The sequence below is a fragment of the Cryptomeria japonica genome, chromosome 10, assembly GCF_030272615.1.
Source record: "Cryptomeria japonica chromosome 10, Sugi_1.0, whole genome shotgun sequence".
Classification (NCBI taxonomy): domain Eukaryota; kingdom Viridiplantae; phylum Streptophyta; class Pinopsida; order Cupressales; family Cupressaceae; genus Cryptomeria; species Cryptomeria japonica.
The window spans coordinates 111,221,174-111,365,352 of record NC_081414.1 but is presented as its reverse complement, the minus strand read 5'-3'; positions in this window follow the sequence as shown (position 1 = coordinate 111,365,352).

Below are 144,179 nucleotides of genomic sequence, written 5' to 3'. Positions count from 1 at the left end.
CCTATGAGTGACATTTCAAACTCTTTCTTCATCTCATCTACAAACTCATGACTCATCTTGTCATCTCCACCAAAGATAATGTCATCAACAAACACCTCATAGATCAAGATCTGATCTCCTTCAGAATTCAAGTAGATATTGCTATCTTCACTTGTTCTCTCAAATCCAATCTTCACAAGATGGGAATGTAGACATTCATACCATGCCCTAGGTGCCTGCTTTAGTCCATATAAGGCTTTATGTAGCCTACATACCATGTCACTATCTTCAGATAGGGAAAACCCATCTGGTTGCTCAATATACACCTCCTCTTCAAGTACACCATTTAGGAATGTAGATTTTACATCCATTTGATATGCTTTGAAACTTTTAAAGGCTACATATGCAAGAAGCATACAAACCCCTTCCAATCTGGCTACAGGAGTAAAGGTTTCTCCATAGTCTTCTCCTTCTTCTTGAGCATATCCTTTGCATACCAATCTAGCTTTGTTTCTAATCATTGTGCCATCTTCATTTAGCTTATTTCTGAAGACCCATTTGGTACCAATGACATTTTTATGCTCCGGTCTAGGTACCAAAGATCATGTACCATTTTCTCTATCTGGTCAAGTTCCTCTTCCATTGCCTTGATCTAGTCTTCATCTTTATGTGCCTCTTTGAATATTTTAGGCTCAAATTCAGAGATCATACATGAGTTTTCTCTGACCTTTCTTCTTGTAAGGATTCCTGCATCCTTATCTCCTATGATCTACTTAGGATCATGATTCAACTTGACATACCAAGGAATGGTCTTGCTAGATTCCTCTTGCTTTTCTTGTTCATCCTCATCTCCATCAGTATCGACATCTACATTTGTTAGTGTAGGAACATTGTTACTGGTACTCGGTTGACTGTCAACTGGTTCCTAGAAGGTTGCAACCGGTTCATCTACCGCTTGCTCACTGCCGATTTCCTCATTTTTATCAGATGTTTCATCAACTCTTACATTGATGCTTTCCATAATTCTCCAAGTCCTATTGTTGAAAAACTTGATAGCTTTGCTCTTGGTGGAATATCCTAGGAATATTCCCTCATAACATTTCACATCAAATTTGCTCTGGTGTTCACTCCTCTTGATGTAACATTTACTACCAAACACTCTATAGTAGCTGACCACAGGTGTCTTACCAGTCCAATATTCATAAGGAGTTTTATCCTTACCTTTCTTGATGAGTACCCGGTTCATTGTGTAGACTGCAGTGCTCATCGCTTCTCTCCAAAAGGTGTGAGCTACCTTTCCTTGAATCAACATGGTTCTAGCTGCTTCAACCATAGTCCGGTTATTCCTCTCTACTAGGCCATTCTGCTGTGGAGTCCGGGGGGTGGACAATTGCCTCTTGATGCCATGTTCTTCATAATACTTGTTGAATTCACTGGAAATGAATTCCCCTCCTTGATCACTTCTCAGGTACTTGATCTTTTTACCACTTTCCTTCTCCACTAATGCTCTGAAAGCTTTGAACTTTACAAAGGCTTCAGACTTGTCTTTCAAGAATGTGACCCACATCATTCTTGAGCAGTCATTAGTGAGAATCATGAAGTACCTATCACCCTGCACACTTCTAGTTTTCATAGAACCACACAAATCAGTATGCACAAGGTCAAGCAAGTTGTCAGCAGTGAAAGATTTACCTTTAAAGGTTGAGGAAGACATTTTCCCCAATTGATAATCTCTGCACAAGGTATTATCCGGTTCGCTTAGCATTGGCAACCCTCTAACTGCCTTGATCTTACTAGCTTTCACAATGTTATAAAATTTTACATGGTAGAGTCTCCTATGCCACATCCATCTATCATCAAATTTAGCCATAAGACATGTACTTATATTTGCATTCATATGAAATAGGTTACCTTTGGTCTACATGTCGGTGGCCACCAATTCACCATTCTTTCCTTTGATTATGCAAACTCCATTCTTGAATTCCAAAGTGAGGCCATTGTCATTCAGCTGGGCAACACTCAGAAGGTTGTGTCTAAGACCATCAACCCAATACACATTGTCAGTACTACCCTTTCCATTCAGAGAGATGGACCCTATGCCTTTGACCATGCATGGTGCATCATTGCCAAAGTGAACCACACCACCATCATACTCCTCCAATGATAGAAACTTGCTCTGGTCACCAATAATATGGTGAGAACAGCCACTGTCAATGATCCACTCATTGGAATTATCAAACCAGGAGACAAGAGCCTTCTTGTCTGACACATCTTCCTTGATAGCAACAAACACAATATCTTCATTTTCTTCATCCTCTGATTCTTCATCTGTGACACCTTCATCAACTGCCACAAAATAATTTCTTCGGTTTCCTCCTTTGAATTTCTTGAACCTTTCTAGTTTGTCCTTGTTGTTGCCATTAGGATAGTTTACAACAATATGTCCCATCCAATTACAAGAGAATCTTTTCAAGAAAAGCTTACCTCTGTATTTGCTAGGTCCTTTTGGAATTTTCCTAGAAAGGAGAGCTTCAAATGCCATCAAAATCTCCTCATCATCCATTTCTCTGGCCTGTCTTGGTTCACCAATAGTGCTAGCTTCTCTTCCTTTTCTGGATGGTACTACAAAATCTTTAAAAGTTGATTCAGTCTTTTGAACACTGCCATTGAAACTATTGAGCTCATAGGCTATCAACTTTTCTATGATGGAGTCTAGGGATACCTTAGTCTTGTCTATTGATCTCAGCTCTTGAATAGCAGCAACCCTTATTGCATAGACCGGCAATAGGGATCTCAGGACTTTCCTTACCATAGTGGCATCTTTTATTTTACCACCTGCACTCTTGATATCTCCAACAATGATTTTGATTCTTATTCCATACTGTTGAATAGTATCACCTTCAACCATCCGCATATCTTAAAACTTCCCTCTAAGGCTTTCTTCCTTAGCTTGTTTTACATGCTCATCACTGCCATAGATATTTTCAAGAGTATCCCATACCTCTTTTGGATTTACCTTATCCTGAACATCAATAAACTCAATGCCAGATAAACTACTAATTAGGGCTTCCATGACTTGCCCATTCTCCTGCATTTCTCTCTTTTGGTCATCGGTAAGGGTATTGGTAGGAGCAACATAGGTAGTTTCAACATAGCTCCAATGTTGTGCACCCATGCTTCTGATGAATATCTTCATTCTGTCTTTCCATATACTAAAATTTTCTCTATTAAACTTTGGACCTTCCCTCTTCATCATTAGACTGGGATCTTTACTTCAAGCGGTTAAGCTTATAGCACAAAGGACCTGGAAGATGCTCTGATACCAATTGATAACTCAATGATGAACAAATAGTACTAACCCAATACTAAGAGGGGGGGGTGAATTAGTACAGACAAAAATATAGTCCTAAACTGGTTTGACAATAGACACTTCAAATGAATGGCAAACAGTGACATTGGTTTGAAATAGAGTGCAACCGGTAAAGCAAAGAATGACTGAGACAAGCATTAACCGGTTACTCACTTAGCTTTTCACTCAACTCAAGACTACACTACCATTTCACCCTTATGCATAAATAGGTAATCTATCATTAGATTATAATAACAACTAGTTCAACATGTTTTATTGACAGGCATAAAACACAGAACCATCATATGCTTGATAGACAATAAGAAAGCATCACAAGATAAAAGCATCACACATGACACACATATTTTTCACATGGAAACCCAATTGGGAAAAACCACAATGGGGATGAATACACACAAGCTATTTTTGAACTCTTTAGAAGTCTGCTCTGTTAGGAGCCTTGTCAGGTTAGAGACATTACAATAGGTTCTGCTAGGAACCGATCCTGGTAAAGATCACTAGGTTAAGGGGTGGCTACAATACTTAGTTAAGGGTTAAACCCTATTAAAGGTTACCTTGTTAGAGGATTTCAAGAACTCAATAGCTAAAGGATTTCGAACTCAATAGCTTTGAATTACCCTGTTAAAGGATTTATTGCAAGTCGGTTAAGGCTACCCTGTTAAGGGATTTTCCAACTGTTGAGGTGGTTGGAGATCAATAGGTATTACAATGATCTGGTAACAACACTCAATGCCAATGCAAATCCACTTAAGCTCCTCTTCACCTTCTGCACTTACACTCTATAGGTATCACTTCTCTTCTTTTGGTCTAGCAAGAATCATGTATCCCTTCTCTTGGATACACACACACAACTTTTGCCAACAACCTCAGAAAGAGACACAACATCGACCTTATAGGAAAACAGATAGGTCAGTAGCATAAACCCTAAACCCTAAACCTGTTAGGTTAAGGAATTCAAATGGTTCAATCCTGACCATTGAGAACACTCCATTAATTGCAATAGTCTCGATCCAATCTCAAGACATTCTCCATCATCCATTTTCACTGATTTCATAGCGGCTGATAACCCATCACATGTTATCACCATTTTATAGACTTTGCACATTCCCGAGGTAGATAAGAATAATCTCCTTCATGCAAGATCCTTCATGTGCACAAGGCTGACATGGCAACATGATCTGTTCTTCATTACAATGCTAACTCATCACACAATGTCACCGGTTGAGCCACATAGGCTTGAAGCACTTAAACTGGAAACCCTAAAGTTGATACTACCAATCCGTAGTCATACAATGCTTCCATGTGCTGGTTCCCATAACCATATGCTGGTTCACCTTGAACAAGCACACCGCTTCACTTTGGCACTAATGTCGGTTCATAGTGTTCTACCGGTTCTCTCATATGTTGGTTCTCACTTCTTTAGCATATTGACATCAATGACAACATACAATATCATTATGTCCACATACCGGTTCACATAATGCCAATAGAAAGATCATCAACATGATTAGAAGAAGTGAAATCTGAAAATACTTTTACTTCATCCTCAACACAAGTGACATTATTAATATCTAAGTGAGGATCAACCATTGTTTGCACCAAACAACTCTTATTTTCAAAGGGAATTAAATTATCATGGTTGCCAACATGTATGAACACCAAAACTCAAAACATTATTCCTCACTTCACACTTAGTTGCAGCATTACAAACACTATGACAACAAACACTGGTGGATACAAGTCTTTTAGGAATACCATGTCTTAAGTTTTTCTCTATGTCCATGGCTATCTCAAATGTCTGATGCAATGTCTTTGGCTCTTTATCCCTCAGCCTGTAACTCATCTTACTTCCAAAGGCATCCAACTAAATCACTAAAGACACTTCGTCATTTAGTTTATACCCTTGTGGGATCTCAGCCAATGCTTTGAAGAATCTGACATTGAAGGCCGACACTAACTCACCTTCCTCAATTCTGATCTCCATCAATTTCCTCAGTGCATCATTAATGTTTATTCTCTTAGCAAAGTCCTCAAGAAAAGATGCAACTATTTCTTCCCATGAGGTGGTATAAGCTTCCTGCAAAAATCAGAACCAAATCCTGGCATCCCCTTTCAAGCTCTCCACAAACAACTTCATGCAAACATCCTCATGACAGATCTCATAATCATTCATTAAATAAACAAAGGTTTGCACATGCACTCTTGTTGATTGTAACTAGTCCCCATTAAACAATGGTAAATGATTCCTAATGTCACTTGGAATCTGATTCGGGTAACCAGGTGTGCCATCAAAACAAAATGGCACATAACCTTTAATAGAGAAATTTCTATAGCAATCCATTACTAGTCGCAATCTCTATTACTCAAAATACTTCACCCATGCTTTAATTGAATTTTTTTTACAATAGGAAACATGTGAAGTATGAATTTCTTTTCCTTTTTATGGTGACTTTTTCACCTAATAAAGAACAAATAACTACCTCAACAATGAGGAATACCTAGAGTCAATTTGCTGCTTCTATTCACTTCACTTCTGACTGGAAATTTGAAGAGCTCCTCCAAATCTCAGGTTCATTCTTACAGAGTCGCCACCTCCCTGAAGAGGAAAAAATCTAACCACTGATCTACACTCTGAAACACTTTCAGATTTCTAGGTCTCACAACACACAACAGAGTCACATAATAATTTTCTTATTTTCAAAGAAACAAAATATCCAGGACACACTTTCAAATCTGAAAATGACTTTCAGATTTGTACACTTCTAAGACTCTTCCCCAAATGAATTTTGGCCAGACTCATGGGTTTCACTTAACAAATTTTTTACATCATTCTCCCTAGTAGAGTCACGACTTTTGTTAGTCTCAAATTCTGATTTCCCTCTTATCCCCTGTAAGAAAATGAATAACTTTGTCTGCATATGAAGAGATCAAGGAAAAAAGAACCTTAGAGTAACATATAACAAGGTTTTGAGAACCTTCTACACTTTAAACTTATACAAAGTTCAGGTGGGTATACCTTTTGTGAATACTTTCACACTTTTAAATGAGATCCACAGTAAACCAATGTCAAAAACCAGTGGATTTCATCACCTCAACATAAACTAAAATATTTGAAATAAAACTTATATACTTCTTTAGTATTGATCTTCAAGAAAATTAAAAAGAATCCCACAACAAGTACCGGTGCCTTATCCAAGCCATAGAGTCACCTAAACCAAGCAATAATTTTCAACAACTGAACATTATGATACACCTCATCATCTCAACTTTCATGAACCTCATACAAGCCTAACATATACATAGATTCTTTCCCATTTAACTAAAATAATTCATTAGATTCATGGCAACAGACAATAGATATGCTGATAGAAATATTCCTTGCACATTTAATCCCTCTCCTAAAGAGGAAAGCTAGAAATAGTGTCTATAAGATCACCTTACAATCCATGCTCATTCAAACAATCCTAGATTATCCAAATGAAACTAGCAAACTACAGAATGCACACTAGAAGACAAAGAAATTTTAGGCCTAAAACTTTCATTATATATTTATATTCATTCTTGAAAATATTACATCATCTAGAGTCATCTCCATGAAACCAAAAAAAGAAACCTAAATATATTTTGCCAGAGTTTCTTTACAAAATTCTTGTGATCCCCCTCAAATGAGAAGAATAGAGACTAAGAAGAAGAGGGAAAAGATTAGGTCTACAACTGTAATTTCCAGATGCCTTCTTCCCTAATTGAAAATATTCCATTCTCCTTTCCATGGAAACTACTCTCATAATGTAAGAGATTTGTTGAAACAAACTTCATGATTGGATTCCTTGTCTCAAGGGCTTTCTAACGATATACAATATTTCTCATTTCAAGCTAAAATTAGCCTCTAAACGATTTTATCACTCATGTGCCTCTGTCATCTAAATTTTTTGAGTTTTCTATATAGTTTGCTCTATACAATTTCACTTTGATTTTTCCCTCTTTTTTGGCCTGATTTTTCATCTGACGCCTTGCCACATGGTAGCCTGTGATTCACTCGCAGGGTCTACTAGTCGCCACCTATCTGTCGGGTCTACCACATGTCTACCACCTCAGCAATCTAGTCTCAATCTTTTGAAATTTCTTCTTATGTGAGCGGTCTATAGGTCTCATTGAACAGGCACTTTCATCGAAACCTTCGAGCCCATCGTGGACTACCACCTGAGCGCCATGTCACTACTCCATCATCACCACCCAAACCTACCACTAGACTACTGCCTAATGGGGACCCACCTACTAGACCACCATCGGACCCACCACTCATCTTTAACCATTTCATGATGGCTAATGAGCTTGCATCTTCGGGTCACGAAGTCACACTGGCCGTTGGATTTCTTGAACCTGCTCACTCGTTAACTCTTCATGATCTACCTGAGTTTTTTGCCATTTCACAGAGCTTAACGTGTGAGCATCTCCCCTTCGCGAAGTCACGACAACCATTGGATCTCCTGCAACTTGCTCGCTGGTTAATTTTCTCCTTCTCTGCAAAATTCTCTTGCCTCGGGATCCTTACCTACATGGGGTCCGCTTGTCGCCACTTGTTGGCCTCCTTGGTCACCTCAGGAAGCACGCCCACATGGATGGGGTCCACTTGAGCACCCATCCGACACCATCCGTCAAAAACCTTTTGAGGCTTTGACATATTACTTGGGTAATGCCTTGCTTATAAACATAAAAAATTTCACTCCCACCACCAATGTGGGATATATGCATTTTCCTGAGAATGCATTTCTGAGCTTAACCCTTGAGTTTTATTGGCGACCTTTCTATCATTTGCATTGCCTGGAAGTTTCTACATTTTACATGCCACATTTTCACTTGGAGTCACCACAGTGAAGGAGGGGGATTACTTTAAAACCTACAAATTGCATCAAGAATTTCATGTGCTTTCCTTATCCATACCACGCAGCACTTGCATACACCCACCATTTGCATTTGATGCATGTCACGCAAAGGAAAGGAGGAGAGGACTCTATGAACTACAATTGATTTGATTTCCTGAAAGCTCCTACCACGTGGGAGGAGGATTTTCTATGTTTTGAAGATTTTCTGCAACCTTTTCAATGTGACTTCCACTTTATCAATATCCACGGCTTCTCCATTTTCAGATTTTTATTTCCAGCCTCATCTACTGCAACATCGTCATTTTTAAATATGGAACTATTTGTTCTAAACTTGTCCCTTCATCCACGCAGGGAGGAGGGAGCACTGTTGTTTGCATTTTTCCTGGAGGTTGTTGCTATACACCTACAAATCGCATTAGCTGGAGTTTACAACATCATTTGCCATGACATGGGAGGGTTGGGCTTTAAGCCTATTGCTTGCATTAGCTAAAAGTTTCTTTCATCTGCCCAAATACCACGTCTACAACCACACCACACATTTGTAGGGAATTCTATGGATTTAATCTTTGTATAATTTGGTATGCAAATATCAAGAGATTGTAATGAAAGGTTGAAATGCCAACCAAGGCAACATTATATTGCATTGATCATAGAATACATGGAATTGGTGTAAAAGTTGTTCCAACAGATAGATGCTTGGAACCATATTTGATGCCCATAGTGCCATTATCTTCCAAATTAATCCTTTTCTTAATTAGTAAAGGCAGAATAGCAAACACTTCCATTCCATAATCTCGAAAGAAGGCACATGATCGTAACTGCAATGTATTATTCAAGTTTGAAACTTCAATATCCATAAAAATTATGTGGATCTTGTGGATGCTTCTGCCATCAGAATATAGCATCTGCCTTGGCATCTGTATTGCTTCCAATTAGACGTCACAATGTAGTAGTGAAATCCACATTTAAATATTCTGAAATTATTTTGTTAAACAAAGTCGCCAATAAAATCAATGCATGAGCATGAGCCAGGTTGGGCCCCAAAGTGGGTCCGGCTAAAAAAAAAATCATTTTCATGAAAATGACCTCTGAAAAACCTCAAGAACCTTAAACTTACCTCTGGAATCGATTGACACCATTTTCGGATCTTAAAACTGAGTTTTACAACTTTCAGGCACTTATGCCACATTTTCGCATTTAATCGCAAAGACGTAATTTTCAAACCAGTCAAAACATCTTTCTGGACCTCACCATTTGACAGGCATGTACTCTGATATACAAGCATGAACTCTACCAAATGGTTTTTCTAGACAAGTCCCAAGCGAAGAGATATTAATTTTAAAAAATGACCAACTGGCTTTGTCGACAATGCGGACTTGATGAAGTCAATGTTCAAGCAACTCATGATGCCATTCTTAAAAATATCAAACAATCTTTGGTAAGTCTCAAATCTGAGACAAAGTTACCTTGAAGTATATATCAAACCTTAGAACACTCACGTCAACCAAAAGACCGACTGGATGCGAATGGCACATTCATGAAAATAGCAACTTTAACTGATACAACAATGAAAGTACAAATCCCTGAAATAGATGGCTCAAGAAACCCTCTTAAAAACCAATCAAACAGATTGGCAGGAGCTTGAAACTGGAAAATTAGCTTGTTATTTATACCAACAATATCCCAGGACAAACATTCTAACATGACACTCATTGAGGCAACTTTTACATTTATGCAAAACAGGGCTCCGACTAGGAGCTGAAATAGGGACTTGTCAAACCACACCAACCGCAAACGGATTTGGCTTTGAAAATTGAGCAAATGGATTCATGAGGACTTGAAATTTTGCAACCTAACTCACATTTATGCCTAGAATCCAATCCATTTTTAATTTAATCATGAAAATCAACAGGGAAAAAGATATAAGCACTAAAATTAGGCTACTCAATAAAATCTACATTTGTGCCTAAAATGCACTTTCAGCTCACCCCTCGAAATGAGTACCTGGTAAACTTATCCAAACTAAATTCTAAAAGTTTCACATCACTCCATGGGCCAAATGAAAGGTGTAAGACATAATTCCCAAGGCTTACCCTTTGAAAATCAACTGGCTCCATTTTACCCTCTCTCTGACTAGACCATTCAAACTGACTCATTTGGAAAAGCAGAGCAAAATATTGAAATGGGCCTCTAAACTTGACTCAATTTTAATGAGTCCCAATAAGTTGCACGAAAACGATTTTTTTTTTTAGTCAGACCCACTTTGGGGCCCGACCTGACTTGTTGCTTCATGCATCTTTTCAGGCAAAGTTTTGATTGTTATTTTAAATCATGTGTTTTATGATTTAAGAGATATAGAAGAAGCTAGAGAATGTTATAAGACAAATATGGACATTAATGGTACATTGAAGCAAATGCCTAGCTATTTGATAGTTGAAAGGGCATAAAACCAAAGTTTTTGAATTTTGGTAGCATTCTCCCAGGCAAATGGTTGGAAAATGTTAAAATGGCTCAAACCTTCAAAGTAAATGAATTGGCAGGTGTAAAGCTTGATTCCACAACCTTTGCTAAGTCCTCCCTTGCCAACCATCAAAAAAAATGAAAAGAGACATGGAAACTTCAGCAGAATGCATGTTTGCCAGGCTTGAATCCAATTCCATGACTTTTGTCAGCATCTCCTGCCATGAGTTAGAATTGGCTATTGAAAAGGTAGAGAAAGTCTAGCAAATGCAATAGGCATGTTAAGATGCCAAGACCTCTCTACTGCATGAATGAATGTCCTCCTGCAGGCAGCAATGGGAGAAGGCATTAGAAATTACTCAGGAAAAGGAAAATTGGAAGGTACAGACACATGGTGGTTAAAGGGGGCATTTAAAAGTCAAATCAAATACAATAGTAGGTGGAAAGTTGAAATTCCATTAAAATTCCAAACAAATGTATATTTGTAGACTAAGACTCAGAAACTTCCAGGCAAATGCAAATCCAAAATTGGCAGAGGAAAGTGGAAGTTATAAAATCATAAACTCCAGCAAATGAAATTGCAAGGTGTAAACTAGTTAGATCCTCTCCCTCCTGTGGCGTGCCATGAAGAAGAAAGACAAAGAAAACTATTACACCAAATTTCATTGGCAGCCATTAAAACTCTCAAGAAAACTCTCAGAAAATGTCCTAGACATAAGGCATTATCCCACATTGGTTGGGCAAGAGAAAATTTTTGTATTTAAAACTAAAGCTCCACCATAACATAGTGTCAAAGCTTTGAAGGCTTTTGACGTAAGGTGTCAGTTGGGTGCCTAGTGGACCCCAGATGCACGTGTGCAAATCCTGAGGCGAGGAGGCTAGCTGGTGACCAGATGGACCTTGAGGCGCACAGATTTTGCAGAGAATGGATGAGTTAACTAGTGAGTAGGTTAGAGGTGATCGGATGGTGGTCACCATTCTGCAAGGCAAAGGTGCTCATCAGTTAAGCATCCTGACCCAGCGACCGATGACGTGGCTGGTCCAAGTGGTGCTCCAGGTGGCAGGTCCCGGTGAGATGGCGGTGACCTAGCTGACAAGTGGCAGACAGGTGGTGAATAGTGGTGTCATGAGCAAATCACAAGCTACCATGTGGCAAGATGCAGGGCCAAAATTGATGAAAAATCAAAATTAATTGATATAGTTTCAACTATTATAAAAATTGGAAAATTTAAATGATGGCTTGCATTAAGAGATTATTTCGCCTAAGGGTTATTTTTTTCCCAAACATAAACATATTATATATCATCGGAAAGCTCTCAAGATGATAAATCTATTCATGCAATTTGTTTCAATAGATCTCGGATATTTTGAGAGAAATTTCCATGGGAAGAAAATGAAATATTTTTCAATTAGGGAAGAAGGGACACATGGCAATTTCTAATGCAATCTGGGCTATTTTCTGCCTCCTTCATATTCCCATTTCATCTCATTTGTAAGGGTTCTAGTTTTTTAGAGATTTTCTCCAAGGGAGAAATCTGAAATTGTAGGTTCCAGTGATGGCATATTTTTTTATTTTTGTAAATGATAATGTGTTCTTTTGGGTTTCTTGTTTTGTCTTTGCTGTAGGATTTGTTTCAGTTTGCAGGTTTACACATATGCAAGGTATGTGCGATTTTCCATGAAATTGTCTCCAGAAATGTATTCAGATTCATACAATTTCATATTGTTAAGGATAATTTGGATTTGTCTCTTTTAGCCTTCTCTAAGAGTGTAATGTTTGTCTTTTGGGTATTCTTCAAGGAAGAATTTAAATCTTGAAACCAAACATTAATGATGTTGAATGTGTATATTGGATATGTAAGCATGATTTTATGATATAGTAGAAAATTTTATTAATGTAAGGCATTGATACATGGATATTTAATGTTGAAAGAAACTTGCATCTGAGATTTATCTTCCAGCTTTATGCATGTCTTTGTGGCTTGGATAAGGCACTAGTCTTTTGTAACATTGAAGGATTGTCAGAACACCATTTTAAAATCAAATCAGAATATCTTTATTTTCTATTCTATGGTTTTGTTCCACCCATCTCATGATTCAAAACATTGTTGAGTTGTAAGTGTAGATATAGCCCATCTACAATACCCTCCTTGTTTTTTAACCTTTTGAGATCCATCTACTTTTGTTGATGTTGTTTTGTGTGTAATGGGTTTGAGTAAATGCATCAAAGGTATACCCACCTAGGTTTTGTAGAGCTTGAAGAGTAGAAAGATTCATATCCTTGTTATGTTAACCAAGCCCTCAAGTTTTCATAGATTGAAATTGGCTATTTCATAGATCAATTGTAGGTGTATTTGGGTTAACTAGTTTTGGTGAACAACACTAGGTGTAGGCCAAGACAATATGCCACTCACCTTTTCTTGATCCATTTTCAATTCACCATATGAGATTACAAACCCCAAGTAAATGATCTCTTCCTGTATAAAGAAACACTTGTCCAAGTTGATCATTAATTGTTCTTCATACAATCTTCTTAGGACTAGGTCTACATGTTTTAGATGCTCTCCCTTGGTTTGATTGAAAACTAGAATGTCATCTAGGTAGACTATAACAAATTTCCCTATGAAATCCCTCAAGACTTCATTCATTAACCTCATAAAGGTACTAGGTGCATTGGATAATCCAAAGGGCATGAACTTCCACTCATACAACACCTCATTTGTTTTAAATGCAGTCTTCCACTCATCTCCCAACTTAATCCTAATTTGATGACAACCACTCTTTAAGTCAACCTTTGTAAAATATCTAACACCCCCCAAACAATCTAATAAATCTTCAATCCTAGGCATTGGAAACCTATACCTAATAGTAATCTTTTTGATAGCTCTTGAGTTGGTGCAAAGCCTCCAAGTGCCTTCCTTTTTGAGTGCTAAGACTGTAGGGATTGCACATGGGCTCAAACTTTTGCCAATCAATCCGGATTCCAACAATTCTTCAACCTATTTTGCCATCTCAACATTTTGATCTGGTGTGAGCTGTTAGGAATCCCACAGATACTGAGAGGGGGCATGAATCAGTATCTGACCAATATATAGAATTTCTTAACTTAAAACATGTAGAACATAATATAATAGTGTACTAGTATGCAAGAAATAATGTAATAAACAAAATCAAGAACATCCACATGAAAAGCACACCATAACACAAGATTTTAACGAGGAAACCCGGTGTGGGAAAAACCTCGGTGGGATTTGTGACCCACAATATTCACTCACTGGCCAATACGAGAATATTACTTACAATAGGGGCCTAGACATGCAGGAAGGCCAACTGCCTAGAGTTCACTGCTCAATGGGAAGTCTCACTAACTTACAATGAAGATTATACAAATCCAATATCTTGTACTGCTTTACAATAGCATCTTCAATGCCAGATTCAGTACCGGTTCCTACTCTGTTCTTTACATATACCCCTTAACCTATATTTCGTATAATAGGTCTGCCTAATATTTTTCCTTCTTACATCTCCTATTTCAAATGTCTACAATGATCTCTTTTATATATAAGAGTCATTTTACAATTTGCCAAGTTAGCTTACAAAGTTTTTACAATAATATAACAAAAATCTTGTCGGCCTCTGTGCCGGTATACTTCCTTTCTTTCGTGCCGGTGCCGGTGTTGGTGTCCTGAGTGTCGGTGTAGAGTATGACCCGCTGATGCCGATATAATGCCTTTATCGATGCCATAGGATTGCAAGGTTGCCATCAATGACAAAACCTTCAATCACATACAATGTCTCATTGGAGTGTACATAAGCCAACAATGTCCCCCTTTCGCATTGATGGCAACACTCATGAGAAATTTCAAAAATAATCCAAAAAAAAATGTGAAGTCCAAAAAATGTTACCAAAAATGTGTGAGCTCCCCCTGAGCATATGATTCCTGTGATTTAAATTTTCTCATCCTACTACTCCCCCTTTGGCATCAATGACAAAGGTTGTCAAGATGCCAGTAGATTTTGTAGTTTCAACCTTGTAACTGGGTGATTACAATTTGAAAAAGATCTCCCAAAATCAAGTTTATACTATCCATAAACTTCTTGCTATCCTTTATTGTTGTCTCTATTCTCTTCACTGTACCGATGAGATGCTGCAAATGCTCTATCGATGTTTTCTTTCCCTATATTAGTGCCTCAGATATTTCCTTCTGTAGAGATGCTAGATGGTCCAATCTTGGACTTAGTTTTGATCTCAAATGTTTTGCCTTATTTATTATTCTTTCTTTCTCTCTTTCCAATTTAAGTAGTTCTTCCTCAAAATTTGTTATCTTCTCCTCAAAAGTTGATAGTGTATCAGGTGAGTTAACAAAATTATCTGCAAGTTTATTCATCTCATCATATACCTTGCTCATCTTCTTGTCTATATATACAGTCAAAAAGTTTGTTTTGCAGGTATCTTTGTACAGATTTTTGCACTCTTTCAATAAATTACATAGTTCCGGTAGAAGTGTGTCAAAATCTCTATTACACTTCTTTATTTGCTCATCAAATAATTTTTGTTTTTCAACTTCTACTTTATCCTTCAATGACTCTTCTTTTATTTTCTCAATGTTTTCTGAGATATATTTACATAGTGTATCAAGTTGTCCTAAAGAATCTTTATTGTCTATATTACAGTTGGGATCAATTACCTTCAAAATTGGTATGGTATCATCAATTGCCTTGTAAGCTTGTGAGCTGCAGTCAGTTATTTTCTTGATAGAATCTAATAGTACTTTAGTCACATTAGTTGATTTGTATCCTAATGATGAGCCAACAATCTGAGTACTGGTGGAAGTAACGAAGCTTGTATTGACCTCTGGTAGGTCTGTTTGTGTCTGCATTTCTTTAAGCAATGGTTTTTCTACTTCACTAGTTGCCGGTGGTACTGTTTCCTTATGTACCTATCCCTGTTATTGTTGTTCCTGTTCCAGAGCCTTTTGCTCTATTTGTTCCTTTGTTTGTTGCATTGCCTCAATCTGAGTCTAAGTCTCTACCTTTTCCTCTTTGTCTTCTGCTGGTTTCTCCTGTGTGTTATCAGTTTCCTCAGCTACCGGAGGCTCACTAGCCATTTCAGTCTTATCTATTATATCTTTGTCTACCACTATGTTGATCTTTTGAGTATCAACATCCATAGTATATAAAACTTCAGGATTAAGATTATCATCCTCTGCATCCATACTCTCAGCTACTAGTTGATCTTCTGTAGTTGTTATTTTTACTGGTGGAGTAATTAAAGGAGGTGGGGGTAAGTTGTCTCTAACCTTGATACTAGGTGGTCCACCAAATTTACCTTTACCCTTGTCTCTATCTTTCTGATAAAATTTTATGGGTTTGGGGTTTCTGTACTCTTCTTGTTTTTCTTTCTCAACTAGGAATATGTCCCATCCATTTTTTGTCTCCTCAGTCACCTCATTAATTCTTCCAACCATTAAAGCAATGTGTCGGTGTGCAGTAGAAAATAATGTTCAGTTGGCTTGAGCAATTAGTTCATCAATTTCTTTGGGTGAGTCTACCGGATAAATAGGAAGTAGCTTTTCAATCTTTATTTTCTTATCTAGTTCTATTACTGCTTGTCTTCTTGCTTCTAGTCTTTTAAATAGCTCATCTAGAATTTCATTGACTACTTCCATCAAGAATTTCTTATACATATCCATATGTAATATAACACTATTTTCAACTTTCTCTTTTTCATCAGTTGTTAGAGTGTCATATATTTTCTCTATATTTTTCAATTTACCTTCCTCTATGATTTCATTCAGCAGTATATCAAGAGGGGCCAAGTCTTTGTTTGTCCTCTTCTTCTTCTTGGGTGTCAGTTTCTTCTTTGGTGTCGCCTTTCTTACTAGAGATCTCATTGCTTCTTGCTTTTGTCTTGTCCTCTTGGGTGAGGGTGTGGTTGGTGGTGAGGGATCTCTTTTCCTTACAACTCTTTTGAAAGTTGTAGGCATGTCACTCCCTGAAGAAGTACCTACTGGTGATAGGCGAGTTTCAGGTTGTGGAGCTGCTAACTCATCCTCTGTTATATAGGTTTTCTTCAATACATCTTCTTTGATGGCTTTTGGTTGTCTGGAACCTTTCCTTACAACTGCCTCAACCTTTTTCACTCTTTTCTTTGATTGTATTTGGCTTTCAATGGTTTTTGCACTACCAAATACTTCTTCCTTAGGTTCTCTGGGGGCTTCCAGAAGTGCTTTAGCATATGTTTCAACTATGTGATCATCTATTTCATAGCCCATCTCAGTTACCCAAACTGTCCTAGTGATGACTACTTCCATCTAGATTTCATCTTTCTTGATTACATAGCATATTTCATCTTTGTATTTGTCAACAATCTTTTGTGATAACCTTATTCTTTTCTTCATTTTGGCTTTTAATTCTTGAAAGAAGTCATGAATATTGTTTTCCTTGTCTTCTCCCATGTTATTGAATAGTTCTGTTAATTGTTTGCCTACCAGTATATCATATCCAAGTTCTTTGTAACCTATATCGGAAACCTATTTTGTTATATGTAGCATCAGACATACTAATAGATTTCCAAACCTGAAAGTTCCTTTCTTGTCCTTCTTGATCTTTCCAAGGTTGTCAATTAATTCATCTTTTAACCACTCACATACATCAATTTTTGTATTATCTGTGACCCTATCATAAGCACTCTTAATGCATAAACTTGAAATTGAATTGAGTCTATTTGCATGAGTAGCTTTATACCCTAATATCATGCTGATAAATCTCACATTAATGTCTGTTACATCATTAACTCTTAGGGACCTCTTGTAGAATGTTGCAGCAGTTAGGTTTGTAACTAGGTCATTGGATACCTTCTTGGTTTTATCTGGTCTTTTTATCACTTCAACAATAGTAGGGTTTGCTACATATTCAATTGCAGAGATGGATGCCATGATTAAATACCTCTTACTGCCTTTAGGATGGATGATTGCTTGGAGTATTCTTGCTTCTTGCTTGAAATGCCTTAGCTTGGAATCTTCACGCTCTTTGTAAGTGTGAAATCTTGGTGAAATGAAATGGAGCCAAAACCTTGAATTTATAGTGTCTTTTCACCATCTACCACATTAATTGCATGCCAGTTAAGTTTTCACCTAACATTATTTGTCGGCAATAAGTAATTTTCAACTTCTTATCTCTAACCGAGGGAATAATAGCACGTGTCAATAGATTGCCAAACCCTCAAGGAAATTTTCTTCAATTAGATGAAGAACTTCTTGTCAGTGGAGCACTGCTCTATCCTTCCAGTGAAGCATCACTCTATTGTACCGATGAAGCATTGGTTTGTTCTACTGGTGGAGGAGTATTCCCAATATTTAGATCAGCTTTTCTAATCCATTGTTTAGAGAATTCTTGCTTAACCTCTTCAACTTTTTCTTTACCTTTCAAGCTAGAACTTTTGTTGTCTACCGATGTTCCTTTACTTCTACAGAATTTAGCAATATGCCCAATCTTGTTACATGCATAACAAGTTACATTATTTTTCTGAATAGCTTTTCCATAACCTATGTCAGTTTGTGTTCTACATTGATTAGATAAATGTCCAAATCTTCCACAAACATAACATCTCACATTCATTCTGCAATTTTTAGAATTGTGGCCTACTTTGTTGCATTTAGAAAATTGACCAGTGGGTGTGTTGATATTCTAATAATTTCTAGATCTACTTTCATTTGCTCTATGACCATACTTATTATAGTTAAAGTATTTTCCATTGAATTTATAAGCATTAGGTTGTCTTATCAGTTTGCTGTGATCCTCAGTATTTGCAGTACTAGAGCTTTCACCAACTTCAAAGCCAATTCCAAAAGTGTCACCTTTAGGTTTTTGATTCTTCAGCAAGATGCCAAGTTCCTTTGAGCTTTTCTTGAATTTTTCTTTATGTTGATTTGCAGTTTCTAGTTCTCTTTCTAAGACTTATTTTTGTCTCATCAGTTCATTTGAGTCATTCTGAGTATGCATCAGATCTATCTTCAACATGTCATTTTCATAGCTAAGTCTTGTGTTCTCATTTGTTGCATTACTTAGTCTTCTGGTCAATTCTTCTTCATTATTCTTCCTATCCTCAATCTCTTTACGAAATCTCATAGTCATATCCTGCATCTCATTCTTTGTTGTCATGATCTCTTGTTTCAACTCGCTTATCATATCATTAAGTGATTCCTTTTCATCATTCTCATTTTACAATTTTTCACAAAGTTCTCTTCTCTTATTTCTTGCAAGAGTAAAATTTTCTTGAAGTGCCTGAATGATATCCTGAGTTGCCCTTAAATAATCTTCTAGTTTGATATTTTTCAATTTTTTTGCATCATAGTTTGTAAGAGCTCCTTCCAATTGCTTCATCAGATTTTCCATCTTTAGCGGTGTCAAGATCTTCCTTAAGCTGTTAGGCTTCTAAAAATAGAGGACAAGGCTCTGATACCAATTGTTAGGAATCCCATAGATACTGAGAGGGGGGGCTGAATCAGTATCTCACCGGTATATAGAATTTCTTAACTTGAAACATGTAGAACATAATATAACAGTGTACCGGTATGCAAGAAATAATGTAATAAACAAAATCAAGAACATCCACATGAAAAGAACACCATAACACAAGATTTTAATGAGGAAACCCGGTGTGGGAAAAACCTTGGTGGGATTTGTGACCCACAATATTCACTCACTAGCCAATAAGAGAATATTACTTACAATAGGGGCCTGCACATGCAAGAAGGCCAACTGCCTAGAGCTCACTGCTCAATGGGAAGTCTCACTGACTTACAATGAGAATTATACAAATCTAATATCTTGTACTGCTTTACAATAGCATCTTCAATGCCAGATTTAGTACTGGTTCCTTCTCTATTCTTTACACATACCCTTTAACCTATATTTCGCATAATAGGCTTGCCTAATATTTTTCCTTACTTCTTACATCTCCTATTTCAAATGTCTACAATGATCTCTTTTATATATAAGAGTCATTTTACAATTTGCCAAGTCGGATTACAAAGTTTTTACCATAATAAACAAAATATAATATAACAAAAATCATGTCAGCCTCTGTGCTGGTATACTTCCTTTCTTTTGTGCCGGTGCCGGTGTTGGTGTCCTGAGTGTCGTTGTAGAGTGTAATCTGCTGATGCTGGTATAATGCCTTTGCCGGTGCCATAGGATTTCAAGGTTGCCATTAATGACAAAACCTTCAATCACATACAATGTCTCATTGGAGTGTGCATATGCCAACATGAGCTTGTATGTTGCTTTATTAGGGAAGGTAGATCCAGGTATAAGGTCTATACAATGGTTTATGTCCCTCATGGGAGGTAGTGACCTTGGCACGCCATCAGAGATGACACCCTTGTATTTGTTTAGTAGCTGTTGCACTGTAGGGTCAATCAACCTCAATCTGTCCTCTTTCTTGTCTTTAGAACTCTTCACCTTTATTATTGTTGGACTAGGGATAAGGGCATAATAGACCATGCCTTCATCTACCATTTTCTTCATGAACTGCTTCCCTCCTAACACCAACACCTTGGCCTCCTTTTGTTTGGTTTCCTCCTTATTCTCCATCAAAGGTAACAACTCAATCACCTCACCATATTTGGTGATGGAATATGTGTTCCTAGCACCATCATGTTGTGCCTTCAAATCAAACTGTCATGATCTCCCAAATAGGAGATGGCAAGCATCCATCTTTGCAATGTCAAACATAAACCTATTTCTATAGGTTCCAATCTAGAATTCTACCCAAGCCTGCTCTTCCACAATAGCTTTTTGTCCTTGTGTGAGCCATGAGACCTTGTAGGGGCAAGGGTGAGGCATTCTCATCAACTTTAGTTTCTCCACCATCTCTAGAGACACAAAGCTCTCAGTTGAACCAAAATCTATTAGGACCTTGCATACTTTTCCACCCGCTTTGCAAGTGGTCTTGAATAGAGACTTCCTCTGTGGGGATTTTTTACCAGACATCTTCATAGTAGTTACTGTTCTTCTAATCATCAAAGCTTCACCTCTTTCAGGGTAGCCATAGCTATCCAGGCTATTGACTCTTTGGTATGTATTTTCACTTGCCACACTTTGTTAGTCATCCTCTAAAACCAAGTTACTCCTCCTTTCTCCCATGGAACTAGTAGGTTTATCAGGGCATCCATTGGCCATGTGTCCTTCTTGATTGCAGTTATAACATCTGATTGGACCTCTACCTTGAGATATCCCTCTAAATGGTCATCTTCTTCCTCTGAAGTTACCTCTCTAATTGTATCCTCTATTGTTATTGCAATTACTCTCTCCTTTACTGCCTTGTTGACTGGTTTCACCTTGGTTTCCAAAACCATTTCCGTTAACTCTAAAAACATTTCTTCCACCCCTTTGTTGTCTTCCTCTTCCTTTATTATTCTGCTCTTATCTCCTTTTGATCTTCTCTTCCACCTTGATAGCAAGTTGTTGGCACCTACCAATGGTATCTGGGGTAAGAAGGTTTACTTCTTCTTGAATTTTGTACCTTTATCCATTTAGGTACCGGAAAAATTTCTCACTTTCTTCCTCTTTTGTTTTAGACTTCATACATAGCCTTTGGAACTCGTCAGTGTAAGAGTTCACATCCATCTCCTTCTACTTGAGATTTTGTCTCCTTTTATGGAGTTGAATTTCATAGTCTTTGGGTACATAGGCCTCTTTTATTAAGGAAACCACCCTCTTCCAAGAAACAACCTTGGGCTTCTTGTCCTTCTCTCTTTCCTCTTGGAAAAAGTTCCACCAAGTTAGGGTTTCTCCCATCAACTTGGACTTAGCAATCTTGACCTTCTGGTGTCCTGGAATGTCTTCACATTCAAAGAAACTAGATAGGAAGTCTATCCAATCTACCACAACATCTGGTTCCATCTTCTCAGTGAAAGTTGGCAAATCAATCTTCTCTCCATGGTTCTCCTCTCCATGGATTTGAGGGCATTAAGGAAGTGCCTTTGGTCAAGAGGAATCGCCTCTTCCTCTAGCATAGGGATCTTATCCTCTTCCACTTCTTCACCACTACCAATGCCTCCATCTTCCTTCCCATCTACTCTGCCTCTCAACCTCTCTAGCTCCCTCTGCATTGCCTTGAAAGTAGTGGCCTTCTCTCTCACAATCTTTGCCAATTCCATGTTGGTGATTGGTCCTCTAGGGACTTCTTCTTCATGTCCCTCTAACATCTCTCAATTCTCTATCTCCTTACCAAAGTCATTACTAGCTCTGATACCACTTGATGCATATCCCTCCTTGTAACCTACCAAATGCCTCAAAATGTATGACACTGACCCCTCAAGACAACAATGGGATCCTATCAAGACAGGGTTCTACAACATTAGTTCAATCTTCTCACCATATTTACAACTCATACCTACTCAACTTGGTTAAATGGCTCCAACATACACTTTGAGACCTGCAAGGGTTATGGACCCTTAGTACACTTGTTTTGGGTCAAACATGACTCACCTGGACCAGATCCAACACTAGTTTTGAGGATTCAACCCTATTCCCCATAGAACCTTCACAATTAGGCATATTTGCTTGTAGCCCTTTTTAATGGGTAAAGGGACCTTATTTTCAAATTTTCCCAAATAGTCTGGGTAAAAAATTATGTATTCAAAGTACCCTTTTGGAGGTTTCACAATTCCTGAAAAGGAAGGGTCGGGGTCTAACAAACAAAGGTTTGAACTAGTAGGATGTTGACTATCCTAAAGGGCTAATTAGGCCTCCATTTGTGAAGCACCTATATCTAGATGAATAAACCATACAATCAAAACCCCCTCAAAATATGGGGAACCATAAACCATAATGGATTCTAGGGTTACATGCCTAGAATCATCACCATTTGCATACAAGGGTAACTTTGTTGTTCAAGGTCTAGGTAGCTGCATAGAGATGTCTACCTAGGGTCGATTCAAACACAGCTCTTCCTTGCTGCTCCTACAAAACACTTTTGGAATCCTAGAATAAAATGAACATACTTGCCTTTCACCAAATCCCATGGCTCTCTGACTGATAAATTGCAAGTTATGGCTAGGAAGGACGAGAAACCCAAGGTAAACCCTAGTTTTCCAGGCACCTACAGTAAAATTTGAATATCAAGAGAAAATCGCACAACTATAACTTCAAACCAAATCCAAAAAAAAGATAACCCTCCCCTCCAACCAATTCACATCATTGGGTATTGATCCCAATCCGTACAATACCATACCTCATACCAAAACTACAAAATGGCAGGAAAAACTCAAAATTTTATTAGTTTGTTGTCACCAAAACTTTCCTTCGTATAGTCTCCCCTTGGGGAATTGGATCCACATGGTGTATAAAACCAGTCCACAACTTCTCTCAACCAAAAACAAGAGATTAGAGCTATTGGAGGAGCTCAAACATACAAAAATGCAAAAAGTGCATAAAAGTTGTTCATGACAATTTTTGACAACTTTTGTAAAAGTTGTCAAAATGTCATCTTTCACCCCCTAATGCGTTGGGTCAAGTCTAACCCCTCCTAAAACATCCTCGAAGCACTAAAACTACTAGGATAACTATTTCCTACACAAATTTGATCCCCTATTGTCCAAAAGTCCTAATTGGCTTATAGAATGCCAAAATAGGAGTTTGGCTCACAAGATTGGGTTATTTATCACAAACACGCAATGCATGATTGAAACTCATACAAAACATTCTAAAGACATGTTTGATCCCTTATCCTCCCTCCTCTAAGTCTGACTTATCATCTTGAAGGGGTGCTCCTACACAAGGATCTCAAGTGCATTGACATCCAGCTCATGAAAGAGGATGCAAAAATGATTGAAGTTTGTAGAGATATGACAAATATCTTGCAAGAAAGGATAAAATTCATTCAGAAGACAAAGTCCTTGACTATGGATGATTTCTTAAAACTAGCTAGGATCGAGTCAATGCTTGTGGTTTGTTCTGATCATCTAGAAGCACACAAGACAAGGGTGGCACAAGTAAATATGGACAAGGAAGTGTGGAAGCAACAAATCTAGCACATTGGACTCCCTTATTTTTAGGTCATCCTAAAATTCTCGATGACACATTTAGAATGGCGTGGTGTGCATAGGTTGGCGATAAAGTAGGACAAACCAGTAACTTCCTCTACCATGGTGGAGTCATGATTGATTAAGGAATGAGCTGTTAGCCTCTTTGTGGCTGTTATTTTAGTTTTTTCTATTTTAGAAAATGATTTCTTTAACCTATGGTTAAAGTAAATTTTTTAATTGTTATGCAAAAACTATGAGCCTAGAGGCTATTTAAGCTAGAAAGTTTGTTTTCACTGGGGCTAGAAAAACTGTGATTTTTCGGGTAGCAAACAATATCTATTATTCTATGAATTTCTTTAAACTGGAATGACTAATTTATCAATTAAAATGATTATGGTGCACAGTCTTTGAATCTATGTGTTTAATGATTAGTGATCTTCTCTTGGGAAATATGCTATGTGCATGATAGCATTTTTTTTATTAGTTAATTCTATGTTTTGCAAAATTCATTATTATTATTAATTGTTAGCAGATTCATTTTGGATTGAGTTGTGTTGATTCCCCCTTGTCCTTTGAGGCATGAGAGAGTATTGATCAGAATCAATACTACTTTGCATGTTGCTATGCTCTTAATTTATGAAATGAGCATGTGTGAGAAACAGAGTTTGTGAGCTCTTATTTAATCTTCAGAATAGTCTCTATGCTTAATGTTGAAGGCATTCCTTTGTGTTGATGGATGAATGCTAAATCCTTTCTATGGTTTCTGGTTAAAAGCATCTTCATTTCAAAGGCTTTTTGTATAAAATTCATTGTAAATCATATGAGAAGCTACCCTCTAATGCAGAGGATGGATTTTGATTAGTTCATCCAACTGTTGGTTTATTTGTGTCCTTTCATTAAGTGGTGTACAAGAGTCATATTACTATTCAGAGAAAACAAATATTACAATTTCAAGAAAGTGACATATCTATTAACCAACAGGTTTTAGTAGAATTTAAGACCGATGAAGAAATCATCAAACCAATAATGATTTCTATTGTGACGGTGAGGGATGAAGAGTCTACATGAAGTTGGTAACATGACACAACCCATGTGGAATATTTAATTGTTGTTTCGGCGTGATTTAAGGAAAATTTTCTTGGGAATCAGCAAAATTCTTAGTAGAGTGTTTTGAGGGTTCGACTTTGGTATAGATCAGATTTTTGTAATGAGTTATGATCAATGACCGGTTGATATTGCATTGTGATATTTTGTAATGATCTGTATAACAATTTGTTATGATCTCTTATGATTTTAATTGTAAATTCAAGATGTAATTAGGGTTTTGTGGTTGGCCTAGTTGAGATGGATATTTAAGATGACACAGTTGATCTTTATTGTGTCGGTGGTCTTAGAGAATGTGTAAAGTCGTCCAAGTGAAGTGTGAGATCTGCCTAAGAGTTGTAGAGTGTTGTGTATAACTAGATCTAATCAAGCAAGCAAAGAAGTGCAAGTATCAAATCACTTTCTTGCTGTTGTTCCGTAACATTTGCTATAGGTTAAATCCCTTAACTGGGTAGGTCCTAACATGCCTTAAACATTTAAGTCCCCTAATAGGGTAGCTCTCAAAAGAGTGTTAAATCCTCTCATGCAGTTGATCCTAATAGATCATCAAGCTCCTAACTGGGATGCTAGGAAAATCCCCTAACCGAGTGACTCCTAACGGGGTCTTCTCCTAACTGGGTGTATTGTAAGTTCCTAATAGGGCTAAGCTCCTAATAAGGCATACTTCAAAAGAGTAAAAATATTTGTGGGTGCCAACTCCCATAGTGTTTTTTCCCTATTTGGGTTTCCACATCAAAAACCTATGGTATTCATGTGATGTTGTTGTTTTTGTTTCATTTCATGCATTATTTCCGTTGGCATTATGGATGAATTGATTATGTGTTGCATTGATATTTTGTCATTGATGTCAACACTAGATGTTATGGTTGGTTACCAAAAGACAAGTTTTGGTTACCGGTAGAAGATCTAGTGTTATCGGTAGAAGAGACTAGCTATTGGACACTTCCGGCATGTTTGGATCAGTGAAGTATATTTGATTTCATGTGTTATATGCTTCATGAGCATGTTTTGGTTAGTCAGTATTGGGTTGGTAATTGGATGCTATCATACACTCTAGTAAACCCTTATCAACACTGGTTTAAGGCTCTACTGGTAGAGATTTCATTGTGGATTCATGACAAGATGCATAGTTGGTATTGGTACAACTTCTTCATGGAATTCAGGATACTTAAGATGTTCTTTGATCATGCTTCAACTATTTGAAGACATTGCTTTGGCATGGTGGACCCAGAATAGGTCTAGTACCTATCTAGGTTATAGACCGATATCATGCTAATGTGTACTCTACACGTTACCAGGATATTTCAAGAGGATTTATGGATTTATTATTATTGTTTTGGTCTTAATCCGACATGGCATATCATTATAATATAAAATTATATAATGATCTTATTGTAATATCTTTTAGGTGGCCGACCTAATTGGTTTAGGCCTTAGGGTTTGTATAAATAACAGGTAGAAACTCTTTGTAAAGTATCATGGTTATCGGAAAGGTCATAGTCAAGGAATGTAATGTGTGAATATTGTAATATCATTTAGGAAGAGGAGATGGTCGATCATTGGTGATCGAAGTGGATTAAGAAGAGGATTTAGTCCTCTGACACTGAGCTTAATCGAGACTGTATTCAAGCATGGTAGATGCTATTTCTAGCAATTCACTCTATTAGATTGTTGTCCATTTATCTTGAGATGGTTGTAGCCTCTCTATAGTCAATGAGACCCTTTTGCAATGAGCAATACGCTCTAGGTAGTGTGCCTTCTTGCAAGTGCAGGTCCCTCATTGTAACACATACTTTCTGTAGAAGTATCATCTGACTATGGGTAGGCTTCTCACCATGGTTTTTCCCTTTCCAGGTTTTCCACGTACAAATCATGGTGCTATGTGGTTTGGTTGCTTTGCATTGATTATCTGGTTAATTGTTAAGTTATCTTATTTACTGACATCGATATATGCTTTACCGGTACTTGATTTTCTTAAGGTTGTATTATGGATTAAAAGTTATAATCTGTTCAAAAATTATTCACCCCCCTCTCAGTTGTTGACCAGTTATCCTAACAATTTGTATCAAAGCTTTGGTCCTCTTTTACAGAAGCTTAACTGCTTGAGGTAGATCCTATGGTAACTAACACTTCTAATCAACTGACAACTATTTTCATAAGAGAAATCCCTAAGCTTGATGGAACAAATTATAGGATATGGAGAATTCGAATGGAGACTCATCTTAGATGTCTTGGCAAGGATATTTGGGAGATCACTGAGAAAGGTTACACACCTTATGATCCGGCATCTAGAAATCCTGCTCCTACAAACCTAGATAAGAATATTGAAAATGATTACAAAGCTAGAGAAGTCGTCTTCTGTGCACTTACTGATCAACAAATTATGGGATTGATTGACAAATAATTAGCTAAGGTTTTGTGGGACAAATTGCAAACTCTAAATGAAGGTGACCCTACTGTCAAAATTGCTAAACTTGATGGTTACCGGGTAAGATTTGAAAACTTGAAAATGGAAGATAATGAAAGAATTGTTGTGTTTATGGAAAGAGTAAATGAGATTGTTATGGGAATTCAATGTTGTGGTGAATTTCTAAGTGAAGATGAAATAGTTTCTAAAGTCTTGAGAGCCCTTCCACCAGCTTACAAGATGAAGGCAATTGCAATTAACGAGTTAAGAACAATGGCAAACACTTTAGTTAATAGAGACATTTTGATTGGAAAATTATCTACTTTTGAGCTTGAAGAATTTGGATCTTCTGGAGCTGTAAAGTTTGAACCTTCTTTCCATGCATCATCATCAACATTTACCGACAAAAGTGACTAGAAAACCCTATATGCAAAATAATTGGAAGACATGAGGAAAGAAGATGAAGAACTTGAGCAACTTGAAGCCTTATTTGTTAGAAGAGTACCTAAAGGACCAATCGAAAGTAAGTATAAAGGAAAAGAACCTTTTAAATGTTTTTCATGTAATAAGATTGGTCATTTTGCATCCACATGTCCTAAAAGGAATGCAAGGTTTGAAGAAAGAGTTAAGAAAACTTTTAAGCATAATTCGAATAGGTATAGACTCAAGAAGAGTAAACAATGCTACATAGCAGATGAGGAAGGAGTAACTGATGACTTTGGAGATGAACCAATAGAAGACTGCTAGTGGATTTGGAAATGGAAAGGAATGCGTGTTCTATGATTTCAAGGAAGATGAACTAGAACCGGCTATCAAGAATGAAGAAAAAGCCCTGGCAGCAAAAGTTGAAGATAAGGATGAATGGGTAATTGATAGTGGATGCTCCCATCATATGATTGGAGATAAAAAGAAATTTTTGTCCCTGCAAGAATATAATGGAGGTCAAGTCACATTTGGAGATGACAAGGCATGTATGATCAAAGGTAGAGGTATTATTTCTTTGGATGGCAAGCATAACACTAAAAATGTCTATTATGTAGAAGGTTTGAAGCATAATCTTTTGAGTGTTGGTCAATTGGTTGATAAGGATTTTCAACTAGTTGAGTTTAAAGATAGAAAATACAAAATCATCAACAAGACTAGTTTGGAGATTGCAACTAGTATTCAGACAGGAAGTAATATCTTTCACCTGAATACTGGTAATAAGATATGCTTGATTTCTCATATTGATGAGAGTTGGCTATGGCATAGGAGGTTGTGTCATGTTAATATTGATTATGTTGTTAAGATCAGTTCAACTAAGGCAGTTAGAGATATACCTAAGATTATGAAGCCTCATAATCTGGTATGTAGGGAATGTCAATTGGGTAAGCAAGTTAGAGTTATTTTAAGAGCATACATGATAAATCTAATGATATACTTGATTTGATTCACACTGACTTATGTGGTCCAACAAGGACTAGAAGCTTTCAAGGTGATAGGTATTTTATGTTGATTATTGATGACTATTCTAGAATGATGTGAGTGACTTTTCTAAGGGAGAAGTTTGAAGCTTTTGAGAAATTCAAATTCTTTAAAGTGAAGGTTGAAACAAAAATTGGATTGAAAATCAAATGTCTAAGATCAGATCATGGAGGTGAGTTCACTTCTAATGAATTTAATAGTTATTGTGAGACAAATGGAATCAGGAGACAACTATTTGCACCTAGGACTCCTCAGTAGAATGGAGTAGTTGAAAGAAAGAACAAAACCATTTTGGATGCAGATAGATCTATGATGATGGAAGCCAAATTGCCTCATATCTACTAGAGAGAAACAGTAAGTACAACAATCTATACATTCAACAGAGTTCATATCAAAGGTGAAACCAATAAGACCCATTATGAACTATGGTTTGGACATACACCTACTATTAAGTATTTCAGAATATTTGGAAGTAAATGCTATATCAAAAGAGATGATACAATAGGAAATTTTGATCCAAGATGTGATGAAGGGATATTTCTTGGTTATTCAATTTAGAGAAAAGCATATAGATGTTATTGTAGACACCCAAAAATGGTCAACGCTTGCAAGGTCATACTTTAACATTTGCGCATTGCCTCATTTTAGGTTTTTGCATCGCATTAACATTTCTCCTATGTCACGCACTTGGTCTTTATCATTTGCGAACATCGAGTCATTCTTCTATATTCTTCAATCATCTCATCCTTGAATTTGGTCTTGTCGACAACAATATTCAGTCATGATTTTGATCGATTTTACCCTGTCGCATCAATGTGCGTATTCATTTGTCATCATTTTGGACATCGTCAATCCTAATTAGGGTTTTGTCCTCCTATCAATCTTATCATTTTGGACATCGTCAATCCTAATTAGGGTTTTGTCCTGTTTTCAATCTTATCATTTGGCGATCGGTTTATCAATCTTGTCGATTTATCATCAATCCTTCAATCTTGTCATTTTGCGATCGATTTGTCATCGGTCGTGGTCATTTTCAATCTTGTCATCTTGCAATCTATTTTGTCAATTTTGTCATTTTTCAACCGATTTGTCATCGATCGTTAGTTATTTGTCTCAATTGGCGCATCTATCAATCAAATCATTTTGTCGCATTGGTCATTTATCAAATCAAAACATGATCAAGTCAATTATAGACCTAATTATCATCCTCACATTTCTAATTCGTCTTCTAGGGTTTCATGATTCAATCATTTAACCTAATTTGTCGTTTCTTCCTTTAGGATTAAATAAATTACTTATTTATCCTAAGTTTCCTTATTACAATTAAATCTTCATTTAATTGTCTAATTATTCCTCTTTGTGAATTGATTAATAAATGAAAAATTATTAATTAATTCACTAAATCCTAATTTCTAATTTCTTTCAATTTCTAATTTCCTATTTTCATTATTTTCTAATTTCCTAATTTCTTAATTCTTAAATTCAATTTTCTCCTATTTCTTTCCTAAATTTATGGCAATGACATAGAAATTTGTCATAAAATGTCATAAATTGTCATAAAATTCTTGACATAGAAATGTGTCATAGAATTTGTCATGAAAATGTCATAAAATGTCATAAATTCTTGACATAGAAATTTGTCATGAATTGTCATAAGCCTTGCATAGCAATTTGTCATGGATATGTCATAATTTTGCTATTATTGATTTGAATTTCTATTCAAATCTCTTTCATACTAATTTGCTCATTTATCCAATTCTTCTATAAATTGGATGTTTTCTTCAATCAAATCCTTCATGAATCTCGAATTTTTACCGAACCTTCGTTTCTAGTACTCTTGAGCCTTTTTGCTTTCAATTGTGTGGGCACTTGTAGGTGATATCCACAAAACTATTGAAGAGGAAAGAACAACAATGGAGCCGCATGGAAGGAGTATTCAATCTTGAATCTGGTTTGCATAATGTTTTCTTTTGAATGCTTCATTTTCATACCTCTATTGAATGTGCATTGTAATTAGGTTCATTTCAATGAGTATTCTCATGATATTGCTTTGATTGTCTTGTGTTTTGATTGATATACTTGTCTTGTGATGATTCCTAATTTCTATGCTACATTAAATGGTGAACCCGATGTGAAATACTAACCTTCTAACCATCTTACTGTGTTTTGAAGTGCTTCTAAGCTGATTTGCAGGTCAAAAACTCAAAAACAGGGCCGTGCAGTGCATTCTGGACACTTCTGCGCTTGTGTGAAGCATCTTGTGCCTGTGTTGAAGAGTCTTGCGCCTGTGTCAAGACATTCTACGCTTGTGTCATACATCTTGCGCCTGTGTCCTAACTTCTGCGCTTGTGTAAAGTCCATAACAGAGGTAAAAAATGCAGTTTTTACTTGAAAAATTTTCTATGTTTTAGTAAATTGCAATTTTGAGGGTCTTTAGTGCATTTTTGGACAAATGTTGTGCTCGGAAACACGAAGAGATATCTTCGATGTTTCCAAAATTTGGTTCTAGATTATTTGAATACCTTTCTAACGCATTAAACGGTTTGTAATTTGGAGCTAGGATGAGAAAGTTATGCCTTCTCAAAGTGGACTGAAATTTTGATAGTTTTTATAAATCAGATCATTTGTGTTTTGGATTTTGGTACTAATTGTTGGTGCAGGATCTTGGCTTACGCATGACAAAGACTAAAAATCAAATTACTAACGTGTGTTATGCAGATTCGATGGTCAAAGACTACAAATCAAACTTCTGACATGTGTTTTGCAGGTTGCCTTGGAGAACCAACCAAATTGTGTGTTTGAGTTTTTTAATTAGGCACTTAGTGATTTTTTTAAATAGGTTGGAAATGAACCCTTGTTTGCTTTGATTGTTAAGTATGACATTGGAGTAGGAGAGTATGCTCTCATCCTTCATAGGGTGATCAGAAATCCAGATCTTTGATACCATGCTTGTCTTGTGGATTGTTTGTCTCCATTAGAGGGCCTGCCTTCCCGACCACTTTGCTTTAGCAAGCGAGTGATAATCGTGAGAAGGGAACGACCCAAAGTGAGTACGGCTAGAATTCCTTGGCATTCTAACTCACTATAAACAAATACCTGATGAGCGAAAGCTTTGAAGGAAGTGTTACGTGGGAATTGTAGTTACTTGGGAAGTGATGCCCCTTGAAACTCTTTCTCATATCAACATCTAAGTAGGGCCTCTTGGTCTAAATCGCGCTTGCGTGACTACATTTGTTGGTATCTTGATGGGCTTAATGTCTCAATCATGCTTGCATGACATCAAGGAGTAATGCTTAACAGAAATCCTTACTACATACCTTGTTTTTAGAGGCCAAAAACCCTTCTAGTTGCTTGAGAAGGACAAATTCGGATACTTGGAAGAGATACTAAGTTCGCCATGGGGAGATTCCATGGGGACTGATGCTTGGCTGCCCTGAGAAGTGAGTGCCGTGGAGGGGAGCCCATGGGGTCAAGCATCTATGTATTCTCCTTGAATCCCATAATGAGTCTACCTCTCAAGTACCTAATGTCTTTGCCTACCCTAGGGAATGTGGAAATGAGCATGATTGTCTTGAGTCTAAGTTATAACATCTTGTATTCTTTGATTGTCAAAAGTTGAATACCATTTCAAGAACAAACACATTGATATAACATAAAGATTAAGCACAAGAGACATTCATCCAACAAACATTCAACAAGATTCAAAGATCATACTTCAAGCATGGTTGTCCAACATTGGTCAAAAAAAAACTTGCCTCAACTCTTATGTCACTTACGTTTAGGTTCATCCTAGGTTTGCATTTTGTAAGATCATTGCCAAGGTTAGGTTTCACCTAAGTCATACTCCTTTGCATATCAATAAGGGTCATCCATTTGCATGTGTCCTCTTACATTAAAGTCATACCATTGTTATACATTTGCATTTGCATATCCCAAGTCTCTTCATTAAGCCTAAGTCATTGTCATATCATATTAAGATCACTTGCATATTAATTGTCCCTTTGCATATAGTCTCAAAAACTAGGCTTTGTCATCCTTGAGTGATCCAAATCTTTGATAAACCCTAAGTCATTGTTAGGAGGTCTAGACCTTATCAAACCTTTTGTCCTTTTATCATCAAACATCATTTTGTCAAACCTAGCTTAGTATCCAAGCATATAGGGGAGACATTGTCATTTTGTCCTTTGTCAATTAAGTCCTTTTGTCCTTTGAGGTCTAGACATCATTTCAATTTCCTAAGGGTCTCTCTTAGATTTGCATTCCAAAAGTTTGTCAAAATCTCCAAAAACAACCAAAAATATAGATTGCATTTTCATCTATCTAGTTTGCATTTAGTTGCATATCATATATTATCCTTGAAAAATTCCAAAAATATTGCATTTGCATAGTGACATGTCTATTGAAACAAGGTTCCAAGCACCAATGATGCAACAAAGTTTGACATATCAACCGACAATGCAATCACAATTCTATTCAACCCAACAACAAAGCAACATTGGTCAAACTTATCATGATGATTTAAATGTCCAAATACAAAAACTAGAGGAGAAACTAGCTCAAGAAAAGGAGATATTGGAGCAAAAAGTGATAAACAGTGAGAAGATAAGATCTCAAATGTCCAAAATGTTTCGAAAATTTCCAGGTCAAAATTTTGAGCCAATTGATGTAAGATCTCTTCTTGAACGATCAGACATACCAGCTCTCCTCTCCCAAATAGAGATGATGAAACAATTACAAGAAAGGAGACAACATCAATTTCAACATTATGTGCCTCCACAACAAGAACAAGAAGGTGTTTACTATCAATCATATTTTCAACCATCACAACCAATGACACAACCAATTGTTCAACATATGCAACGAACACCACCAATGGTTCAATTTCAACAATATGTCCAACCAACTATACAATGTCAACAAATGGTTCAACCAATGGTGGAATATCAATGTCAACAACCACAATCACCAATTCAAAAACAAAACTTGCAACATGCACCAAGCCGAATTTTGAACATGTCAAACCAAAATGATCAACATCTAGTTCAATATCAGAAAATGACATCAAATCAAAAACAAGTTCAAATTCAATCAACATATCAATGTCAACAACTGCCACAAAACATTCAAAAACAAAGGTTGCAACACACACCAACCCAAGTTTCAAACATGTCAAACCAATCTGATCAACATCAAGTCCAATATCAAAACATGACATCAAATCAAAAACAAGTTCAAATTCCAAGTCCAATCATGTCAAAACCTAAAAAGAAGGGTGGCCTTATTGCAATGCTCTTAAGGAAACGACTAAGTGAGTCTTTTGAGGAAGATAAAGATAATACACTTATGTCTAGCAATGCCTCATCCCCTCACAAACAAATTGATTCTCTAGTGGCATCTATCCCTACACCTTTAGAAGTTTCACAAGAACCTTCCATATTGTCCTCATCAAACAATACACCCAAGGATGCAATTATCCAAGAGCTATCCATAATTGATTGCCAAGATAATCCAACTCGTGACGTATATCCTTGTCATGTTTCAGAAATACAAGACCCAATGCCACCATGCACTTTATTGCCATTACTTGTTTTAGAGGACCCCCTTCAAAGTCCCTCTTCCTCATGTTCAAGCATTGATTCCTTGCCAGAATCCTTCACGAATGTTCAAAGTGCATTTCCTTCATGCCAAAACATTGATCCCTTGTCAGAATCTTCCATGCATATCCAAAGTCCAACCTCATGTCAAGAGGATAGTTTAGAGCATGAAGAAACGTGTCCTAAGGAAAATCAAGATCAAGATCCTGAAACCTTATCATCCCATCCAATTGTTGACCAGGATCCCATTTCCCCAAACACTCACAATGATTCCCCTATTCTTGTCCATCCTATCCAAAGTCCTATTGACATTCCATTTCCTGAGCAAGATCAAGATATCCTAGTCCATCCAATCCCAAATGATCCCCTTCCATTTCATGAACACAATGTCCTTTCAAATCCCATTGACATTCTAGATATCCCTTCCATCCTTTATGATGATCCCATTAAAAGTCAAGAGCAAAGCACCTTTAAAGAGGAATCCAATGATCTTCCTCCTTGTCAAGATCAAAGTATCCTTCCAAATTCATTTCCAACACAAGACCCTATCATTCCTTCAGATCCTCCACAAGATCCTTTTGTTCTTCCATCTCCTTGTCCTAATGCTCCATATACACTCCAAGATCGCATTTCTTTTGACGATCCCATTATGTCTCCCATTCCATCTCTTGAAGAGCCTATCATTGAACCTAGTCCCCCTCATGATCCTGATACCCCTCATGATTCTAATGTGTCAGTGCAAGATGTTCATGAACCCTTGACATGCATAATGGGTTCTTCCACTTTGGTGCAATCTGATCCACTTCATGATCTCATCGTTTCCATCATATCACCTCCACCTCATAATGGACTAGCATCTTCTTCCCAAAGAAAAGAGTATCCTATTAGTCAAAATATTGATAAAGGCAAAGGAGTAGATCTCCATAAGAAAGCATCCCTTCACGTGAAAGAATACACTAATGGTCATGTCTACACAACTCACACTCAAGGCGTTGGTATCCCTTCAAAGTCAAACTCCAAATGTCCACCTTCCCCATCATCGCTTCCATCCATTCTAGGTCCCTATATCCCTCCATCTCCTATGCAACATCAGCAAAGGCACACATCTTGGAGAACCTTCCATCCATCCCACATGTCTCCATATCATTCCCATCCACACCAACATTCATTCCCCCCTCCAAGCAATTTGGATGCCAAGTATAAAAGTCATAAGTCTAAAAATCCACATGTATTCAAGGATCAACATGTCCAATATAATCGACATGTCAAAACAAAGAGCAATATGATCTATAAAGAAAAAGAAATATCCAAAAGGCCGCAAAGGTCCACTGAGCAAAATAAAGCAAAGTCAAAATATATATGGGTTCCTAAATCCCTTGTGCAAGCAATGCACTCCAAGGAACGACAAAAGCATGAAAAGTCAAAAACCATGTGGATCCCCAAGAAGCTCCTTGAAGCACAAAAGCCTAAAGAAACATCCAACTTGGCATCCAAAATTGCTATTCCTCCATCCAAACCTCTCAAATCTATTCCTCCATCACCTTCTTCATCCGTTTTGGGCCCTTATGTCCCAAAATCTATAGCCTTTCCTCCATCCAAATCTCAATATCCAAAATACATTTTTCCTCCATCAGTCCATCACCCCTCAAGGTGTGTGCCAATGTCGATCTTGCCAACATTTCTATCCACTCAAGCCAAATTCTTCCAATACCCTATCCATTATCCAATGCATATTTTCCATCCTTCCATCCCTTTGGTCCCATCCTTTGCATAAATCCTAGCCTTAGTTTCATCTCTTTTTCCATGTCCTTATCCTACCAACGTCTTTGAGCATACTTTTAAAGGTCATGGTCCATTTTTTTCAAGGCTACTATCCAGACAAAAAGACGCTTGAGTCCTTCTTCCATCCCCTATCATGTGTCCATCTTCTTCTGAAAAAGTCAAAAAAAAAAAAAATCAAAAAATTGAAAAAAAAAAGTCAAAAGAAGAAAAAAAAGTAAAGAAAAATAATTCGTCCACTGGTGAAAACCTGGCAAATAGGCGCCTTGGGAAAGTACCATGATGAAAACCTGGCAAACAGGCGTCATGCGTAATTTATGAACTTCTTGCACACCACACTTGGGGGCAGGTTTCCTCCTTCATATCCTATTGCCCTTCATTATCCTATCATACCCTGTCATTACCCTTCATATCCTATTGTCCTTCATGTCCAATTTCCCTTTCCACCTTTGATCTTGACAAGGCTGACGATCTTCATGAGCATCATGCATCTTGTTTGCAGCTTTTAGTCTATCATAGCTTTTGGTTTTATCCATTTGCTTATTACAACCTTTCATCCATATTCCCTAGCTTATTGCAACTTTCTGCCACTATCCCTTATCCTATCCCAACCTTCAGTCCATGTCCTTTATCCATTCTTGGTCTTGTTTATCCTATCCATATCTTATCACTATCCATACACTCTTTCTGTCCCTTGATCTTGATCTGACATAAGGACGCAAAATTTAAACATATTTTTCAAAAAACCTCTTGACATGTCCCTCATGCCATGTCACTGCTTTACATATCCAGTCTCTTGTCCCATCACGTCATAGCTCTTGGAAATTGCATTTGTATTGTCTCCATAATAAAAGGCCTTTGTCTTCTCTCTATCCACCATCATTGCAGCAAACCTATTTATTCACCTGTCATATTCCCTGCCTTGCTAGACACTGGGGGCAAAAATCTAAAAAGATCATAAAAAATCTTAACAAGTCCTGAAAAAATTCCAAAAAAAATCTTAACAAGTCCTGAAAAAATTCCAAAAAAAATCTTAACAAGTCCTGAAAAAATTCCAAAAAAAATCTTAAAAAGTCCTGAAAAAATTCCAAAAAAAATCTTAAAAAGTCCTGAAAAAATTCCAAAAAAATCTTAAAATGTCCTGAAAAAAATCCATAAAAATCATATAAAGTCCTGAAAAAATTGAAAACACAAAAAAATTGTAAAACTTCAAAAACAAAACAAACCTTCTGCAATAAATTATTCCCTTTGTGCATCGACAGATCACTGAGCATTCCTCCAACGACTCGCAATCAAACATCGTGCTTTAATGAAATCATGCTTTAACCAGATGAACTTTTTCAACTCAAACCAAACATTCAAATTGATCAAAATTGTCTTATCAATTGAATATCAGCATCAAAAAAAAATCATTTGTCCTTGTCACATTATCATGGGTCTTACAGGGTGTGGTATACTCGAAACCAGACTGTGTCCTGTCTTAGACGAGGTATCACATTTCCTAAAACCAGACAGCATGATCGTCCTATCAGCACGTTCAACTTTTGACAATGAAGATCAAGATGTTTGTTTGATTGGCTTGAATTTGTGAGTCTTCTCTTTTTATTGATTTATCTTTGGCTTCGATCATGTCCCTATGTTGCTCGATGATGTCACTGAGTGATTTAGAGTAACCGGGATGGCTCATGATCCTTTTCTTTTTTGATTATGATTGTCGTTTGTCTGTGATGTGTCTGTCTTTTGCAAATCGGGTTGCATTTCAGCTCTGGCCTTCAATGCCATGATGCTACGCATCCATTTTGCTAAATAAAAATAACGGTTCTCACCTACAAAGTGCATTACTGAAAGCAAATTTTCATCATCTCTAATTGTCCTCTATCTTATTTCTTCTTACTAACACTTCTTCTGTCCGGTCGGATAGTCAGTTCGGTCTAGTGCTCCGATATCCAAAATCATATTGCATCCTACATCCATCTGGTTAGTACATTTGCATTCCATCACATATTACATTAAGCATTTTATCCATTTCATTTCATAAATGCATCAAAAAATACATAAAAATGCATCCATACATGTTCATAAACCAGTACATAAGTCATCCATACATAGCAAAATCACTACATCAGTCATAACATATTGCATCCATCATATCGATGCATATCATATCACATATCATAATAATATCGGAGTACAAAATCGGACTGTCTGTCCTAAGTATGACCCGCAGGCTGACTACATAATGGCAAACTACATGATGTCCACTGTCTGTCATATGGAGCACGTGCCTCTGTCACTGGGTGCTCCCTCTGTCCTCCTCATCCCTGCCATGTCTCGCAGATGATGTACCTGGTCCTGGTCCTGGCTGCGGTGGTCTCATCGGTCCACTCACTCCTATGCTGCTCAATGTCCTCCGAGAGCGTGACCTGCTCTCTGTCCTCGATCGTGCCCGATATGAAGGTGCTCTCCGCTCCGGTGGAACTGCACCCTCATATAGTGTCCTCCAGTACAGTCTCTCCTCGCCAATCCCAGTCCAGCTAATGTGTCTCTCTCTGTGCTCCTGAGTCTATGTCGAAGCATGAAACAGTCTGGTCGATTCTCCCGTGCGATCAATGGATATTGTCGACTCTGTATCACAATCAGGGCATCATTTTGTCAGTTTTAGGGTTTGCTCTTACGGGTTGCATTTCCTCATTTTCATGTCCAAATCGGGGTGTTTTTCATCTACATTGGCCTATCCTACCCTTCCCCCCCCTGTCAGGTCATTTGCATGCCATTTCCAATCAAAAGTGAGTCATTTTTCAACTCTTGCGCTTGTGTAAGCTAAATTGCGCTTGTGTCAGGTGAATTGCGCTTGTGTATTCCTACACAAGCGCAGAACTTCTTACACAAGCGCAGGTTTAGATGACACAAGCGCAGATGTCCATTTTGGTGTCCTCTGTGGGTCCCGCAATGTCCCGTAAGCCATCAAAATTCATGAAATCAAACACATGGGTTTTCGCGATCCATACCGCTGCTCTTGCGTCCTCCAATCGTCTGAATGTGCGTACACGTTCTCCAAGGTGACCCGCCATTGGAATGTTCGCCATCTATCTGCAAGTGTTCTTGTCCAGAGCAACAAATCCTCCTCTTTAGCTAGTGCAAATGAGTCATTTTCACCCTCTTGGTCCCATTTATAGCTCTTTGTCATTGCATAGATGGACGTGCGTCCTCTCCATCTTATGTTGGTCGCGGTCTTGTGCACCTTACATTGCTTGTCTGTCATGCATCCGATCTCCGATTGTCAGTCCGTTCGATCCTGTCATTTTTATCGATCAATTGGCCTCTTTTCCGCATGTTTCCGGCCAATTCCTCGAGGGGGCATGCATATGTCATTATTATTGTCTAGGGCATTTTTATTATTGTTCTTTGAAACAACGCTCAGAATCGCATTGTCTCAAAGAGGGGCAAAATGTAGACACCCAAAAATGGTCAACGCTTGCAAGGTCATACTTTAACATTTGCGCATTGCCTCATTTTAGGTTTTTGCATCGCATTAACATTTCTCCTATGTCACGCACTTGGTCTTTATCATTTGCGAACATCGAGTCATTCTTCTATATTCTTCAATCATCTCATCCTTGAATTTGGTCTTGTCGACAACAATATTCAGTCATGATTTTGATCGATTTTACCCTGTCGCATCAATGTGCGTATTCATTTGTCATCATTTTGGACATCGTCAATCCTAATTAGGGTTTTGTCCTCCTATCAATCTTATCATTTTGGACATCGTCAATCCTAATTAGGGTTTTGTCCTGTTTTCAATCTTATCATTTGGCGATCGGTTTATCAATCTTGTCGATTTATCATCAATCCTTCAATCTTGTCATTTTGCGATCGATTTGTCATCGATAGTGGTCATTTTCAATCTTGTCATCTTGCAATCTATTTTGTCAATTTTGTCATTTTTCAACCGATTTGTCATCGATCGTTATTTGTCTCAATTGGCGCATCTATCAATCAAATCATTTTGTCGCATTGGTCATTTATCAAATCAAAACATGATCAAGTCAATTATAGACCTAATTATCATCCTCGCATTTCTAATTCGTCTTCTAGGGTTTCATGATTCAATCATTTAACCTAATTTGTCGTTTCTTCCTTTAGGATTAAATAAATTACTTATTTATCCTAAGTTTCCTTATTACAATTAAATCTTCATTTAATTGTCTAATTATTTCTCTTTGTGAATTGATTAATAAATGAAAAATTATTAATTAATTCACTAAATCCTAATTTCTAATTTCTTTCAATTTCTAATTTCCTATTTTCATTATTTTCTAATTTCCTAATTTCTTAATTCTTAAATTCAATTTTCTCCTATTTCTTTCCTAAATTTATGGCAATGACATAGAAATTTGTCATAAAATGTCATAAATTGTCATAAAATTCTTGACATAGAAATGTGTCATAGAATTTGTCATGAAAATGTCATAAAATGTCATAAATTCTTGACATAGAAATTTGTCATGAATTGTCATAAGCCTTGCATAGCAATTTGTCATGGATATGTCATAATTTTGCTATTATTGATTTGAATTTCTATTCAAATCTCTTTCATACTAATTTGCTCATTTATCCAATTCTTCTATAAATTGGATGTTTTCTTCAATCAAATCCTTCATGAATCTCGAATTTTTACCGAACCTTCGTTTCTAGTACTCTTGAGCCTTTTTGCTTTCAATTGTGTGGGCACTTGTAGGTGATATCCACAAAACTATTGAAGAGGAAAGAACAACAATGGAGCTGCATGGAAGGAGTATTCAATCTTGAATCTGGTTTGCATAATGTTTTCTTTTGAATGCTTCATTTTCATACCTCTATTGAATGTGCATTGTAATTAGGTTCATTTCAATGAGTATTCTCATGATATTGCTTTGATTGTCTTGTGTTTTGATTGATATACTTGTCTTGTGATGATTCCTAATTTCTATGCTACAGTTATAACAAAAAAATGTAGAAAATTGTGGAGAGTGCTAATGTGAAAGTGGATAAACAGTACATAAATCATTCTATATCATATGAAAAGGGAACCGATAGTGGAAATAATCATAACTAAACTGGTAATGCCTCAACTGGTACACGAAGATGAGACAGTTACACTAACACAATCAAAAAATTCAACTGTGACTGATGATCAGAGGAATGAACATGAAGTTCAAAAGACACCAAGGTGTGTAAGATTAAATCATTCTAAAGATCAAATTATTGGAGATAGAAACAAGGGAGTTATGACAAGAAGAAAACTGGTAAATGAAGAGGTATGTCTTATTTCCCAAGTTCAATCGACAACTATTATTGAAGCTTGTAAGGATAAACATTGGTTAAAGGCTATGGAAGATGAATTAGATCAAATAGAGAAGAATGAAAATTGGTCTTTAGTTCCCTGGCCTAAAAATAAGAATGTTATTGGAACTAAATGGGTTTTAAGAAATAAACTAAATGAGGATGGTCAAGTTATAAGGAACAAGGCTAGATTGGTTTGTAAAGGATATTCTCAAATGCAAGGAATTGATTATGGTGATAAATTTACAGTTGTAGCTAGAATTGAAGTTGTTAGACTATTTCTTGCCTATGTAGCTTATAAGAAAAATAAGGTTTATCAAATGGATGTTAAATGTGCATTTTTGAATGGTGAGCTTGAGGAAGAAGTTTACATTGAGAAGCCTGATGGATTTTCACTGACAAATGATAAAGATACTATTTGCAGATTGAAGAAAGCTTTATATGGTTTGAAACAGGCTCCTAGAGCTTGGTATGCAAGGTTGGATAAATATCTTTTGAAGCTTGGTTTTACTAAAGGCAGTGTTGATAGTAATATATATTATAAGATCACTGATAATGATATTTTTATTATTCAATTTTTTGTTGATGATATCATTTTTGGAGGAGAAGATAAACTGTGCATGGAATTTGCTAACAACATGAAGAATGAATTTGAAATGTTCATGATTGGTGAGATGAACTTTTTCTTAGGTTTGCAGATTACTCAAACTGACAAAGGAATTTTTATCTGTCAAACTACGTATCTGAGGGAATTGTTGAATAAGTTTGGTATGGAAAATTCCAAATTGACAAGTACTCTTATGGCTACAAGTGAGAAATTATCTATCAAGGATACTTTTACACCGTTAAATCCGACAAGGTATAAGTCTATGATTGGTGGTTTGTTATATCTAACTTAGACTAGACCTGATATTATGAATGCAATAAGTATTGTTTCAAGATATCAAAGTAATCCCAAAGAAAATCATGAATGTGTAGTAAAGAGGATATTCCATTATTTGCAAGGAACAATAGCATATGGTTTATGGTATTCCAGAAATGATGATTTCACTTTATGTGCATATACTGACTTAGATTGGGCAAGAGATACTGATGATAGGAAGACCACTTCTGGTGGAGCTTTCTTTCTTAGAAAGAAACTGGTTTCATGGATCAGCAAAAAATAGTCATGTATTTCTTTATCTACTACAGAAGCTAAGTGTGTTGAAGCAGCAACTAATTGCACTCAAATCTTGTGGATGAAACAAAAGTTGAAGGATATCAGGGTAAATTATAGTGAACTGGTAGTTATCTACTATGATAACTCTGTAGCTATTGACATGTCTAAGAATCCAGTATTTCACTCTAAGACTAAGCATATTTAAATAAAGTATAACTTTTTGAAGGACAAGGTTGAAGCAAAGGAAGTCAAATTGGTTTATGTGAACACTAAAGATCAGATTGCAGACATATTCACTAAACTGCCATCTAAAGAATCATTTGAGTATTTGAGAGATAGGTTAGGGGTTTCTGCCCCTCTGGTGGAGACTTGATTGATGAAGTTTTTCATCAGTCTAACATGAATTACCAGAGACATTATTCATTCTAGCACTGATGAGTGGTGCTACTACTCAGGGGGAGTAGTCAACTTTGAGATTCAAAGGTTTATATCATTGCTTTGATATTGTTGTCAGATTTTTGGCATTGATGTCAAAGGGGGAGTGATAGTAATTTGAAAAATCATTCAGAACCTTACAAAGATATCATTCATAGGGGAGAGCTATTGATTGTTGGTTGTCTTCCATAGGGGGAGACTTGTTTGGCATTTCTTCGTACTTAGATGTTTTTCACATCTAGTGTTGACATCAATGCCAAAGGGGGAGATTGTTAGCATTATAGATGAATTAATTAAGTGTTGCATTAATGTTTTGACATTAATGTCAACACTAGTTGTTATTGTTGGTTACCGACAGACAATTTTTGGTTACCAGTAGAAAATCTAGTGTTACCAGTAGAAGAGACTATCTACTGGACACTTTCGACATGTTTAGATCATTGAAGTATATTTGATTTCATGTGTTATATACCTTATGAGAATGTTTTGGTTAGTTGGTATTGGATTGGTAATCAGATTCTATCATACACTCTGGTAAACCATTACCAACACTGATTTAAGGCTTTACCGGTAGAGCTTTCATTGAGGAATCATGATAGGATGCATAGTTGGTGTTGGTACAACTTCTTCATGGATTTCAGGATGTTGAAGCTGTTCTTTGATCATGCTTCAACTATTTGAAGATATTTCTTTGCCGTGGTGGACCCAGAATAGGCCTGGTACTTATCGAGGTTATGGACGGTATCATGCTAACATGTACTCTACACATTACCAGGATGTTTCGAGATGATTTATGGATTTTTTATTATTGTTTTGGTCTTAAGATGAAAAGTTATATCATTGTAATATGGAATTATGTAATGATCTTATTGTAATATCTTTTAGGTGGCCAACCTAATTGGTTTAGGCCTTAGGGTTTGTATAAATAAGAGGTAGAAACTCTTTGTAAAGTATCATGGTTATCAGAAAGGTCATTGTCAAGGAATGTAATGTATGAATATTTTAATATCATTCAGGTAGAGGAGATGGTCAATCATTGGTGATCAAATTGGATTTATTTCTCCTGCATTGAGCTTAACCAAGATTGTAATTAGGCATGGTAGATGTTATTTCTAGCAGTTCACTGTATTGGATTGTTGTCCATTTATCTTGAGATGGTTGTAGCCTCTCTGTAGTCAATGAGACTCTTTTGTAATGAGCAGTATGCTCTAGGCAATGCACCTTCCTCCAATTGCAGGATCCTCATTGTAACACATACTTTCTACAAAAGTATCATCTGACTGTGGGTAGGCTTTCCACCGTGGTTTTTCTCTTTTTGGGTTTTCCACGTACAAATTATGGTGTTATGTGGTATGGTTTCTTTGCATTGATTATCTGGTTAATTGTTAAGTTGTATTATTTACCAGCATCTATATGTGCTTTACCGATACTTGATTTGTTTAAGATTGTATTGTGGATTAAAAGTTATAATCTACTAACAACTGATTCACCCCCCTCTCAGTTGTTCACCAGTTATACTAACAATTTTTGAGACACTGGTTATAATGTTTTATCAGAGGTTACAAGTACTAATAAGAAGTTGTTTGAGAGTGTTTTTTATCTGATTGATAAGGTTAATGAGTTGGTAAATGATCAAGTTTATATGATTGCTTTGGTGGTGAAAGTATTGATTTTTTTTTAAATGATTTGATTAATGTGTTAAGCAAATATGATAAAGAGGTTGTTAGTGTTAGAATAAATGACATTCCCAAAGACACTAAGAGGGGGGGTAAATCAGTGTCTAACCGGTTTACAAAATATTTAAACTTATTTAAAACTTTGCATTCCAAAACAGTGTACCAATAAATAAGAATTAATGCAGCAAATAAGAATAACAGAGACAACATAAAGAACACACCATAACACAAGATATTTAACAAAGAAACCTAGTGTGGGAAAAATATCGATGGGATTTGTGACCCACAATATTTACTCACTGGCCAATGAGTAAATACTAGTTACAATGAGGGGCCTGCACATGTAGGGAGGCCAACAACCTAGAGCACACTGCTCAATAAAGAGTCACAATGACTACAAAATGGATTATCAAAATCCAATACAATGTACTGCTCAAAACATCTCATATACCAGGTTCACTAATAGTTTAAGCTCAGATTATAACCAAAAACCTTCACTATCAACTATATCACCTTATACAAAGATGCCTTATACTTCTGATCTGTCTCCACAAAAATGACCTAAAAGATCTTATACATATATGAGTCTATTACAATGTATCATTTCGACCTTTACAAAATATAATTACATTACAAAACAATAAATAAAAGTTTATTCCATGTCGTCCTGAGTGTCGGTATGCATTATTGCCAATGTCGGTTAAGTGCATGTCGATGTATGTAGAAGTCTATTGCTGGTGCAGGTATCTGTCAGTGGCTTGCCAGATGATTCCTAGTTGGTTGCCATCAATGAAAACATCAACTATTCTCATACGAATGTAGGATGCCAACAATCTCCCCCTTTGGCATTGATGGTAACACTCATGAGAAAAATCCAAAAATTGAAGTCCAAAAAGATTCCAAAAAGACATGTTCCCCCTGAGCAAGTGATCTCCTCTATAAGCATTTTTCTCTCCACTACTCCCCCTTTGACATCAATGACAAAGGTTTCTCAAAAATAATCAAACAAGTGCAAAACTTTCACCTCAAAGTCTGTTACCAGTTGGTTACAATTTGAAAAATATCTGCCAAAACTAAATTCAGACTCCGCATAAACCTTCTACTATCATTCAAAGTTGCCTCAGTCTGTTGGATCGTACCCATGAGATAATGCATGTGTTCTTTCGGTCATTGCTCTCCTTGAACTAATGCCTTAGAGATTTAAGGTCTCTAAGAGATAAGATTGTCCAACTTAAGACAAAGTTTATTTTTAAGTTCCTGGGCATTTGACCTTATCCTTTCCTTCTCTTTCTCAAGTTTCTCTAATTTCTCCTCAAAACCTACCATTTCTTGCTCAAAAACTGATATATGTCTGGATGAACCAATTATATTATCAGCTATGTCATCAATTTCTTTTAGTGTTTTATTGATCTCCTTATCTATGTCCTCTATCAAAATGCGAGGTTTGCATGTTTCCATATATTGCTCCTTGTATTCCAAAATTGTAGAGTTAAGTACCAGTAATAATGTATTCAAGTGTTTTGTACACTTCTTTATAGTGTCTTCAAAGAATTTGTTTTTCTCTTTTTCAACTCTTTCCTTAATTGTGTCATCATTCACCTTGTCAATAGTTATTACATTATCAATAATAAATTTGGAAAATGTGTCCAATTTACCTAAAGAATCCTTAATATGATCTAAGTTACAATTTGGTGCAATCAACTTTAGAATAGGTAAAGTGTTGTCAATTGCCTTGTAGGCCAATGCATTGCAATCCATTATCTTTTTGATGTTGGCATATGTGCAGAGTTTGATGACATGATATGATTGTATGTTGTCATTGATGTCAATATGTTGAAGTATGAACCAGTATATTGAAGTAAGCAAACTAGCAAGAGATCCAGTATGATGGTATGAAGTGAACCGATATGATGATGTGAACTAGTATATGTGAAAAGGTGAATCGATATGTTGGAATGTGAATAGGTATATGCAAAGTTTGTATCGGGGTTTTATTTGATATGACTACCAGTTGGTAGTCTCAGCTTCAGGGTTTCTATTGATGCATTCCAAGTCTGTGTGATTCAACCGACGATATCCTATGATGAGTTAGCATTGAAATGAAGATTAGATCATGTTGCCACACCAGCCTTGTGCGCATGAAGGATTTCCTTGAGGATCTTGCATGAAGAAGATTGATTCTATCTACCTCAGGAATGTGCGAACTCTCGATAAATGATGGAGAGCACGTGATGGGTTATTAGCTTCTAGAAGCGGCAAAGAATGAACAATGCAGAATGTCTTGAGATTTGTTCAAGATTGTTTTACCTTATGTAATGTGTTTAAATGGTGAGGATTGGACCGATTGTATTGTTAACCTAGATGCTTAGGGTTTTAGGTTTTTGCCACCAACCTAATCATTGTTTATAAGGTCGATGATGATTCTCATTTGAAGTTGTTGGCAAATGAATGTGTGTGAAGTGATTCTTGCCAGACCATTGTAGTGAGTAGAGATTTGTAGAGTGTGATTGTAGATGTAAAGGAATTAAAGTGGATCTGCCTTGGCATTGGGTATTGTTATCAGATCAGTATATTACTTGTTGACTTCTAACCATTTCAGCAGTTGAAAAATCCCTTTACTGGGTAGCTTTAACAGGATTTTTGTAAATCCTTTAACAGGGTGACTCAAAATCATTGAGTTCTTTAAATCCTCTAAAAAGGTAACCTTTAACAGGGTTTTAACCTCAAACCAGGTATTTAGCCATCCCTTAACTAGGTGATCCCTAGCAGGATCGGTTCCTAGCAGAACCTGTTGTAAAGTTCTTAACTGAACTATGCTCCTAATAGAGCAGACTTCAGAAGAGTTCAAGAACAACTTGTGGGTATTCATCCCCATTGTTGTTTTTTTGAGTTGGGTTTCCACATGAAAAATTAGTGTCTTATGTGTGATGCTTTTTCATGTGATGTCTTAGTGTTTTCTATTAAGCGGTAAAGCATGCTGATCCAGTGGTCATTATATTTCTGATGTATTACTTGTTTATTCATATGGGTGAAGTGGAAATGAGATATTAGGTTTTGTGAAGATCTAAGTGTTACCAGTTTATGTCTTTCATAGTTATACTATGTTTTACCGATATTGCCCTGATTTAGATCAATGATGTTGTTTACCAGATAGTGCAGTCTTTGCGGTTTAAGTTGTTAAAGAAGCTTTTGTCTATACTGATTCACCCCCCCCTCTTAGTATCTATTGAGTATTTATTGTTCATTATTATTCATCAATTGGTATCAGAGCACCCTCCAGGTCCTATGTATTATAAGATTAACCGCTTGAGGAAAAGATCCTATTCTAATGATGAAGAGGGAAGGTCCTAAGTTCAACAGAGATAACTTTAAGATATGGAAGGATAGAATGAAGATATACATTAAAAGCATGGGTGCTCAACACTGGAACTATGCTGAGAATACTTATGTTGTCCCTACTGGTGCTCTCATCGATGGTCAAAGAAGAGAAATTTAGGAGAATAGGCAAGTTATGTAAGCTCTTATCAGCAATCTATCTGATGTTGAGTTTATAGATGTTCAGGATAAAGAAAATCCTAAAGATGTATGGGATGCTCTGGAGTCTATCTATGGTGGTGATGAGCATGTGAAGAAAGCTAAGGAAGAAATCCTTAAAGGAAAGTTTCAAGATGTGGATGGTTGAAGGAGAGACCATTCAACAATATGGGATAAGGATTAAAACTATTGTTGGAGACATCAAGAGTGCAGGAGGTACAATGGATGATTCCACCATTGTTAGCAAAGTTTTGAGATCCTTATTACTAGTCTATGCAATAAGGGTTGCTGCTATTCAGGAGTTGAGATCTATTGACAAGACAAAGGTATCCCTAGATTCCATCATTGCTAAGTTGACCGCATATAAGCTAAATAGTTATGATGGCAGTGTTCAAAAGACTGATTCATCCTTTAAAGCATTTGTTGCACTATCTAGAAAGGGTAAAGAAACTAGTACCAGTTGTGAACCTAGACAAAGTAGAGATATGGATGATGAGGAGATCCTAATGGAATTTGAAGCTCTTCTGGCCAAGAGAATTCCTAAGGGAACTAGAAAATATAGAGTTAAGCTCCCTTTGAAATGATTTTCTTGCAATAGGATAGGACACATTATTGTCAATTGTCCTAATAGTGATAATAAGGACAAATGAGAGAAGTTTAAAAAGTTCAAAGGAGGAAATAGGAGAAATTGTTTTGTTGTAGTTGATGAAGGTGTCACTAATGATGAATCAGAAGATGAAGAAAGCAAAGACATAGTGTTTGTAGCCATTAAAGAAGATGTGTCAGATAAGAAGGCTCTTGTCTCCTGCTTTGATAATTCTAATGAGTGGATTATTGATAGTGGTTGTTCTTACCACATAATGGTGACTGGAGAAAGTTTCTATATCTAGAAGAGTATGATGGAGGTGTAGTCTGATTTGGTAATGATGCACCATGTATGGTAAAAGTTAAAGGGTCCATCTCTCTAAATGGAAAAAGTAGTGCTGATAATGTGTATTGGGTAGAAGGTCTCAGGCATAACCTTTTGAGTGTTGCTCAGCTAAATGATAAAGGACTCACTCTAGAATTCAAAGATGGACTGTGAAAAATAAAAGGAAAGAGTGGTGAAGTGATGGCCACTGGTATGTAGACCAAAGGTAACTTATTTTAGTTAAATACAAATATCAGTCAATGTCTAATGGCTAAGTTTGATGATAGTTGGATATGGCATAGGAGACTCTGCCATGTAAATTTTGATAATATTGTGAAGGCTAGTAAGATCAAGGCAGTTAGAGGATTGCCTGTGCTGAACAAACCAGAGAATCCTTTGTGCAAAGAATGTCAACTAGAGAAAATGTCTTCCTCAACCTTCAAAGGTAAATCTTTCATAGTAGATAATTTAATTAATCTTGTACATACTAATTTGTGTGGTGCTATGAAAACTAGGAGTGTTCAAGGAGATAGGTACTTTATGATTCTTACTGATGATTGCTCAAGAATTATGTGGGTCACATTCTTGAAAGACAAGCTTGAAGATTTTGGAAAGTTCAAAGCCTTCAGAGCACTAGTTGAAAAGGAAAGTGGTAAGAGGATCAAATGCCTTAGAACCGAGCAAGGAGGTGGGTTCACCTCTAGAGAATTCAATAAGTACTATGAAGAGAATGGCATCAAGAGGCAACTGTCTAGCCCCCAGAATCCACAATAGAATGGCCTAGCAGAAAGGAACAACCAGACTATAGTTGAAGCAGCCAGAATGATGCTGATTCAAGGGAAGGTTTCTCAAACTTTTTGGAGAGAAGCGGTGAGCATTGCAGTCTACACTATGAACTAGGTACTCATCAAGAAAGGTAAGGATAAAACCCCTTAAGAGTATTGGACCAGTAAGACTCCTATAGTAAGCTACTTTAGAGTGTTTGGTAGAAAATGTTATATCAAGAGGAGTGAACACCAGAGCAAGTTTGATGCAAAATGTGATGAGGGAATATTCCTAGGGTATTCCACCAAGAGCAAAGCTCTCAAGTGTTTTAATAATAGGACTCAGAGAATTTTTGAAAGTATCAATGTTAGAGTTGATGGAACCTTTGAGAAACCTGAAGAAACTAGTAGTGAGCAAGCGGTTGATGAACCAGATGTAACATTCTGGGAACTGGTTGCAAAACAACCAAGTACCAGTAACAGTTCTCCTACACCAGTAGATACTGATGAAGATGAGGATGAAGAAGAAAAGCAAGAGGAATCAATTAAGATCATTCCTAGGTATGTAAAGCTACATCATGATCCAAAGCAGATCATAGGAGATAAGGATGCAACAATTCTTACAAGAAAAAAGGTCAGAGAAAATTCTTGCATGATTTCTGAATTTGAGCCCAAAACATTTAAAGAGGCACATAAAGATGAAGACTGGATTAAGGTTATGGAAGAGGAACTTGACCAAATAGAAAAGAATGGTACATGGTCTTTGGTACCTAGACTTGAGCACAAAAATGTTATTGGCACCAAATGGGTTTTTAGAAACAAGCTGAATGAAGATGGCATAGTGGTAAGAAACAAAGCAAGATTGGTATGTAAGGGATATGCTCAAGAAGAAGGAGAAGACTATGGAGAAACCTGTTCTCTAGTAGCTAGATTGGAAGGAGTTTGAATGCTTCTTGCATATGCAGCCTTCAAGGGATTCAAAGTGTATTAGATGGATGTGAAATCTGCATTCCTGAATGGAATACTTGAAGAGGAAGTGTTTATAGAGCAACCAGATGGGTTTGCCCTATCAGAAGACAGTGATATGGTATGTAGGCTACATAAAGCCTTGTATGGATTGAAGCAAGAACCTAGAGCATGGTATGAACATTTACACTCCCATCATGTGAAGATTGGATTTGAAAGAACAAGTGAAGATAGCAATATCTATCTAAAGTTGGAAGGAGATCAGATTCTAATTTGTGAAGTGTTTGTTGCTAACATAATTTTTGGTGGAGATGACAAGATGAGCCATGCATTTGTAGATGAGATGAAGAAGGAATTTGAGATGTCACTAATCAGAGAGATTAATTTCTTCATTGGATTACAAATTCAACAAATGAAAGATGGTATCTTTATCACTCAGTCCAAGTATGTCAAAGAGGTGTTGAAGACCTTTGGCATGGAAGACAGCAAACCAATTGGTACATTGATGATGACCAATTGTAAATTGTCAAAAGAAGATGACTCAGCATTGTTGAATGAGAAAGAATACTGATCAATGATTGGTAAATTACACTATGTAGTACATAGTAGACCAGACATTGCACATGCAGTGGGCATTGCTGCACATTTCTAGAAAAGTCCATGAGAATCGCACTTGGTTGAAGTCAAACGGATTCTTAGATATCTGAAGGGAACTATAGATTATGGATTGTGGTATCTATACAATAATGATTTCAATCTCAAAGTGTTTACAGATGCCAATTGGGCTGGTAATGTGGATGACCAGAAGAGCACAACTGGTGGTGCATTCTTTCTCGATGGTAGACTAGTCTCATGGATGAGTAAGAAGCAGAGTTGTATCTCTCAATCTACAATAGAAGCAGGATATGTAGTAGCATTTATAAACTATACTTAGACAATTTGGATGAAGCATGTATTAAGTGGTTTCAAAGTCCCTGTATCTGAACCAGTGAGTATATTTTGTGACAACACAAGTGCAATTAATATTTCCAAGAATCCGGTATTACATGCTAGAACCAAGCACTTCGAGCTCAAGTATCATTTCTTGAGGGAGAAAGTTCAGAACAAAGAGGTTGTATTGGAACATGTTTCCAGCAAGGAGCAGTTAGCAGATATATTCACCAAGCCTCTACCGAAGGCTACATTTACCTATTTAAGAGGTGAATTAGGGGTGTTGCCCCTTCAAGAGGTGAACTAAAGGTATGTGCTCCACATCAGTCAAGTATTGCATTATCAAATCTTTTCAAGATTGATGTGTTGAAGGATGCTACTCCTCAGGAGGAGCAACACAATGGAACATGGATTTTTGTGCCTCCACTTTGGCATTGTTGTCAAAGGGGGAGAATATGTGAAGCAGAGTAGATATCTATAGTATTGAAGACATATTATATGGAAGAAGATGTAGAGATATCTTTGTGTATTTCCATCAATGTTAATGGGGGAGATTGTTGGCATATGTGTAGAGTTTGATGACATGATATGATTGTATGTTGTCATTGATGTCAATATGCTGAAGTATGAACCGGTATATTGAAGTAAGCAAATTGGCAAGAGAACCGGTATGATGATGTGAATCGGTATATGTGAAAAGGTGAACCGGTATGTTGGAATGTGAACCAGTATATGAAAAGTTTGTACCGAGCTTTCATTTGATATGACTACTAGTTGGTAGTCTTAGCTTTAGGGTTTCCAGTTGATGCATTCGAAGTCTGTGTGATTCAACTGATGATATCCTATGATGAGTTAGCATTAAATTGAAGATCAGATCATGTTGCCACGTCAACCTTGTGCACATAAAGGATTTCCTTAACGATATTGCATGAAGAAGATTGATTCTATCTACCTCAGGAATGTGCAAAGTCTCAGTAAATGGTGGAGAGCATGTGATGGGTTATTAGCTTCCAAAAGCAGCAAAGAACGAACTATGCAGAATGTCTTGAGATTTGTTCAAGATTGTTTTACCCTATGTAATGTGTTTAAATGGTCAGGATTGGACCTACTATATTGTTAACCTAGATGCTTAGGATTTTAGGTTTTTGCCACTAACCTAATCATTATCTCTAAGGTTGATGATGATTCTCATTTGAAGTTGTTGGCAAATGAATGTGTGTGAAGTGATTCTTGCTAGACCGATGTAGTGAGTAGAGATCTGTAGAGTGTGATTGCAGATGTAAAGGAATTGAAGTGGATCTACCTTGGCATTGAGTGTTGTTATCAGATTAGTGTATTACCTATTGACTTCTAACCATTTTAGTAGTTGGAAAATCCCTTTACTGGGTAGCTTTAACAGGCTTTTTATAAATCCTTTAACAGGGTGACTCAAAATCATTGAGTTCTTAAATCTTCTGACAAGGTAACCTTTATTAGGGTTTTAACCTCTAACTGGGTATTTAGCCATCCCTTAACCGGGTGATCCCTAGCAGGGTTGGTTCCTAGCAGAACCTATTGTAAAGTCCTTAACCAGACTAGGCTCCTAATAGAGTGGACTTCAAAAGAGTTCAAGAACAACTTGTGGGTATTCATGCCCACCGTGGTTTTTCCCAATTGGATTTCCATGTGAAAAATTAGTGTGTTATGTGTGATGCTTTTTCATGTGATGTCTTAGTGTTTTCTATTAAGCGGTAAAGCATGCTGATCCAATGGTCATTATATTTCTGATGTATTACTTGTTTACGCATATGGGTGAAGTGGAAATGAGATATTAGGTTTTGTGAAGATCTAAGAGTTACCGGTTTATGTCTTTCACAGTTATACTGTGTTTTACTGATATTACCCTGATTTAGATCGGTGATGTTGTTTACAGGTTAGTGCAATCTTTGCAATTTAAGTTGTTAAAGAAGTTTTTGTCTATACTGATTCACTCCCTCCCTTTGAGTATCTGTTGAGTATTTACTATTCATCATTATTCATCACTTGATTGAAACCAAAAGTACCTCTGTAACATTTGTAGGTCTAAATTCACTTGTAGATGTGCCGGATGGCTAACCAATCATCTTTATTACCTTTTTGCTTCCATCAGACGTATCCATTTTGCTTGCATTTTCCTATGGTGGATCAGTCTGGGTTTGCATCTCAGCTTTTAAATATTTCTCAGACTATTTCAATGTCTTTGTGATTGCTAATTTCTCTATTTTTGTGTGTACATCTACCTCAGTTTGTTTCTTTGAAGGTTCAACAGTCAGTATCTCTATCTCCGGCGGCCTTGTGCAAGTACCTTTATCTTCAATAGGTTTTTCAGTCTTTGTCATTTTCTCTATTTGGGTTGGGATCTTAGCTTCCTGAAAGTCAACTGTTTCTATCGGTTCCTCTAAAATATTTTCATTATCAACAATGTCTGCTTTAACCTTTGAATTATCTTTATCCACAACAAATTTTACCTCTCAAGTATCCACATTTATTGTAAAAAGTATCTCTGATTTAGGATTATTATCATCATGTGTAATAACTTCAGTGTCAATAACTGATGGATCTTCTGAGTGTACCAGTGCAATATCCAAAGGTGATGGTGGAAGATTGTCAGTAATCTTAATGTTTGGAACTCCACCAATTTTTGCTTTACCTTTGTCCTTGTCTTTCTAATACACTTTGAATGTCTTTTTAGGTTTGTTCATTTCCTCTTGTTTTTCTTTCTCCATAAAGAATATGTCTAATTTATATGCACTCTCATCTACAATTTCCTTCACTCTTCCAACCATCAAGCTTAACCGTCGGTGTTCACTAGCAAATATTGATTGGTTAGCCTCAGAAATAAGTTCATCAATTTCTTCTTTGGATTTAACTGAGTGAACTACCAAGATTGCTTCAACCTTTAATTTCTTGTCTAATTCCATCATTGATAACCTTTTAGCTTCTAATCTCATGTAGAGATTGTTTGGTAGCTCCTCAACAACTTCAATCAAAACTTTCTTATAAATGTCTAAATGAAGAATAATGCTTTCTTCAATAGTGTTTTTGTCAGTATCATTTGAAGAAGTATACCATTTGTTAACATTAGAGAAATTACATTCCTCTATTATTTCATTTAGGAAATCATTTAATGAAGGGGTAACCGATGTCTATTTTCTCTTTGGAGTAAGTTTCTTCTTGGGTTCCCTAACCTCCTAGTGTATCTTCCTTAATGTCATTTACTCTAAGTGATCTATTGTCAGATGTTGCTCTGGTTAAGCTTGTCACCATTTTGTTGGGAATCTTCTTTGTCTTATCAAGTCTACTACCAGTTGAGGGTAAACCAGTAACTACCCTAATTGCTTGTTGGGTTATCTTACAAACATAATCCAACCATAAGAATTCTCCATGTGCTATGCTCAATACAATCCATACCACTTCCTCTGGAAATTGAGGGATATTCAGTATCTCCACAAAACCTAAAGTTTCCATAATCTTGTGTTTGGGTTTAACAATTCCATGTTCATCACAATTGACCTTATTAAACATTTTCATTAACTCCTCATATCCTAGATCTTCTATATTGCAATATATATAAATCCTAGGGTCTTTGCAAATGCTACTCCCTTAGGTATTTTTGAAAAAGATCCTACAGAGTTATCTTGCTTCGCAATCTCAAGAATTATCTTGAAAATGGGCCTAGGGTGTTTCACATTGTCCACAATGGTAGGGTTCAGAATAAATTCAGGAACAGAAGATGAAGCACCCATTATGAAAAATACCTCTTATCTAGATGCTTGTTGAATGCTTGAAAAACACTTCTTAGATTCACCTAGAATGCCTTTTCTTGATTCCACGCTCACGAAAAGTTTGAATTCTCAGTGAGTTTGAAATGAGGGTTTTCCCAGTGCTTTATAGCCAAAATGTTCTTCAAAACATCATTAAATGCTTGTCGGTTAAGTAAAAACTTAACACACCTATTGGTAAAGAAGAAATGTATCTTCTCACCATTAACCGAGGGTAGAATGCATATTTTTCAGTTCACTGCCATACCCCCAAGGGATTATTCCTCAGATAGATGAAGAATCTCCTGTTAGTGGAGGATTACTCTATTCTACTAGTGAAGATATAGTTTCATTAGTTCTCTGATTCTTTTCTTAATCCATTGTTTAGAAAATTCTTGCTTTACTTCTTCTACCTTCTCTTTTCCCTTCAAGCTAGATCTCATATTGTTTGCTGGTGCATTCTTGCTTCTACAGAATTTAGCAATATGTCCAATCTTGTTACAATCATAACAAGTTACATTATTCCTCTGAATAGCCTTTCCATATCCTTGACCGTTTTGTGATCTACATTGATTAGATATCCAAATCTTCCACAAACATAATATTTCACATTCATTCTGCAATTTTTTGAATTATGATCAACTTTGTTGCATTTAGAACATTGACCGGTGGGTGAGTTTGTGTTCTGATCATTTCTAAATCTACACTGATTTTCTCTATGACCATATTTGTTGCAATTGAAACCTTTTCCATTAAATTTATAAGCATTAGGTTGTCTTACCCTTTTGTTCTGATCTAGATTGTTTGTAGTATCGAAACTTTCTCCAACTTCAAATCCAAGTCCATTAGTATCTCCATTAGGATTTTGACTTTTCAGCATGTCATCAAGCTCCTTTGAAATTTTCTTGAATTTTTCTTTGTGTTTATTTGTAGTAGCCAACTCATTTTCTAGAATTCCAACTTGTCTCATAATCTTAGTTTTATCATGTTGCATGTGAATCAAATCTGTCTTCAGCATATCATTTTAATGACTAAGTCTCAGATTTTCATTTCTAGCATCATTAAGTCTCCTAGTCAAGTCTTCTTCATTCTTCTTCCTATCTTCAATATCTTTACATAACCTCATAGTCATATCTTGCATTTCATTCTTCATATTATTGTTTTCTTGTCTCAATTTGTTTGCACTATCTCTAAGAGTTTCTTTTTCATCATCATCTTTCTGCATCTTCTCATGAAGTTATTTTCTTTTATTTTGTGCTATAGAAAAGTTCTCCTAAAGTCAGTTAATGAATTCTTGTGCAATCCTTAGATCATCTTCAATTTTGATATTCTTCAATTTCTCTACATCAAAATTTTCAAGAGCTCCTTCCAACTATTTTCTTAAGTTCTCCATTAGTACCGGTGTCAGAATCTTCCTCAAGCTGTTAGGATTTTGAAAATAGAGGACCAGTCTATGATACCAATTATTAGAATCAATGATAATCCCAAATACATTAAGAGGGAGGGTAAATTAGTGTCTAACCGGTTTACAAAATATTTAAACATATTTAAAAACTTTGCATCCCAAAACAGTGTACTAGTAAATAAGAATTAATCCAACAAATAAGAATAACAGAGACAACATAGAGAACACACCATCACACAAGATATTTAATGAGGAAAATCGGTGTGGAAAAAAACTCGGTGGGATTTGTGACCCATAATATTTACTCACTGGCCAATAAATAAATACTACTTACAATGAGGGGCCTGCACATGTATGGAGGACAATAGCCTAGAGCACACTGCTCAATAAAGAGTCACGCTGACTACAAAATGGATTATCAAAATCCAATACAATGTACTACTCAAAACAACATCTCATATGCCAAGTTCAATACCGGTTTAAGCTCATATTATTACCAAAAACCTTTGTTGTCAACTATATCACGTTATACAAAATTTCCTTATATTTCTTATCTATCTCCACAAAAATGACCTAAAAGATCTCATACATATATGAGTCTATTACAATGTATCCTGACAACTTTTACAAAAGATAATTACATTACAAAACAATAAATAAAAGTTTATTCCATGTCAGCCTGAGTGCTGGTATGCATTATTGTCGATGTCAGTGAAGTACATGTTGGTGTATGTAGAAGTCTATTGTCGATGCAAGTATCTACCAGTGGGTTGCCAGATGATTGCTAGTTGGTTGCCATCAATGACAACATCAACTATTCTCATAAGAGTGTAGAATGCTAGCAGTTAGATCCGATTAAATAAGTTGATATATTTGTTAAAAGGTTTCAGATCTGATATAAGTTTGATTTTGGGTTTTAAGTTTCAATTGGTCTTAATACTTATTCACCCCCCCTCTCAGTGTTATCCTGATCTTCATAGGATTAACAATTGGTATCAGAGCTTTGGTCCTCTATGTGCAGAAAGCTTAACTGCTCGAGGAAAATATTCTGAGGAAGACAAGATGATGAAGAAAGAGAGTCCCAAGTTCAACAAGAATAACTACAAGATCTGGAAAGAGAGAATGAAGATCTACATGGAAGGTCTTGGTGCACAATATTGGAAGCAAGTTGAAACAACATATGTTGCCCCTACTACTACTCCCTTGACACCGAATGAACTCAAAGAGAAGCAAGATAACATGCAAGCACTAGAAGCTATTGTAAATACTTTATCTGATTCAAAATATATTGATGTTCAAGGATTGGAAACTGTAGGTGAGGTTTGGGAAAAGTTAGAGACAATCTATGGAGGAGATGAGCATGTTCAAAGATCCAAAGAGGAAAACTTGAGAGTAAAGTTCAATGACTTGAGAATGCTTGAAGGAGAGAATATTGCATCGTATGGTCAGATAATCATAGAAGTTATTGGTAGCATAAAGAGTGCAGGAGGTAAAATAGAAGATGATGCAATAGTAAGTAAAATTATTAGAACTCTTCAACCTTAGTATGCTATAAGAGTATTGGCATTCCAAGAACTTAGATCTATTTCAAATGATAAGGTAATTGTTGATTCATAGATTGGTAAGCTTACAACTTTTGAGTTAAATAGTTTTGACAATAGTGTGACAAAATCAATTGAATATGTCTTTAAAGCTTTTGTTACCAGTTCATTTGCTAGAAAAGGAAAGATATATGTCAAAATCATGAGTGCAGGACAAGTCATGGAAGTAACTGGGGAAATGAAGACAATGAAGATCAATTAATGGAACTTGAGGCACTATTAGCACAGAGATTTCCAAGAGGAACTTGTAAGTATAAAGGAAATCTAACTTTGAAGTGTTTCTCTTGTAGTAAAATTGGTCATATTCTTGCTAACTACCCTAACACCAATAAGAAAGAAAGTTTTAGAAGATTCAAAGGAAAGGGCAGGAAACATTGTTATGCTGTAGTCGATGAAGGTGTGACCGATGAGGAGTTAGAAGAAGAAGATGACAATGAAGAAATTGTGTTTGTAGCTATGAAGGAGGAACTGTCAGAAGAAAAGGCACTAGTATCTCATATGGAGAATAGTGTTGAATGGATTATAGACATTGGCTGCTCACACCACATGACTGAGGATAAAAGTAAGTTCATAACCCTAAATGAATTTGATGGACGTGTTCTTAGAATTGGAAATAACTCTCCTTGCATGCTGAAAGGTAAAGGTTCAATCTCTCTAAATGGGAAGAGTAATGTTGATGATGTATTTTGGGTCGATGGTCTTAAGCATAATCTTTTAAGTGTTGGTCAGCTCAATGATAAAGGTTATTTGCTTGAGTTTAAAAGTGGAGTCTGCAAAATTCTTGGAGGTAATGGTGAACTGATTGCTATAGAGAAGAAAACTATAGGTAGCTTATTCCATTTGAATAGTAATATTAATAATTTTCTGGTTGCAAGAATGGAAGACATTTAGTTGTGGCATAAAAGATGTTGTCATGTTAATTTTGATAATTTGGTTAAGATAAGAAAGTCAAGTATTGTAAGAGGATTACCCCAACTTGTCAAAATGGATAAAATGATATGCAAATATTGTCAAATCGGTAAGATGACCTCTATTTCTTTCAAGAGAAAGAATTGTATTTCTAAGAGTGTTTTAGATTTGGTACATATTGATCGCTATGGACCTATGAGAACAAAGAGTTATTATGGTGATAGGTATTTCATGATTTTCATCGATGACTATTCTAAAATGATGTGGGTGACATTTTTAAGAGAGAAATCAAAAGCATTTAATAAATTTAAATCATTCAAATCTCTGGTTGAGAAGGAAACCGATAAGAATTTGAAGTGTTTAAGATCATACCGGGGAGGTGAATTCACATCTAATGAATTTTTTAAGTATTGTGATGAATAGGGTATAAAGAGACAGATGTCTGCTCTAAGGAAACCACAATAGAAAGGCATAGCAGAAAGGATGAACATAACAATAGTTGAAGCTACAAGAACCATGTTATTGTAGGGTACTGTATCCAAAATGTTTTGGACATAAGAATTCAGTATTGTTGTATACACTCTAAACCGAGTATTGTTAAATAAAGGTAACAATAAGACACCCTATGAGTTATGGTATGGAAAAACCCTTTGTGTAAGTTATTTCAAAAATTTTGGGAGTCAAATTTTTATTAAGAGAGATAACTACACTGAGAAATTTGATGCAAAATCTGATGAGGGAATTTTTCTTGGTTACCATTCTAAGAGTAAAGAATATAAATGTTACAATAAGAGAACTAAGAAAATTATTGAAAGTGCTAATGTAAAAGTTGATGATCTATCTGATAAGTTTGAAGGTACAAGCAGCTCAGAACCTGAAAAGGATGATAATGAGGAAAGTTTATGATCATTGAACTAGAGAAAAATAATAATGAAGAACCAGCAAATGCAAAATTGGATGCTCAACCATAAGCAATGACAGTGAGGAAGAAGATGAAGAAGATGCAGAATCATCACAGGGAATACCTAGATATGTCAGCTTGAATCATTCACAAGAGCATATAATTAGTGATAAGAATGTAGGTGTGCAAACTAGGAGAAAGATTCGAGAGAACTCATGTTTGATATCTACAATTGAACCCAAGATATTTAAGGAAGCACTAAAGGATGATGATTGGGTGAATGCAATGAATGAAGAATTAGATCAAATTGAGAAGAATTAGACATGGTCACTTGTTTCTAGACCGAAGGTTAAGAATGAAATTGGAACAAAATTGGTGCAGGGGCACAAGCCTCAATTTCATAATTTATTGATTCAAAATTTCATTTTTTTGATAGCAAGGTGTTGGGAAGAATCAAACAATCCTTTGTTTATGTTTTATTTTATAATAAGGTCCTAATTGTCCATTTTATAAGGCCTAGTGGCCTAGGGTGCATTATAAACCCTATGGTCAACTATGGTCAAAGGGACTTAGGATGAGTAGAATTAGGGATTCAAGGTTTTTTTGGTCTATTTAGATCCATTTCAATGTGTTTAGGTCCCTAGGTTGATGATAAAATTAGTTTGAATGGCAAAATACAAAAATTGTCAAAAATTGACAAAAGTTGTCAATTTGTAAAGAAAAATTTCAAAAAGTTGTTGTAATTGGTTGCCCAACATTCATAACCATCTCCAATAGGTTTTAAAATTTTGGGAAAACTATAAAATGCTTCAACAAACTTGTGTCGGGGTTGTTGTGGGTGAAAATTGTAAAAATTGCTATTTGAAATTAATAAAATCTGCATGCTTGCTTGGTGTGGATCTATACGGCCTCCAATGTGAAAAATATTTTCTTGGATAGATAGGTGGTTGAGTTAACTTTCATTTGAGCCAAGGGGGAGGTTTTGAAGAGGAGTATTGAGGGAGAAAAGGCATTGCAAACCTTTGCAACCCGTGAAAGTGCCCTAGGCTAGCGTTTTTACTTCCTTTCCTCATTCCTACCATTTTGACCATGGGAAAAATCTGATTCTTGGTTATATGGAGGATTGGGGAGTGTATTTTAATATAAAAAAGTTTTCAGACTGAAAGGATGTAGTTTGGGGTGAGATTTTGTTAAATTTGGCCAAGCATCTCTATGTGACTAGTTTTGGGAATTGAATAAAGTTCATGAATAGTCCCCATAACTTTAGTTTTAATACAAACCAGAAGCTATAACTTGGTATTTGGAGATTATTTGGATACCCCAAGGTTCTCCAATAGTTTCTTTGGTGGATTTGTAGGTTTGGGGGGTAGTTCCTTTGTTAACTGCTTAGATTAGCCCTTTTAGCCATAGTTGAGGGTTCATTAGTAATGGTACTTGTAGGAGGTTCCATAACCTTTCCTTTGGTAGAAAGTGCTGTCCTAGGTTGGTGATAAAAAAAATCAAATAATATTATCCCATCCTTTGGATTTTTGGGTGGGAAGCCAAAACATGAGTTTTGAGGGCTATTAGGTCAAAAGAGCCAAATTGCACTTTACAACTTTTGAGACTTGAACAACCAAATAAAAGGGTTGTTTGGAATCATTTGAGTTTTTATGAACCTATTGAACCTATCTTGAGTCTTTGTAGGCCTCTCAAACCATTTGGAGGGGTTGTGAGCAATTTGAGTCATTTTGAGCACTTTTGCCTTTGGGGTTTGAAACCAAAATTTGATAACCTTTGCATATTTTCCCTTTGTGGGGTTATGGGGATGAAAATAGGTGATATGTGATGTTGAATTGATACTCTTAAAGGTGTAAGGCTTGGTTGGAGTGAATATTTAAAAGGAGGGTTTGTTGTTTGGTTGAGCAAGTGAGTAACTTGGAGCATTTTCAAGTTGTTTGAACCATACCTATACATCAATTGGTACTAGAGAAAATGTGATCCTTATTAGAAGGATTGTTTCAGTTTAGCCATGTCAGGGGAAGAAGATGAGTGTGAGTTGTCTTCAAAGATGACCAATGCACAAATAGTGATGTTTTTGAAGGATAAAAACTTGGTTCACAAGACTGATTCCTTGCAGAAGGGGGTTGATAGATTTAATGGGGAAATTCATAAGAAAAGTGGTGGAAAATATAATGTTTTTGAAGAGGGGAGTGATGAGGAACCCCTTGAGTAGGGTGATGAAGAAGAAGTTCTCGTTGATCAGAGGCTACTTGTGAAGACCCTGAAGGCCATGGAGAGAAGGACCATCGATGTTAAGTTGGACCTACCTTCCTATGATAGAAACTTGAATCTAGATGTTGTTGTGGATTGGATTGATGCCCTTACAAGCTTCTTTGAATGTGAAGACATACCTGAAAGTCAGAGAGTTAAGATTGCTAAGTCCAAGTTGAAGGGACCAACCCTTACGTGGTGGAATTTCACTCAAGATGATAGGGTGAAGGAGAAGAAGAATCCAGTGACCACTTGGAATAATATGGTTGCATTTATTAGGGATAAATATGTTCCTAATTATTATGAAGTCCAACTTCATAAGAGGAGAATTATTTTGAGACAAAAGGAGATGAGTGTCTCAAATTATACTCAAGAGTTCCATAAATTGGTGATTAAGTCCAATGTGGTGGAGCCTGAATGTGTGAAGCTTGCAAGATATTTGCAAGGGTTGAGGGTTACCATACAAGATGAAATTAGTCTAAGAAACCCACCCAGAGTCCAAAAATGCTTTCAACTTTCCTTGAAGGTTGAAAAGAAACTCAAGAGTAAGAGTGATCAAAGTGGAAGAGGGAGGGGACAAAAAGACTTTGAAAATAGGGGCAGAAGTATGCCTCAAGGAAGAGGACAAGATTCCAAAGACCTTGGTGAATCAGGTCAAGGAAGTAAATAAGGAGAAGGAAGTTCTAGAGGATCTTTCAGAGGAAAGAGAGGAAACTTTAGAGGAAGAGGTGGAGGAAGAGGCCTAGAAGGCATAAAGTGCTATAGATGCCATCAAATGGGACATGTTGCATCCAAATGTCTAGAGAAGGCAAACAAAGAAGGTGAAAGGAGAGAAAACTTGGTGAGAGATGAGGAAACATATAGTGTTCACTCTTATGGATCCTTTTTGCAGCCTGAACAAGGAGAGATCATGATGATGAGAAGGACATTGATCAAAGCATCTAGTCCACTAGAGCCACCCCAAAGGAAGGCACTTTTCAGAACTACTTGTAGAAGTGGTGACAAAGTATGTAGTGTGGTGATTGATTCAAGTTCTATTGATAATTTGATGTCCATTGAGGTAGTAGAGAAACTAAAATTGAAGAGGATTAAGCATCCAAGACCCTACAAGGTATCATGGCTTACAAAGGGGCAACAAATAGTCCTTGAAGAGCAAGAATGGGTGGAGTTTTCTATTGGCAAGTATAAGGATAGGGTACTTTGTGACATTGTACCCATGGATGCATGCCATTTTCTACTTGGAAGGCTATGGCAATATGACATGAAGTCAAAACATGATGGTGAGAAGAACACATACACCATCTGGTACAAAGGTGAGAAGGTAAAACTACTACCCCTACCTGATAATAGTGAAGAAGCAAAAGACTAAGTTTTTATTTGTAGGAGAGAAAGAGTTTTTAGAATTTTTGAAGAAGGAGGATACTCCTTGTTATGCCTTGGTGGTATTGCCAAAATAGGAAGAGAGAAAGGTGCACAAGAAAAAGGAAGAACCTAGGAGGGTAGGACCAAAAGAGGTGGCTGATTTGCTTGAGACCTATAAGGACATTGTAACCAAAGAATTTCCTAATACCCTACTCCCAATCAGAGACATTAGCTATAATATTGATCTAATCCCATTGGATACACTCCCAAATAAGGCTTCCTATAGGTTAACACCCCAAAAGAATGAAGAGATGGCTAGACAAATCCAAGAACTCTTAGATAAGGGTTTGATTTCCAAAAGTTTGAGTTCATGTGTTGTTCCAGCCCTATTAGCACCTAAGAAGGAGGGTACTTGGACATTATGTATGGACTCAAGGGCCATAAACATGATTACTATCAGGTATAGGTTCCCTATGCCTAGGATTGAAGACTTGTTGGATCATCTAGGGGGTGCAAGGTGGTATTCAAAGGTGGATTTGAAGAGTGGGTACCATCAGATAAGGATAAGGGTTGGAGATGAATTGAAGACAACCTTTAATACTAATGAAGGCCTTTATGAGTGGAGAGTGATGCCATTTGGCTTCTCCAATGCACCTAGTACACTCATGAGACTCATGAATGAAGTTCTAAAACCTTTCCTTGGTAAATTTGTTATTGTCTACTTGGATGATATTCTTATTTTCAGTAAGAATAGAGATGAACATATGAAGAATTTGAATTTGGTCCTTTAGAGATTGTAGGAAGAAAATCTCCTAATCAATGTGGATAAGTGTCTTTTTATGCAGGAAGAATTGGTGTATCTTGGTTTCATAGTTTCAGGTGGAAGCATCAAGATGGATCCTGAGAAGGTGGAGAGCATCTTGAATTAGCCTTCTCCAAGGTCAATGACTAAAGTTAGAAGCTTTTATGGCTTGGATTCCTTTTGTAGGAAGTTTATAAGAGGTTTTTATCCAAGTTTGTGCACCTATCCTAGAAACAATCAAAGGGGGGAAGAAGTGCAAGTTTGTATGGACCAAGGAGGCTGAGGAGGCTTTTCAAAGTCTCAAACAAAAGGTAGAAAAGCAACCTATACTTTCTTTTCCATATTTCCAAAAGGTTTTTACAATTGAGTGTGATGCATCTAATGTTGCAATAGGGGTTATTTTGAGCCAAGAGCGTAGGCCCTGTTGGTGCCCAAAACCACAGATTGGAAAACCTAAAGATTTGCCAAATCCTCAAGAAGTCCAATCAGCCTTGGCCAATGAATAGGGATAGTCAAATACTAAATCCCTCTGCAATTTACGCTCCACTAAACCTAGGTGGGTATACCTCCCCCTCTCAAGCACAACAAGCGTTATTTAAAGTGGACTTAAAATTTGCTAAGACAACTCTTTGCAAGAATGGCAATAGATTCTGCTACTGTTGAGTGCTTTTATTTGAATGCTTTTGAAATTGAAAATTTAATATAAAGATAATTGTGTATAAAGATTGTTGTATTTTGGAAATTAAATGCTTCTAGGACATACAAGAAATATGCAATAGATTAGTTCAAAAGGATTTAGAAGAATGTTTTTCTCTCAAGGACCTTATGCATATCAAATCAAAATCTCAGAGAATGGATAATAGACTAGTGCTTCTATCCAAGAATATATATGATACTTTGTGGAAAAATAACTTTATCAACTCAGGAGACAATGTTAATCATCAGTATAAAGGTTCAGTATGTGTCAAGTAAACAATAAGAACGCAATCTCACATTTAATGTAACAGCATGTGATTCACATTATAGAAAATCCTTAAATAGGTTTATCAAGAGGACAAAGAATATTTCATACACACAAAAGTATACACTATATTTGAAGTAGAAACAATGAACCTTGTATATTAATCTCCGAGAAATGACAACACACATAAGCTACACTTGGAGATACTTCATTACAATTTGCTTGCACAAAATGATACTTCTTATTCCTATAGACTTCTCTAATACATATAGCCTATAGCCCTTACAAGAAGTGATAGATTGTACCCTCTCATACAAAAAATGACTCCATATAAATATGTCAGCCAATAGACATAAATGAAAGGACACACCCTTTCATTTATAGAAGGAAGCTACATATAGTTGTTTTCCAAAGGACACACCCTTTGGTTTACATATATAATTTAAAAGGAAAACCCTAAAACACCATACTAAATAATTCTTTAATAATATATCCTTTATCCTCCACTTTGATAATATTTCTTGTCAAATATTCATCATCTCCTCAATATCTCCTACACAATAAGGTGAACCAATCAAATCCCTTTGATTTGACCATTAACTATATCTTACCTTTGATTAGGTAATAATCCTTTATGTAAAATACTTGTTTTAGGATAATTCACTTAAATCAAAATATTTTACACTTGTAAATATTAAAATAATTTTCCCTAATAATAGTTCTCATTAAATAACGTAAGCTAAAAGATTTTATATAGCAAATAAAAGAATATACTTCCCTGTGTAAAAATGATATTTGTGGAAAAACATCTATACCTTCTCACCTTTTAGGGCAATCTAAAATAGGTTGGAAATATTTTATCACATGGACATACCCTTGCAAAAATATGCATATGAAAGAATTTCATTATAACATTAGTCTTCATCTTTGATAAATGCAATTTCATCACTTTGTTTGTGGTAAAAGTACATTTTCCCAAAATAATAATAATTACACTTTGATGCTTAAAAGCATTATAATTATTTACCCTAATGGATCATTCTATTCATTGATCTATGGCAAGTATATTTATAAGAGAAAAGAAAATATCATTCATCAAATGTAATTCATTATTTTCACTATGTGTCAAAAGCATTTGTAAATAGAATATTCTCCTTTCAAAATAATTCAATATGGAAAATACATAATCTTTAAAATAATAATTTTCCCTTTTCAATAGTATTTACAATAAGGATATACTTCCTGTGCATGCAAACATATGAAATATTATTTGTTGTTACACTATCCTGCACAGAAATGATAAAATTAGTTTCACTAAAACATTAAGGCAAAACTCTTTCAATAATTTTTAAAAGAAGAAATCTAAAAAAATAGAATCATTATGATAAAAAAATTCAAAATAAGAATGTCGCTTTAATAACATTTTGAAAATATTTCATCCTTATTTTTAAACGCATAATGATTTACCATTGGCTAAAAATCAGAATGCAAAATATTAAATTGAAATACTTACAAATGGTGAAATAAAACAATATTACCTTATTGATCTCCATCGACGTAGTTTTATGTCGATCCCGATGACTTACTTATTTTTCTAGAATCATAAAACCATTAATAAAAATAATTTACCCTAAGAAATGTATTTTATCAAAACTCAACCTTTAGGGCAAATCTATTTTTATTGCAATAAAACCCTCACAAAATTCTCCTAATATTTAGGAGATTTTCAAGAATGTTCTATAAAATGGAAATCATCTAAAATAAATAAAGTTTCAAGATCAAGAAGTCCCTATAATAATGCCTTTGGAGAAAAAATTCATAATTACTATACCTTATGAGATGAAAAAACTTTTTACCTCCCTTAAAATACTTTAAATCTTTTATTTAAAAGATTCAAAGTATGATCTTCATAATGTGCCCTTAAATCATTTATTTAAATGATCTAAATATATATGGAAATTAGAGTATTTATATATTGCTTTTGATAATAAACTTTTTATTTCCTTCAACTGACTACATAGTGTTTGATCATTTTATTTGATCAAACACAAAATCTTTTATTTCCTACACATTACACGAGCTCAAAGTTTGTGTTAGTTTTTAAAACATCATATAGTTTCATAACACAAATAATTTAAATGTGATAATATTAATTGGAGGATAAAAGTTAATATTTTTAAACTTAAATACTCTCCAATTAATATAATTAAGGCTGATTGTAAAAAAAATAAAAAATTACTGTGATGGAATTTAATCAGTGTAATGTCTTGTAGGAGAAAACTGCTCAATGTCTAGATAACATGATTTTGAGAAAAATTTAACATTGCACATAGTAAATTGCATTTGGATTTATTTTACAAGATATATAAAATAATAATATAATACTAAAATTTGACATAATAATACTTGCATGTAAACAGAAATGCAAAGGCATCATACTTTCGAATGAAAGAATTAGGGTTTGAGAGGGCACACCTGGAGAGATCCGAATTTATGAAGCACATACATACCTCACATCATAGGTTCCCCAAAGAACTCCTAGCAACTCACCATCCACCTTAATAGTCTTATCGGGACTTGGCATAGCATAAAATTTCTTCTTCCGATGTCCCAATGAGTCCTCACTTAATGCTTACTTTATCAGTATAGTCTACATTGATATCTCCGTAGGCACTTCTATCTTCATTGGGAGTCGGAATAGCCCTTTTCTATTCCTCCCTAAGTCCCAATAAGTCTCTCGTGAACCTTTATTCTTTATACCTCCGAGTCTATTTTATTGGTATAGGTAATACTGATAGTTCCACCCTCCGATTCTTCAAGTCATCAGGGATCGGCCTAACCATTTTTGCCTTACTCTGATATGGTCTTTTTTTTCTGATGGGACCACCTTTAGTTCCCTTCAGTCATCGGGTATTGGGATAGACTTTTCTCATTACTTCCGATCTCCCGATACTATAAGTCCATGACCTGCTTTGCCTTATCATCACAAGTGACATCAATGGCTTCATAGGTTATTGGTATAACAATTTCTATGTTTTGCCGATAAGCCGATGTATGCCGATAGGAAAACAACTATCTTCTATTTCATTGGAACAAGCTATCCCGATGACATCACTTTCTCAAGAGCACACACCATGCTAAGTATTTTTTAAACACTCCAAAGCATCTGCATGCTATTTCATCGGTATAAGTTATGTCAATACTCCTTCTCTTGCTCACCAATGTTATTTCATCGGGACTACTTATGCCGATGATTGAAATTTTGTAATTTAGCATAGATGGACCATCACTGTTGAATATTAGTGATCCCTACTTTTCTCATAGGGTCTAATACATATTAGAGGACAATCTTGGATCATACCATAATGACTTCTCTGCTAACAAAATGCCTCCATAATGGATTCTTTGTGTAGTCAATACTTAGTGCATGCCCTTAGTGTACCCAAGTAATACCTTGATACTCCTAAAACAACTGATCTTTTTAGAGGACTTTACCCATGCTAAATAAAAATTTTGCACATGCAAACCAACAATAAATGCTCATATGATAAAAATGAAAAAAGAAAAAGGCCTCTATATAGCATAAAATATTTTGTAAAAATATGTGCTAACAAGCCCATTGCATTTTTTAGTGAGAAACTCAATGAGGCAAAGAGGAAGTATTCCTCATATGATTTGGAAATGTATGCCTTAGTTCAAGCCTTGAAAAAGTGGAGGCATTATCTCCTTCCAAAAGAATTTGTTGTTTTTACTGACAATCATGCACTTAGCTTCTTGAATACCCAGGAGAAGTTGAGTCACAAGCTTATGAAATGGGTAGAATCTATCCAAGCATATACCTTTACAATCAAGCACAAAAAGGGAGTTGCAAACAAGGTGGTAGATGCCTTGAGTAGAAGATCCTTGACAGTGCAAGAGGTGAAGTTGCAAAGTGTGGGGATTGACTCCTTGAAAGGTATGTATGAAGGTAATGAAGACTTTCATAAAATTTATAAAGTTTGTTCTAATTTTTCTGAAGCATACCATGTTGAATATGTTGATTACATTATCCAAGATGGTTTATTGTTCAAAGGAAATCAACTATGAAATCCTAGGTGTTCAATGAGGGAGGATATTGTGAAAGAAAAGCATTATGGAAGCATGAGTGGACATTTTGGGTTGGATAAAACCCTTGAGCAGGTAAGAAGACACTACTATTGGCCTAAAATGCAAAGTGATATGGGAATATTTGTTGAAACATGCACTATTTGTCAAAAGGCCAAAGGTACTTCCACCAATGCAGGTTTGTATCAACCATTACCCATACCTCCAAGGCCTTGGGAAAGTTGTAGTATGGATTTTGTAATGGGGCTGCCTAGGACTCAAAAAGGCTTTGATAGCATCTTTGTTGTTGTAGATAGGTTCAGTAAGATGGCACATTTCTTGCCATGTAAGAGTACTAGTGATGCAACCTATGTAGCAAATTTGTTTTTCAAAGAGATTGTGAGGATTCATGGACGTCCTCTAACAATTGTGTCTGACAGAGATGTGAAATTCATTGGCCACTTTTGGAGATCCTTATGGAAGAGGTTGGGAACAAACTTGAACTTTAGTTCAGCCTACCATGAACAAACAGATGGGCAAACTAAATTTGTGAATAGGTCCTTGGGAAACCTATTGAGATGCTTGACAAAATAATATGGAGAGAAGGGGAATGTTGTACTTCCACGAGTTGAATTTGCATTCAATGACTCTATGAATAGGAGTATAGGAAGGAGTCCATTTCAGATTGTGTATGGGTATAATCCAAGAGGCATCTTGGAGTTGAGAGACCTCCCACATGATGGGAAAACAAGTGCTCATGGAGAACAATTTGCTGATAGCATGAAAGAAGTGCATGATAAAGTAAGGATAGCCCTCCAAAGGAGTTCAGAAAAGTACATAGAACTTGCTGATAAGAAGAGGAGGGATGTACAATTTTAGATTGGTGATATGGTGTGGGTGTACCTAAGAAAAGAAAGATTGCCAAAGGGGAAGCATACAAAGTTACTCATGAAGAAAGTGGGTCCTTGCAAGGTTTTGAAGAAACATGGGTTGAATGCCTATGAGATATCCCTTCCCTCTAACCTTGGTATTTCTCCTATCTTTAATGTTTGTGATCTAACACCCTATAAAAGGCATGTCGCTATAGGTACAAACTTTCATGTTGAGGAGATTCAAGAGGATATTGCTGATATACCTCCTCATGCACTAAAGAGACCTGAAAAGGTCATTGATGAAAGGGTCATTAACAAGACCAGAAATAAAGAATATGAATAATACCTTGTGAAATGGTTAGGAAAACTTTTTGAAGAGGCAGTATGGATGGATGAGGCAGAAATTCTGAAGCATGCCACTTCATTGGACAACCTTATCTCATATGGAAATGAGATCAACCCACCCCGGGAGTATGGTCCAGGGGCACAAGCCTCAATTTCATAATTTATTGTTTGAAAAATTTATGTTTTTGATATCAAGGTGTTGGGAAGGATCAAATAATCCTTTGTTTATGTTTTGTTTTGTAATAAGGTCCTAATTGTCCATTTTGCAAGGCATAATGGCCTAGGGTGCATTATAAACCCTATGGTCAACTATGGTGAAAGGGACTTAGGATGAGTAGAATTAGGGATTCTAGGTTTTTTTGGTCTATTTATATCCATTTCAATGTGTTTAGGTCCCTAGGTTGATGATAAAATTAGTTTGAATGGTAAAATGCAAAAATTGTCAAAAATTGACAAAAGTTGTCAATTTGTAAAGCAACTTTTCAAAAAGTTGTTGTAATTGGTTGCCCAATGTTCATAACAATCTCCAATCAGTTTGAAAATATTGGGAAAACTATAAAATTCCTAAACAAATTCATGTGGGGGTTGTTGTGGTTGAAAATTATAAAAATTGCTATTTGAAATCAATAAAATCTGCATTTTTGCTGTAATTTTTCTACAAACTCACTTGGTGCAGATCTATATGGCCTCCAATGTGAAAAATATTTTCATGGAGAGATAGATGGTTGGGTTACCTTTCATTTTAGCCAAGTGGGAGGTTTTGAAGTGGAGTATTGAGGGAGAAAAGGTGCTACAAACCTCTACAACCAGTGAAAGTACCTGAGGCTAGGGTTTTTACTTCCTTTTCTCATTCCTACAATTTTACCCATGGGAAAAATATGATTCTTGGTTAGATGGAGGAATGGGGAGTTTATTTTAAGATTCAAAAGGTTTCAAACCAAAAGTATGCAGTTTGGGTGAGATTTTTTTAAATTTGGCCAGGCATCTCTATGTGATTGGTTGTGGGAATTGAATAAAATTCATGAACAATCCCCATAACTTTAGTTTTAATGCAAACCGGGAGCTATAACTTGGTATTTGGTGATTATTTGGATACCCAAATCTTATCCAATATTTGGTTTGGTGTATTTACAAGTTTAGGGGGTAGTTCCTTTGTTAAGTGCTTAAATTAGCTCTTCTAGCCATAGTTGAGGGTTCATTAGTAATGGTACTTGGAGGAGGTTCCAGAACCTGCCCTTTGGTAGAAAGTGTTCTCCTAGGCTAGTGATCAATAAAATCAAATAATATTGTCCTATCCTTTGGATTTTTGGGTGGGAAGCCAAAAAGTGAGTTTTGAGGGCTACTAGGTCTAAAGAGCCAAATTGCACTTTGTGACTTTTGGGACTTGAACAACCAAATCAGAGGGTTGTTTTTCATCATTTGAGTTTCTAGGAACCTATTGAACCTATCTTGAGCCTTTGTAGGCCTATCAAACCATTTGGAGGGGTTGTGAGCAATTTGAGTCATTTTGAGCACTTTTGGCTGTGGGATTTGAAACCAAACTTTGATAACCTTTGCATATTTTCCCTTTGTGAGGTTATGGGGATGAAAATAGGTGATATGGGATGTTGAATTGATACTCTTAAAGGTGTGAATCTTGGTTGGAGTGAATCCTTAAAAGGAGGGTTTGTTGTTTGGTTGAGCAAGTGAGTAACTTGGAGCATTTTCAAGTTGTTTGAACCATACCTCTACATCAAAATGGGTCGCTAGAAATAAATTGGATGAAGAAGGAAGAATTTTAAGAAATAAGATAGGGTTAGTCTCCAAAGGGTATTCTCATGAGGAAGGTGAGGATTGTGGTAAAATATTTGCACCTGTTGCTAGATTAGAAGTAAGGATATTGTTAGAATTTGTTGTATACAAGGGATTCAAAATTTACCAAATGGATGTCAAGTCAGCCTTTATAAATGGGATTCTAGAAGAAGTATACATTAAACAACCAAATGGATTTTCCTTCACTGATGATAAAGGCATGGTGTGTATGCACAAATCAATATAAGGTATAAAGTAGGCACCGAGGGCATGGTATGAGAGATTACATGCACATTTAATCAAAATTGGATTCCACCATACTAGTGAGGGCTTCAATATTTATTTGAAGGCTGATGGAGACAAGATGTTGATAGAAAAAGTGTTTGCCAATGAGATAGTTTCTGGTGGAAATGATGATATGTGTATGGACTTTGCTGATATAATGAAAAAGGAATTTGAAATGTCTCTAATCAGTGAAATTAAGTTCTTTATTGGCTTACAGGTCTAGCAACTGGATGGTGGTATCTTTATTTGTCAAACCAAGTATATCAAAGAGGTGTTGAATACTTTTGACATAGAAGACTATAAACTGGTAGGAACGTCAATGGTGATAGGCTGCAAGTTGTCAAAGGAAGATGATTCCTGTGTTGTTAGTGAAAAATAGTACAAACCTATGATTGGCAAGCTACACTATGTTGTCCATAGTAGATCAGACATTGCTCATCTTGTTTGATTAGTGGCTAGATTTCAAAAAGAGTTTAAAGAGAGTCACATGGTGGCTGTGAAGAGAATTTTTTGGTATCTCAAAGGAATAGTAGACTATGGTTTATGGTATCCCTATAAAGGAGATTTTACTTTGGATGTCTTTATTGATTCTAATTGGGCAAGTAATGTGGATGATCAGAAAAACATAATTGGTGGAGCTTTTCTACTTGGAGCAAGATTAGTGGCATGGATGAGTACGAAAAAAACTTGTGTTTCTCAATCTACAATTGAAAAAGATTATGTAGTTGCATCCATGAATTGCACACAGGACACATGGATGAGACATGCTAGAAGGATTCAAGATAGATATGTCAAAACTGGTGACTATCTATTGTGATAATACAAGTGTAATAAAAATTTCTAAGAATCCTATACTTCATTCTAGAACAAAGCACATTGAATTGGAGTATCACTTCCTAAGGGAAAGAGTTCAAGAAAAAGGGGTGAAGATGGAATATGTGAAGAGTAAAGATCAGTTCATTGATATCTTTACTAAGCCATTACTAGAGGCTACCTTTGAGTTTCTCTGAGGTAAACTAGGGGTTAGACCCCTACATCGGAAGAACAAGAATGTTGGAGATCCATCAATCCTATTGATTTCATGTTTATTTTTCACTAAGGATGGGTGATGATGCAAGCTACTCCTTTTGGAGAACAAGTCTGATGTAAAGTTCTGATTTAATGCTCTGTTATAATTTTTCTTATTTGATTAGTGAAGATGTTGGAAGAGGTAGCAACAAAATTGAGCATGAGTGATTCATTTATACCTTTTGGTATTGTTGTCAAAGTGGGAGAAGAATAGAACTCAGATATGGCAGAGATGGGATAAGTTTAAGATCAAAAGATCAGATTGAGAGAAGCATTGGTTAAGGGGGAGATGACAAAAGGAGGAGAACTAGCAGATGATGTGATATCAGTGAGCAAGATGTAGATGATATTGTATATCTTATTAGTGTTGCCATCAATTCCAAAGGGGGAGATTGTTGGAATTTGGCATATATGATATAGATACAGGTGATGCAGTTGAAGATGGATGACTACATCGGTAAAGGATAGAAGTCTATTTGTGATGAAGAGATTGAGCTTCCATGAGTAGGTGACATGATTAGTTATTTGTTTTGTCATTGATGTCAACTGATGTTCCTAATGTTGTGTTTTTTCATCTTAGTGATTTGGTTTACCAGAAGATAGGGTTTACCATCAGAGAACTAAAGTCTGTGACATAGGACATTAACTAGTAAAGAAGAGATGTTTGATTGGATCCGACGATCAAAAATGATTGGTGATTTGTGGTTTGGATTGAGAAATTGTATCATGGAAAGTTGTATATTACTGGAACCGGAACTTGTGAAGATTACCAAAAGGTGTGTTTCAAATTTCTAATGAAGTTTTGCTAAGGTTTTAGTAGGGTTTAAGACTGATGAAGAAATCATCAAACTGGTAATAATTTTTGTTATGACGGTGATTGACAGTGAGTCTACATGAAGTTGGTAACATGGCACAACCCACTTGAAAGATTTAATTATTATTTTGGCATGATTCAAGGAAACATTTCTTGGAAATCAACAAAATACTTAGTAGAGTGTTTTGAGGGTTTGACTTTGGTACAAATCATATTTTTGTGATGAGTTATGATCAACCAATGGTTGATATTGCATTGTGATTTGTTCTAATGATTTGTATAATGATCTGTGATGATCTCTTATGATTTGAATAGTAAATTCAAGAATTAATTAGGATTTTGTGACCAACCTAGTTGAGATGGCTATTTAGGATGACATAGTTGATGTTTATTGTGTCAGTGGTCTTAGAGAATGTGTAAATATGTCCAAGTGAAGTGTGAGATCTGTCTGAGAGTTTCAAAGTGTTGTGTATAACTAGATTTGATCAAGCAATCAGAGAAGTGCAAGTAACCGATCATTTTCTTAATGTTGTTTCCAAACAGTTGCAACAGGTTAAATCCCTTAACCGGGTAGGTCCTAACATGCCTTAAACATTTAATTCCCTTAACAAGGAAGCTCTCAAAAGAGTGTTAAATCCTCTCACAAGATTGATCCTAACAAATCATCAAGCTCCTAATCAAGTTGCTAGGAAAATCCCCTAACTGGGTGACTCATAATAGGGTTTTCTCCTAACTGGGCATATTGTAAGCTCCTAACAAGGTGTACTTGAAAAAAGAACAAATATTTATGGGTGCTAAAGTTCCCACCATGGTTTTTCCCTATTTGGGTTTCCATGTCAAAAACTTATGGTGTTCATGTGTGAAATGTTTTTCATTTGATGTTCTTGTTTATGTTTCATTTCATGCATTATTTTTGAGACATCAGTTATGATGTTTTATTAGAATTTTATCAGAGGTTACTAGTACTAATAAGAAGTTGTTTGAGAAAGATTTTGATCTGATTAATAAGGTTAATGAGTTGGTAAATGATCAATTTTATATGATTGCTTTGGTGGTGAAAGTATTGATAGTTGTGGTAAATGATTTGATTACTGTGTTAAGCAATTTTGATAAAGAGGTTGTTAGATTTGATTAAAGAAGTTGAGATATTTGTTAAAAGGTTTCTGATCAGATATAAGTTTGATTTTGTGTTTAAAGTTTTAATTGGTCGTAATACTGATTCATCCCCCCTCTCAGTATTAACTGGATCCTCATAGGATTAACAAGTTCTGGTGCCCACTCTTCTACACACCATCCATCCTATTACAAATAAAAAATTAATCGTAGGATAGAATATATGGCTGACGACACCAATTCTTGGTGATTCCCATGTAACGATGCTCATACTCCAAAAAACTATCCAAAGGGTAATTTGCAACAAAAGATTTCAGATCAATGGATTTAAGGTACTATCTCAGATGCAGTGGTTTATATTTCTCTTGACTATTAGGATTCCCAAAGATACTGAGAGGGGGGGGGGGGGGGGTGAATCAGTATCTAACCAGTTTATGAATTTACTTGTATTAAATCATGTAAAGCATATCAATACAGTGTACTAGAAATCAAAAGTAATGCAATAAACAAGAAAAACAATAACTACATGAAGAGCACACCATAACACAATAGTTTAATGAGGAAACCTGGTGTGGGAAAAACCTCGATGGGATTTGTGACCCACAATATTCACTTATTGGCCAATAAGAGAATATTACTACTACAAAAGGGGCCTGCACATGTAGGAAGGCCAAGTGCCTAGAGCTCACTACTCAATTACAAAAGGAAGTCACACTGACTTACAAAATTGGATTATAATAATCCAATGTCTTGTACTGCTTCAAAATAGCATCTGTTATGCCAGATCCAGTACCAGTTTTAGCTCTACTACATACATAAACCCTTAACCTAAAATTTGCATAGTAGGTCTGCATTATTTCGTCTATTCTTCATTACCAAATGTTCTATAATGATCTCATACATATATGAGTCATCTTACAACTCGCCATGTCGGCTTACCATGATTTTACAATTAATTACAAAATATATTACAAATAAAATTCTTGTCGGCCTGGGTGTCGGTATCCTTTCTTTCACTACCGGTGTTTTGTGTGCCGGTGTAGAGTTTATCATTGCCGGTGCCAGTATATTACCTTGCCAGTATCATATGATTGCAGGGTTGCCATCAATGACAAAACCTTCAATCACCTACAATTTCTCATTGGAGTGTGCATTTTCCAACAATCTCCCCCTTTGGCATTGATGGCAACACTCATGAGAAAAATCCAAAAAGTGTCATCCAAAAAGAATCTGCCAAAATTGTCTTACCAAAAACTATGTGCCAAATCATATGTGCTCCCCCCAAGCTGATGGTGTCTTCTGCTAATCATTTTTCTTTGCTAATCATTTTTCTCATTACCACTACTCCCCCTTTGGCATCAATGACAAAGGTTGTCAAAGTGTCAATTGAGTGTGGTTTCCAACTTCATCCCTATAACTAGTTTGTTACAATCTGAAAAAAGGTCTGCCAATACTAGATTCAGGCTCTTAGTGAACCATTCACTATCCTTTAATGTGGCCTCTATCCTCTGAATTGTACTGGTGAGGTGTTGCATTTGTTGTTCTGGTGTCTTTTGTCCTTGAACTAATGCCTCAGATATCTCTTTTCTCAAGGAGGTGAGGTAGTCCAATTTTGGACTAAGTCTCCATTTGAGATCTTTTGTCTTTCCTTTTATTCTTTCCTTCTCTCTTTCAAATTTCTAAAGTTCCTCCTCAAAATCTGTTATTTTTTGCTCAAAAACTGATAATGGTTCAGATGAATTAATGAAATTGTCAGCTAATTTATTTATTTCTTCCTATACCATACCAATCTAGTGTCAAAAAGTTTGTTTTACATGTATCTCTATACAACTTTTTAAATTCTTTTAGTGTTTTACATAGTGCTAATAAAAGAGTGTCAAATTGTCTCATGCACTTCTTTATTTCCTCTTCAAAGAATTTATGTTTCTCTTTCTCAATTTTCTCTTTGAATGCTTCCTCATTTATTTGTTCAACTTTCACATTGTTGTCAGTAATATACTTAGACAATGTGTCAAATTGATTTAAAGAATCTTTATTATCCACATTACACTTGTGTGCTATCATTTTCAAAATTGAGATTGTATCATCAATAGCTTTGTATGGTTGTGCACTGCACTTTGTTATTTTCTTGATTGAATCCAATAGAGCTTCTATCACATTTGTTGGTTTGAATTCTACCATAGAAGAACCTATTGGCATTATAACAAACAAGGAGAGATTGTTGGCATTTCAATAAGGATATTGAGAAGGTTGTTGATGATTATGGATATAATTGATTAAGGATGTTTACTATCTTAATATTATTATTTTGTCATTGATGTCAAGAAATTGATTTTCTAATTCAGTATGATGTTGCCATATCTTGAGAAGTATGATTTGATGACTAAAAAGATGTCAGTAAAAGACATAGAAAGAATATGATAAATAAGGGGAGAAATAAGTTATTCAATGGGCAACTATTACTGAGCTAGACAATGATGAGATCATGATGTTTAGATTGTTTTGGCATCATACATATGTTATTGATTGTAAGGTTAATACTATACTATGTTACCGAGCAAAGAACCTAGTCGGTAAAACCCTAAGGAACCTAGTTGGTAAACCCTAAGGTTATCGCTATCGGTTAATGAAGGCAGAATGTCTACCGAGTGAAGTTTAGTATTTATCAAGTTGCAACCAAGTAATAACAGAATGCATTGAATGAATAAAAGCATTATTTAATGAAGGAAGCTGATGAGCTGGCTATGATTAAATGATTGGTATGTCATGAATGAAGTTTGTTAAAGAATATATGGCAAAGGAAAATCGGCAGGAAGATCTACAGCTCAAATTGAACCGCAATACCCTAGCACAAGTTCCAAGAAATGTATGCAAGTTCCAAGGAAGGGTAAAACATTTTCAGTTCGAAGGATACATTGAACCTAGTCAAAGTTTGAAGATCTAATGGCTATGATTGGTCATGGGAAATGTGATCAAGGAGATTAAGCGGTTAGCGAATTGTTTATAAATAAGGAACTATTGATAAACAATGCATGCGAGCAAGTGTATGCATAGGGATGCTACATAGTGATTACTGAGCACAGAAGCTTGAAGACCTGTTTGAATAATAGAGTATAGAGCCTAGCAGATGGACAAGATAAGTCCTATATTGTATTGAGCAAATAAGAATCTTCTTTAGCATTTTAGATGTGAAGTTGCAGATAGATTTTTATTATTGTTATTTTGAAAAGTGACAAAAAATCTCTTAATTGAGTGGACTTAACAGTCTTATTTGTAAAACCCTCTAGCAAGGTGACATTCTAATTGAGTGTTTGAAATCCTTTAACAAGGTCACTTCTAACAAGGTGAAGATCCTAATAGATTTGGGGGAAATCCCTTAATCGGGTCACATCTAGCAATGTGTTTGTAAACTTTAATAGGATTTGCTTTTAACCAAGCATACTCTAGAAGAGTATATTTCTTAGTGGGTCCAAAATCCCATAGTGGTTTTTCCCTATTTGGGTTTCCATGTTAAATCTGGTGTTATGAGTGTTATGATGTTTATATGCTTTTGAGTTTGCATGTTTAGCAGTTTTGGTTATATTACTGAAGTATAGGTTACCAAGGTTGAATCTGTTGTTTTTATGGAAGATTAAGTTTGTATGATTCACCCCCCCCTCTCATCTTATTAGTTTGGCATCTGTACTTAACATTAAGTATCAGAACTATCAATTGGTATCAAAACTTTGGACTTCAGAAGAAAAAGTTTAAAGGTACTTGAGGCAAAGATCCAAATATGTATAAGAGGGATGCACCGAAGCTGAACAAGTCAAGTTTCTCTACATGGCAGAAAAGGATGAAGCTACACCTATCAGGAGTTGGAGAATATACTATATATTATCTAAAGAATGATTTCATCACACTGAGCACCTATCCATTGACAATGGAAAAAATAAAGGCAAAGCAAGAACATATTCAAGCAATGATTGAAATAACATCTGCATTGACCAATTCAGAGTTTAATGATCTAGAAGGCTGCAATGATGCAAAGGCAATGTGGGACAAGCTCATATCTGTGTATGGTGGAGATGAACATATTCAAAGAGCAAAAGTGCATAGTCTAAGAGGACAACTTGAATCTATGAGGATGAATGAAGGTGAGAACATAACCCAGTACAGTACAAGACTAATAGAGATTGTCAATCAAATCAAAGGAGCAGGTGGAACTATTGAAGAAAAGAATATAAAAAGTAAGTTGTTAAGAACCCTTCTACCAACTTATGCAATCCAAGTCCCTGCAATCAATGAATTGAGGTCTGTACCCAATATGCCAGTTTCTTTAGATGCTACTATTGGTAATCTACATGCATTTGAGTTAAGTAACTTTGATAACAGTGGGTCATTAGTAAATAAAGTTGAATCTGCATTTAGTTCTTTTCATATTGGTGAATCTGATGATTACAATGGTAAAGTGAGTAAGTACACTAAAGGGGATCATAGTGGAGCAAGTGAAAGATTTTGCAAGAACATGGAGGAAGTACACAAACTGTATGAGGAAATCAGAGAGCAAGAAGAGTTTGAAGCACTTTTAGCCAGAAGGTTATCGAGAGGCAAAGGTAAGTATAAAGGAAAACTACCTTTGAAATGTCTCAATTTTGATAAGATAGGACATATGGCTTCTAACTATCCTGACAAAGATTGTACTAAGAAGAGAGATTACTAAGATGATAGATAGAAAGATAATCATTATAGAGGACACCAAGACTTTAGAAGAAGAGATAGACGATCATAATTAATAGCCAATGAGAAATCCAATGATGAGAAATCAGATGAAATTGATATAGAGGAAGTAGTTTATGTGGCTATCAAAGATGGATCAGATGAAGAAAGGTATGAAGAAAAAGCCCTAATATCTCACATAAATACTAATGATTCTTGGATCATAGATAGTGGATGCTCACATCACATGACAGGTGATAAACATAAGTTTGTTATGTTAGAAGACTATGATGGAGGCAATGTAAGATTTGGTAATGATGCACCATGTCCAGTAAAAGGTAAAGGATCCATAACACTTCTTGACAATGCAAGATGCAATGATGTTTATTGGTTTGAAGATTTGAAATACAATTTGTTGAGTGTAGCACAGCTAAACAATACAAGATACCGAATAGAATTTTAGAAAGGAATTGTCAAAGTTCATGACAAGCATGGAAAGTTAGCTACTATCGGGACATAAACAAAAGGTAACACATTTCACCTTGACTCAACTCAGAATAAATGTCTGTATGCAAAAATAGATGATACCTGGTTATGGCATAAAAGGTTTTGTCATGTAAATTTTGATAATATGATCAAAATAAGCAAGAAGCACCAAGTAAGAGGTCTACCAAGTCTTGAAAAACCTGAGAATGCTATATGCTGAGGATGCCAGATGGGTAAAATGACAAGGTCAAGCTTTACAAGTAAGTCTTACACTTTCAAGGGAATTTTAGATCTTGTGCACACTGATCTTTGTGGTCCTATGAAAGTTCAAAGTTATTATGGTGATAAATATTTCATATTATCTGTGGATGATTACTCAAGGATGATGTCAGTTATGTTTTTAAAAGAAAAATCAGAAGCTTTTCAAATGTTTACATGGTACAAGGCAAGAGTTGAAAATGAAACAGGAAGACAACTGAAATGTCTTAGATCAGATAGAGGAGGAGAGTTCACATCTGATGAGTTCAACTTATTCTACAATGATCATGGTATAAAAAGACAAGTCTTTGCACCGAGAACTCCACAACAAAATGGAATTGCTGAGAGAAGAAACAGATCTATTGTGGATTTTACTAGAACCCTAATGATTGAAAAGAAAGTGCCACAAACATTTTGGAGAGAAGCAATAAGCACAACAGTTTACACCCTGAACTGAGTACAACTAAAGAAAGGAACTTTGAAGACACCATATGAAATCTGGTATGACAAGAAACCTAATGTAAGTTATTTTAAAATCTTTGGAAGTAGATGCTATGTACACAAAGATGATAGAAAAGGCAAGTTTGATCAGAAAAGTGAAGAAGGAACATTTCTTGGTTATTCTTCTAGAAGCAAAGCATTTAAATGTCCGATCAAATCATCTAACAAAATAGTAGAAAGTGCAAATGTGAAAATTGATGAATTTGCAAAAAGGAATGATGAAGGAAATTCCAAGGAACCAAAAGATTATGATTAATTTGTCTATGTTCAACTGACAAGTCTTACCGAGAAAATTAGAGAAGGAAATGAAGAGAATATCCAGTTACCAAGTGATGAAGAAGATCATACAGAGCCTACCAAGCCTGTATTAGCCACATATGTCAGAAGACTTCATGCATCAAGTTAGATTATAGGAGATAAGGATGATCCAGTGATGACAACGAACAAACTGAGATAGAACACATGTTTGATATCTGAACTTGAACCGAGAATAGTGAAAGAGGCATTTAACAGTGAAGATTGGATAAATGCTATGATAGAAGAGATTGATCAAATCAAGAAGAATGACACATGGACATTGGTCCCAAGACCGAAGGACAAAAATGTAATTGGTACAAATTGGATTTTCAGAAATGAGCTGAATGAAAAAGGTGAGGTCATTTGAAATAAAGCAAGACTAGTTTGCAAAGGTTATGCCCAAGAAGAAGGAATTGATTATGGTGAGAATTTTGCACCTATGACAAGACTTGAAGGAGTAAGAACATTGTTGGCATATGTTGCTTTCAAAAATTTCATGGTTTATCAAATGGATGTCAAATCTGCATTTCTAAATGGTATATTAGAAGAAGAAGTTTTTATTGAACAACCTAAAGGATTTGTTGAAGACAAGAATAAAGATTAGGTATGTAAATTGAACAAAGCCTTATATGGTCTAAAACAAGCACCTAGAGCATGGTATGAAAGGTTGCACTCTTATCTAATCAAGATTGGTTTTATAAGGACACGTGAAAACAACAATATATACATGAAGAATGATGAAAATGGAATACTGATCTCAGCCATATTTGTTGATGATATTATCTGTTGTGGAAATGACTCTTTATGCAAGAACTTTGGAAATGAAATGAGCAAAGAATTTGAGATGTCATTAATCAGTGATATAAAGTATTTTATAGGTTTACAAATACTGCAAATTAAAGATGAGATTTTTATTACTCAATCCAAGTACATAAAGGAAATCTTGAAGAAATTTGGAATGGAGGATTCAAAACTAGTAAGTACTCCTATGACTACCAACTGTAAACTATCAAAGAATGATGAATCTGCATTTGTTGATGAGACACTTTACTGATCCATGATTGGAAAGTTGCAATATGTTGTTCACAACAGGCCAGACATAGCACATGCAGTAGGTATAGTTGCAAGATTCTTTGCAGATCCTAAGGAAACACACATGACAACAATCAAGAGAATTTTCAGATACTTGAAAGGCACTGAGGATTATGGCTTAGTATATTAGAAAGGAAATGACTTTGATTTAAAAGTTTATACTGATGTTGATTGGGCAGGCAACATTGATGATAGGAAAAGCACAAGTGGGAGAGCTTTCTTTTTAGGAGAAAGAATAGTGAGTTGGCTTAGCAAGAAACAAGGATGTGTTTCATAGTCAATAGTAGAAGTTGAATACATTGCTATAGCATTGAATTGTACCAACATAGCATGGATCAAACAACTGTTGGAAGGTATAAATGAGAAATTTACCAAGCCAGTAACTGTATTCTATGACAATACTAGTGCCATTAACATTTCAAAGAATCTAATAACTCAATGATGAACCACTAGTACCAAACCGGTACTGAGATGGGGGGAGTGAATCAGTACAAACACAAATATAGTCCAAAATCAGTTTGACAACAAATACTCAAAATGACAGGCAAATAGGGATACTGGTTAAAATAGAGTGCAACTCGTAACATCCAGTACAACTCAAACAGTCATAAATCGGTCACTCACTAAGCTTTCCTCTTAGCTCAATACTATAGTGCCATTACACTCTCATGCATGACCAAGTAAACTAACATCAGATCTTCATAACAGTGAGTTCAATATGTTTTATAGACAGGCATAAAACATAGAACCATCATATGCTCAATAGGTAAAAACAAAGCATCACAAGATAAAAGCATTACACATGACACATTTTTCACGTGGAAACCCAACTGGGAAAAGCCACAGTGGGGATGAATACCCACAAGTTGCTTTTGAACTCTTTTGAAGTCCGCTCTGTTAGGAGCCCTGTCCGATTAAAGACATTACAATAGGTTCTGCTAGGAACCGATCCTGTTAGGGTTCACCCAGTTAAGGGATGGCTATAATACCCAGTTAAGGGTTAAACCCGGTTAGGGTTACCTTGTTAGAGGATTTCAAGAACTCAATAGCTAAAGGATCTCCAGAGCTCTGTAGCTTCTTAGAACTCATTAACCTCAAGTTACCCTGTTAAGGGATTTGAATTAAGCTGGTTAAGACTACCCTATCAAGGGATTTTGCATCAAGCCCAGTTAAGGCTACCCTATGAAGGGATTTCACAACTATTGAAGTGGCTAAAGATCAACGGGAATTACAATGATCTGATAATAGCACTCAATGCTAATGCAGATCTATTTTGGCTTCTCTTCTCCTTCTGCACATTCACTTTGCAGGTATCTCTTCTCTCCTTTTAGTCTAGAAAGAATCACGTATCACTTCCCTTAGATACACATTCACAACTTTTTCCAACAACATTAGAAAGAAACACAACATCAAACTTATAGGAAACAGACAGGTCGATAGAAAAAACCCTAAACCCTAAACCTGTTAGGTTAAGCAATTCAAGTGATTCAATCCTGACCGTTGAATCATACTATATTAAATGCAACAATCTTGAATCAATCTCAAGACATTCTCCATCATCCATTTTCCACTGATTTCATGGCAGTTGATAACCCATCACACGTTATCATCATTTGATAGACTTTGCACATTCCTGAGGCAGATAGGAATAGTCTTCTTCATGCAAGATCCTTCACGCGCATAGAGCCTATGTGACAACATGATCTGTTCTCCATTATACTACTAACTCATCACACAAAGATCACTGATTGAGTCACTCAGGCTTGAGGTATTCCAACCAGAAATCTTAAAGTGGAAACTACCTACCAATTGGTAGTAACACAATGTTTCCATGTGCCAGTTCCCATAACTACATGCCAGTTCATCTTGAACAAATATGCCACTTCACTTTGGCCTTCCAGTACATGCTTCATCCAAATTGTCTAAGTCTAGTTCATGAAAGCTGCAACATACTCCGCTTCCGCTGTAGACTGAGAGATACAACTCTACTTTTTACTCATCCATTAGACCAGTCTACCACCGAGAAAGAATGCACCACCAATTGTGCTTTTCCGACCATCCACATTACCTACCCAATCAACATCTATGAACACTTTCAGATTGAAATCATTGATGTATGGGTACCACAATCCATAGTCAACTATTCCCTTTAGATACCTAAGAATCTACTTGACTACAATCAAGTGGGATTCTCTAGGACTCTTCGGGAACCTTGCAGTAATGCCAACTACATGTGCAATATCTGGTTTGCTATGCACTAAATAATGCAACTTACCAATCATTGATCGGTAGTCCTTCTCATCAACCAATGTGGAATCATCCTCTTTTGTCAATTTGCAATTGGTCACCATCAGTGTACCAACCGGTTTGCTATCTTCCATGCCAAAGGTCTTCAACACCTCTTTGACATATTTGGACTGAGTGATAAAGATTCCATCTTTCATCTGTTGGATCTGCAATTCAATGAAGAACTTAATCTCCCCTATGAGTGACATCTCAAACTCTTTCTTCATCTCATCAGCAAACTCATGACTCATCTTGTCATCTCCTCCAAAGATAATGTCATCAACAAAAACCTCATAGATCAGGATCTGATCTCTTTTAGACTTTAGGTAGATATTGGTATCTTCACTTGCTCTCTCAAATCCAATCTTCACAAGATGGTAATGTAGGCTCTCATACCATGCCCTAGGTGCTTGATTTAGACCATATAAGGCTTTATGTAGCCTGCACACCATATCACTATCTTCAAATAGGGAAAAACCATCTGGTTGCTCTATATATACCTCCTCTTCAAGTACACCATTTAGGAATGCAGATTTTACATCCATTTGATATACTTTGAACCTTTTAAAGGCTGTATATGCAAGAAGCATACGAACTCCTTCCAATCTGGCTAAAGGAGTGAAGGTTTCTCCATAGTCTTCTCCTTCTTCTTAAGCATATCCTTTGCACACCAAGCTGGCTTTATTCCTAATCACTGTGCCATCCTCATTCAACTTGTTTCTGAACACCCATTTGGTGCCAATGATATTTTTATGCTCTAGTCTAGGTACCAAGGACCATGTACCATTTTTCTCTATCTAGTCAAGTTCCTCTTCCATTGCCTTGATGCAGTCTTCATCTTTACAAGCCTCTTTGAATGATTTAGGCTCAAATTCAGAGATCATACATGAGTTTTCTCTGATATTTCTTCTTGTAAGGATTCCTGCATCCTTATCTCCTATGATCTACTTAGGGTCATGATTCAGCTTGACATACCAAGGCATGGTCTTAATTGGTTCTTCTTGTTTTTCCTCTTCATCCTCATCTTAATCAGTATCAGTATTCACTAGTTCAGGGTCACTGTTATTGGTACTTGGCTAACTAACAATTGGTTCCCAGAAGGTTACAATTGGTTCATTTATAGCTTGCTCACTCCTAGTTTCCTTAGTTTTCTCAGAGGATTCATAAACTCTTACATTGATACTTTCCATAATTCTCTGAGTCCTATTGTTGTAGCACTTGAAAGCTTTACTCTTGGTGGAATATCCTAGAAATATTCCCTCATCACATTTAGCTTCAAATTTTCCCTGAAGTTCACTCCTCTTGATGTAACATTTGCTACCAAATACCCTAAAGTAGCTAACCACAGGTGTCTTACCGGTCCAATACTCATAAGGAGTTTTGTCCTTACCTTTCTTGATGAGTACTTGGTTCATAGTGTAGACTGCAGTGCTCACTGCTTCTCTCCAGAATGTGTGAGCTACCTTTCCTGGAATCAACATGGTTCTAGCTACTTCAACCATAGTCCAGTTATTCTTCTCTGCTAGGTCATTCTGTTGTGGAGTTCGAGGGGTAGACAACTATCTCTTGATGCCAAATTCTTCACAATACTTGTTAAATTCACTGGAAGTGAATTCCCCTCGTTGATCAATTCTGAGACACTTGATCCTTTTACCACTTTTCTTCTCCACTAATGCTCTGAAAGCTTTGAATTTCCCAAAAGCTTCAGACTTTTCTTTCAAGAATGTGACCCACATCATTCTTGAGCAGTCATCAGTGAGGATCATGAGTACCTACCACCCTGCACACTTCTAGTTTTCATAGGACCACACAAATCGGTATGCACAAGATCAAGCAAGTTGTCAGCAGTGAAATATTTACCTTTAAAGGTTGAGGAAGACATTTTCCCCAATTGACACTCTCTACACAAGGTATAATCCGGTTTGTTTAGCACTAACAACCCTCTAACTGCCTTGATCTTACTAGCCTTCACAATGTTATCAAAGTTTACATGTCAGAGTCTCCTATGCCATATGCAACTATCATCAAGCTTAGCCATAAGATATGTACTTACATTTGCATTTAGATGAAATAGGTTACCTTTGGTCTACATGTTGGTGGCCACCAATTTATCATCTTTTCCTTTGATTCTACAAACTCCATTCTTGAGTTCCAGAGTGAGGCCACTATCATTTAGCTGGGCAACACTTAGAAGGTTGTGTCTGAGACCATCAACCTAGTACACATTGTTAGCACTACTCTTTCCATTCAAAGAGATGGACCCTCTGCCTTTGACCATGTAAGGTGCATCATTGCCAAAGCGAACCACACCACCATCATACTCCTCCAAGGATAGAAACTTGCTTTGATCACCAGTCATATGGTGAGAACAGACATTGTAAATGATCCGCTCATAGGAATTATCAAATCAGGAGACCAGAGCCTTCTTGTTTGCCATATCTTCCTTTATAGCAGCAAACACAATGTCTTCATTTTCTTCATCTTCCGATTCCTCATTTGTGACACCTTCATCAACTGCCAAAAAATAGTTTCTCAGGTTTCCTCCTTTGAATTTCCTGAACCTTTCTGGTTTGTCCTTGTTATTGCCATTAGGACAGTTTATAGCAATATGTCCTATCCGGTTACAAGAAAAACATTTCAAAGGTAGCTTACCTTTGTATTTATCGGTTCCTTTAGGAAGCTTCCTGGCAAGGAGAGATTCAAATGCCATTAGAATCTCCTCTTCATTCATTTTTCTGCTCTGACTAGGTTCCCCACTAGTGCTAGCCTCTTTTCCTTTTTTGGATGGTATAGCAGAGGCTTTAAATGTTGATTTAGTCTTTTGAACACTGCCATCAAAACTATTTAGCTCATAGGCTGTTAACTTGGCTATGATGGAGTCCAAGGATACTTTAGACTTGTCTATTGATCTCAACTCTTGAATAGTAGCAACCCTTATTGCATTGACCGGCAACATGGATCTTAGGACTTTATTTACCACAGTGGAATCTTCTATTTTGCCACCTGCACTCTTGATTTCTCCAGCAATCATTTTGATTCTTATTCCATACTACTGAATGGTCTCTCCTTCAACCATTTGCATGTCTTCAAACTTCCCTCTCAGTATTTCTTCCTTAGCCTGTTTTACATGCTCATCACCACCATAGATATTTTCAAGAGCATCCCATACCTCTTTAGGATTTGCCTTGTCTTGAACATCAATAAACTCAATGTCAGATAGACTACTGATGAGGGCTTCCATGACTTGCCCATTTTCTTGTATCTCTCTCTTTTGGTCATCGGTGAGAGTACTGGTAGGAACAACATATATATTTTCAACATAAATCTAGTGTTGAACACCCATGCTTCTGATAAATATCTTCATCCTGTCTTTCCATATACCAAAATTTTCCCTGTTAAACTTTGGACCTTCCCTCTTCATCATTTAACTAGGATCTTTTCCTTAAGTAGTTAAGCTTACAACACAAAGGACCTAGAGGCACTTTGATATCAATTGATAACTCAATGATGAACCACTAGTACCAAACCAGTACTAAGATGGGGGGGTTGAATCAGTACAAGCACAAATACAGTCCAAAATCGGTTTGATAGCAAATAATCCAAATGACTAGCAAACAAGGATACTGGTTAAAATAGAGTGCAACCGATAACATCTAGTATAACTCAAATAGTCATAAACCGGTCACTCACTAAGCTTTCCTCTTAGCTCAATACTATAGTGCCATTACGCTCTCATGCATGAAAAGGTAAACTAACATCAGATCTTCATAACAGTGAGTTCAATATGTTTTATAGACAGGCATAAAACATAGAACAATCATATGCTCAATAGGTAAAAACAAAGCATCACAAGATAAAAGCATTACACATGACACACATATTTTTGACATGGAAACCCAACTGGGAAAAACCATGGTGGGGATGAATACCCACAAGTTGCTTTTGAACTCTTTTGAAGTCTGCTTTGTTAGGAGCCTTGTCCGGTTAAAGAAATTACAATAGGTTCTGCTAGGAACCAATCCTATTAGGGATCACCCAGTTAAGGGTTAAACATGGTTAGGGTTACCTTGTTAGAGGATTTCAAGAACTCAATAGCTAAAGTATCTCTAGAGCTCTATAGCTTCTCAGAATTCATTAACCTTGAGTTACCCTGTTAAGGGATTTGCATCAAGCCGGTTAAGGCTACCCTGTTAAGGATTTTGCATCAAGCCCAGTTAAGGCTACCCTGTTAAGGGATTTCACAACTATTGAAGTGGTTAAAGATCAATAGAAATTACAATGTTCTGATAATAGCACTCAATGCTAATGTAGATCCATTTTGGCTCCTCTTCTCCTTCTGCACATTCACTTTGCAGGTATCTCTTCTCTCCTTCTGATCTGGCAATAATCACGTATCACTTCCCTTGGATACACACTCACAACATTTGCCAACAACCTTAGAAAGAAACACAACATCAACCTTATAGGAAATAGATAGGTTGATAGCAAAAAACCTAAAGTCTAAACCTGTTAGGTTAAGAAATTCAAGCAGTTCAGTCCTGACCATTGAATCATACTGTATTAAATGCAACAATCCTAAATCAATCTCAAGACATTCTCCATTGTCCATTTTCCACCGATTTCATGGCGGCTGATAACCCATCATGCATTATCACCATTTAATAGACTTCGCACATTCCCGAGATAGATAGGAATAGTCTTCTTCATGCAAGATCCTTCATGCACAGAGAGCTTACGTGGCAACATGATCTGTTCTCCATTATACTGGTAACTCATCACACAAAGATCATCGATTGAGTCACATAGGCTTGAGGTACTCCTACCAGAAATCATGAAGTGGAAACTACCTACCAACCGATAGTAACACAATGCTTCCATGTGCCAGTTCGCATAACTGCATGCTAGTTAATCTTGAACAAATATGCCGCTTCACTTTGGCATATAAACCGGTTCATACATATGTTGGTTCCTCTCTCTTTTCACCTATCACATGTGCTGGTTCACATCATGTCACATATTGACATCAATGTCAACATAGAATATCATTATGTCTTCATGCCAGTTCACATAATGCCAAAAAAATTCTGTTATGCACTCTAAGACAATGCACATCTCTATCAAATATCATTATCTTAGAGAAGAAGCTCAAGAGAAGAAATTGGTGTTGGAGTATGTTTGCACAAAGGAACAAATAGCAGATATCTTCACCAAGCCACTGCCAAGGGACACTTTTGAGTATCTTAGAAGTAAGCTAGGGGTCCTACCCCTATCTTCTACTCACTGGCTGAGTTCGGTGAAAACTTCAATTTGATGACTCTATAGAATATCTTTTAGGAGTTGATGTTGATTTACACACTTTAGGAGGTTTTATAAAGGTGTATAGGAAACAATAATAGGGAATAGGAATTGAAAACAAAATGCTCTGACTAAGACTGAGTAGATACATATTAGTAAGGAATTCACTTCTCAATGGAAGAAATCATGTTTTAGTTCTTTACTTTTTGGCATTGTTGTCAAAGGGGGAGAAGACTGAAGAAGAGGAGAAGACTAATGTACGGGGGAGAATTCTAATGACAAGAGGAGAGCATTTCAGCATTTTAGAATCTCACAGCAATCCAAATTAATTAGGTCAAATCAATTGGTTTTGCCATCAATGCCAAAGGGGGAGATTGTTGGCATCATAACAGACAAAGAGAGATTGTTGGCATTTCAATAAGGATATTGAGAAGGTTTTTGATGATTATGGATATAACTGATTAAGGATGTTTACTATCTTATTATTATTATTTTGTCATTGATGTCAAGAAATTAATTTTCTAATTCTGTATGATGTTGCCATATCTTGTGAAGTATGATTTGATGAGTATAAAGATGTCGATAATAGACACAGAAAGAATATGATGAATAAGGGGAGAAATAAGTTATTCAATGGGCAACTATTACCGAGTTAGACAATGATGAGATCATGATGTTTAGATTGTTTTGACATCATAAATATGTTATTGATTGTAAGGTTAATACTATACTATGTTACCAAGCAAAGAACCTAGTCCATAAAACCCTAAGGAACCTAGTCAGTAAACCCTAAGGTTATTGCTATTGGTTAATGAAGGTAGAATGTCTACCAAGTGAAGTTTAGTATTTACCGAGTTGCAACCAAGTAATAACAGAATGCATTGAATGAATTAAAGCATTATTTAATGAAGGAAGCTAATGAGCTAGCTATGATTAAATGATTGGTATGTCGTGAATGAAGTTTGTTAAAGAATCTATGGCAAAGGAAAATTGGTAGGAAGATCTACAACTCAGATTGAACCGCAATACCCTAGCACAAATTCCAAGAAATGTATGCAAGTCCCAAGGCAGGGTAAAACATTTTCAGATCAAAGGATACATTGAACCTGGTCAAAGTTTGAAGATCTGATGGCTATTATTGATCATGGAAAATGTGATCAAGGAGATTAAGTAGCTAGCGAATTGTTTATAAATAAGGAACTATTGATAAACAATGCATGTGGGCAAGTGTATGCACAAGGATGCTACATAGTGATTACCAAGAACAGAAGCTTGAAGACCTATTTGAATAAAAGAGTATAGAGCCCAATAGATGGACATGATAAGTCCTATTTTGTATTGAGCAAATAAGAATCTACTTTAGCATTTTAGATGTGAAGTTGCAAATAGATTTTTATTACTGTTATTTTGAAAAGTGATAGAAAATCTCTTAACCAAGTGGACTTAACAGTCTTATTTGTAAAACCCTCTAGCAAGGTGACATTTTGATTGAGTGTTTGAAATCCTTTAACAATGTCACTTCTAACAAGGTGAAGATCCTAACAAATCTGAGGGAAATCCCTTAACCGGGTCACATCTAGCAATGTGTTTGTAATCTTTAACAGGATTTTCTTTTAACCAAGCATACTCTAGAAGAGTATATTTCTTAGTGGGTCCGAAATCCCACAGTGGTTTTTCCCTATTTGGGTTTCCATGTTAAATCTAGTGTTATGAGTGTTATGATGTTTATATGCTTTTGAGTTTGCATGTTTAGCAGTTTTGGTTATATTACTGAAGTATAGGTTACTGAGGTTGAATCTATTGTTTTCATGGAAGATTAAGTTTGTATGATTCACCCCCCCCCCCTCTCATGTTATTAGTTTGGCATCTGTACTTAACATTAGGTACCAGAACTATCAGAATCAACAATCTATATTCCGCTGGTGTGAGTAACTTCTTTTCTTGTAGTGACCTCTGGTAGGTCAGTTTGTGTTTGTATTTCTCTAAGCAAAGGTTTGGGTTTCTCAGCTGTTGCTAGTGGCACTATCTCTACATGAACTTGTTCCTGTGAGGGAGCCTGTTGCTCTGCCTGTTTCTTAGTGTTGTCCATTGCCAATTTTTCTTTTATGCTGCCTATTGTTGGTGGCTCAATAGATGAATTATTATGTACATCTGTGGTCTTTGCCTTTCCAGTGTCTGAGGTCACTATAGTGTTTTCTGTCAATGGCTCTATTGCCACATCTGATTTCCCAGTTGATTCTTTATCCACCACAATATTGACTTTCTAAGTGTCAATGTTCATTGTATATAACACCTCAGAATCAGGATTTTTATCCTCATGTTGTGTGTCCATACTCTCAGTAGTCGGTTGATTGTCAGTAGTAACTACTAGTGGAGTATCTAGAGGTGGTGGGGATAAGTTGTCTGTTATTTTTATACTAGGTGGTCCACCAACCTTACCTTTTCCCTTATCCTTTTGATATACCTTGATGGGTTTAGGGCTTTGATACTCTTCCTATTTCTCCTTCTCTACAAAGAATATATCCTATGGATCAGTTGTTTCTTCTATTACCTCATTCACTCTACCTACCATCATTGCTACATGTCAGTGAGCAATTGAAAATACTATCCGGTTAGCCTCACAGATCAATTGATCTATCTCTTCAGGTGAGTTGACGGGATGTATAGCAAGTAGTTTTTCAATCTTTATTTTCTTATCAAGCTCAACAATAGCTAGCCTTCTAGCTTCTAGTCTATTATACAGATCTATCGGTATTTCATCAACAACTTGCATAAAAAATTTCTTGTAAATATATAAGTGTAAGATTACACTGTTCTTTACTTTCTCCTTGTCATCAGCCGATAGTGTGTCATATAATTTGTTAATGTTTTTCAGCTTTCCATACTCTATTATTTCATTGAGAAGTTTATCAATGGGACCAATTTTTTGTTGAGTCTTCTTCTTAGGGGTCATCATCTTTATCTTTGGAGTCAGTTTCTTTACTGGGGGCCTCACTGCTTGTTGCCTCTATTTTTTTTTTCTAGGAGAAGGTGAGGGTACCAATGAAGTTTTTCTCTTTCTTTCAAATCTTTTGAATTTAGTCAATATGTCACTCTCAGAGGAAGTTGCAATCGGTGATAGATGAACTTCTAGTTGAAGTTCTTCTAGTTCACTCTCCTTAATACCAGTTTTTCTTAATACATCTTCCTTGATATCTTTTGCCTTTCGAGTTCCTTTTCTAACAGTTGCCTCCACCTTCTTAACCCTTTTTCTTGATTGAATTTGTTTTTTGAATGTTTCAGCACTGCCAAAAACTTTTTCTTCAGGTTCCTTTGGAGCTTCTAGGAGGGCTTTTGCATAAGTTTCTATTATGTTGTCATCAGTTTCATACCCCATTTCAGTTACGTAGATGGTTCTAGGAATAACTGCCTCCATCCAAATTTCATCCTTCTTTATTACAAAACAAATTTCATGCTTATATTTGTCCATAATTTCTTGTGACAATCTAACTCTAGTTTTCATTCGGGCCTTCAATGCCTGAAAATACTCATTTATGTTCTTTTCCCCATTTTCTCCCATGTTATTCAGTAAATCTAACAATTTTTTTCCTACTAGTATATCAAAACCAAAATTTCTAATACCAATACTAGGTACTTGTTTGGTTATGTACAACACTAGACAAACAAGTAGGTTTCCAAATTTGAATGTTCCTTTTTTGTCTTTCTTTATCTTTCCCAAATTATCAATCAGTTCATCTTTAAGCCATTCACATATGTCTATCCTTGCATTATCATTTACCATATCATAGGCACTTTTAATGCATAGGCTAAAGACTGAGTTTAACCTGTTTGCATGTGTAGTTTTGTAGCCTAAGATCATACTGATAAATTTGACATTGATATCTGTTACATCATTTACCCCAAGTGATCTCTTCTCAATTGTTGCACCAATTAGGTCTATCACTGTGTCATTTGAGACTCTCTTGGTTTTGTTAGGTCTATTACTGGTGGAAGGTAACCCTATTACTACTTTGACAACTTCCTTAGTAATCTTGTGAATAGAGTACAGCCAAAAGAATTCACCATGAATCCTGCTTAACACAATTCTTATGATATCCCTAGGGAAATCTGGGATACGAAGAATTTCTGTAAAACCTAGGGTTTCTATTATCTTTTGTTCAATTTTGAGATTTCTAGATTCATCACAAATTATAGATTTATACATTTTTTGATTTCATCACACCCAATTCCTCTATATGACAATGTATATACATTCTAGGGTCTTCAGCATAAACTACTCCTTTAGGGATTTGGGAGAATGCACCTATGCTATCATCTTAGCAATTTTGGGAACTAGCTGAAAAATGGGTCTAGGGCGCTTAACTACCTCAACAATAGTAGGGTTTGCAAAGAATTCAGGAGTAGATGAAGAAGCCATGGTTATAAATAACTTTATTTTCCTTAAGGAATGATTTCTTGATGAATTGCTTCGCTAAGGGTGCCTTCACTCAAAAATTTTTGCACTCTTGAAAGTTTGAATGCTTGTTGAATGAAAATGGAGCCAAAACACTTGCTTTATAATGTCATTATCTCTAACTACCACATTTAATTCTTGTCGGTTAAGTAATGACTTAACTTATCTGCTAGTATAGAAGTAATTTCAACTTCTTACCATCAACTGAGGGAATAATAGCATGTTTCTCATTTAGTTGCTAAACCCTCAAAGGATTTTTCTTTAGTTAGATGAAGAGTCTCCTGCCGGTGGAGTGTTACTCTGTTCTACTAGTGGAGGAGTATTCACATCAACATTTTGATCTAACTTTCTAATCCATTGTTTTGAAAATTCTTGCTTTACCTCTTCAACCTTTTCTTTACCTTTCAAACTAGGACCTTTGTTATTTGTCGGTGAGGTCTTGCTTCTACAAAATTTAGCAATGTGTCCAATCTTGTTATAGGCATAACAAGTCACATTGTTTTTTATGAATATCTTTCCCATATCCTATGCTAGTATGTGTTTTGCATTGATTAGATAAATGTCCAAATCTTCCACAAACATAACATCTTACATTCATTATGCAATTTTCTGAATTATGACCAACTTTGTTGCATTTTGAACATTGACTGATGGGTGTATTGGTGATCTAATAATTTCTAGATCTACACTAATTTTCTCTATGACCATACTTTTTATAGTTAAAGCATTTTCCATTAAATTTGTAAGCAATAGGTTGTATTACCAGTTTGCTATGATCATGATTTTTTGCAATACCAGAGCTTTCACCAACTTCAAAGCCAAGCCCATTTGTATCACCATTAGGTTTCTGATTCTTCAGCATGTCACCAAGTTCTTATGAACTTTTCTTGAATTTTTCTTTGTGATTATTTGCAACAGTTAGTTCACTTTCTAAGATTCCTTTCTATCTTATGAGTTCAGTTCTGTCATTTTGTGTGTGCATTAAACTTGTCTTCAACATATCATTTTCATGACTAAGTCTTGTGTTCTCATTTCCAACATCATTTAGTCTTTTGGCCAAGTCTTCTTCATTCTTCTTCCTATCTTCAATTTTTTTATAAAATCTCAGTCATGTCCTACATCTCATTATGTGTTGTACTGATCTCTTGTCTTAGCTTGTTTACCAGATCATTAAGAGTTTCCTTTTCATCATTCTCATTCTGCATCTTTTAACAAAGTTCTCTTCTCTTATTTCTTTCAATGGTAATATTTTATTGAAGCACTTGAATGATATCCTGAGTAGCCTTTAGATCATCTTCAAGTTTGATATTCTTCACCTTTTTTGCATCATAGTCTAAAAGAGCTATTTTCAATTGTTCTCTCAAGTTTTCCATTTCTACTGGTGTTAAGATCTTCCTCAAGCTATTAGACTTCTGAAAATAGAGGACCAGGCTCTGATACCAATTGTTAGGACTCCCAAAGATACTGAGAGGGGGGGTGAATCAGTATCTAACCAGTTTATGAATTTACTTCTATTAAAACATGTAAAGGATATCAATACAGTGTATTGGTAAATCAAAAGTAATGCAGTAAATAAGAAAAACAATAACTACATGAAGAGCACACCATAACATAGTATTTTAATGAGGAAACCCAGTGTGGGAAAAACCTTGGTGGGATTTGTGACCCACAATATTCACTTACTGGCCAATAAGGGAATATTACTACTACAATAGGGGCCTGCACATGCAGGAAGGCCAAGTGCCTAGAGCTCATTGCTCAAATACAAAAGGAAGTCACACTCACTTACAAAATTGGATTATAATAATCCAATGTCTTGTACTGCTTCAAAATAGCATCTTCTATGCCAGATCTAGTATCGGTTTTAGCTCTGCTGCATACATAAATCCTTACCCTTAAATTCACATATTAGATCTGCATTATTTCGCCTATTCTTCATTACCAAATGTTCTCTAATGATCTCATACATATATGAGTCATCTTACAACTTGCCATGTCAGCTTACAGTGATTTTACAATTAATTATAAAATATATTACAAATAAAATTCTTGTCACCCTGGGTGCCGGTATCGTTTCTTTCACTATCGGTGTTTTGTGTGTCAGTGTAGAGTTTGTTGTTCTCAGTTGATAAGTTGATACTTGGACATGTTTTTTAATCAAAACTCTTAGGTTATTGGCATCTTTTGGGTTGCATTGTGTTAGTAAAGGATTGTGAATTGACTATATGTAATCCATGTGTTAAACTTGAACTTATGAAATCATGTTTGAACTTTGTCGATTAATTCCTACAGCCATACCAATTTATTCCTGTAGCCAAGTGGTTTGTCCCTATTGATATGCAGATTATTTAGGATAATGTCATATGTGAGTTAATGAATGTATTAATTGAGTAAGATATGTATGCATGCCCTTGTATGTTGTTCTTGTTTAGTGCAGATAATAAATGATGCTGCAGTGGATGATTTCCTTTCGTGCCCAAAGACTAAAGAATCATGTACAGATAACTGGAGATCAAACTGAAGTGGATTTGAGCAAGTGCAACGTATGGCATAATTGAAGCAGTCATACTTCACTATGGGAGTTTAACTCTAGTGCATATTGAATTTGAAAAAATCGCTATGGCATGCAAAGATGGTGGTTCAGTTTAGATCCACTGACTGTTCATGTAGCCAAGCACTAGTTATCTCCTTCATCTGACAATCATTTGCCTCTTCTTCTGGGTGTGATTTGAGTTGTCCATTGTAGTTTATCTTTTCTTTATAATAAGCTCTTCCTTTTTCTGGGAGGTTAGACAAGATAGAAAGGAATTGAGCAAAGAGTTTTTAGAAGCATTCTAGAATTTTCTTTTTAGAACATGTAATCAATTTCAGAATGAAATAAAGCAAAGATATGTTGATTTGATCTGTTAAAAAGTATTTTGCTGTAAGTTTGATATCACTCATCCAAGGGGGGGCACTTGGTGAATGATCCTATGTTTATGTTCAATGAAGTTAGTTTTTACCTAGTTGCAGTAGAAGTTCATGACTGGATTGTTCTTCGAGCCACTGGAAATAGATCCACTGTCTGTAACTACAGCCAAGACAAAATGATGTGATTTATGTTATTTACATTAGATCATTCCAACATTGTTTTATAAAGCTTTCATGTAGCCTTTTATGATTTTCATTCTTTCCTTTCCTTTCTGTGTAATGTTAGTTATTGCAGCAATGTAGAATAATCATTTAAGGAGCTTAGTGCATATATATTGCAAACCCATTTCAAGTTTTACATTCCTAGATTGATAACTAAATGAACACCAACCATGAAAATAGTAAAGTCTACCAAATGAATGTCCAAACTTTGGATTGAGATTTCAATTAGAGTAATTATTATCATTATAGTTGGGGTGGACATTTTTGGTGCCATTGTCAAGGATGGTGTCAAACTAAGAACTTTTTATGGTTATTTCAGTTTCTAGTTAATTGTTTGAAATTTCATGAATCTGCATGCATAGCAAAAGAAGAGATGCTAGAGGTAGATTTCTACCCACTCATCCTAATCATGCAGAAGATAATTTCCCAGATATAAACCCCTTTGTAGAACTTTATCAAGCCCCACAAAATTTGAATCACCCTCAATCTGAATTTTTAGAAGGTAGTCTTCAGTTCCTTTTTGGTCCACAAGAAGAAGAATTTCCTATAGTAACAACCCCCACAAGTCCAATGCAAGGGAACATTCCTCCTATTGGGAATAATCCACCACCACCAGGTCCAACATTTGAGTTTCCCATCTCTGACTAGCATGATAATGCTAACCTCAAGAACATTCCAACATCTTCACTTCCTAAATTCTATGGGTTGGTGACAGAGGATCCAGATATATTTCTGTTTGAGTTTGATGTTCTCTGTAGGAGTTTTGACTATACTACAGATGCCCATAGACTAAAATTTTTTCTTGCCACTCTGAAGGAGTCATCTTTAAGATGGTTTATGAGCTTGGGTAGTAGCACAATCAATACATGGGATGAGATGAAACAGTTGTTTCTTGCAAAATACAAAGACTATTGTAGAGGCACTGATCGTCATGGGGATGATATCTTTAAAATGACACAAATTGAAGATGAGAGTCTTGAGGATTATCTGAAAAAGTTTTTGTTTAGTGTCAAGAAGTCCAAGCATAGTACTCTGAATGAAGATTCCCTCAAATTGATATTTTTGAGGGGTGTCAGTGATGAATGCACTGATTCCTTAGATCTCATGGGAGGAGGTGACATTACACAATCTACTTGGGCTGAAATAGGGCAAATTTGCAAAAAGTATTCCAGATCTACATCTAAGAAGAACAGAAGATTTAAGCCAGGGGCACCATTATCAGCATCTAGAACTGGAGTTTCTAAATTGGAACTTAGTCATCTATTAAAAGATTTCAAGGAGGACATAATAAACAATATGGCTACCCAGTTGGATACATTGGCAACTAAGAAGAAGCATGAGGAAGTTGATGCATTCCTTGCAGAATTTTGTCCTCATTGTAAACAATGGAAGAAAGATTGCAAATGTAAGATGGTTGCAAATGTGGAAGTACCTGACTTCAAACTAGTTCAAGGTGAGGATGAGCAAGTCTTCTATGTTGCTCAAAGAAGACCAAATTTTCAAAGACAAGGTATGCCACCTGATCCACTTTCTTTTTCTAGCTATAGTGGTAATTCTTATGCACCAAACAACTAATGGCAACCACAGTATTCTCAAAATTTTGGTAACTATCCATAGTATGTAGCAATTTGTTAATCAGATTCCATAGTGGTAGTAGCCACAGGGGAACTGGTATCCATCTCAGAGTCAAGAGAACCAGTTTCAAGGGAATTGGCAACCTACCTCTCAATGGAGGGGAAACCAATCATGGCCAGCCCAATCCTCTGGATATCAGCCACCTATTCAGTAGCCACAACCTCCTACTTTAATGCCTCCTCCTGCAGCTACAGCTGCATCGCCTAAGCTAATGCAATTACCTAATCCAAATATCAAATCTTAGCAACAACAACAAGCTTATTCAGCTGATGCTAATCAATACCCAGCCTATTCTTTATCACTAGATGATATTCACCTCCGATCTTGGACAACTCTACCTAATCCCTCTCATCCAGTTATTACTAAGGTACAGGAAGACCAACCAATCTCTGATCCAAAAGATACAATACCTCATAATCAAATATTACCACCATTTCCCCATAGACTGCAAGACAAAGAAGTTCCCACTGAACAACAACAAAGCTTTGATATTCTTGATCAATTGAAGCACATTTGTGTTCAAATTCCATTGTTGCAAGCAATAAAGGATGTCCCTCTATATGGTAAGGCATTAAGAGAAGCATGCCTAAAGAAACCTGGCAGAAAGAAAAAGGATCCACAAACAGTTCATGTTATGGGTCAATTGGTTGATATCATGTTAGGTAAAATTGCAATTCCAAAGTATTCTGATCCAAGTAGTCCTGTTGTGAGTATAGTCATTAATGGTAGTTAAATAATTAATGTTTGATTGATTTAGGAGCAACTATTAATATAATGACAAGGGAAGTAATGAAACTTCTAGAGATCAATAGTTTAAGGACTACACCCATAGTTCTACAACTTACTAATGGCTCTACAGTGAGATCTGATGGTATCATAGAGGATGTCATAGTTATTCTAGATTCCTAGAAATATCCTGCATATTTTATGATTCTATCTCCAAAAGCAACATTGGGAGGATATTCAGTCATTTTGGGTAGACCCTGGCTTCCCACGGCTAATGCATATATAGGGTGTAGATCAGGAGATATGACTATTTCAGATGAAAGTTCTACAAAAACATTAGCGTTATGTTCTCTAGCACAACCACAGCCTAAGCAACAACAAGTTGTTTGGCATATCTTGGGAGAGGAATTTGATGAAATTGACTCTATTAATCACCTTATGATGATTAATCGAGGACCACTCAAGTAGTTATATGATGAGGGAACAATTCTTTATAAAATACTAATAAATGAATTTATAGAAGATCAAAAATTGCAAGAATTGGTTCCGAATATTACAAGTCTGGACTTTCCTCCAACCACTGATATTTTGCATACTCTGTTGCCATATGAATTATCTTTTTCTCATTTTTTTGATATAAACTAGATTGATCTTGCTATTAAGATAGAGGTGGAATTGAATAAATATTTGAATATCAATAGAGATCTATCAAATACTCAAAAGGAGGGCCTTGTAGACTTGTTGAAACTCCATAAAAATGCTTTTGCATGGGATTACAAGGATATGAGTGGGATTGATCTAGTAGTTTGTACTCACTATATTTACATAAAGGTTGATTGTTGCCCACTTAGACAACCTCAAAGAAGAGTCAATCCTACTTTGAAAGAGATAGTTAAAGAAGAATTACAGAAATTGTTAAAAGTTGGGTTTATCTATCATGTCTCTTATAGTCAATGGGTATCACCTCTAGTGATAGTGCCTAAAAAAGGAGGCAAATGGAGAGTATGTGTTGATTATAGAACTCTAAATTTGGCAACAAGAAAAGACCATTTCCCATTGTCATTTGTGGAACAATTATTAGATTCTCTTGCTGGTAAGAGATATTTTTCATTCCTTGATGGATTTAGTGGTTACAATGAGATACAGATAGCCCCAAAAGATCAAGAGAAGACAACCTTTACCTGCCCATGGGGCACGTATGCATATTCTATTCTTCCTTTTGGGTTGTGTAATGTTCTAGCCACTTTTCAAAGAGAAGTGATTAGTATTTTTTCTGATATTTCTCAAGATATTATAGAAATTTACATGGATGACTTCACAACTTATGGTTCTGAATTTGATCAAGCATTGGGTAATTTGAAGAAAGTGTTGCAGCGATGTGAAGACTACAATTTGTCTTTGAATAGTGAGAAGTGTTTTATTATGATGGAAGAAGGAATAGTCCTTGGCCATCATATATGTGTACAAGGCATAGAAGTGGATCCAGCAAAGATTGAGGTCATTCAGCATATTAATGACCCTGTAAAACAAAAAGATGTGAGAATTTTTCTTGGTCATGCTGGATACTACAAAAGGTTTATCAAAGATTTCAGCAAAATTGCAAGTCCCTTGTATTCACTGCTTACCAAAGATGCAGAATTTAAATGGACCCCAGCATGCACTGAAGCTTTCTCAAAGCTTAAGCATGCTTTGACTCAAGCACTAGTTCTTAAGGGGCCAAATTGGTCTATACCATTCCAAATCCATATAGATGCATCTGATTATGCAATAGGAGCGGTGTTAGGCCAAAAAGTTGACAAGTTGGAAAATGCAATATATTATATTAGCAAGAATTTGCAGGGACCTGAATTGAATCATACAGTGACTGAAAAGGAAATGCTAGCTATCATATATGCCCTTACCAAATTTAGACACTATATTATAGGGTATCCCATATTTGTGCATATAGATCATACTGCAATTAGATATCTCATGAATAAGCCATCAATCACCAGTAGATTAGCTTGCTGGTTATTGTTGATGCAGGAATTTGATATCACAGTTGTTGATAAGCTAGGGAAGTCTAATGTGGTTGCAGATTATCTTTCATGTCTTCAATTGCAAGAAGATTCTACAATGATAGATGACACTTTTCCAGATGAACATTTGTTTCTCATACAGGCTCACACTCCTTGGTATGTTGATATTGCCAACTATTTAGCAGTAGCTAAGATGCCAATTTCTTTTTCTCCTAAGGAAAAAATGTTGCTGGTTGAGAAAAGTTTTAACTTTTCATGGATTGCTGATTGCCTATTTTATGCTAGACCTGACCAAGTCATGCAAAGATGTGTCAGAGAAGATGAAACATATGACATCCTGCATGCATGTTATGATGAACCATGTGGAGGTCATTTTGCTGCCAAAAGGATAGCACTGAAAATACTCAATACTGGATACTATTGGCTCACATTACAAAAGGATGTAGCTCAGTACACAAGGAAATGTGACAGATGTCAGTGAATGGGCAAACCTACAAAATCTAATCATAGGAAAGATTGGTCTCATCGGCTTTCAAAAGAAATTTGGACATATAGAACAACTTGGAAAACACTAATTGGTTTCACACCTTTTGAGATGGTTTATGGAAAAACAACAATGATGCCTATTGAATTTGAACATAAAACCTTGAGAACAACTTTACAACTAAATATGACATTGTCTGAAGCACAGAAAGAATGCATTCAGCAGTTAAATACTCTTGATGAATGGAGGAAGATAGTTGTTCAATAGACAGAATTGATTCAAAATCAAAGAGCAAAATGGCATGATAAATATATCAGAGAAAAGAAATTCAAAGTTGGTGATTGGGCACTCCTATATGATTCCAGATATAAAGATGCTATGGGAAAACTTCAAACAAGGTGGTTAGGTCCTTATGAGATAGAAGAAGTTTTTCAGAATGGAGCAGTCCATTTGTCTACAATAGATCCTATTTGATTTAAACTCTTAGTGAATGGACACCACCTACGACTATATCACAAGCCAGCTACTAGAGAAGAGTTCCTATAGTGGTTTGTTCCACAAAGTGACATAAAGGTTCCTGCAGCCACTAAAAAGGTTCCTGTAGCCACTGAAAAGGTTCCTGCAGCAACTGAAATGGATTCTGCAGCAACTCATGAGCTTGCTATTGCAATTAAGTAGGCTAATAAAGGTAATGTTCCTACACCCTCTGTAGTGGACATAATTACCAGTTCATAATAAAATATTTCCATTTTATATGGGAATATTCTTCTTTGTGAATAAAATCCCATCCACGTCATTCCATCCCACATTCTTACCTATCACTTCATTTCATTTCGCCTTCATTTTTGTGCAATTGCAGGTACGTGTATATTGTATTTTATTTTAATTATGCATTTATTAGTTCATTATTATTGTATCCTATTTAAATCCACTCTGCTACCCAAAATCTTGTCAGCTTGTGTGGACACATGCTAGGTTAAGCTGGGGGGGTAATTTATGATTCATTTTCCAATATGATTAATTATCAGTCCTTTTTTGTGATCCCAAATTGATATGCTTCCCATCATTGCTGATTATGTTATTATTTCACGCAAGTGAATAATAAAGTCTGCTACTAGAACTAAGATATGTAAAGAGATTTCATTTTTAGCAATACTGTCAAATATTCTAGTTCAGCTATAGAGAGAAAAATATCAGAGTAAAAGATGGGTGGTGATCTAATTCACCATGAGCTAATGGTCCATGAAGGGTTGCTGCAGGATGGTCTTTGTGAGCAGTATTTCTAAAACCACGGCTGGTTGAATTACTTCTTAAAAGTTAGGGATTACAATGAAGAAATTGCTGCAAAATTCATGCATTCCTTTCATGAAGGGGAAGCTATGGTTAAAGGTTTGAGGGTAATTTCTATAGAACAATGAATAGAAGAAGTAACAGGGTTGCTGCAGGAAGGAGAACTCTTTCCAGAATCAAAAGATGCAAGGAGTGCCAAGGCAGAGTTCACAACTCCCACTGACAGACCCTTAATGGTGGATAGACAAGGAACTAGAAGGGTTTCTTTACCATAACATTGGCCTCAAGTAGCTTTGTATATTATGAAGTATATTACATGTGAAGGGTAGTATTCAAACCTACATTCACCTCATTCTAAGTTACTTAGCCATCTGCGTCATGGCCGGCGAGTTAATGTACCTAATTTTTTATATCATCTCATCTCTACAAGTGCTAGGGAGATGCGAAAAAATGGAAATCGCTCCATTAGCCATCATGGACTGGTTAAGCTACTTGTACAACGATCCTTGAGAGATGTCTCACAAATGGAATGGGGTGTATTTGAGGATATACTACAATTTTGGATTGAGGATGCCCCTGTTGTAGATAACCCACTAGTTGAAGAAGAGATTGTTGTTGAGGATCCTTCTGATGAAGATGAGGGTTTGCTTGTTGCTGAAGGAGCCATAGTTATGATAGAAGAAAATATTGAAGCAGATTCAATTGAAGAACAACCCTCTACTTCTCTTCAAAGAGATTCACCTGTTCTACAAAGTAAAGAAAAGGAGTTAGAAAAGGATGAATCAAATGAAGAACTTGTTATCCGACTATAGGTAACTCGGATTCCTCTTGCAGCCAAGAGGCATAGGACAAAAACAAAAACTCCTGCAACCATTCCAAAAGTGTATGTAAGGAGAACAAGAAGGAGGACACATAAGGCTCAACCTGTGAGTATTCCAGTAGAGGTTATTGCAGTAGAAAATTTAGAAGAAGAAAATGTTGTCGAGGAAGAAATTCAAGAACACCCTGTGGAAGAAGAAATTCAAGAACACCATGTGGAAGAAGAAATTCAAGAAAACCCTATAGAAGAAGAAATTTAAGAAGAGGTTGTTACTGATAAACTAGCAAATCTTACTTCTGTGGCATTGCAATGTGAAGAAATTGTTGAGGATGTTCTACTGCAACCTAAAGAAAATATGGGAGATATGCTAGCCCAGAATGAGGAGTTTATTGAAGAAATCCCACAATCCAAGGTAGGACCTATTAGACCTTCTTCATCATTAAGTAGTTTATCTATTGCTTTAACATTTTATAGGCAATGGGAAATAGAGAAGGATAGGTTGCAGGGGATAATTAATAAGCAGCAAAAAGAGATTGAAAAGAGAGATAATAGAATTGAGGAATTAGAAGCTAAGGTAGAAGTGATTTATGGTATGGTTCCTGAGTTGATGCAGTGTAGGGCACCCCCAAGAGTTTATACAATACATTTGAAAGAGCGGTATATGAACCTCAGACTAAACTGCATTGTTAGGGACCTTAATCCATCCTTGGAAACACCTGAGGAATTCTATTATGCTTATCAAACCTATCCACCTACTGTGAAGAATTTGTTATGTGAATTATACTTACATAACTATGTTGTATCCCAAGATAGGGAATGGAATCCTTTATTATATATTGGGGATATCCATATCAAAGCTTTAATGTCATGGATCTAGAATGAGGTTATCATAGGGCCACAAGCCAGGGAGTATGAAAAATTAGAGCTTGATTGTCCATTACCATTGAGAAGGGAATCATAAGCACCAAGGGTTCTCTATTATGATTGGCAAAAGTTACTGATAAGAGATGATGTTAGTAAGATAGTACTTCCAATGAGAGAGGAATTCTATCAAGGGTATGAGCATTCAGTTCAAATTGACAGGACAACCGCAATGAAAGGGTTAGCTCAATGATGGAATATGATAACTCAATGATGAACCACTGGTATCAAACTAGTACTGAGAGGGGGGGCAATCAGTACAAACACAAATACTATCCAAAACTGGTTTGATAGCAAATACTCCAAATGACTGGCAAACAGGGATACTGGTTAAAATAGAGCGCAACCGATAACATCCAGTATAGCTCAAACAGTCATAAATCGGTCACTCACTAAGCTTTCCTCTTAGCTCAATATTATAGTACTATTACGCTCTCATGCATGAAAAGGTAAACTAACATCAGATCTTCATAACAGTGAGTTCAATATGTTTTATAGATAGGCATAAAACATAGAACCATCATATGCTCAACAGGTAAAAACAAAGCATCACAAGATAAAAGCATTACACATGACACACATATTTTTCACGTGGAAACCCAACTGGGAAAAACCACGGTGGGGATGAATACCCACAAGTTGCTTTTGAACTCTTTTGAAGTCTTCTTTGTTAGGAGCCTTGTCCGGTTAAAGACATTACAATAGGTTCTGCTAGGAACCAATCCTATTAGGGATCACCTGGTTAAGGGTTAAACATGGTTAGGGTTACCTTGTTAGAGGATTTCAAGAACTCAATAGCTAAAGGATCTCTAGAGCTCTATAGCTTCTCAGAACTCATTAACCTTGAGTTACCCTGTTAAGGGATTTGAATCAAGTCGGTTAAGACTACCCTGTTAAGGGATTTTGCATCAAGCCTAGTTAAGGCTACCTTGTTAAGGGTTTTCACAACTATTGAAGTGGTTAAAGATCAACAGGAATTACAATGATCTGATAATAGTACTCAATGCTAATGCAGATCCATTTTGGCTCCTCTTCTTCTTCTACACATTCACTTTACAGGTATCTTTTCTCTCCTTTGGTCTAGTAAGAATCATATATCACTTCCCTTGGATACACACTCACAACTTTTGCCAACAACTTTAGAAAGAAACACAACATCAACCTTATAGGAAATAGACAACTCGATAGAAAAAACCCTAAACCCTAAACCTATTAGGTTAAGCAATTCAAGCAATTCAATCCTGGCTATTGAATCATACTGCATTAAATGCAATAATCTTTAATCAATCTCAAGACATTCTCCATCATCCATTTTCCACCGATTACATGGTGGTTGATAACCCATCATGTGTTATCACCATTTGATAGACTTCACACATTCCCAAGGTAGATAGGAATATTCTTCTTCATGCAAGATCCTTTACGCACATAGAGCTTACATGGCAACATGGTCTGTTCTCCATTATACTGCTAACTCATCATATAAAGATCACTGATTGAGTCACACAGGCTTGAGGTACTCCAACCAAAAATCCTAAAGTGGAAACTGCCTACCAACCGGTAGTAACACAATGCTTCCACGTGCCAGTTCCCATAACTGCATGCCGGTTCATCTTGAACAAATATGCCGCTTCACTTTGGCATATAAACTGGTTCCTCTCTCTTTTCACCTATCACATGTGCCAGTTCACATCATGTCACATATTGACATCAATGACAACATATAATATCATTATGTCTTCTTGTCGGTTCACATAATGCCAACAATCTCCCCCTTTGGCATTGATGGCAATATACAAAGATATCTTCTTCATTTCACATCTTCTCCCCCATTTGCTGCAAATATCTTTTTGCTTCACTCCTTCTCCCCCTTTGACAAGAATGCCAAAGTGGAGGCACAAGCATCTCTATTCCATTATGTTGCTCCCCCTTAGGAGTAGCATCTTTCAACACATCAATCAACAAAAATTTGACTTTGCAATACCTGACTGATGTGGAACAATTACTTTTAGTTTACCTCTTGAACAGGCAATACCTCTAATTCACCTCTTAAGTGCACAAATGTAGTCTTTGGGAGAGGCTTGGTGAATATGTCTGCTAACTACTCCTTACTGGAAACATGTTCCAGTGCAATCTCCTTATTCTGAATCTTTTCCCTCAAGAAATGATACTTAAGCTCAAAATGCTTGGTTCTAGAATGTAAAACCGGATTCTTTGATATATTGATAGCACTTGTGTTATTACAGAATATATTTACCAGTTCAGATATAGGGATCTTGAAGCCTTCCAGTACATGATTCATCCAAATTATCTGAGTGTAGTTCATGAAAGCTACAACATACTCCGCTTCCCTTGTAGATTGAGAGATACAACTCTAATTTTTACTCATCCATGAGACTAGTCTACCACTGAGAAAGAATGCACCACCGGTTGTGCTTTTTTGATCATCCACATTACCTGCCCAATCAACATCTATGAACACTTTCAAAATTAAATCATTGTTGTATGGGTACCACAATCCATAGTCAATTGTTCCCTTCAGATACCTAAGAATCTGCTTGACTGCAATCAAGTGGGATTCTCTGGGACTCTTCTGGAACCTTGCAGTAATGCCAACTGCATGTGCAATATCCGGTTTTCTATGCACTACATAATGCAACTTACCAATCATTGATCCGCATTCCTTCTCATCAACTAGTGCAGAATCATCCTCTTTTGTCAATTTGCAACTAGTCACCATCGGTGTACCAACCGGTTTGCTATCTTCCATGGCAAAGGTCTTCAACACCTCTTTGACATATTTGGACTGAGTGATAAAGATTCCATCTTTCATCTACTAGATCTATATTCCAATGAAGAACTTTATCTCCCCTATGAGTGACATCTCAAACTCTTTCTTCATCTCATCAGCAAACTCATGACTCATCTTGTCATCTCCTCCAAAGATAATGTCATCAACAAAAACCTCACATATTAGGATCTGATCTCCTTCAGACTTCAGGTAGATATTTCTATCTTCACTTGTTCTCTCAAATCCAATCATCATAAGATCAGAATGTAGGCACTCATACCATGCCCAAGGTGCTTGCTTTAGACCATATAAGGCTTTATGTAGCCTGCACACCATGTCACTGTCTTCAGATAGGGAAAACCCATCTGGCTACTCTATATATACCTCCTCTTCAAGTACACCATTTAGGAATGTAGATTTTACATCCATTTGATATAATTTGAACCTTTTAAAAGTTGCATATGCAAGATGCATACAAACTCCTTCCAATCTGGCTATAGGAGCAAAGGTTTTTCCATAGTTTTCTCCTTCTTCTTGAGCATATCCTTTGCAAACCAATTTGGCTTTATTCCTAATCACTATGCCATCCTCATTCAACTCATTTCTAAACACCCATTTGGTGCCAATGACATTTTTATGCTTTGGTCTGGGTACCAAGGACCATGTACCATTTTTCTCTATCTAGTCAAGTTCCTCTTCCATTGCCTTGATCCAGTCTTCATCTTTAGGAGCCTCTTTGAATGATTTAGGCTCAAATTATGAGATCATACATGAGTTTTCTCTGATCTTTCTTCTTGTAAGGATTCATGTATCCTTATCACCTATGATCTACTTAGGATCATGATTCAACTTGACATACTGAGGAATGGTCTTAACTGGTTCTTCTTGCTTTTCCTCTTTATCCTCATCTTCATCAGTATCAACATTCACTAGTTTAGGGACACTATTACTGGTACTTGGTTGACTAACAATTGGTTCCTAGAAGGTTGCAACTAGTTCATTTACAACTTCCTCACTATCAGTTTCCTCAGTTTTCTCAGAGGATTAATCAACTCTTACATTGATACTTTCCATAATTCTCTAAGTTCTATTGTTGTAGCACTTCAAAGCTTTACTCTTGGTGGAATATCCTAGAAATATTCCCTCATCACATTTAGCTTCAAATTTGCCTTGATGTTCACTCCTCTTGATGTAACATTTGCTACCAAATACCCTAAAGTGGCTAACCACAGGTGTCTTACCGGTCCAATATTCATAAGGAGTTTTGTCCTTACCTTTCTTAATGAGTACCCAATTCATAGTGTAGACTGCAGTGCTCACCGCTTCTCTCCAAAAGGTGTGAGCAACCTTTCCTTGAATTAACATGGTTCAAGCTACTTCAACCATAGTCCCATTATTCCTCTCTGGTAGGCCATTTTGCTATGGAGTCTAGGTGGTAGACAGCTGTCTCTTGATGCCAAATTCTTCACAATACTTGTTGAATTCACCGGAAGTGAATTCCCCTCCTTGATCAGTTCTGAGACACTTGATCCTTTTACCACTTTCCTTCTCTGCTAATGCTCTAAATGCTTTGAATTTCCCAAAAGCTTCAGACTTGTCTTTCAAGAATGTGACCCACATCATTCTTGAGCAGTCATCAATGAGGATCATGAAGTACCTATCACCCTGCACACTTCTAGTTTTCATAGGACCATACAAATCAGTATGCACAAGATCAAGAAAGTTGTTAGCAATGAAAGATTTACCTTTAAAGGTTGAGGAAGACATTTTCCCTAATTTACACTCTTTACACAAGGTATTATCCAGTTTTTTTAGCACTAGCAACCCTCTAACTGCCTTGATCTTACTAGCCTTCACAATGTTATCAAAGTTTACATGGCAGAGTCTCCTATGCCATATCCAACTATCATCAAGCTTAGCCATAGGACATGTACTTACATTTGCATTCAGATGAAATAGGTTACCTTTGGTCTGCATGCCGGTGGCCACCAATTTACTATCTTTTCCTTTGATTCTGCAAACTCCATTCTTGAATTCCAGAGTGAGGCCACTATCATTTAGCTGGGCAACACTAAGAAGGTTGCGTCTGAGACCATCAACCTAGTAGACATTTTCAACACTACTCTTTCCATTCAGAGAGATGGACCCTCTGCATGGTGCATCATTGCTAACGTGAACCACACCACCATCACACTCCTCCAAGGCTAGAAACTTGTTCCGGTCACTAGTCATATGGTGAGAACAGCCACTGTCAATGATCCACTCATTGGAATTATCAAACTGGGAGACAAGAGCCTTCTTGTCTGCCACATCTTCCTTTATAGCAACAAACACAATGCCTTCAGTTTCTTCATCTTTTGATTCCTCATCTGTGACACCTTCATCAACTACCACAAAATAGTTTCTTCAGTTTCCTCCTTTGAATTTCCTGAACCTTTCGGGTTTGTCCTTGTTATTGCCAGTAGGACAATTTATAGCAATATGTCCTATCCAGTTACAAGAAAAACATTTCAAAGGTAGCTTACCTTTGTATTTACCAGTTCCTTTAGGAAGCTTCCTAGCAAGGAGAGCTTCAAATGCCATCAGAATCTTCTATTTTTCCACCTGCACTCTTGATTTCTCCAACAACCATTTTGATTCTTATTCCATACTACTGAATGGTCTCTCCTTCAACCAGCCGCATGTCTTCAAACTTCCCTCTTACGTTTTCTTCCTTAGCCTATTTTACATGCTCATCACTAGTACCAAACCGGTACTGAGAGGGGGGGTGAATCAGTACAAACACAAATACTATCCAAAACCGGTTTGACAACAAATACTCCAAATGACTGGCAAATAGGGATATTGGTTAAAACAAAGTGCAACCGATAACATCCAGTACAACTCAAACAACCATAAACCGGTCACTCACCAAGCTTTCCTCTTAGCTCAATACTATAGTACTATTATGCTCTCATGCATGAATAGGTAAACTAACATCAGATCTTCATAATAGTGAGTTCAATATGTTTTATAGATAGGCATAAAACATAGAACCATCGTATGCTCAACAAGTAAAAACAGAGCATCACAAGATAAAAGCATTACACATGACACACATATTTTTCATGTGGAAACCCAACTGGGAAAAACCATAGTGGGGATGAATACCCACAAGTTGCTTTTGAACTCTTTTGAAGTCCTCTTTGTTAGGAGCCTTGTCTGGTTAAAGACATTACAATAGGTTCTGCTAGGAACTGATCCTGTTAGGGATCACTCGGTTAAGGGATGGTTATAATACCTGGTTAAGGGTTAAACCTGGTTAGGGTTACCTTGTTAGAGGATTTCAAGAACTCAATAGCTAAAGGATCTCCAGAGCTCTGTAGCTTCGCAGAACTCATTAACCTTTAGTTACCCTATTAAGGGATTTGAATCAAGCCAGTTAGGAGTACCCTGTTAAAGGATTTTGCATCAAGCCTAGTTAAGGCTACCTTGTTAAGAGATTTCACAACTATTGAAGTGGTTAAAGATCAACAAGAATTATAATGATCTGATAACAACACTCAATGCTAATGTAGATCCATTTTGGCTCCTCTTCTTCTTCTGCACATTCACTTTGTAGGTATGTCTTCTCTCTTTTGGTCTAGCAAGAATCACGTATCACTTCCCTTGGATACACACTCACAATTTCTACTAACAACCTTAGAAAGAAACACAACATCAACCTTATAGGAAACAGACAGGTCGATAGCAAAAACCCTAAACTCTAAACCTGTTAGGTTAAGAAATTCAAGCAGTTCAATCTTGACCGTTGAATCATACTATATTAAATGCAACAATCTTGAATCAATCTCAAGACATTCTCCATCATCCATTTTCCACTGATTTCATGGCGGCTGATAACCCATCACATGTTATATCCATTTGATAGACTTCACACATTGCCGAGGTAGATAGGAAGAGTCTTCTTCATGCAAGATCCTTCACACGCATAGAGTCTATGTGGCAACACAATCTATTCTCCATTATACTGCTAACTCATCACACAAAGATCATTGATTGAGTCACACAGGCTTGAGGTACTCCAACCAGAAATCCTGAAGTGGAAACTACCTACCAACCAGTAGTAACACAATGCTTCCATGTGTCGGTTCCCATAATTGCATGTCGGTTCATCTTGAACAAATATGCCGCTTCACTTTGGCATATAAACTGATTCCTCTCTCTTTTCACCTATCACATGTGCTAGTTCACATCATGTCACATATTGACATCAATGACAACATACAAGGTCATTGTGTCTTCATGCCAATTCACATAATGCCAACAGAATAATCTACCAAAACATTTAAAATAGGGAGAACCTTACTCACTTCAGAATTTTCATGAAGCCATACAAAGACCCCCAAATACATATAGTTAGGTAGGGAGAATGCCAACAACTGGCTTCCATTGATCTTTCAACCTTCGATCCTTATGTGGCCACTTTTGGCATGCCAACCAACATAACAGAATTATGATGTAGTTGTAGAGGAAACAACTAGATGGTCCAGGTTGGAAAACTGAAAGGATTTTATTGGAATTTGGCTTCCCGGGAACAGGACAGAACACAACTGGTGATTTAAGAGTTTTAGTGAAAATTAGAAATTTTCCTTTTGCTGGATGAGCAACAAACCCTTAAAGTTGGGGGGCATGATAAGTTGATACTTTGACATATTTTTTTTATCAAAACTCTTAGGTTATTGGCATGTTTTGGGTTGCATTGTGTTAGTAAAGGATTGTGAATTGACTATATGTAATCCATGTGTTAAACTTGAACTTATGAAATCATGTTTGAACTTTGTTGGTTAATTCTTCCAACCATACCAATTTATTCCTGCAACCAAGTGGTTTGTCCTTGTTGATATGCGGATTATTTAGGATAATGTCATATGTGAGTTAATGAATGTATTAATTGAGTAAGATACATATGCATGCCCTTGTATGTTGTTCTTGTTTAGTGCAGATAATAAATGATGATGCGGTGGATGATTTCCTTTCATGCCCAAAGACTAAAGAATCACGTACAAATAACTAGAGATCAAACTGAAGGGGATTCGAGCAAGTGCAATGTATGGCATAATCAAAGCAATCATACTGCACTATGGGAGTTTAACTCTAGTGCGTATTGAATTCAAAAAATATCACTATGGCGTGCAAAGACTGTGGTTTGGTTTAGATCCACTAACTGTTCCTGTAGCCAAGTGCTAGTTATCTCCTTCATCTGACAATCATCCAGCTCTTCTTCTAGGCGTGATTTGGGTTGTCCATTGTAGTTTATCTTTTCTTTATAATAAGCTCTTCCTTTTTCTAGGAGGTTAGACAAGATAGAAAGGAATTCAACAAAGAGTTTTTAGAAGCATTCTAGAGTTTTCTTTTTAGAACATGTAATCAATTTCAGAATGAAATAAAGTAAAGATATGTTGTTTTGATCTATTAAAAAGTATTTTGCTAGAAGTTTGATATCACTCATCTAAGGGGGGCCAATTGGTGAGTGATCCTATGTTTATGTTCATTGAAGTTAGTTTTTACCTAGTTGCAGTAGAAGTTCATGACTGGATTGTTCCTGCAGCCACTAGAAATAGATCCACTGACTGTTCCTACAACCAAGAGAGAATGGTGTGATTTATGTTATTTACATTAGATCATTCCAACATTGCTTTATAAATCTTTCATGTAGCCTTTTATGATTTCCATTCTTGCGTTTCCTTTCTATGTAATGCTAGTTACTACAACAATGCAGAATAAACATTTAAGGAGCTTAGTGCACATATATTGCAGACCCATTTCAAGTTTTACATTCCTAGATTGATAACTAAATGAACACTAGCCATGAAAATAGTAAACTCTACCAGATGAATGTCCAAACTTCGGATTGAGATTTCAATTAGAGTAATTATTATCATTATAGTTGGGGTGGACACCGATGCTCATATTATTGTCTTACTGGTATCATATGATTGCAAGGTTGCCATCAATGACAAAACCTTCAATCACCTACAATTTCTCATTGGAGTGTGCATTTTCAAACACTGACATGGACAATATGGTCCTCATCACTCAAATGGAAGGCATGTTGATGGAGCAAGAAAAAGAGATAGACCCAGAGCATTCTTTATTTTCTTGGATGGAAGATGAAGATGTTGTACTCACAAATGATGCAATTGCATTGAGTTTGAGAGCTCCCCAAGTATACTCAAACTACAACCTTTGGTTGAAAAGATGGTTCACAGGAAAGCCTATAAATGTACAAGGGAAGTTCAATTCAGAAAAGGATCTTGAATAACCCATGGTTGCTACCACATATCAGAGGAAAGATTTTATCTCCTATAAGCTAAGAGAACTAAAAGCACCTGTGCCATCAGTATTGGATGTGGTGGAATAGCTAAATAAAGCCCCAACTAATATCTCTTTATGGGATATCCTTAGCATCCCAGAGTAAAAGAGCTAGTTAAAAAAAGCTTTGGTAGAGATGGAGAGACATGTCACCAAGAATGTCACAAATTCCTCGTGAGTTATCAAGGAAAGATCTATGGCTCCCCTGACTCAATCACACCTATCAGTTGTACTAATGAATAAGTTCGAGCCACCCAAGTCCCAACTGGAGGGTAAGCCTAAACCAAATCCATTCTATTTGAATCTCATTATAGCAGACAAGTTGTTGCATAATTCCATGATAGACTCTGGCTCTAGCACAACCATCATGCCAAAGTAGATTGTTGAGGTTTTGAAAATCAAATATGAACCTCTAAGTAGGGGTGTTATGCAATTAGATGGAAACAAATTTTAGACCATGGGTCTTATTATAAGTCTCCCACTGACAATGTTTTCTTTTCCTAGCATCACTGTATCTCAGAAGGTAGTAGTCATCGATATTCCCTCTAATTTTGGCCTTTTCCTTTTGTGTGACTTTAGTGCTAAGATATGATGCTACCTATCCATAGATTGGTCCCACCTCATCCTCCAGACCTAACATGGTACCAAACTCAAACTCCTTTCAGAACCCCTACATATCGAGCATATAGTTGATCAAGCTCTAATCAACTTTGAACCAACCCATACCTCCATCTCTAATGAGGAAAGGAAAAATGTAGAGCTTCTAGAGGATGAAGAGGTAACTGAGGACATTATACTAGAACAGGAGGTCTTCCTTAATGAGTTCATAAATTTTGACCCATATGCCAATTACCATGCTATAGGTCTTGGGACTTGTATTTTTAATGCAGATCAACAAGTTGTCTTCTACTCCCTAGGCCTTTCTCTTTGATGGTGCCAGATGCAAAGTAGGTTCAAGATCTGGAATCTACCATACGTCCCCCAAAGGCAAACAAGTCCTAAGATCTTTTCACCTACAATTTTATTGCTCAAACAATGAAGCAGAGTGTGAGGGACTAATTGAAGGGCTAAGCTTAGTAGAGCGAATGGGGATTAAATAGTTGAAGGTCTTAGGAGACTCCAAACTAATAGTGCACCAAGTCCAAGGGATATCAAGTGTCAAACATGTCTACATGTGGTCATATCACCACAAAAATGGGATTGAATTGAAACCTTTGAATCTTTTAATATTTAGAGGATTCCCTGTAAGAAAAATACAACCACTAATAGGATGGCCACTATTGGGTCACAATTCAACCCTACTACATAATTGCTTACAAACCCTCAGGAGACTCCGAACTAATAGTACACCAAGTCCAAGGGATCTCAAGTGTCAAACATGTCCGCATGTGGTCATATCGCCATAAAATATGGGATTTAATTGAAACCTTTGAATCTTTTAATATTCAAAGGATTCCCTATAAGGAAAATACAACCGCTAATCGAATGGCCACTATTGGGTCACAATCGACCCTCCTACAGAATTGCTTACCAACCCTCAGGCAGTCTGTGTGATCATTTGACTAGTTATTCTAGACAACAACACCCATTGGCAAGTATTTGAAAGTGATGAACAAATTTCCATGTTCATCTGACACTCTAGTGAATTTGTAGATCAAATGCAACCTAAGGTAAAAGAGGCATATGAAGATCAAATCATTTAGTTGAAATCCAATAAACTCTTGAATGGACTGATCACTCTTGAGAATATATTTGATCATGATGATGCCAAAAATGACAAAATAAAATTCACAGCTAACAAGGGTGACTACATTGAAATGCTAGTGGGGAATGGGAGAAAGATCAAGGTTGGAAAGGAGGTTTCTCCAAAGGACAAAAAATGGTTGACTCACTTTTATGATGAATACCTGGGTGTGATCTCATGGTCATACATAGACTTGAAAGGTTATAATCCCAACATCATCTAGTATACAATTGAACTTGCTAATGGTGCCAAACCACTCCAACAAAAGAAAAGGTCTATTAATACAAAGATTGAGACTCTTATGGTGCAGGAATTGAAAAAGTTAATAGAGTCCAAAATTATTTATCCCATTAAGCATAGTACATGGGTATCAAATTTGGTACCAGTCAGGAAGAATAATGGAGATATCCGACTCTATGTAGATTTTTGTGACCTAAATCAAGCCTCCTTGAAAGATCACTACCCCTTACCACCAATGGAGAAGTTGTTACACACTGTGGTTGGGTCTAAAATGTTCTTAATGATAGATGAATTCTTAGGCTATAATGAAGTGTTAGTCAAGCCAGAAGATCAACACAAGACCACGTTCACCACCAAGTGGGGAATGTTTTCTTACCAGAAGATGTTGTTTGGATTGTCGAATGTTGGTGTAACCTTTTAGAGGGCCATGGATTTGGATTTTAAGGAATTGATAAACAAAATCATCCTTATCTACTTAGATGATTTTACTGTGTTCTCAAAACACAAAGAAGTTCATTTTGATCATCTCAAGCTAGTCTTCTAAAAGTGCTTAGAATTTGGTATCTCCTTGAACCCAAAGAAATGTATCTTAGTAGTCCCACAAGGTAAATTTATTGGGTAGGTAGTCTCCAAAGAAGGAGTCATAATTGATCCCTCTCATGTGAAAGAAATAAAAGAGCTCCCTCTTCCTGTCAACACGAAAGGTGTTCAATCATTCTTGGGAAAGGTTAGTTTTGTTAGTTGTTTCATCTCTGACTTCACCGAGATGGTAAGGCCAATCACAATTATGCTCAAGAAAGACATGCATTTTAAGCGGACCCCTGAAGCAAAGGAGGAATTCCAAAAGATCAAAGATGCCATTTCATCAGCCTGAATTCTTTCCAATCCCAACATTTCTAAGGATTTCATAATGTATGCCTTTTCCAGCAACTACAACATGGCCATAGTTTTAACCTAGAAGGATGCAAATCAAAAGGGGGAACATTCGATAGCCTTCCACTCAAAAATTCTAAAAGAATATAAGGCCAAGTACAACTTCGTTGAGAAGCAATCCCTGACCATTGTCAAAGGCCTTAAAAAGTTTTGACATTTCATTGCTTGTAACAAAACTACTGTATATGTTGCCCATCTTTCAGTTTGAGAATATATAATGGAAGGTGACATTATAGAAAAAAGAGAAAACTAGATTACTAAAATTCTAAAGTATGACATTGATGTCAAACCTACTAAGGTAATTCATGGAGAAGGCCTTTATGATTATATAGCCCAAGAGTCAAACCCCCAAGAAGATGAAACCACTTTGGAGGAAGTCGTGATGGTCACTTCTGAGCTAATGGAACCATGTTGGATCATGAACCAAAAGTATTTCATGCTGATTGGGATTTTCCTAGCTTGTAAACCTCCTTAAAAGTGGAGGTTCTATAGAATACAAAATAGTGGATACCACTTGGTGGAGGAGGTGTTTTTCAAAAGAATTTTCTATGGAGTCTTACTCTGCAATGTGGACAAAGATCAAGCCAATAAGATCCTTCATTAATTCCATGACGGATTCACAGGGGTTCATTATTCAGCACCAACCACTATCATTAAAATCACCTGTGCTAGATATTTCTGGCCCTCAATGTTTAAACATGCACATGCCCTAGTAAGGAAATGTAAGGAATGTCAGTTTTACAGTGGCGGATGTAGGAATGTAGCAATGCCACTTAGACCAATAGTGATCAAAGAGCCCTTCACCCAATGGGGTTTGCAATTCATAGAAATGGTTAATCAACCAAGCTCAGTCGAACATAAATGGATAAGAAATGCTAGAAAAATAGAAATCCTAGCATTTTGGGAAGAGCTACTATATCAGTATGGCCCACCAGAAACCATAATATCAAATAACGTGTGAGCATTTAAAGGTTCCTGAATGACCCAATTCACTCTTAGTCAAGGTATCTACCTAAAAACTTCTTCAAATTATTACTCGAAGGGGAATGGATTAGCTAAGTCCACTAATAAAAACTAGATAAGACTGATCAAAAGGATTGGGTTAGAATTCATGGAACTATAAGAGGAAAGAGAAGTAGATTTTAAATCACTTCAAAACTGCCAACAAATCATAAAGAGGTGGTTTAACAGTAAGAAAAGTTCTAACCTAGGATTCAAGGAGGGGGACCTCATCCTGAAATACTATGAGAGGGCTGCGAGGCGAGGTCAACATGCAAAGTTTGATAGCTTATGAGAGGGATCTTTTCATATAACTAATTGCAAGAGTTCAATGTATTTGACCTCAAAGACATGCATGGAGAGTCCCTTGAAATCCTAGTTAATAGATTTTACCTCAAACATTTCCATTAAGCATTTCCTTCTCCATGTAAATAGTGTAAATTTTGTATGCTTATATTTATTTAATTATGATCTTCCATGCATTGTAAAGAGAAAAAAGTGAACCATAAGATACATTATAAACAAACAAAAGATATATTATATTATTTACATTATAAACAAATAAAAGAGATATTAAATTATTTTGAGGTATATGTTTTGTACAATGCATAAAAGGCTCATGGACTATAAGTTAGTGAAGTAGGGTGGCAAGTTGTTGAAGCAAGGTGTGCAGTCATTTTATTAGTTGTATTCTTCATCCTCCTCCTCTTCCATGGGGAAATTAGAGTCATCATCTTCATCATCCTCTTCATCCATCCATTCATAGCTAGAGTCGCTATTCGATTCCTAAAATATAGAAACATGCACCAAATGTGGAGTTCTATGTCACATCAGAATCCTCAAGAAGATATAGTCCCAGAAATCAGTGTACCAAGCCATTCCAATCAGAGTGGAAACTATCATATGAGCTCGAAGGAGGAATTCAACAACACGTTCTCCTCAAAATTAGTGAGGAGACAATGTCATTATCCCCAAACAACTAATTAACAAATTCCATTCCACATCTTCTCTAGAGTCTATGAAACATTGCACGTGTGAGGCCAAAGGTAGACCCTGGAAAGGAACAACATGCTACACTACTTCTTCAAGACCACCTAGATACTCTGGTGGGAAGAGTATCTAAGTCAACTCAACTACTAGAAAATCATTCATCCTAGCATCCAAGAATGAGGAAACAAAGCAAGAGAAAATGTTTGTGTTGACACGGTACTGATCCACATCATCGATAAAGTCCTCTCAAAGCACTCATTTGATAGAAGCAATAATCAAAGGGCTTCTTCACTACATCATACTCTACAATTGCTGGTCTAAAATGTTTCATAGGAAAGCAACCTGCGCATTGCTACTGGTGAGACTAGCAAGAGTATCCATGACTCTAGAAACTCCACCGTTAAGCCATCTACTATGTAAAAAATGTATGAAAAATATATATTTATAGATGATTTCCAGCCTTGAATAATAAATAAAAATTAAGAGTCAGCGCCCTTAATCTTTGACATGGTTGTCCTTTCTCATAGATTGTGCAAGTGAATGGAGTTAAGCTTAAGGATTACATGTGTCTTTCTCAAAGCCTTGAGAAGAGAAGCAATGTACTCAAACACCATGCATATCCTCAAGTACATTTTACCTAAACCTAGTAAACTAGAGGATCATTTTGGTTTGTGTTAGCCTTGTTGGCTGCAAATGTTTTCCTTAATGAGGAGATCTATCCTGACAAGCGGATCATCTCAAGTGGCTTAAAATAACGGGGTAGTAGGTGAATATCTTTACAAAAATGCAATGGTGACACTTCTTCACATTTCATCATTAATGTCATATGGAAGATGAGATGGCATACATTGTTAGGAAAACCGATGAACAACTAAGAGGGGGGGGGTGAATCAGTTGTTAACAGATTATATCAATCAAACCACTTAATAAAATTTAACTAGAGCACATAAACATTGAATACTGAAATACCATTCATAGATATCGATAAGCAATAATACTTAAGAATGTAATAGAGAATTAACATAATGAAACCATACCACATAACACCATGATTTGTACATAGAAAACCCAGTAAAGAGAAAATCAATGGTGGGAAACCTACCCATAGTCAAATGATACTTCTGTAGAAAGTATGTGGTACAATAAGGGGCCTGCACATGCACGAAGGCACACTTCCTAGAGCATACTGCTCGTTAAAAAAGAGTCTCACTGACTACATAGATGTTATAACCACCTCAAAATAATTGAACAACAATCTAGAATAATGAACTACCATAGATAACATCTACCATTTTTTATTACAGTCCAAGTTAAGATCAATATTGGAGGCCTTTGACCTCTTCCTTAAACCCAATTCGATCACCTATGATTGACCAAATATCCTTCACATATGATATTGCATTCCATGACCATGACACACTTTTTCATTCCCATAACATACCCTTACATGATCTACAATGAGATCATACATCAATTTATACAAACCCTAAGGCCTAAACCAATTAGGTCAACCACCTAAAAGATATTACAATAAGATCATTACATACATTCATATTACAATGATACTTCATGTTGTCTTTAGACCAAAACAACAATAACCAATCCATAAATCATATCGGTTACATGTAGAGAACACATTAACATGATGCCGGTCCATAACCTAGATAGGCACCAGACCTAATCTGGGTCCACCACACTAAAATAATGTCCTCAAAGAGTTGAAGTACAATTAGGGATCACCTTTTGCATCCTAAATTCCATCAAGAAGCCGCACCAACACCACTTATGCATTCTGTCAAGGTTTCTCAGTGAAAGCTCTACTAGTTAAACCTTAAACCCATGTTAGTAAGAGTTTACAAGAGTGTATGATAGCATCCAATCACCAAGTCAATACCAACTGACCAAAAAATGCTCCAGAAGAATGTAACACATAAAACCAAACATACTCCATTCATTCAAACATGTCGGAAGTGTCCAACAGATAGTCCCTTCTGTCGGTAACACTGGATCTTCTATCGATAACCAAAACCTATCTGTCAGTAACCAACCATAATAGCTAGTGTTGATATCAATGTAACACATAATCAATTCATCCATATTTCCAACATATGTGTGGACCAATACTTATAATAAACACACATTTTTTGCATGCAAATCTAGGCATGCAATGCATTTAAAGAAGGGAGCCTCAAAAGTGCATTGAAGATATTCATTCTACATTTCGAGCACCAAAGTCCTCAAGAAGTGTCAGGAAACTTGTCTATAGAGAAATGGAGATTGTACCAGGAGCCTCTAACCCATCCCAAGGTGAGATGTGGTTCAATGTGTATGGAGAGATCTCATATGTGTCTCATGTTATGCCTTTGAAGCTAGGCTACCCCAAAACTAAGACCACGTGAAAGACGAACACCAGCAACCCTATGATGATAATTGACACATTTGAGGATGTCATTGTGCCTAACTTGCACAAATAGCCAAAAGGGCCTAAGGGAATGAGCTGTAGTCAACGATGTTTAAATTTTGGAACAATGGCATCCCCCAATTCTTTATGCCCATGGATCCACATTGCTTGGAGTTTGTTGCAGCGTTCATGATCAAATTTGTGTCTGATCCTCCTTCGATATAGGGATCTTCTTTGTGGGTTATCATAACCCTAGATTCTATTAGGGACATGTTGTGTTACCCCATAATCAACATCACAAAGATTTTTGACAAGGATGCTATGGAGGATTATTGGTGCACTAGGCGAGACATCGTCCCCTTTTGTCAAGTTGTGTTGAATCAAAGCTCATTGGTTGAACCTTGTAAGCTCCTAATGCCCTAGAGTAATCTAAAGCAAGATGACATTAAGGATATCTCCTCAACAATTGCATTCTTGTGCGGTCATGAAAGTGACTGGGAGATCTCATATCCCATGATGGGGTTTCTTTTTAAATGCCAGAAATAGAAATAGCCATTTCATTTTGACCTCTTTGTGTTGAGCATCAAAGAGATCACAAGGTAGTTGGCCAAATTTGAGCTGTCACAATGGTTCAGGTTCACTTCTTTCCTTGTTCACCTATTCGTACACCAAAATTTCCCTTTCTTTAGTCAATACATGTGATTGGCTACCCATGATGAGAAAGGAAATGGGATGTCGATGTCCACCTAAACACCCGTCTTGTCAACCACCTATGACGCATATCAATTTTTAGATTATTTCTTGGCCCCCATCTTTCAAGATTTTGGTGTTATTCCTCAAGATTCTCTTGCCTAATTTCCTAGATTCAAGTTAATTGGATGAGTAACGAATGCCCCTGTTGTGATTGGTTCTCGGGGAGAGATTTTCCTTTCATCCATGTACATGGTATTTTTGAGGAACCATTCTTCCTACCTATGTGTGTCATTGAAAGGACCTTGGCTCTTAAAATATTTAGGCAACTGGTGGAAGTTGAGAGGGCTATAGGGTCAAGGAAACATGATACATACATAATTAAAGACCATAAGGAAATTGGCCCCATCATCCTTGAATGAAAGAGTATCACTGAGAAGGTCTTGACCTCAAAACTAGTGCAACTTGGCTTGGTAGTAATTGATGATGTATGGAGTTATGACCCAGATGGGTGCCTATCCAACAAACATAAAACAAATGCTATCAAGCATGTGCCATGGAACTCATGGGAAGGTTGCACCAATCCTCCAGTGAGTGACCTGAGCCTCTATCTTGATCCTTGTGATTTTCCTGTAGTTGAGCGCCCCCATGGTTGAGTTTCTACGCTCCCCTGCAAAAGTACAACTTGGCTAATCCTTTTCCCCAAAATATTCTATGGACCATGAAAGAATATTTTTGGCCTAGAAAGAAGAGAGAGCATTTCAAGATCTACCATCAAGAAACTCAACAACCTAGGGCTAATGTGGGTACCGCTCCCTTGGACAAGTATTATGAAGAAGCATGGAAAAGGCATGGTAATGATCAAGAAGAGAATAGTGATGACTCCCCATGTGAAGACTCATCCCCCAAGGAGGGTCAACAACAAGAGGTGGAGGTTTATAAGTGTAGAAGAGCAAGGTGTTGAGGCTGAAATTTTAGTTCCTTTCACCAACCCAACTTAGAAACCATGCTCCCAATCTTCAAAAAGACTAGGTGAGAAGCAGATCTCTAACTCCCCATCTAGAAAGAAACAATCAATGGGTTATGCAAAGAAGGATTTGTCTTCTCGAGTTCCTACAGTTCCTTTAGCCTCTCAGCAGGCAGTGACTTCTATGGTTCAAGTACATCTTCCTCCTCCCCTTCTCTCCTCTCAGTCTCTATTTTCATTGGCATCCCATGTTGCACCCATTTGTACATAGGTCCCTACTACTCTTACATTAACCCCTACCAGATTGCTAGTTGAACCTTAGATTGCATACTTGACCACCCCTTCGCAATAGGCGTTATCACTGTTGGCCGCTTCCTCATTCCCTACCCCTAATGTCATTTTCCCTGCAATGTTCTTCCTGTAGACTTCCACTACAACCCCTATAGTGTGTATTCTTGATTTCAAAGATTCCTCTCCTCCCCCAATGTTGGTTCAGCCTCCGCTGACCCAACTTTTTGAGGAGCATCTCCCTTTGTACAGTTTTTCTCCCCAACAATGCTTGCACAACTCATTCAAATAAATTTTGGTGGTTCCATTTCCTCTTTTCCCTATGCTATCCCTCCTAGTCTAGCATTTGTGGGTCAAGCTATTTCCAACTTGGATACTTATTATCAACAGGTCACCTACTCCAAGACCATGTGTCTTAATAGGGCCAACAAGAGGAAGGAGAAGGATGGACAAAAGCTATCTTGAGTGCATGTGCAGATCCATTTCAGTGAGGAGAATCAAAGTCTCTTCTTTGCAACCATGTTTCCAAAGGTCAATGAGCTAGAGGCCCAAATGAAATCAGATGATTACTCCCTGCATGTTGTCAGGATTGATCTCATGAATGCCACTACAATGGATAAGGTGGAAATTATGGAAGAGACTTCAAAGATCGTGTCTTTGGATTTCATCAAAAAGAGTCATCATCTGGATAAGATGCAAGAAGAGCTCATTCACCTCAGAGAATCTTTGGACTATAAAAGGAAGGAAGAGAAAGGTAGAAGTGCTAAAATCAACCATTTCTAAGGCTTGTTTCCTCAAGAAAATTTTGAAAAGGAAAAGTTGCAAGCTGCCCTGAACAACATGAGTTCTTAGTTGAAGGGGAAAGAGGTGATGAGGAATGTAGCACTAAAAAAATTGCAAGAGAGAGAACAAGAAATATAGCAGCTGAAAGCTGCTTCCAAAGATGCTACCCATATTCAAGCTCAGTTGGGGGAAGAGGCTCACTTGAAGGAAGAATACACTCAATATTTGAGTGACGTGCATGTCACTCTATCTAAGGAAAGAGGGAAGTTTGAAATTACCATGCATGGAATGAAGAGTACCTAGAGAAAATTGAGAAGGAACTCCAGAGTGTAATGGAATTATTGTAGCAAGAGTAAGATTGCATAGTGTGACTTCATGAATCTTTTTAGGATAGAGGCACCAAGATCCTCACTTTGGAGCATCAAGCCACTCATGAACATGATAGAAATAAGGATCTACAAAATGAGATAAGAGCAAATGATAATGAAATTGAGCACTTATCTCAACTTCCCCCCCCTCTAGAAGTTCCTCAAGATCTCTCCCTAGTTGTGGAAGAATTGTATGTTTCTCATTGGGAAAAGGTTAAGCAATATTTCCCTTCGTTGCATCATGTGTTGAGGTTCCTTGGTGAAGCACAATCTTGTTGTGCTAGAGGAGTTGTTCTCATTGACAACATTACACTCTTGATTGGTCCTAACTTCCCCATATCCCAGAGGTTGATTCAGTGGCTATATGCCACTTTTGATGAGGATTTGGTAGCAAAGGGAGTTGAAAATCATAAGCAATTGATCAGGAGGGCCAATCTTTTCATCAATCATCACAAGGCAACCATGCATGCATCCATAACACTTAATTCATTGAGGATTTTGATTGCACATATCAAGTAGCGTGTAGAGAAATTTGTGTACCTTGGCCTGCCTTTGCCTTTTCCTACAAATGGCTCTATTTTAGGGGTTGAGCAAGTTAGGACCCAAATTGAGTAGCTGCAGCAAGATCAGGCTTTCCTATAGTGCCTTAGTAGTCCCATTTCAGTGGAGGAAGTCAAGCAACTTTTGTACCCCCTGGCTCAATTCTATGCACTTCTGAAGATGGTCCATGAAGAACTAGCAATCTTTCCATTTGATGAAGTTATCTATTTGGAACAAAGTTTCCAGATCCTGAAAGCTTAGGTGTTGCCTTCTTAGGATGATTGGATTCTGTTGCATCAAGTCTTTGATTTTCTTTTCCCAATTCAAGCTTAAAGTCTGGTCTCTAAACCAGCAATTTTGGGTCCTAGTGTTCCATAGGTAGAATTCCCCATTGAGTCACTAGAAATATTAACATTCTTCCAAAGTTGTTCATGGGGTGGCATTTTTGTTAAGTGTTTGCCATCCTCCTTTCTCTTTTCAGCCTACTCTTCCTTTTGTTTGTGCATGCCACATGGTGTCACGATGCTACTCTAAGTGGCTTGCCTTTCTTGCCTTGTGTTGAAAAAGTGTGGAGCTGCTGTATGGTGTAGGTCTTCCCTTTGGCATGAGTGTCCTCGACCCCACCATTCTTCATGCACTAGCAATGGCACTTAGTACCTTCGCACTTCATTTCCTAGTCCTCCTTTTTCACTCGGATTTTAGTCTCCTCTGAGTTTCCACGTGTCCCTTCATCAATTTGTGAGATGGAATGTTGTTGGTATTGCAAGTTTCTTGTTTTGGTAGGTATAGTGCTTGCCATGATGCAGCTAGCATAATGATACCAAAAGGCTATTTGCACTTTTTGATTGCATGTGTCTCTATGGATGCCACACAAGGATAGTCTTGACAAGGAGCAAGTGCAGGGTTTTTTCTCATTCTTTCTTATTGGTAGTTGTGAGGTGCCTGGGGGCTATTTATTGGCCTTCCTTCAGTTGTTTTAGGGTTCAGACTTTGAGAAAAGATTATTAGGCTTCGCCTCTATGAATTAGGCCTTTATGTTAATTATGTTTTGTGGATGATAAATATATCAAATTGTGCCTATGGCCTTTATGGTTATATTGTTTGAAGCTTAATTGGTTAACTTTTGTGCTATTTTCGAATTCAGTAACTTCTATGATATGTTTTGTGAGACTCTATGGATTAAACTATGTTACAAAACTTTTTATCTGTTAGATAAATGGTGTATGTCATATTATGTTGAATGAGCCTTGTTTGATTATCTTCTCTAACTGTATTGGGCATGTAGATTGTTGAATGGGCCTTAAAATTGCAAATACTTGGGTTTTATGTGCTTCAAATGTTCCAAAACTATTCTAGTGTATCACCTAATTAGTGTAGCTTTTGAGTATTATTTCTCCCTTTTCTTTGGCTCATTGTATGAAGAGTCAACTTCTCAAAATTGGAGGTTATTTAGTAAACTTTGTGCAAAGGTCCCCCATCACTGAATTTCCCATTAGGCTATTAGCATATAATGCAAAATTAGTAGTCAACAAAACACTCAAACAAAAACAGCTGGAACTAGAAAGATAACTTGTGGAGCACCAAATCATGAACCATCTAAATTGAAGATACACATGATCATCCCAAACACTTTTGGCATTCTACACTCACATGAGAATGGTTGATGTTGTCATTGATGGCAACCAACTAGTAACAAGATCATATAGGTTCACCAGCAATGCAGACATCATCTACTGGCATCGACAGGCACAACAAGTTTATTCATCGATATTTAGTTTACATAGACAATGAAGCATGCCAACATCCAGGCTGACATGAGAAATTTTTTATTTATGTGAATTGTAATGTAATATAATTAATTATTTATAAGCCGACATGATGTATTGTAAAGACTCATATATGCATGAGATCTTATAGGTCATTTTTGAGATAGCATCGAGAGGAAATTATGTAATGGTATTATGTAGGAGGTAGCGAAAAGATTTTGTAATAAGATAGATAGGTTATGTGAATAAATATCATTCACCGGTAGGTTTTTGGTTAAGGTTTCTGATAGATCTTAAACACGTACTGAATCAAGCATTGTAGATGCTATTATGAGTAGTACATTGTCTTGGATTTAATTATCCATTTTGTAGTCAGTGAGACTCTTTCATTGAATAGTCAACTCTAGGCTGTTGAACTTTGTGCATATGTAGGCCCCTATTGTAAGTAATATTTATTCATATTGGCCAATGAGTAAATATTGTGAGTCACAAATCCCATTGAGGTTTTTCCCTTACTGGGTTTCCTTACAAAAATATCTTGTGTTATGGTGTGCATTTATTTTGTCTATGTTATTTCTCTTTATTGCATTATTACTTGTTTACTCTGTTGGCATATGGACACTCCAATGAGACATTGTGTGTGATTGAAGGTTTTTTAATTGATGGCAACCTTGCAATCCTATGACACCAGCAAGACATTATACCGGCAAAGCATTACTCAAACAAGACAGTGCACCGGCATCAGCAAGATCAATCTACACTGGCACCAGCACAGAAGATGTACACCGGCATAGAAAAGAACATGTATACTGGCACTGAGGCCGACAGGTTTATTATTATAAGACAACCTGGCAAATTGTAAAATGACTCTTGTATATAAAAGAGATCATTGTAGACATTTGTAATATATGGATAGGAAGCAAAAAATAAATTATAAGGCGGACCTAATGTGCGAATTGTAGGTCAAGGGTATATGTAAAGAATGGAGTAAGAACCGGTACTAAATCTGGCATTGAAGATGTTATTGTAAAGTAGTACAGAATATTGGATTTGTGTAAAGCCTCATTGTAAGTTAGTGTGATTTCTTATTGAGAAGTGAGCTCTAGGTAGTTGGCCTTCCTGCATGTGCAGGCCCCTATTGTAAGCAATATTCTCTTATTGGCCAGTAAGTGAATATTGTGGGTCACAAATCCCACTGAGGTTTTTCCCGCACCGGGTTTCCTTGTTAAACATCTTGTGTTATGGTGTTCTTTTCATGTGGATGTTTTTGATTCGGTTATTTGCATTAATTCTTGCATATAGGTATACTGTTACTTTATGTTCTGCATATTCAATTTTAAGAAAATCTCATTACCGGTTAGATAGTGATTCACCCCCCCTCTCAGTATATATGGGAACCCTAACAATTGGTATCAGAGCCTGGTCCTCTATTTTTAGAAGCCTAATAGCTTGAGGAAGATCTTGACACCGGTAAAGATGGAAAATCTGATGAAGCAACTGAAGGAGTTCTTTTTGACTATGATGCAAAGAAGTTGAAAAATATCAAATTAGAGGATGATTTAAAAGCAGCTCAGGACATTATTCAGGCACTTCAAGAAAATCTTACTGTCACAAGAAACAAGAGAAGAGAACTTTGTGAAAAATTGCAAAATGAGAATGATGAAAAGGAATCACTAAATGATATGATAAGAAAATTAAAACAAGAGATCATGACAACAAAAAATGAAATGTAGGATATGACTATGAGATTTTGCAAAGAGATTGAGGATAGAAAGAAGAATGAAGAAGAATTGACCAGAAGACTAAGTGATGCAGCAAATGGGAACACAAGACTTAGCTATGAAAATGACATGTTGAAGACAGATCTGATGCATACTCAAAATGACTCGAATGAACTAATGAGACAAAAAGAAATCTTGGAAAGGGAATTGGAAATTGCAAATCAACACAAAGAAAAATTCAAGAAAAGCTCAGAAGAACTTGGTACCTTATTGAAGAATCAAAAACCCAAAGGTGACACTTCTGGAATTGGATTTGAAGTTGGAGAAAGCTCTAGTACTGCAAATACCTAGGATCATAGCAAACCGGTAAGACCTTCTAATACTTACAAATTCAATGGAAAATGCTTTAACTATAATAAATATAGTCATAGGGTGAATGAATGTAGATCTAGGAAATATCAAAACATCAATCCTTCCACTGATCAATGCACCAAATGCAGCAAAATTGGTCACAACTCTGAAAATTGTAGAATGAATGTAAGATGTTATGTTTGTGGAAGATTTGGTCATTTATCAAATAAATGTAGAACACAAACCGGCATAGGTTATGGGAAAGCTATTCAGAAAAATAATGTAACTTGTTATGCATGTAACAAGATTGGTCATATTGCTAAATTTTGTAGAAGTAAAGGTACACCGGTAGATAACAGAAGTACTAGCTTGAAAGGTAAAGAAAAGGTTGAAGAGGTTAAGCAAGAATTTTCAAAGCAATGGATTAGAAAAGGTGATCTAAATATTGGGGTTACTCCTCCATCGGTAGAACCAACAAATGCTTCACCAGTAGGACAATATGATGCTCCATCGATAGGATAGAGCAATGCTCCACTGACAGGATGTTCTTCATCAAATTGAAGAAAATTATCTTGAGGGTTTGGCAATCAAATGACACGTGCTATTATTCCCTCGGTTAGAGAAAAGAGGTTGAAAATATTTCATTACTGGCAAATAAAGTTAAGCTAATACATTGCCGGCAAGCAATTAATGTGGTAGGTAGCAGAAAAGACTTTATAAAATAAGGTTTTTGGCTCCATTTCATTTCACCGTGAATTCAAACTTTTAGAGAGCGCAAAGATTTCCAACCTAAGGCATTCCAAGCAAAGAGGTAAAGCACTTCAGCAATCAATACATCCAAAAGCAAAAAAAGGTATTTATCATCATGGCATCCTCCTCTGCACCTGAATTCATAGCAAACCCTACAGTAGTCAAGGTTATAACATGACCTAGGCCCATGTTTCAGCTAGTTCCCAAGGTAGCTAAGAAAGATGACAACACAGGTGCTTTTTCAAAAATTCCAAAAGGTGTTGTTTATGTAGAAGACCCTAGAATGTATATTCATTGAAACATAGAGGAATTAGGTGATGAAGAAATCAAAAACATGTATAAGTCTGTTATATGTGACAACTCTAGGAATGTGAAACCTGAACATAAAATTGTTGAAACCCTAGGATTCAATGAAATCCTCTGCATTCCTAAATTTCCCAAGGAAGTGGTTAGGATAGTTTTAAGTAGGGTACATGGTTCATTCTTTTGGCTTGACTTAGTGCATAAAATTACAAAGGTAGCTGTGAAAGTAGTAACAGGGTTACCTTCCACCGGTAACAGACCTGACAAAATCAAGAAGGTCTCCAATGACTTGGTAACAAACTTAACTAGTGCAACATCTGACAAGAGATCATTGAGGGTTAATGATGTGACCGATACAAATGTTAGATTTGTTAGCATGATTCTAGGTTACAAAACAACTCATGCTAATAGGCTTAACTCAGTTTCCAGTTTATGCATAAAGAGTGCTTATGACATGGTTAAGGACAATGTAAAAATTGATATCTGTGAATGGTTAAAGGATGAGTTAATTGACAATTTAGCAAAAATCAAGAAGGATAAGAAAGGAACTTTAGATTTGGAAATTTTCTTGTATGCTTAATTCTACATATAACCAAATAGGCTCCCAGTATAGGCTACAAGGATTTTGGATTCGACATACCAGTAGGAAAACAATTGTCTAACTTATTCAACAACATGGGTGAAAACAGAGAAAAGAATATAAATGAGTATTTTCAAGCACTAAAAGTCAGAATGGATAAAAGAATCAGACTATCACAGGAAATTGTCAACAAATACAAGGATGATATATGTTTTGTAATAAAAAAGGATGAGACCTAGATGGAAGTAGTCATCCCAAGAACAATTTGGGTTACAGAGATGGGGTATGAAATAGATGACCACATAGTGGAAACTTATGCCAAAGCACTTCTAGAAGCCCCCAATGAACCAAAGGAAGAAGTATTTGGTAGTGCTAAGACCATCGAAAGTCAAATTCAATCTAAAAAGAGAGTGAAAAAGGTTGAGGCATTTGTGAGAAAAGGAACCAGATAAGCAAAAGCCATAAAGGAAGATGTACTAAAGAAAACCGGCATAACAGAAGAAGAGTTGGTAGTCCAACAACCTGAAACTCATCTATCACTGGTAGATACTTCCTCAGAAGGAGATATGCCAACAACTTTCAAAATAGTTGTTAGGAAAAGAGACCCCTCACTGGTATCCACTCCTTCACCTAGAAGGACAAGACAGAAGCAACAAGTTGGGAGGTCTCCGGTCAAGAAAGCCACACCTAAGAAAAAGTTGACCCCCAAAAAGAAGAAGAAGACAAACACTAACTTGGCCCCTTTTGACATATTACTGAATGAGATCATAGAGGAAGGTAAATTGAAAAACATAGGGAAAATCTATGACACCCTATTAGATGATGAGAAAGGACAAGTCAAGGAGAGTGTTATATTACACATGGACATGTATAAAAAGTTTTGGATGCAAGTCCTAAATGAAATTCTTGATGAATTATATAAAAGACTTGAGGCTAGAAGGCAAGGAATAGTTGAGTTGGATAAGAAAATTAAAATAGAAAAATTACTTGCAGTATACCTGGTCAACTCACCTAAGGAAATTGATGATCTGATAGCTCAAGCCAACCAGACAATTTTTTCCACTGCACACCGGCAAATATCACTAATGGCAGGTAGAGTTACTAAAGTTTCAAAGGAAATAGAAGATGGTTGGGATACATTCTTGGTTGAAAAAGGAAAACAAGAAGAATATAGGAATCCCAAGCCCATTCTAGTATATCAAAAGGACAAAGGGAAAGGTAAAGTTGGTGGACCAGCAAGTATCAAGATTAGAGACAACTTACCTCCACCTCATTCAAATACTCCACCGGTAAAAACAACAACTGCAGAAGATCAACCGGTAGCTGAGAGTATGGACACACAGGATAATAATCTTAATCCTGAAGTCCTATATATTGTGAATGTTGATACTCAGAAAATCAACATAGTGGTAGATAAGGATACAATAGATAAATCAAAAAACAAAGAGTAATCAGCAGCAGATTTAGAGAAAAAGATGGAATTTGGAACACAAACAGAGAAACCAATAGAGCTAAAGGCTCCAGAACAGATGCCACTAGTAAGAAATGATGCAGGAAAACCAGTGCTTAAAGAGATGGAGACACAAATAGACCTACCAAAGGTCAATACTAGCATGGTCACTTCCACCGGCACTCAGTTTGTTGGGTCACCATCAAATGTAACAAAGGTATTGCTTGAATCTATCAAGAAAATAATTGATTATAGCTCACAAGCTTATCAAGTGATAGATGATTCAATTCCAATTTTGAAATCAATAGCTCCTAATTGTAATATAGACAATAAAGATTCTCTAGGCCAGTTGGATACACTGTGTAAATATATTTCTAGAAATTTTGAGCAAACAAAGGTAAAAACTATAAAGGAAAATGTAGAAAAAGAGAAACAAAAATTCTTTGAGGAAGGAATAAAGAAGTGTAACCAGGAATTTGACACACTTCTACCAAAACTGTGCAATTTATTGAAAGAGTACAAAACTCTGTACAAAGACACCTGTAAGATAAACTTTTTGACCATAGATGTAGACAAAAAGATGAGCAAGGTATAGGAAGAAATCAATAAACTTGTAGATAATTTTGTTAACTCACCCGATACATTATCAGTTTTTGAGGAAAAGATAACAAATTTTGAGGAAGAATTGCTCAAATTAGAAAGAGAGAAAGAGAAAATAATAAACAAGGCAAAATTCTTGAGATCTAAACTAAGTCCAAGATTGGACTATTTAGCATCTCTGCAGAAGGAAATCTTAGAGGCACTAACTCAGGGAAGCAAAACACTGGCAGAGCACTTGCAGCATCTCACCAGTATAGTATACAGAACTAAGATAGCAATAAAGGAGAGCAAGAAGTTTATGGATGGCATAAACTTAATTTTGGGAGATATTCTTCAGATAATAACCACCCAACTACAAGGTTGAGGTTGTGAATTGGTACAACTACAAAATCTACTAACCTTTGTCATTGATGCCAAAGGGGCAGTAGTAGGATGAGAAAATTCAAAGTACAGGGATCACATGCTCAAGGGGAGCTCTCACATTTTTGGTAACATTTTTGGTCTACACATTTTTGGATATCTTTTTGAAATTTCTCATGAGTGTTGCCATCAATGCCAAAGGGGGAGATTGTTGGCATATGGACACTCCAATGAGACATTGTGTGTGATTGAAGGTTTTGTCATTGATGGAAACCTTGCAATCCTATGGCACTGACAAGACATTATACCGACAAAGCATTAATCAAACAAGACAGTGCACTAGCACTGGCATAGAAGATGTACACCGGCATAGAAAAGAACATGTATACTGGCACTGAGGCCGACAGGATTTTTGATATGTAATATTTTGTTTATTATTATAAGCCGACTTGGAAAATTGTAAAATGACTCTTGTATATAGAAGAGATCATTGTAGACATTTGTAATATAGGGATAGGAAGCAAAAAATAAATTATAAGGCAGACCTAATGTGCAAATCATAGGTCAAGGGTATATGTAAAGAATAGAGCAAGAACCGATACTGAATCTGGCATTGAAGATGCTATTGTAAAGCAGTACAGATTATTGGATTTGTGTAAATCCTCATTGTAAGTCAGTGTGATTTCTTATTGAGCAGTGAGCTCTAGGCAGTTGGCCTTCTTGCATGTGCAGGCCCCTAATGTAAGTAATATTCTCTTATTGGCCAGTAAGTGAATATTGTGGGTCACAAATCCCACCAAGGTTTTTCCCACACCGGGTTTCCTCATTAAACATCTTGTGTTGTGGTGTTATTTTCATGTGGACATTTTTTATTCTATTATTTGCATTAATTCTTGCATACCGATATACTGTTACTTTATGTTCTGCATATTCAGTTTTAAGAAAATCTCATTACCGGTCAGATACTGATTCACCCCCCCCTCTCAGTATCTATGGGAATCCTAACATACCGGTATATTAATTTATGTTGCAAACTTATAAATAAGTTCAAATATTCCATTAAGTGGTTAGAAATTGATTCACCCCCCCCCCAGTGTCTTTGGGACTGTCATTGCATCTAACAAACACTCTCCCAAATTTATAAATCAATATATAATCATTCTAGAGAATAACAAAGTAAATACCAAAACATTGGAACATTGAACACTAAAAAACCAATCCTCATAACAAAATCCATAACCTAACCAAATGCCACATAGCATCACTAAACAAAGTATCTCTAGTTGATTCAACATGTCAAATAGATAAACCAACCTGATCAAATCTCAAAAATCACCAAAACATAGGAATATGTTGACATGAATTACAACAACATATCCTAGAAGCAACAATACCTAATAAAGGGATTACTACCAAAATTACATACAAAAAAGAACTGTTAAAGTTGCATCTCAAACATGCATGAAGTACAATTCCAATTAAGTTTAGTACACAAATTCTATAAACTTTATCTTTTCTACTATGATATATCAGCACATAACACTGTTATAGCTTCTTCCTTATTAAATTTCACCAAAACACCAAGCATACATATATATCAATCCATATTTGATCTATGTCAGTTTCATATCCTTCATACAATTACACTTTAGATGCTATTTGATTTTGTTAGCAACAACCAAGAAGAAAAACTGAGAGAGAGGGTGGATCATTTTTCATTGGATTCAAACAATATAAGCACAATCTCAGATCTAAACAATATTAGCATGAATAAAGATAAGAACAATGAAACCACATCACATAACACTAATATTTTGACATGGAAAACCTGGTAAAAGGAAAAACCATGGTGGGGACCTACCCACAATAAGATGATACTTTGCAGTAGTATGTGTAAATATTACAATGGGGAATGCACATGCATTCAGGCACACTGCCTAGAGCTCATTGATCAAAATAAGATGACCTAGAAGGCTACAACCCTCAGGGAAGGATCACTACCTTACAATAATATTCAGACAACAATCTAGAAAGAATGAACTGCAATGATAGGATCTGCTAATGTCTGATGACAGTTTCGGTTAAGCACATTTGTCTTCCCTGCAAAAATCTCTTCTCAATACACCACACCAAAGGATAAATTCAGTTAATCACCATATACACCACTCTTTGATAATGCAAACATAACACCCATACCCAAATTACATGACTATACCACCTATTTGTACAAATCATCAACCTTGACTACAAGGTCGGCTAAACCCTCAACTCTGAATTACAAAATCACATATCACGATACATAAATAAACCACTAGACCAATATGACATATATGACATGGCATGGACCTAAATCAAATCTCCAAACACTCATCACCACCAAAAATCTTGCAAAGATCATCTGCAACGTGTTACACCACCAAGAATACCACATAACATGAAGAATATCACCAGATCAATAAAATCACCAAGAAAACACACAAGTATCAATGTGGACCATCAAGAAAAATAGGACACAATAAGGAAACACAAACAAGAACATTAGAACCATCCACAATAGCTGCACCGACACCACTTATGCAAATCTTAATCAATCAACAGGCTAGCTCACAAGAATACTCAACAACATCAATTTGGACTAGAAGGATAACTTGTGGAGCACCAAATCAGGAACTATCTGAATTAAAGATACACATGAACATCCAAAACATTCTCCAAAATCCAAAACCAAAGATATAATCATACTGGAGCTCACCAGATCAAATACCAAACTCTACCAACTATTGCACGGAAAGACTGAACTACAAACCAGATCAAATAATATGATCAAGTGAACTTTCAGATCACTAAAATAAACAAGCAATAAGATATTCCAACATCCTGAATAGATAAAGCATCCATATCAACTGAATGCAATCACCTAAACACCAAATACCTCATCTTCAACACCAGAATATGTTGACATCAATGACAATAACAACATATCCTAGTAGTAACATTTCAAATTCCTTTTGCATATTGTTAGTCCCCCCCCCCTTTTTTGAGTTTCAATTCAAAGGTCGATCTTTAATTATTATTTTTCTTTTCGATTGTGTGTTTCCTTCCTTTGAACTTAAGTGATTGAACCTTGTCTTAGTTCAAATTTCAAGTTTAATGCCTAGTTCAAAGTTAGTTGTCTTCGAGGCTTTGTTTCATGGTGAAAGGAGAGCACTATTCTTGAAAGTTCACATTGAAATTGAACCTTTGAACCTTTTGGTTCAAGGTTCAAGGTTCAGAGTTAGTTGTGTGTCAATATTATCTTTGCTTGTTCGTTGTCTTGTTTTTATATCATGAAGACTGTTTTGTGTTGTGTTCTATGTTTCTTCTCAAAGTTGAACTTGAACCCTTGAACCTCTTGGTTCTTCATTCAAGGTTCAATGTTCAAAATTTATGATCTGAGGCCTCATTCAAAAGTGTTGTGTGTATCATGGAGGGAAAATTATGGTGGGAAAGAGAATATTCTGGGAAGTTTAGGATTTTAGTTTCTAATTATGACAAGTAATTATGGTAATTCGTGTGACATGTAATGAAGTGATTCAAAATTAAATGCATGTCAGATATCCATCAAATTAGGTGTCAATTCACGTGAACTTAATTAATTGGTGTAGCTAGCAGGGATTTGAGTGAGATTTTATTTATTTTTGTTGTAAAAAGTAGTAATCTCTCAAGTATTTTCTCAGTAGTGGTGAAAGCGAAGGAGGCTGGAGGTAAAGGTTTCAGGAATTTTCTGTCACGATCAGGTTAGTTTCAATTATTTCTTCTCCTGCTGTAATTTCTTACTCAGAAGCTAGTTGTTGTCTGTTTCTTTTGTTGTAATACTGGAATTCATTTTATTCCCAAAGTTGTTTGATAAGTATGAGAGGGGCCATCATGAGGCCAACTCTGCTGAAATTGGGTTGTACTTCTTATATGATTAGCTCACTACTGGGGATGGGTGACACTTCATTGGCACAATCAGACCTCATTGACTTCTAGAAAGAGCTAATAATCCAGCTCAGAATTCCATGATGGAAAAAATTATAATAAGTGGTCTGATTGAAGCCGCTGCATTTGTTGTTGTGGCACCATGCCCAAAGCTGGTTTTAGAATGCTTGAACTAGTATGATGCAAAACAAAGGTTTATTAGGGCTATTAATGGAGAGGTGTTTTTGAAAATTGATAGGGAGACTATAATGGCAGCCATGGGAACTCCCCATAAGGAGCCATAAAAAGAATGGACCATTGGTACCTCATACTATTTCTTATCTGAGAAGAAGAGTACCTACAAAAGCATAATTGCTAGAAACTGGTTGCTAAAAATCCAAGAAGGAGGTTCTAGGTTGCCAAGGCCACTCACCAAAGAAAATTTTGTAACAAAAGTGTAGAATATTATTATTTTGTTGAACAGATTGAAGGGAAATTCTCATTACTTCTATTGTGAAGATTGGATCTATTTATACATTCAAGTTATGTTGAATGGAAGCTCTTATCTAGATTGGGGGCAAATTATTGCAGAGAGATTACATGAGGGCTTAAACAAATTTGCAGGGATGTGCAGTTTTTATATGTCCTCGTACCTTTTTTATATGCTTGTCTACACTCAAGACTAGAATGGTTTATACCATGAACCCTGGGTTGATGGTGTAATGGTTTATGAATACTACCCTCACCTGCAACAACAAAAATATGCTGAAAACTTCATGAGGTGGAACAATATTTTTGCAGGTAGACTGGTTCATGAGGTACAAGGTAATATAAACAAAAGATTATCAATATAAGAGATGGAATTTTTAGGTATCTATGGTAGTTTCTTCATTCAGTTTGCTCAGTTCACTTATGTTAGAGTTGGTGGCTTTTAGGGTGAACCTTTTAGGTTACCTAGGTATGTTCTGGATAGTTATATTTTGATTAAGGTCAGTCGACAACTCACCTACATTTATAAAATAAATGAAGGGAAGTCTAGAGTTATTTTTCCAGTAGAGTTGGGTTATTATAGCTAAAAATCCATTTTAGATGCTTTAAATCTTGAACTTAAATTCAAGAAGTTCAATTTCCAGTCATATGTTGCTAGAGGCAAATTTGATAGCCAAAGGTATGCCATAGAAAACTTGAATGTTGGTATTGATTTTCATCATGAACCTCAACTAGAAGACTATTGGGAGAACTATAATGATGAGTTTGAAGTCAAAAAGAGACTATGGTCTAGGTTCATAGTTAAACAAATTCTGACAATGGGTATATCTATAAATGTCTCTGATGTACAAGAGGATGAGGGCAAATAATTTTTTGATCCCAAGTTCAATGAGAAGGTATAGGGGCAACCTATTCCGTAAGTTGATTTGGATAGAAAAGGAGATGACAACTTTCAAGCTAGAACCTTCAATGTTATTAGACAGACTAAAAGATGGCTAAAGGACCTCCATTTTGGATAGTAGTCCATTTTTGCACCAAAGAGTAGAAAAGTTGGCCGAACTTGTGCAGCTTCACAAGTATCTTTTCCCTCTTCTAACATTGCTATTGATGTTGCAGGTAATTCAAATTTCCCACAAATCCACTTGTGGTAGATTTGGACTCTGAAGAAGAAATTCAAGGGAGGATGGATGCCGAGGTATTGGACAAGCTTACCACTAATGCTACTAACAAGGGAAAAGAGATTCAGGAAGTAGGGGACTCTATAAATGCCATGGCTATTGCTATCACTAGCCATCAAACATCTCCACCTAAGGAAATGTCTATTGTCACTAAATGGTTAAGCACTTCACTTAGCAAGAAATGAAATGTAATTCCAATCTCTATTCCAATGGAAGATATGGATAGTAAATGTTTGGGGAGAATGTCAAAGTCCAAGAAACTCAAAACTGAAGCAATGATAGATGTAGATGATAAAAGAGGGAATTGGGTTGCAGAGGTAGCTTGACCTTCACCAGATAAAGATGTTGAGACCATCACTAAAAAAGAATTTGTTTTTGAGAAAGTTGATTTAGGGGTGGCCTCTTGAGCTGCATACGCCAAACACCTAGAGACCTCCACCAAGAGAATTCTGACCAGGACTTGGAATGATGAAAAAGATAGGAATGAAATGAAACAAATTATAATGCAGATGGCTCAGTACATCAATTCTATACAAGATCCCAATCCACAACCGCTTTCCTAGGTACCTTTGTCATTTGATCCAAAGTCACCAATGAACCATAAATTGCTTGATCAGGTTCAGAGAAGTCCGATGGTAGCAGACATTTTTAGTGAGCGGCTAGAATCAATTTCTCAGCAAGGCACAAGCTACATCTCTGATCTAATTAAGGTATGTAGAAGTGTAGAGTCTATGGGCAAGGAATTAGAAACATAAATAATCACCTATGAGAAGGAGAAAATAAAATGGGTAGTTGTGCTGAAACAAATGAGAGATACCCAAAGGTATGGAGTCATGAACTTCCTTGTAGAAAAACCAGTGCATGGTCTAGATGACAATATGATTTTTGTATGTAAAGAAAATATCAAATGAAGGAACTCAATTATTGAATAGGGGCATGAAGAAGCAATCAAAATTTTGAAAGAGTTAAAAAATTGATTAATATTATGCAAAAAGATATGAAGTGCACAGATATTCAACTCCTAAAAGATGATAGGCAGACACTTGAAGATTCAAATAATATGATTCAAGCCTCCATGGATCAAGCTCAACAAATCCAGGAAGCAAAATCCTTAACAATAGAAGACTTCTAAAAAATTGCACAAATTGAATCCATGCTGGTTGTTTTCTTTGATCATCTCAAGACACATAAGAGCAAAGTTGTATAGGTGACCAAGAAGAAGGAGGTCTAGAAGTAGCATATACTTCATATTGGTCTTCTGCATTACCATCTCATCCTCAACTTCTCTACACCTCATTTGGAATGGTGCAATATTTGTAGCACTCCTTCACCTTAGGAGAAACAAGTGGATGCCACGTTGACTATTGGAGCTTGATCACATAGTTGCCACCAATGGCTTATGCCACTTTTTCAGTTTGGGTAGTTTCTTTTACTTATAGGGATAAACTTTCTTGACTCTCAGGGAGAGTTAGATATTTTACTCTAGTTTTAATTAGAACAAACTATCATGGCTTGGTGGCTATATACTCTGTTATCACCCTTGTAAAAAGCCCAAAAAAAATTCGTTGAGATATGACATAAGCTTTATATTTTTACAGTGCTATGTATTATGAAGGAAAGACAATTTGATCTATGAATGAAATTGCAGCATATTCCATCTTTTAAATCTACGTATTTATGAATTGAAGTGTGAATCTATTAGCATTGCACACTCCAATGAGAAATTGTAGGTGACTGAAGGTATTTTCATTGATGGCAACCTTACAATCCAATGGCATCGACAAGCACCGACACCAACAGGCACCGACAACGACAAATAGTTCACTGGTAGTGACAAAGATGATTACTGACACCGTGGCCGACAGGATTTTGTTTATTGTATATTTTATTTATTTGTAATATCTTTTTGTAAGCTGACATGGCATATTGTAATAAGACTCATATATAAGTATGAGATCTTGTTGATCATTTTGTAATAGGACATACATGATAGATAGATATAATGAGCAAATATTAAGGCAGATTTTGGAGTAAGGTTTATGGTTGTTGTACGAACTTAAACCAGTACTAAACCTAGCATAGCAGATGCTTTTTGTAGCAGTACATCACATTGGATTTCCATAATCCATTTTGTAAGTCAGTGAGACTTCCTTTTGTAATTGAGAAGTGAGCTCTAGGCAGTTGCCCTTCCTGCATGTGCAGGCACCACCTTTTGTAAGTAATATCCATTCATTGGCCAATGAGTGAATATTGTGGGTCACAAATCCCACCGAGGTTTTTCCCACATTGGGTTTCCTTGCCAAAAATCTTGTGTTATGGTGTGCTTTCTATGTTGTGTTTATTGTTCATATTTACTGCATTATTTCTTGTTTACCAGTACATTGTTTTGGAATGCAATTTATTTAATAAGGTTAGAAAATCTGTTAACCGGCAAGATACTGATTCACCTCCTCCTCTCAGTAACTTTGGGAATCCTAACAACTGGTATCAAAGCCTGGTCCTCTATTTTAAAAAGCCTAACAACTTGAGGGAGATTCTGACACTAGTATAGATGGAAAACTTGAGGAAGCAATTGGAAACAACTCTTTTAGATTATGATGCAGAAAAGTTGAAGAATATGAAACTTGAAGATGATCTGAAGACTGCACAGGAATTCATTCAAGGACTTCAAGAAAATCTCACTATTGCTAGGAACAAAAGAAGAGAAATTTCTGAGAAGATACAAAGTGATGATGGAGAAAAAGAAACTCTTAATGACCTTGTGAACAAGTTAAGACAAGAAAACAGTGCTATGAGAAATGAGATGCAAGATATGACTATGAGGTTTTGTAAAGACATTGAAGACAGAAAGAAGAATGAAGATGACTTTATTAGAAGACTAAATGCTGCTGGAAATGAAAACACTAGACTTAGTCATGAAAATGATATGTTGAAGATAAATTTGATGCACACACAAAATGATAGAACTGAACTTATGAGACAGAAGGGAATTTTGGAAAATGAGTTGGCAACTACAAATCAACATAAAGAAAAATTCAAGAAAAGTTCAGAGGAACTTGATAACATGTTGAAAAATCAAAAACCTGATGGAGATACTAATGGGCTTGGCTTTGAAGTTGGTGAAAGCTCTGGTACTACAAATAATCATGATCACAGTAAACTGGTAAGACAACCTAATGCTTACAAATTTAATGGGAAATGCTTTAACTGTAAGAAGTATGGTCATAGAGAAAATTAGTGTAGATCTAGAAACTATCAGGACACCAATGCACCCACTGGTCAATGTTCTAAATGCAACAAAATTGGTCATAATTTTGAAAATTGCAGAATGAATGTAAGATGTTATATTTGTGGAAGATTTGGACACTTATCTAATCAATGCAGAACACATACCGGCATAGGATATGGAAAATCTATTCAGAAAAATAATGTAACTTATTATGCTTGTAACGAGATTGGACATATTGCATAATTTTGTAGAAGTAAGGCATCACCGGCAAATGACAAAGGACCGAGTTTGAAAGGTAAAAAAAAAGGTTGAAGAGGTAAAGAAAGAATTTTAAAAACAATGGATTAGAAAGTCAGATCAGAATGTTAATGAAGCTATTCCTTCACCGGTAGAACATAGTATCACTCCACCCGTAGAAGATTCTTCATCTAACTAAAAAGAATACTTTTGGGGGTATGGCAACCAATTAAAAATCAAGCTAGTTTACCCTGGGTTGATGGTAAGAAGATGAATTGCCTTTGTATCGACAGATGAGTTAAGTTTTCACTTAACCGATAGGCATTTATTATGGTAGTTGAAGGAAATGACATTATAAAGGAAGTGTTTTTCACTCTTTTTCACTCACCGAGCATTCAAATTTCCTAAGAGCATGAAAAACCCAAGCGAAGGCATCCAGAACGAGAAGTGAAGCAAAATATTTCAAGCATCCAAACTTAAAGGCAGATTAAAGTATTTATCAAATGGCTTCCTCCTCTGCACCTAAATTCATTGCAAACCCTACTATAATTGAATTGGTTAAATGCCCTAGACCCGTATTTAAGATCATACCTAAAGTAGCGAAGCAAGATGATACCCTAGGTGCAATC